We start from the raw sequence: 141037 nt of genomic DNA, 5'->3' as shown, positions 1-141037 counted from the left end.
TTTTTGGGTGGGGATAGTTACTTACTGAAATTATTGTGCTTTGAAGTTTGATCTAATTTGGACACGACTGTGGGAATTGTTTTTTTTTTATAAGGGCGATCATACTGAATATGTTTGGATACTTATTGCGCCATTTTTGACAATGGGTGAAGTATTTTTATTTTGTAAATCACTTTTGTATTTAACTCTTTTGGAACGTAATATTAATTGTAATATTTATAGTATTTAGCTATATGGAACGTATTAGCTCTTCGTACCATGGTGCAAGCATATATCGAAATTTAGCCAACTCGGAATTTGATCACCATTCACATATGTTTCGTTCATTCCTCCTATACGCACACGTGTTTATAGCCAGTTATTTTACAGTATGATATTTTACTGTATTCTGTTCCTACAAGACGATTGATGGCGGTGGAACTTGTGGAAATAGAACAAATTCAACTTTTAGGTAATGTTATTTGACTATTATCATATGAATATGATCATATTTGGTCCTTTTTTTGGTTAATCTACCTGGAAAGATCTTATATTTCTTTTTGGAAAACAACTCAGAATTTGATCACCATTCACATATTTTTCGTTCATTCCTCCTATATGCACACGTGTTCATAGCCAATTATTTTACAGTATAATATTTTACTGTATTCTGATCCTACAAGACGATTGATAGCGGTGGAACTTGTGGAAATAGAACAAATTCAACTTCTAGGTAATGTTATTTGACTATTATCATATGAATATGATCATATTTGGTCCTTTTTTGGTTAATCTACCTGGAAAGATCTTATATTTCTTTTTGGAAAACAATCTTTCCTCTTAATATTACCAGGCAGATGTCAGCAGTTTTTACCCTCTGAGCAGAAGATATTTCAACTTTCCATACAAAAAAGAGCTTGAAAATTTATCTTAAGCCAATTTTTTGAACACGTCAATTCACAACAGTTTCAATTCACAACAATATTCCAAAATTTCATCTGAGAAAAAAGGGGAACAGTATAGAGAATTTTGTAGTTAAAAAAGCAAGACAATAAAAATGACAATAATAAGTTATAAAAACCATCCCACCAAAAAAATAAAAAATCTGTTCACTATCTATAAAAAAAATTATATTTAATATTTTCTACATAATTTTTTGCCTTTGCATTTCTGACCACTGACGAGTGAGTAAAGCTTTTTATTGTCAAAGAAAATGATTTTTTTTTCAATGCCTCGCGCAACGAGCGAGGTATTGACAAGGAGGCGGACCCCCATATATAGGTAATAATTTCTGTTCGTTTTAAGTTTTCATGTTGCTCCTTAATTTCAGTTGAAAAAACTTTTTCTTATTTAATTTCTGATTGTTTTTTTTGTATAATACTGGGACACAGGCGCCCCCTTTATGGAAGATTCTCTTCTCCCAAACATTCCTCCATGTTTAGGTAGATCCTAACCCTCAAATAGGGTTTCATTAGCAACGATATAGTTGTCTAGTCCATTGCTAAGTTGTTAGCTTACTCTTGTAGTAATTTTGTCTATATCCCCCTGTGCCCCCCGGCGTCCCCGTTGTTGTTGTTTCCCTGTGTCCCCGTCGTCATTTGTGTCCCGGTGTCCCAGTCTGTAATTTCTCTTTGAGTGTCGCGGTTGTCATTTATATTCCCTGTGTCCCGGTGTCCCGGTCGTCATTTTTGTCCTGGTCGTCATTTGTGTTCCGGTGTCCCGGTCTGTAATTTCTCTTTGAGTGTCCTGGTCGTCATTTATATTCCCTGTGTCTCGGTCGTCATTTGTGTCCTGGTGCTTTGTTGATGGTGATTGCTAATCGAACATTCCTTGTGTCCTGGTCGCTTTCTCTTTGAGTGTCCCGGTCGTCATTTATATTCCCTATGTCTCAGTGTCCCGGTCGTCATTTGTGTCCCGATGTCCCGGTCTGTAATTTCGTCAGTCGATAAACATGACGTCAGTCGACACACAAACATGACGTCACTCGACACACACAGACAACTTATTTTTATATATATACTAGCTGTAGGGGTGCGCCACCCCAACACCTAGTTGGTGAGGGCGCTTTGCGCCCCCCAAGCCCCCCCCGCGCGCGTAAGTCGTTACGCGCCATTGTAGTTGTGTCCCTATGTCCCACCTTTGAATAGAGATATATATTTATATGTATATATATATATATATATATATATATATATATATATATATATATATATATATATATATATATACATATATATATATATATATATATATATATATATATATATATATATATATATATATATGTTTTTAACCACGTAAAACTTGCGAATATACAACATTCTTTGCCGTCCCATTGTCTGTGCATATAAATAGATTGTCAGGTTTACCGACTCTTGAACATGCAACATATAATGGTCCATGGGAAAACAATCCGTATTCAGATCTATACCTCATGATTCTAATGATTGCCCTTGAGCTTTGTTGATGGTGATTGCTAATCGACGATTCCCTGTGTCGCCGTCGTCCTTTATATATCCCCCTGTGCCCCCCGGCGTCCCCGTTGTAGTTGTGTTCCTGTGTCCTGGTCGTCATTTATATTCCATGTGTCCCGGTCGTCATTTGTGTCCCGGTGTCCCAGTCTGTGATTTATCTTTGAGGGTCCCGGGCGTCATTTATATTCCTTGTGTCCCGGTCGTCATTTGTGTCCCGGTGTCCCGGTCTGTATATACATTCGTTTTTGAATTAGTCTTTTCTTTAGGTTTTAGTTTTTTTACCTTTTTTTTAGTTTTTTTAGTTATACCTCATGATTCTAATGATTGCCCTTGAGCTTTGTTGATGGTGATTGCAATCGAACATTCCCTGTGTCCCCGTCGTCATTTATATATCCCCCTGTGCCCTCGGCGTCCCCGTTGTAGTTGTGTTATTTTTCATTTTTTTCCTTTTTTTCTTTTTTTTTCTTTTTCAATTTTTTTAGTTTTTTAGCTTTTTTAGTTTTTTTATTGGTTTTTAGGTTTTTTTCTTTTTATTTTTTTTTAGTTTTTACCTTTTTTTAGTTTTTTTAGTTTTTTTTACTTATGTCCTGGTCGTCATTTATACTCCCTGTTTCCGGTCGTCATTTGTGTCCCGGTGCTTTGTTGATGGTGATTGCTAATCGAACATTCCTTGTGTCCCGGTCGCTTTCTCTTTGAGTGTCCCGTTCGTCATTTATATTCACTATGTGCCGGTGTCCCGGTCGTCATTTGTGTTCCGATGTCCCGGTCTGTAATTTCGTCAGTCGAAAACATGACGTCAGTCGACACACAAACATGACGTCACCCGACAGACCCACACACACACAGACAACTTATTTTTATATATATAGACTAGCTGTTGGGGTGGGCGCTTCGCGCCACACCAAGACCTAGTTGGTGGAGTGCTTCACCCCCCCCAAGCCCCCCCGCGCGCGTAAGTCGTTAGGTGCCATATTAGTTACGCTTCATTGTAGTTGTATCCCTGTGTCCCACCTGTGAATATATATATATATATATATATATATATATATATATATATATATATATATATATATATATATATATATATATATATATATATATATATATATATATATATATATATATATATATATATATATATATATATATATATATATATGTATATATATATACATATATGTATATATATATATATATATATATATATATATATATATATATATATATATATATATATATATATATATATATATATATATATATATGTATATATATACATATATATATATATATATATATATATATATATATATATATATATATATATATATATATACTAGCTGTTGGGGTGGCGCTTCGCGCCACCCCAACACCTATTTGGTGGAGCGCTTCGCGCCCCCCCAAGCCCCCCCGCGCGCGTAAGTCGTTACGCGCCATATTAGTTACGCGCCATTGTAGTTGTGTCCCTGTGTCCCACCTGTGAATATAGATAGATTTATATATGTGTTATATATATTATGTTATATATCACACATTGTTATATGTGTGATTTATCTATCTATATATATAAAAATAAGTTGTCTGTCTGTCTGTGGATCAGGTGACGTCATGTTTCTGTGTTGACTGACGTCATGAAATTAGTTGTCGTCATTTTTGCTTTGACGGTGACGTCATTCAAGATATTTAAGACATATGTTCACGTAGAAATCTATTAATGTTTAAGTTTACAATGACTGATGAACTTACCATGGCAAAAGCCGATGAAGATGCTCAAAGAGTCTATGCCAAAAAACTTACTGCTGATAGAGAAAGTCAGAAAAGAAAGCGTGCCGAGGAATCAAAAGAACAGCAAGGAAACAGGCTTGAGGCTAAAGAACGCAAAACCGCGCAGTTAGATGAAGATCCACCTGGACAGCGAGAGTCAAAACATATCAAAACTGAAAATGATAGCGATGATGATTGGGTTTGGGATCTTGACTTGGATAAGGTCATCAATGCCTACCAGATTTTAGTTAAAAAAAACAAAGGTTCGGCGATATGTATTTCATAGTGAAGCTGAAAAATAAAGAAGAAAAAGAAAACTGAAAAAAGAAAAATGTAAAAAACTAAAAAATACTAAAAAGAAAAAACACTCAAAGAGAAATTACAGACCGGGACACAAATGACGACCGGGACAGAGGGAATATAAATAACGACCGGGACACTCAAAGAGAAATTACAGACTGGGATACCGGGACACAGGCAATATAAATGACGACCAGGACACAGGTATTTAAGAATATCGTTCAAAGACAAATTTTTAATTGTAAGAAGACCGTTGAAAGAGAAATTTCTAATTGTAAAATGACTGAAGAACCTACAATGGCAACACCCGAGGAAGCTGCTCAAAACGAATGTATTCAAGCCGAAGTAGCTGAGTTGGTAAAGCGTTATGTTTCAGGTTCTAGGTCCGAGAGGCTCCAGGTTTGAACCTTGGCTTTAGCATTAATACAAAAGAAGAAAAAAACTAAAAAAGGTAAAAACTACAAAAAAACCAAAAAGAAAATCTGTATATATATTTATATATATCATCTTTTCCACAAAAATAATAATTTAGTGCTTCTGTTTAAAAACAGCAATCGAATTGATGCCTCCTGATACGCAACTATCAACAAAGTGGCAATCGTTGTGGTCGGTGATCAGTTCTTACCTCGAGATAATGTTCTTTATAGGCGAAACAATCAGTTGACAAGAATTGCATAAACTCATCGATGCTACGATGCCCTACAATATCCTGACGAATATAAATGACGCCCGGGACACTCAAATAGAAATCACAGACTGGGACACCGAGACACAAATGACGACCGGGACACAGGGAATATAAATGACGACCCGGACACAGGGACACAACTACAACGGGGACGCCGGGGGGCACAGGGGGATATATAAATGACGACGGCAACAAAGGAAATGGTCGATTAGCAATCACCATCAACAAAGCTCAAGGGCAATCAAGGGACACAACTACAATGGCGCGTAACTAATATGGCGCGTAACGACTTACGCGCGCGGGGGGGCTTGGGGGGTGTGCGAAGCGCCCCCACCAACTAGGTGTTGGGGTGGCGCGAAGCGCCACCCCAACAGCTAGTATATATATAAAAATAAGCTGTCTGTCTGTGTGTGTGTCGAGTGACGTCATGTTTGTGTGTTGACTGACGTCATGTTTGTCGACTGACGTCGTTATAAGGATTGAGCTGTAGTTTGCCGACTGACGTCATGTTTGTCAACTGATGAAATTACATACCGGGACACAAATGACGACCGGGACACAGGGAGTATAAATGACGACCAGGACATAAGTAAAAAAAAACTAAAAAAACTAAAAAAAGGTAAAAACTACAAAAAAACTAAAAAGAAAAAAACTAAAAACTAATAAAAAAACTATAAAAGCTAAAAAACTAAAAAAAAACTAAAAAATAAAAAAAAAATAAAAAAGGAAAAACATGAAAAATAAACGAGAAAAACAAAACTAAAAAAACGAATGTATATACAGACCGGGACACCGGGATACAAATGACGACCGGGACACAGGGAATATAAATGACGACCGGGGCACAGGGACACAACAACGGGGACGCCGGGGGGCACAGGGGGATATAAATGACGACCGGGACACCGGGACACAAGGAATATAAATGACGCCCGGGACACTCAAAGAGAAATCACAAACTGGGACACCGGGAAACAAATGACGACCGGGACACAGGGAATATAAATAACGACCGGGATATATATATATATATATATATATATATATATATATATATATATATATATATATATATATATATATATATATATATATATATATATATATATATATATATATATATATATATATATATATTGCCCATGTCAAGCGCCTTGTTAAACCTCAACAGTTTTCTCGACTATCATCAAGAAATGTGATGTCTTTAAAAGGAAAATCAGAGGCTTAATGCCGGTCGGGATTTAAGATAAGAGCTCTGAGTCACGAGGTCCTTGTAAATATCTAAATTCATTAAGATCCGATTACCCACTCTTAAATTGAAAATGCCTAAATTTTTCTAATTTTTCCTCTCCCTTCAGCCCCGCAGATGGTCGAAGCGGGGAAAACGACTTTAACAAGTTAATTTGTGCTGCTCCATGACACGTCTACCAATTTTCATCGTCCTAGCACGTCCAGAAGCACCAAACTCGCCAAAAGCACTGAGCCCCACCACCTAGCTCCCCAAAGAGAGCGGATCCAGTCCGGTTACGTCAATCACGTATCTAGGACATTTATAAAAGTTTTCCAAGATTTCCGGTTTCCCCCTCCAACTTCCCCCCAATGTAAACAGATCTGGTCGAGATTCGAAATAAATGCTCCGAGACATGAGTCACTTCTAAATATCAAATTTCATTAAGATCAGGTCACCTGTTCTTAAGTTAAAAATGCCTCAATTTTTCTAATTTTCCAAATTAACAGTCCCCAGCTCCTCCAATGAGAACGGATCCGTACCAATTATGTCAATCCTGTATCTATAACTTGTGCTTATTCTTCCCATCAAGTTTCATCAGTTCAGTGGGGACATAACGTTTTATTTGACAGCGCCATTATTATACAGAATAATTTCTTTTTCAATTTTAAGTTTTAGTTTTGTTCCTTAATTTCAGTATAAAAAAATAATTTTTTATTATATACACATAGCATTTGTTATTGAGCAGTAAACAGACATATTTCGGGGAGGCGATTCTTCTCTGGGGGAATTTTTTAGTGGTAGGATGTGGGGATACCCTTTTAAATACTTCACTTTTTACCCTAAAATATGACTTTGTATCAGTATCCTTTGCAAAAAACAAGTGAAACACAAGATTTGTTGAATTAGCATAAGACGTAACATTGAAGAGCGTGGTATTGTGGAGGGGGTGTCCTCCTCATAAACGCAGTAAGTTCTGTCCGTTTAAGTTTTAATGTTGATCCTTACTTCCTGTTGAAAAAGGATTTTTTTAATCACTCAAAGGCACAAACAATTCTCAGGGGAAAATATTTAAATAGTCATGATTTTGAATAGCAAAAGATAGCCAGTGAAAGTGAAAGCATCTATATATCGTTTAGTCGAATTATCACCCAACGCTTCCAATATAAAGCGAAACATCTGATCATTAAACCTACATAATAACAGACTTGAAGAAAAACAATGGTTCGCTTTTGTTGCGTGAGCTAGTTGCCTCTACATCTATTTTGCTTTAACTTAGCGTTAACCGGCGATACGAGAATAGAATTTGACGTAATGTATCCAAATAACGCACAAAATGTCCCAGAGATTCTGACTATTACTAAATTCACTGTGGATTTCAAATGATAGGCAATTTTCAAAAATTGTTTGATTTTCTTTACCTTCTCTGAGCAGTAGCTTTTGACCACTCAAACGAAATTATTGATATTTTCGGAAGTAACATAATAAAAAGGACAACTTGTCCTTTTAATTATGGCAATGTTAGGAGTAGCAACTTAAACCCCTGGTAGTGATTACCAGTCTCAAGTATAACATAGTTCTTCTGATTATTCAGATACCGATTATAATTATAATGATAGTAAAAACTCCAGTTTAGGAACAATAAAATTTAACGTTGAATTACTTTTCATAAATTTCCCCTATTTGCTCGTATGTACACAAAGCAATTGGACATCAAATGGAAATATTATTCTTTGATATTTTAGTAAGGAGTTTCTTTTAATCTCATGCAAAGATTTTATTTCAATATTTTCGAAGACCACATCACCCTGCTAGGACGTATAAAAAACAGTTCAATAAGGACATATCCTTTTATTTGACAGTGAAACAACAACAAAAATCTCGGGATAAAAGTTTTGAAATTCTGGAACCAAAGATGGATATTGACTAAAGAAAAAAGATAGAGAAACTTTCCATTTCCTTATCTTGCGTCACCCAATCCATCAATTATCTTAAATAATTCATTTGAAATAATCCAAATACCTGCGAAAAAAAAACCCTTAAACAGTAATCAACTTATTGCAAAATATTATTTAGTGACATGTCAGCTTGGCGAAGTGGCGCTGGCTACCGATCTGTATCGTCTCCATAGAGACTGAATCGGAGTAAGGACGGTGTGCGTTGGTAACGGTTCCCAGCAGGTGACAATTTTTTTATTCTATATCTTTATTTTTTCGATTACATTTTGTTGTAAATATGTTTCCTTGTCATCGAAAATGGCTCCTCGTGTTTTGGCCGGGGATATTATCTACCCGTAATTCTTATACTTTGAAGTTTGATCTAATTTCGACACGACTGTGGGAATTGTTTCTTTCCAAGGTCGATCCTATTGAATATGTTTTGATATTTATTAAATCATTCTAAATAATGGGTGAAGTATTTTTATTTTGTAAATCGCTTTTGTATTTAACTTTTTTGGAACATATTTATAAATTTATTAATATTTAGCTAATTGGCTAAATATAGCAATATATACATATTGCCTATATTTAGCTAATATTTATAGTATTTAGCTATTTGAAACATATTAGCTATTCGTATCAAAATGTTATTTTTTTATCATCTTTGTTTTTCCGAATACATTTTTTGTTGTACCGAATACATTTTTGTTGTAGATATGTTTCCTCGTCATCGAAAATGGCCCGTATTTTTTGGGTGGGGATAGTTACTTACTGAAATTATTGTGCTTTGAAGTTTGATCTAATTTGGACACGACTGTGGGAATTGTTTTTTTTTTATAAGGGCGATCATACTGAATATGTTTGGATACTTATTGCGCCATTTTTGACAATGGGTGAAGTATTTTTATTTTGTAAATCACTTTTGTATTTAACTCTTTTGGAACGTAATATTAATTGTAATATTTATAGTATTTAGCTATATGGAACGTATTAGCTCTTCGTACCATGGTGCAAGCATATATCGAAATTTAGCCAACTCGGAATTTGATCACCATTCACATATGTTTCGTTCATTCCTCCTATACGCACACGTGTTTATAGCCAGTTATTTTACAGTATGATATTTTACTGTATTCTGTTCCTACAAGACGATTGATGGCGGTGGAACTTGTGGAAATAGAACAAATTCAACTTTTAGGTAATGTTATTTGACTATTATCATATGAATATGATCATATTTGGTCCTTTTTTTGGTTAATCTACCTGGAAAGATCTTATATTTCTTTTTGGAAAACAACTCAGAATTTGATCACCATTCACATATTTTTCGTTCATTCCTCCTATATGCACACGTGTTCATAGCCAATTATTTTACAGTATAATATTTTACTGTATTCTGATCCTACAAGACGATTGATAGCGGTGGAACTTGTGGAAATAGAACAAATTCAACTTCTAGGTAATGTTATTTGACTATGATCATATGAATATGATCATATTTGGTCCTTTTTTGTTTAGTCTTCCTGGAATGATCTTGTATTCTTTTTGGAAAATTATCTTTCCTCTTAATATTACCAGGCAGATGTCAGCAGTTTTTACCCTCTGAGCAGAAGATATTTCAACTTTCCATACAAAAAAGAGCTTGAAAATTTATCTTAAGCCAATTTTTTGAACACGTCAATTCACAACAGTTTCAATTCACAACAATATTCCAAAATTTCATCTGAGAAAAAAGGGGAACAGTATAGAGAATTTTGTAGTTAAAAAAGCAAGACAATAAAAATGACAATAATAAGTTATAAAAACCATCCCACCAAAAAAATAAAAAATCTGTTCACTATCTATAAAAAAAATTATATTTAATATTTTCTACATAATTTTTTGCCTTTGCATTTCTGACCACTGACGAGTGAGTAAAGCTTTTTATTGTCAAAGAAAATGATTTTTTTTTCAATGCCTCGCGCAACGAGCGAGGTATTGACAAGGAGGCGGACCCCCATATATAGGTAATAATTTCTGTTCGTTTTAAGTTTTCATGTTGCTCCTTACTTTCAGTTGAAAAAACTTTTTCTTATTTAATTTCTGATTGTTTTTTTTGTATAATACTGGGACACAGGCGCCCCCTTTATGGAAGATTCTCTTCTCCCAAACATTCCTCCATGTTTAGGTAGATCCTAACCCTCAAATAGGGTTTCATTAGCAACGATATAGTTGTCTAGTCCATTGCTAAGTTGTTAGCTTACTCTTGTAGTAATTTTGTCTATTACTTTTAATTTTAATTTTCATTTTAATAACGGGGATTCAGTTAGCTAATATTTGGTACTTGTAATTAAACGAAACACACTCATGAATTAGGCTACTTAAGATCTGTTGAAAAACCAGTTTGCCTAATGGTTACAGGTGACAGAATACATTGAACTTATATAATGTAGGCTATATATTTGCACATTAGGCGGGTTGCGGGTAAAGTATTTGGACAGCGTGAAGTTAAAAAACAATTATTACTTCAAAATGTGCAAAAGAATTGTAGCTAACACATTTTATGTCTTTCAATTCAATTTCTTTTAATGCTTCAAGGTTTAATTGACAACGATATAAAGACTATCGTAAAAACCGTTCAGAGGGATTTACTTCTTCCGATACATGAGGATTGTAAGAATGTGATTTTTTCAGTTAACTCGATTTGAATTGAAGCATTCCTTAAAGTCTTTTTTTTCTTAAGTCCGATTCCTTCCGAGCTTCCATGAAACTGTTCTCAAAAAGATTCTCTTTTCTTGGACTAAAACGGATCCATCTCAGTGACTGGTCAATTTGGCCTTAGTAAGTAAATTAATATAAAAAAAATTAATTGAAAGTAAGGAGCAACATTAAAAATTACGACGAGTAGTAATTATTCCATATATGAGGGGGACTCTCCCTCCCTCGCCCCTTACTCTTTACGCTAAAGTCTTAAAACTCTTTAGAATAATTCTCATTCGAATTTAACGGCCTCTTTGTTTCAGGAGTCGTTCTTAAAGAATTGTGACAAAAAGTCAAAATTCAGCGTGAAGAGGCAGGGATGAGGAAGGGGTAGCTCAGCTCATATAGGGAATAATTTCTGCTAATTTTAAGTTTTGATATTGCTCCTTACCTTCAAATGAAAAACTTCTTTCTTTTTACCTAATTTCTGACCGTTTTTCAGGTCATGCTAGGGAATCCCCTTCTGTGTGTAAAATATTCCTGTATAACTCTTCTCAGAAACTTTCCTCTCCACAGAAAATTCTCCCCGATGAAAATCCCCAACCCCCCATAGATAATTTCCTGTAAAAAATTTCCGTTTATTTCCCAATAACAAATACTATAAGTAAGCAATTGGCATATTGCAAAACTTAAAGCCCTTTTCACAGGGGTTGTGGCTGTGTCATGTCATATCCAGAGGCATAGTTGTTGAAACTTTCGAATAATCTGAATCAAATGGGTACCTCCAAATAATGATTGAATGTCTTTGGGAAAAAAAGGGTTGTGGGAAGGAGGCTAGTTGCCATCCAAACCTTCAGGTCACTCAAAAGGGTGCTAGAACTTCAAGTTTCTGTTCAAATGGACCTCCTTCCGACCTTCCAGGACCACTAATTCGATACGATAATCTCTGGGGAAAAACAACAACAAATGAAGACGAAAAAGTGATCTTTCTTCTGGCAAAACAAAATACAGAATTCCACATTTCGGTGCATAGGAACTAGAAACTTGAACAGTAGGGTTCTCTGACACGCTGAATCTGATGGCGTAATTTCCATTAGCATCGCTTGACCTTTTGAGGATATTTCCTCTTTTTTTGGAAAACCAATCAAATGTTGTCAGGCTCGGAGACTTTTGATGGGTAACATTAAATTTAATGAATTCAAAAATGCTTTCTCTCTGATTCACCTAAACATTTTTGAGCTAGAAGCTTCTATAGGAATTCGAATCTATTCACGTCTAAGTAGAACGGTAAATCAAAATATGCTACATGTTACCAGGATATCAAAATACTGTATTTGAAATATTCCAAGAATGGCTTGATCTATTAGGTTAAGTGGAAATTTAAGAATAACTATCTCAGTGACCTGTTTATTTGCCCTTATTAGGTGTTTCAATTAGTGCCCTTAAGGAGTGGATAGTAAAAAAAATGTAAATACAAAATTAAAACTTAAAAAAATCGAAAAAAATGCACCATATTTTCAATCCGAGTTAAGACCTAAGATTCAACCAGTAAATTCGTTCCAAACAACTGGTTCATATTTACATAATGAGGAATAACTGAAAATTTTTAAAAATTTATAAATTTAACACATAATATAGCGACTCTTCAAAGAAATCTTCTAAATATAATGCTGGAGTCTTTAGCTCATCGTCACCATAGGGGGATCGTCATTGAGAGCGAAGATTCATGTCAGCAACTGTAACATTTGTATGATCTAGGGAATCAATTCTATAGCATAAATCTATGACCAGTAGGCTGGTCATTTTCAGACAAATAATTCAGAGGCAATAACCCAACACAAGGGCCCATCAGGAGAATACACTGGCCTATATAAGGTTTCGCCAGTTTAAATTCTCATATATATATATATATATATATATATATATATATATATATATATATATATATATATATATATATATATATATATATATATATATATATTAATATATATATATATATATATCTATATATATAAAAATAAGTTGTCTGTCTCTGGATCAGGTGACGTCATGTTTCTGTGTCGACTGACGTCATGAAGTTAGTTGTCGTCATTTTTGCTATGACGGTGACGTCATTAAAGATATTTAAGACATATATGTTCACGTAGAAATCTATTAATGTTTAAGTTTAAAATGACTGATGAACTTACAATGGCAAAAGCCGATGAAGATGCTCAAAGAGTCTATGCCAAAAAACTTGCTGCTGATAGAGAAAGTCAGAAAAGAAAGCGTGCCGAGGAATCAAAAGAACAGCAAGAAAACAGGCTTGAGGCTAAAGAACGCCAAACCGCGCAGTTAGATGAAGATCCACCTGGACAGCGAGAGTCAAAACATATCAAAACTGAAAATGATAGCGATGATGATTAGGTTTGGGATTTTGACTTGGATAAGGTCATCAATGCCTACCAGATTTTAGTTAAAAAAACAAAGGTTAAGCGATATGTATTTCATAGTGAAGCTGAAAAATAAAGAAGAAAAAGAAAACTGAAAAAAGAAAAAATGTAAAAAACTAAAAAATACTAAAAAGAAAAAACACTCAAAGAGAAATTACAGACCGGGACACAAATGACGACCGGGACAGAGGGAATATAAATAACGACCGGGAAACTCAAAGAGAAATTACAGACTGGGATACCGGGACACAAATGACGACTGGGACACAGAGAATATAAATGACGACCAGGACACAGGTATTTAAGAATATCGTTCAAAGACAAATTTTTAATTGTAAGAAGACCGTTGAAAGAGAAATTTCTAATTGTAAAATGACTGAAGAACCTACAATGGCAACGGTACCACCATCGAAGTAGATAACCAGTGGGTTTACGGCCAACCTACCATCTTCAAAGATACCACGATAGGAAGACTCTACACCGTTCACCCCAATCAACATGAATGCTTCTTTCTACTCCTGCTTTTGGTGAATGTACCCGGTCCGACATCCTTTGAGTATTTGAGAACTGTAAACGGTACTATACATGGCACTTACCGTAGTGCATGCCAAGCTCTGAATTTATTGGAGAATGACCAACACTGGGATAACTGCATCAATGACGCGTGCGAAACGTCAACCCCAAGTCAAATTCGTGCACTTGCTCTCCATCAGCTCCTACAGAGTTATGGGAAAAATATAAGTCAAAAGTGTCCGAAGATATACTCCATCGAAAACAGTTAGATACGTCAGATATTACTTTTGATTTTACATCAGAAATTTATAACTACACTTTAGTTATTATAGAAGATTTGTGCGTATGTATGGCAAACAAACCTCTTCAGGATTTGGGAATGCCTTCACCTAACCGTATCGCTGCTGTTTCGACATGTGTAGAATTGGATCGTGAAAAAAGTTACAGTACGAGTGATCTATTGTCGTATGTACAAAATAACATTTCCAAGTTAACGTCGGAACAAAAAGACATTTATGATACGATAGACTCAATTTCAGGACGTATACAACTACCTGCTGATTTCTGTAATTTAATGACGTCCAAAAATGAATTGATTGAAAAAGTATTTCCGAATATTCTAAAAAATTATAAAAATAATAAATGGCTAAGTGAAAGAGCGATTCTCGCACCCAAAAATATAGACGTCCACGAAATCAACAATATTGTTTTGACCAAGATTCGAGACCAGGCAGTCCTTTGCAAGTCAGTCGACACAGTTTTGGAACCAAATGAAACGGTTAATTATCCACCTGAATTTTCAAATTCCATAGATCTTTTAGGGTTTCCGCCACACGTGCTACAACTAAAAATAGGCGTACCAATAATACTTTTAAGGAATATAAACCCACCAAAGCTTTGCAATGGCACGCGACTTGCCGTAAAAAAAACAATGGAAAACCTAATAGAGGCCACAATCTTGACAGGGCCTTTTGAGGGTGAGGCTGTTCTTATTCCTCGCATTCCCATGATTCCAACGGATCCGCCTTTTCAATTTAAAAGATTGCAATTCCCAATTCGATTAGCATTTGCAATTACCATTAACAAAGCTCAAGGTCAATCATTAGAAAAATGTGGTATAGATCTTAATACTGATTGTTTTTCCCATGGACAATTGTACGTTGCATGTTCGAGGGTCGGTAAACCTGACAATCTATTTATATGCAGCGACAATTGAACAACGAAGAATGTTGTATTTTCGCAAGTTTTACGCAGTTAATCTGTATTGTATCTATCTATCTATCTATCTATATAAAAACGAGTTGTGTGTATGCATGTTTGTTTGTTTGTAAAAAGAGCGTTTGCACATGACGTCATTATTAGTGCATACGGCTTTGTATATGCACAGACAATGGGAAAGCCAAGAATGTTGTATATTCGCTATTTTTACGTAGTTTAACTCCTGCAGACGAAATGAATGCTTGCCTGAAAAATTCTAATTTATGGGCACACGTAAAATTATTAAAATTAACTACAAATATGCGTGTCCGATTGCAAAACGATGACTCTGGTCAAACATTTTCAGATCAATTGCTGGCCATTGGAAACGGAAAGCTCCCAGTAGTGGGAAAGCCAAAAATGTTGTATATTCGCAATTTTTACGTAGTTTGAAACACATATATAAATCTATCTATATTCACAGGTGGGACACAGGGACACAACTACAATGGCGCGTAACTAATATGGGGCGTAACGACTTACGCGCGCGGGGGGGCTTGGGGGGCTGCGAAGTGACCCACCAACTAGGTGTTGGGGTGGCGCGAAGCGCTACCCCAACAGCTAGTATATATATAAAAATAAGTTGTCTGTGGATGTGTCTGAAAGGTGACGTCATGTTTGTGTGTTGACTGACGTCATGAAGTTAGTTGTCGTCATTTTTGTTATGACGGTGACGTCATTAAAGATATTTAAGACATGCGTTCACGTAGAAATCTATCAATGTTTAACTTTAAAATGACTGATGAACTTACAATGGTAACAGCCGATGAATATGCTCAAAGAGTCTATGCCAAAAAAATTGCTGCTGATAGATAAAGTTAGAAAAGAAAGCGTGCCGAGGAATCAAAAGAACAGCAAGGAAACAGGCTTGAGGCTGATAGAGAAAGAAAGAACAGAAAGCGTGCCGAGGAACTACCAGAGCAACGCGAAAGCAGACTTGCTGCTAAAAGAGAAAGTGAAAAAGAAGGCGTGCCGAGGAACTACCAGAGCAACATGAAACCAGACTTGCTGCTAAAAAAGAAAGTGAAAAAGAAGGTGTGCCGAGGAATCACAAGTACAGCAAGAAATCAGGCTTGCTGCTGATAGAGAAAGTAAGAAAAGAAAGCGTGCCGAGGAATCAGAGCAACCTGAAAGTTATCGCCTGGCATTCAGGTACAGCCCAGTCGATGATTATAGCTTGAGTAGATGTGTTCAAATTGGGACTATGTCTAAAATTTGTCCCTATTGCAAGGCCTTGAAATTCAATGGTGAAACAATGGGAATGTGTTGCCCCTCAGGAAAAGTTAAACTTCCTCTATTGGCTGCTCCACCAGAGCCATTCAAGACTTTCCTTACTGGAACTACGTCAGAATCTATGCGTTTTTTGAAACAAATCAGAAAATATAACTCATGTTTCCAAATGACGTCGTTTGGAGCCCAAATCGAAAATCCAGATCAATTTATGTCTACTTTCAAAGTAAAAGGGCAAATTTATCATAGAGCAGGGTCCCTTCTACCATTCTCAGGCGAGAATCATAAATTTTCACAATTGTACTTCATCAGTGATAGAAATTCTGAATTGAATGCACGTTGCGAAATTTCTCCCAACGTTGAAAGGACAATCGTTTCCCAATTGCAACATCTTTTCCACGAAAATAATAATTTAGTGCGTCTGTTCAAAACAGACATCGATTTGATGCCTACTGATACGCATAAAATTGTTATTTCCGCTGACAAAACGCCTCCTGGCCAACATGTGCGTAGATACAATGCTCCAACTATCGACGAAGTGGCAATAGTTATGGTCGGTGATCAGTTTTTACCACGAGATATTATTCTTCATAAGCGAAACGCTCAGTTGTTAAGAATTGCTGAAACTCATCGATGCTACGATGCCCTACAATATCCTATCATTTTTTGGGATGGAGCCGACGGCTATCGCTTTAATATTAAATTGATGAATCCAGCCACTAACAAAGAAATGAATAAGAAATGCAGTGCAATGCATTATTATTCCTATAGACTAATGATTCGGCAGGATGAAGAAAATTATATTTTAAAATGCCGTGAATTGTTTCACCAATTCGTCGTTGATATGTATGCTAAAATTGAATTAGAACGTTTGCTATATATCCGCCTGAATCAGACCAAGATCCGCTCTGAACAATACATTCATTTGCAAGATGCAGTTATAAATGACGGTAATACCACAAACATTGGAAGATTAACAATTTTACCTTCGTCATATGCTGGCAGTCCCCGTTATATGCATGAATAAGAACAAGTTGCTATTGCGTATGTTCGTCTCTATGGTCATCCAGATTTATTTATTACATTTACATGTAATCAATCTTGGGACGAGATACTGCAGCTTTTACTTCAAGGACAATCGGCGGTTCATAGACATGACATTACGGCCCGTGTCTTCCGGCAAAAGTTGAAATCACTAATAAACTACATAGTAAAACTTGAAGTGTTTGGGTCAGTGCGATGCAGGATGTACTCAGCAGAATGGCAAAAACGAGGTTTGCAACTCGCACATACACTAATCCGACTACATAAAAAAATTACTTCGAACGAAATTGATGATGTGATTTCCGCTGAAATACCTGATGAAAATGTCGATAAGGGGTTACATGATATTATTGTAAAAAATATGATACATGGACCTTGCGGTGCACTGAACGAAAATTCACCATGCATGGCCAAAGGAAGGTGCACAAAGCAATATCCTCGACTTTTAGTATCCAACACAATTACTGGCAATGATGGTTACCCACAATATAGAAGAAGATCTACTGAAGATGGCGGTAAAACAGCAATAACAAAGAAGCGTAACGGTACAACCATCGAAGTAGATAACCAGTGGGTTGTTCCACATTCCCCATTATTATCAAAAACATTTAATGCACACATAAAAGTTGAATACTGTAACTCCGTAAAGGCAATCAAATAAATATGTAAATACGTCAACAAAGGCAAGTGACATGGCAGTTTTAGGCTTGCAGCCCGAAATCAAAGATATCGACGAAATCGTACAATATCAGGCTGGAAGATACATAAGCAGTAATGAAGCTGTTTGGCGAATTCTTTCATTTCCGATACATGAACGTAGTCTAGCTGTTGTTCACTTAGCGGTACATTTACAGAATGGTCAACGCATTTATTTCTCGGAAGCCAACGCACAACAAAGAGCCCTGAATCCACCGGATACAAAGTTAACCGCTTTCTTTTCGCTTTGCAAAAATGATTCTTTTGCAAAAAAACTGCTGTATACTGAAGTTCCTTCGTATTACACGTGGAATACTAAAAATAAAGTATTTGAACATCGAAAATAGGGTAAGTCAGTCGACGGCCAACCTACCATCTTCAAAGATACCACGATAGGAAGACTCTACACCGTTCACCCCAATCAACATGAATGCTTCTTTCTACGCCTGCTTTTGATGAATGTACCCGGTCCGACATCCTTTGAGTATTTGAGAACTGTAAACGGTACTATACATGACACTTACCGTAGTGCATGCCAAGCACTGAATTTATTGGAGAACGTCGGAACAAAAAGACATTTATGATACGATAATTCATTGTGTCGATAACAACGTTGGAGAAATTTTCTTTTCGGATGCGCCAGGAGGAACTAGTATAACGTTTGTGATAAAACTGATTCTGGCATCAATTCGATCAAAATATGATATAGCGTTGGCAATTGCGTCGTCCGGAATAGCCGCAACATTGCTGCCGGGTGGAAGAACTGCTCATTCCGCTTTGAAATTGCCTCTGAATTTGCATTCTACAGAAACTCCCACGTGCAATATTTCCAAATCATCTGGAATGGGTAAAGTATTGCAGCAATGCAAACTTATAATTTGGGATGAGTGCACAGTGGCACACAAAAAATCGCTCGAGGTTCTGGATCAATGCTTGTAAGATTTGCGAGGGAAGTCAAAACCCTTTGGCAGCACATTAATATTGCTTGCGGGAGATTTCAGGCAAACATTACCTATAATACCTAGATCAACTCCTGCAGACCAAATGAATGCTTGCCTGAAAAATTCTAATTTATGGGCACACGTAAAAACATTAAAATTAACTACAAATATTCGTGTCCGATTGCAAAACGATGACTCTGGTCAAACATTTTCAGATCAATTGCTGGCAATTGGAAACGGAAAGCTCCCAGTAGACTCAATTTCAGGACGTATACAACTACCTGCTGATTTCTGTAATTTAGTGACGTCCAAATATGAATTGATTGAAAAAATATTTCCGAATATTCTAAAAAATTATAAAAATAATAAATGGCTAAGTGATATAGCGATTCTCGCACCCAAAAATATAGACGTCCACGAAATCAACAATATTGTTTTGACCAAGATTCGAGATCAGGCAGTCCTTTACAAGTCAGTCGACACAGTTTTGGAACCAATTGAAGCGGTTAATTATCCATCTGAATTTTTAAATTCCGCGGATCTTTCAGGGTTTCCACCACACGTGCTACAACTAAAAATAGGCGTACCAATAATACTTTTAAGAAATATCAACCCACCAAAGCTTTGCAATGGCACGCGATCCGCCTGCATCAGACCAAGCTCCGCTCTGAACAACTCTATGGTCGTCAAGATTTATTTATTACATTTACATGTAATCAATCTTGGGACGAGATACAGCAGATTTTACTTCAAGGACAATCGGCGGTTCATAGACATGACATTACGGCCCGTGTCTTCCGGCAAAAGTTGAAATCACTGATAAACTACATAGTAAAACTTGAAGTGTTTGGGTCAGTGTGATGCTGGATGTGCTCAGTGGAATGGCAAAAACGAGGTTTGCCACACACACATCTACTAATCTGGCTACATAAAAAATTACTTCGAACGAAATTGATGATGTGATTTCCGCTGAAATACCTGATGAAAATGTCGATAAGGGGTTACATGATATTATTGTAAAAAATATGATACATGTACCTTGCGGTGCACTGAACAAAATTCACCATACATGGCCAAAGGAAGGTGCACAAAGCAATATCCTCGACTTTTAGTATCCAACACAATTACTGGCAATGATGGTTACCCACAATATAGAAGAAGATCTACTGAAGATGGCGGTAAAACAGCAATAATAAAGAAGCGCAACGGTACCACCATCTATGTAGATAACCAGTGGGTTGTTCCATATTCCCCATTATTATCAAAAACATTTAATGCACACATAAACGTTGAATACTGTAACTCCGTAAAGGCAATCAAATACATATGTAAATACGTCAACAAAGGCAGTGACATGGAAGTTTTTGGCTTGCAGCCCGAAATCAAAGATATCGACGAAATCGTACAATATCAGGCTGGAAGATACATAAGCAGTAATGAAGCTGTTTGGCGAATTCTTTCATTTCCGATACATGAACGTAGTCCAGCTGTTGTTCACTTAGCGGTACATTTATAGAATGGTCAACGTGTTTATTTCTCGGAAACCAACGTAAAACAAAGAGCCCTGAATCCACCGGATACAAAGTTAACCGCTTTCTTTTCGCTTTGCAAAAATGATTCTTTCGCAAAAAAAAACTGCTGTATACTGAAATACCTTCGTATTACACGTGGAATACTAAAAATAAAGTATTTGAACATCGAAATCAGGGTAAGTCAGTCGACGGCCAACCTACCATCTTCAAAGATACCACGATAGGAAGACTCTACACCGTTCACCCCAATCAACATGAATGCTTCTTTCTACGCCTGCTTTTGGTGAATGTACCCGGTCCAACATCCTTTGAGTATTTGTGAACTGTAAACGGTACTATACATGACACTTACCGTAGTGCATGCCAAGCTCTGAATTTATTGGAGAATGACCACCACTGGGATAACTACATCAATGACGCGTGCGAAACGTCAACTCCAAGTCAAATTCGTGCATTGTTTGGCATCATTTTAACAACTTGCTCTCCATCAGCTCCAACAGAGTTATGGGAAAAATATAAGTCAAAAATGTCCGAAGATATACTCCATCGAAAACAGTTAGAGACGTCAGATATGACTTTTGATTTTACATCAGAAATTCATAACTACACTTTAGTTATTATGGAAGATTTGTGCGTACGTATGGCAAACAAACCTCTTCAGGATTTGGGAATGCCTTCACCTAACCGTATCGCTGATGTTTCGACATGTGCAAAATTGGATCGTGAACAAAGTTACAGTAGGAGTGATCTATTGTCGTATGTTCAAAATAACATTTCCAAGTTAACGTCGGAACAAAAAGACATTTATGATACGATAATGCATTGTGTCGATAACAACGTTGGAGAAATTTTCTTTTTGGATGCGCAAGGAGGTACTGGTAAAACGTTTGTGATAAAACTGATTCTGGCATCAATTCGATCAAAAAATGATATAGCGTTGGCAATTGCGTCGTCCGGAATAGCCGCAACATTGCTGCCCGGTGAAAGAACTGCTCATTCCGCTTTGAAATTGCCTCTAAATTTGCATTCTACAGAAACTCCCACTTGCAATATTTCGAAATCATCTGGGATGGGTAAAGTATTGCAGCAATGCAAACTTATTATTTGGGATGAGTGCACAATGGCACACAAAAAATCGCTCGAGGCTCTGGATCAATGCTTGAAAGATTTGCGAGGGAAGTCGAAACCCTTTGGCAGCACATTAATATTGCTTGCGGGAGATTTCAGGCAAACATTACATATAATACCTAGATCAACCCCTCCAGACGAAATGAATGCTTGCCTGAAAAATTCTAATTTATGGGCACACGTAAAAACATTAAAATTAACTACAAATATGCGTGTCCAATTGCAAAACGATGACTCTGGTCAGACATTTTCAGATCAATTGCTGGCAATTTGAAACGGAAAGCTCCCAGTAGACTCAATTTCAGGACGTATACAACTACCTGCTGATTTCTGTAATTAGTGACGTCCAAAAATGAATTGATTGAAAAAGTATTATATATATTATATATATAATACGTCATATGCGGCCAAACACGACGTCACTCGACAGACAGACAGACAGACATAACCCACAAACAACTTATTTTTATATATATTTATTCATATTTTTTTAGTTTTCTTTTTCTCTTTTATTTTTCAGTTTTTTCCTTTTTTTTAGTTTTTTTCTTTTTTAGTTTTTAGTTTTTTTTAGTTTTTTACCTTTTTTTAGTTTTTTTTAGTTTTTTTAGTTTTTTAGCTTTTTTAGTTTTTTTATTAGTTTTTATTTTTTTTGTAGTTTTTGCCTTTTTTTATTTTTTTCAGTTTTTTTTAGTTATTAGATTTTTACCTTTTTTTAGTTTTTTTTTAGTTTTTTAGCTTTTTTAGTTTTTTTTTTCTTTTTAGTTTTTTTTGTAGTTTTTACCTTTTTTAGTTTTTTTCTTCTTTTGTATTAGTGTGAAATAATTCAGACGTCATATGCGAACAAACATGACGTCACCTGATCCACAGACAGACAGACAACTTATTTTATATATATATATATATATATATATATATATATATATATATATATATATATATATATTTTCACAGGTGGGACATAGGGACGCAACTACAATGGCGCGTAACTAATATGGCGCGTAATGACTTACGCGCGCGGGGGGCTTGGGGGGGGCGAAGTGCCCCCTCCAACTAGGTGTTGGGGTGGCGCGAAGCGCCACCCCAATAGCTAGTATATATATAAATAAGTTGTCTGTTATGTCTGCTACGCCAGATTATATCTTCTATATATATAAACGAAAACAAACTAAAATGTAAAAACTGGGAATTGCATAAATATTTCGAAATATTTTAACAATAGATTAAAGTAATTCGGAAACCTTAAAACAGATACTTAAAATTTGAGGTTTATTATAAATTGTTGAGCTTTAGCAAGCTTGGCACGTGAAGAGGAATTTTAGTATAGATCTTAAAATGACAGAAGAAACAGCCGAGGAAGCTGCTCAAATAGTTAATTCAAAGAGAAATTTTAGTATAAATCCTACAATGGCAGAAGAAATAGCCAAATAATCTGCTCAAAGGGTTAATGCCAAAAGGCTTGCGGCTAAAGAACGCAAAATCGCGCAGTTAGATGAAAATCCACCTGGACAGCAAGAGTCAAAACGTATCAAAACTGAAAATGATAGCGATGATGATTGGGTTTGAGATTTTGACTTGGATAAGGTCATCAATGCCTACCAGATTTTAGTAAAAAAACAAAGGTTCGGCGATATGTATTTGCATCTGAAAAATAAAGAATAAAAAGAAAACTGAAAAAAGAAAAATGGTAAAAAACTAAAAAAAACTAAAAAGAAAAAACTAAAAAAAACAACTTAAAAATAAAAAAAAAAACTAAAAAAAAATTAAAAAAAGAAAAAACCTAAAAAGAAAAAACGTAAAAAAAATACAAAAAATAAAAAAGGTAAAAAACTAAAAAGAAAATAAAACTAAAAAAGCTAAAAAACTAAAAAGAAAAAAACTAAAAAAGCTAAAAAACTAAAAAAAAAGAAAAAACTAAAAAAAATTGGGAATTGCACAAATATTTCAATATATTTTGACAATATATTAAAGTAATTCGAAAACCTTAAAACAGATACCCAAAATTTTGAGGTTTATTATAAATTGTTGGAGCTTTATCATGCTTGGCACGTAAAGATTTTTCCAAGTGTCAATGTTAGAACCGGTACACTGGGACACAAATGACGACCGGGACACAGGGAATATAAATGACGACCGGGACACTCAAAGAGAAATTACAGACCGGGACACCGGGACACAAATGACGACCGGGACACTGGGACAGAGGGAATATAAATGACGACCGGGAAACTCAAAGAGAGACTACAGACTGGGATACCGGGACACAAATGACGAACAGGACACTGGGACACAACTACAACGGGGATGCCGGGGGCACAGGGGGATATATAAATGACGACAGGGAATGTTCGATTAGCAATCACCATCAATAAAGCTCAAGGGCAATCGTTAGAAAAATGCGGTATAGATCTGACTACGGGTTGTTTTCCCATGGACAATTATTATGTTGCATGTTCAAGAGTTTGTCTGTGGGTCTGTGTGTCGAGTGACGTCATGTTTGTGTGTCGACTGACGTCATGTTTGTCGACTGACGAAATTACAGACCGGGACATCAGGACACAAATGACGACCGGGACACCGGGACATAGGGAATATAAGTGACGACCGGGACACAAGGAATGTTCGATTAGCAATCACCATCAACAAAGCACCGGGACACAAATGACGACCGGGACACAGGGAATATAAATGGCGACCAGGACACTCAAAGAGAAATTACAGACAGGGACATCGGAACACAAATGACGACCGGGACAAAAATGACGACCGGGACACCGGGACACAGGGAATAAAAATGACGACCACGACACTCAAAGAGAAATTACAGACAGGGACACCGGAACACAAATGACGACCGGGACACAGGGAAACAACTACAACGGGGACGCTGGGGGGCACAGGGGGATATATAAATGACGACGGGGACACAGGGAATGTTCGATTAGCAATCACCATCAACAAAGCTCAAGGGTAATCATTAGAATAATGAGGTATAGATCTGAATACAGATTGTTTTTCCCATGGACAATTATATGTTGCATGTTCAAGAGTCGGTAAACCTGACAATCTATCTATATGCACAGACAACGGAACAGCCAAGAATGCTGTATATTCGCACGTTTTACATAGTTAAAAATATACATATATCTATATATATTCACAGGTGGGACACAGGGACACAACTACAATGGCGCGTAACTAATATGGCGCTTAGCGACTTACGCGCGTGAGGGGGGCTTGGGGGGCGCTTCTTCCCGACCATTCCCCTGACCATTCTTCCCGAAAGAAAATTCGTGGTAGGAAAGAAATATTGATTGAAGGGCTGAGTGATTCCATTTTCGATCTGTATAGTATACGTTATTCAACCGCTACCACTGAGCAGAAGCTCTCAGAGCTCAAAAATTTTAAAATAAAACTTCCTAAATAGTAGCTTAACAAAAATGTGAAGGAATTTGTGTATGCATAAAATATATCCATGAAACAAGTAATCAGGAAAATTCTTAAAATGTATGAAAAAACGTACTTCTATTTTATAAGAAATGCCAAACGATTTCTGGCATTGAAAAGAGTGCAGTGTTGCAAACGCAGCAAAAGACAAAATAAAGATTGGGAAACATTGATCATGATTAGGTCGTATTTTCATGTTTTGTAACTCTAAAAAAGTCATAAGTCTTGTTGTAATGTTGTACAGGTGGTTTGGTTAACCGTAGTCAAAGGATTTTCAGTCAGCCAGGATGTTTAATGGATCCATTTCTTAAGAAATGGATACATACAATCATTCATATATATATATAAAAAAAAAAAAAAAAAAAAAAAAAAAAAAAAAAAAAAAAAAAAAAAAAAAAAAAAACAGGATCAGACTAACCAGACTTGCCAATAGAGATGGAAAGAACATTCATTTTCCAATATTCCAGTTCTGTTTTTATCTTATTTTAAGCAAGGAAAGACTAAATTCATTTTTGATATCTTTTGCCTTCACTTTATAGCCGTTTCTGCAAAATACAAGAAAACAAACATATTTTGCAAATCCTGTGGACCTATAATCACGTTGAGAATAGCTTTTTCTCTCATTTCTTAACATTTCGTTTTTTAGAGAAAAGAAGCTGGTTTTGTCTTAAAAAGGGTTTTTCGAGAAGTCGAAAAAGAACTTGCAAGTTGTATATACAAAAAGTCACAAATTTCAGCTTCATCTGATGTTGACGATAAACAGATCTCGCAGTCACCGATGCAATCGGAAACTTCAAAAGGTTAAGCAGTACATCTAACTTAAAATAGTATGTTTTTTAAGATCTTAAGTTATATTTTCTGCCTTCTGAATCTCGATTGATTATATTTATAGAATGTCGCCAGTTTCAATTCTGATTCCACTGGGTTTTTTTTTAGCCAAAATCCCTCGTATTTAGGATCTTTTTACACTTTCTACAACTTCGTTAGCTGAAGACACTGTACTGAAAAGAGCGGGAAAATGAAATTTTATACCTATGGATATTTTTTGTTTTTATTTACTTGTCCTGCTCAGGTTCGGGGAATGATAGAAGGCCTCTATTGTGGAAAAGAAAGTTGCTATGATGGTAGGTTTAGAGCAGCCTAATTGTGTGCTGCTAAACAAAGTTGTTGCCCTATTCTTCTGCTATGCTGCAAAGAAAATTGTGTGGGTGGTTCAGGATTGCACCCTTCAGGAAGATTCTTACAAATGTTGATGAATTGAAAGTTTGCTTTACTTTTTTCCATTTTTCAAATACCTACTGAGATATCCAACTTGAATGTTCAATTCAAAATTCATTAATAGTCTTCACATAGCAGATCCAACTATGGATGTTGATAAACTTATGGAGAAACACAAACAGAAGATTTCCAGACATACTTGGGGCCAGTTTCTTCAACTATAGTTACCTTGTCATAGTTGTAGCCTATAGCAATATTTTGCTTCTTTCTCTTTGAAGTGCTCTGTAATTTTCCTTTTGTACCAAGATGAGTTTTCAATAAATCAGCCTAATAATAATAAGGCAAATACTTCACATAATGAACAAATTTTTATGCCTGTTTTGCTGTTTTTCAATAAGCTCTGAATCCAATTTTCTTGCTGAATAGGTTACCACACAAATGTTCAGTGTTCTGACTGTAGGTTGCATTATTGTCTTATGCAGTATACTAAAGATTTGCAGGTTAAGCCATCCAAACATTCTTTCAGTACAAAGCAAATTGTAGTTTGCCTTACACAATATGGCTAATGTCTGTTTGACAAACTTCAATTGATTATTGGAAACAATACCAAGGTCCCTAGGCTAATAGAATTAACATAATCACTACATTACCATTGGAATATTGGTATGCTACTGTAGTCACTATGTAATTCAATACATGACATTTTTTCTGATTAATTGATATTAAATTTAATTGGACTGAATTAAATGGTAAAATTCTAGTTGATTGACTTCTTGCTATCTCAGAAAGGGGTAAGGGTAGGAAAAATGAAACTTTCAGAGATACATCTACAGGCTAAAGTACATCCCAGGAAGGTATTTTAAAGTACCCACCTCCACTCCTTCTCCCTTTAGAGGGCCCTGAAATTTGCCTACATGATAGGTCAATAAAACTTTATAAATCCCTTGTCCGTCCCCACCTTGAGTTTGGCTTGACTTTGGCCTTTCCCCAAAATAAAATGGACACAAGAGCCCTTGAAAGTGTCCAAAGGAGAGCAACCAAACTGGTCCGTGGCTTAAATAATGTCCCTTACCAGGATCGCCTAGGATCTCTGAGACTTCCAACCCTCACCTATCGAAGATATAGAGGAGATGTGATCATGGCACGCAAAATTTTCAAATCCGGTCACCTGAACCAGATCTTCACCCCCTCTTTGGCTAACAATTCAAGAGGTCACAGTCTTAAGCTTCACCTGCCTGGATGTCGGAGAAGGGAACGACGTGGTTTCTTTTCCATTCGGGTGGTCCCCCTCTGGAATAGCCTATCCGAGTCTACCATCCAAGCTGAGACACCCCACTCCTTCAAGGCTGGAGTCAACAGGGACTGGGAGAGGGCCGAGTGGAGGCTGGACTGGGAAGCTAAGCCAACATAATTACATCACTCACCACCAGCGAGAACTACAGGAGGATCTACCACCTTATCTCGCTGGCAAATGCGATTTAAGGTAATACCTATTGAAATTTTGACAAAACAACATTTTACCTTAATTTTCAGTTACCAGTTGCTTTTTCTCTGCCTTTGGTTCTGAAAATGGAATTCTTGTTATTTGAGTAGAATTCTGAGCCATATCAATGTTTTTTTTTCAAAATTTAGGAAATATATTTGCATATCCTTAAAACCTTATAAATTGGGATTGAGCAAAGTTGTGAAGCTGAAAACAGTTTTGTTGTACTTCATTCAAGCAGAAGATCTATTTTTCAAGATTTCACTTCTATAACACACATATTTTTAAAGGTCAGGGCCCTCTAGAGGGAGAGTGAATAGAGGTATATACTTCAAAATACCTTCCTGGGACATACTTTAGCCTATAGACCCATCCCTGAAAATTTCATTTTCCTGACCTTACCTCTTTCTGAGATTGCAAGAAGTCAACCAAATAGAATTTTACCAATTAAATTAATAAATTGTATTTAAATTGCACCAATTAACCAAAATATTTAAATCTTCCTATAGAAGAGTCACATCAACTAGGGAAGATATGCTTCTATAAAGCTTTACTATTAACATTTGTTTTTGCTATGTTAGATTATTTGTGGTAAATCATTTATAATTACAAAGAAAACTGGTTCCAAGTAACTACACTTTAGGATTCCACTCAAAACTAAACACTAGTTAGATAAGGCCTCTCCAACCCTAATATTCTCTGACCTATCTGTTAAGAAATCTACTCCAAGCAAGAGTTCTCAATCCAATCCTGTAATTTTGGAATTTTCTCAGCAGTAGAGGTTTGAAACCTTGTCAAATGCCATATACAAATTGACATAAACAAAATTGTATTTTTGAGATAAGTCAGCCATCATTTGAAAATCATTGATTGCTTCAGTTAACTGAGTATTATGAGACCTATTTTTCCTAAGGCCATGCTCTACTATATACCACAGGTTATGGTTGAAAATACTTCATTCATATAAATGTTGAATAGTGTTGGGCCTGAAACCATGCCTTAGGGCATTGTTCTTTCTACATTCATTTTTTTTCTGAGAGGAAAAAATTATATCAGCCATTCATAATTTCATTACAAAGGCATATTGTATAGATTTTAAAATTAGTCTCTTGTGACATACTTTATCAAATGCTTTTGCTAAATCTAAAAATATCATATCAACTAGAGATCCCATATCCATTAGTTTTGTGGCATACATATATGCATCAGTAAGATTTTTATGAACTGATAGACTAGGATGAAAGTCGTGTTGGATAGGCAATAGTAGCTTGATTGTACTTAGGTGCTCTACAATAGTTGAATCTATGATCTCTTCATTCTTCCCCACTCCAAAAGTGACACTAATTTATCAATAATTACTGTCTCTGCTGTTCCCTTTATGGACAGGGTGTTGTTAATCATCCTTCCAATCTTTTACAATATATTTTTTATTGAAATATTAAGGGTGAAAGGATGAGATAGTACTCTATATTTCTCCTTTAAAAGTCAGGGGGCTATTCCATCTGGTGCTTTTGTATATTTTGATTAATTTTCTGCTTACAATATCAAGTAAGAGAAAAAAGGCATCAAGTAGGTTGTTCATTTTGTCTCTATATCAGCTGTGGAATCAAATATATATATGCTGTCCTAAAGTTCATAAAAATTAAGAGAAAAACTAAAACAATGAAGATTTTATTCCATAATATGCAGCATGTTTCCATTAATCATATTATCATGTTTCCTTTTATTGTCATCCAAATTTTGTCATCAGTCCTACACATCATGTAGGACTATATATTGGACCATCACAGAGGGGGGGGGGATTGTCAGGATAATAGCTATTACATTTAAAAGGGGCATAAAATAAGGAATCTAATTGTACCACTTTTATTTTATTAACATGTTTATTTCAATCAAGCCCTAGCTCTGTAATCTTACCATCTTTTGTGCTTATATCCAATCAACTATCAGCTTTAATGCCCAATTTTATTTATAGCCTAGAGCTATAGATGGCCCAATTAGGGAGGCTGAAATGCAATTGTCTGTGTAAGCATATCCTAGCACATATCACATTTCAGAGTCCTGTTGAATAACCTCTGTGGCCCAAAAGTGTACCCTAATTTTAAGTTAGTCTAGGCTTGGAGACAAGGCATATTCCTAGGAAGGAGACTAGAGCCTTCTGCCAAAACCAAAAAGTTACACTACTGCTTGGCATTCATTGTGCTTCCTTATTGATCAAAGTTGGATAAGATACATGAGTGAAAAGTTGACTGCATGGCTGAAATAAGCTGATGGGCCAGTTGGCAGAAACCCATACCAATTAAATTTGTTTTCAACAGCAATTCCTTATCCTCAATTCAATTCATTACCAGACTGGAAAATGCTCTATGTTTACAAAATCTGCAGTGTCCTCAGATTCATAGCAGTGAATGGCCTGGATGATGCAGCCCAATTGGAAATGTCCCTTTTTTAGGCAGTATACCAAAGTCCATTTGGCAAAATGGATGATAGCTATGAAAGCCTTGCTAGACTCAGCAGAGAATTACCGTCCCATAAGCATCACCTCTGCAGTTGTTAAGGTGCTTGAGAGATTTGTTAATAAAGCTCTAATTGAACATCTTGAGGTCAATAATATCCTTTCCACATCACAACATGGTTTCAGATCTGGTAGATCTGTGGACACTAACCTTATCCAAACATATGAATTAGTGACTACACTGCTTGATGAGGGTTTTCCTGTTGACATGATTCTTCTTGATCTGTCCAAAGCATTCGACAAAGTTTGTCATGAATTCCTCATAATCAAATTGAGGGCTGCAGGTGTCAACAAAGGTGTTGTACAGTGGATTATGGGCTTCCTTTCTGAAAGATCACAGAGTGTCAGAGTTTTTGATTTGCAAGGAACTCCTCATTCCTCTTCTCCCACAACTGTATTAAGTGGCGTGGCCCAGGGCACTATTCTTGGACCAACACTTTTCAACTTCTATATTAACGAATTACCCACCCTTCTTTCAAATCTTATTACCCTTTACACTGATGACTCAAAACTAGTTGGAAAAGCAGCAACTCCCTCTGACCAGCAATCAATTCAAACAGATCTTGATAGTCTAGTAAGATGGGCTAACATGTGGCTTCTGACTTTCAATGTTGACAAATGCCATGTAATTCATTTTGGCAAAAATAACAAGCATCATAAGTATTTCATTCAAGACAGCTTCCTTTCTGCTGTTTCTGATGAAAGAGATCTTGGGGTTATTGTAGATCACCAATTAAAGTTTAGCAGCCATGCTAAGTCTGTTTCATCTTCTGCAAATAAAACCCTCAGTATCATAAAAAGAACCATCTCCAGCTGACACCCTAGAGTTCTTATGAAGTTATATAAGGTGCTTGTACGTCCACGCCTGGAGGTTGGAATGTCATTGGCAGCCCCTTTCTTCAAAAAAGATAGGAAGTTGCTTGAGGATGTCCAGCGTCGTGCCACTAAGATGGTTACCAACATGAATAAATTTCCATACAAAGAAAGACTACGTCGTTTCAAGCTGCCAACGCTGACATACCGACGGAAAAGGGGTGACATTATTTTAACCAAAAAAATCCTCTCTAAAAATACCCTTCCCGGTCTCTTTGCACAGCCCTTGCATTCTGGTACTAGAGGACATTCTTTGAAGCTCTCCATGCAGCGTTCCACGAGTAGACATAGAAGCCACTTCTTCAGCCAAAGAATCATCAATATGTGGAACCAGCTCTCTGAAGAAACAGTTTCTGCTACTTCAATTGACATGTTCAAGTCCCACCTTGATAGGGAATGGCTCTGCCAGGAGTTCCTTTACAATTGGGAAGCTGCAGAGTCCTCCACAAGAGTCTAATCTAACAGCCACAATCTACACCAAACGAATTCTTTTTTTTCTCAATGGAGCATCACAAGGATGGATAATCCTTATATTGCTCCAAGCTGCGATTTAAGGTAATTTAAGGTAGAAATACAAACCTGTTTCCTAGGAAACACCTAGATGTTTGAAAACCCATGTCTAATATGAATACTTAAGAATGTTTTCAGCCCAACTGAGGTTAACCATTTGCTAAACAAAGAATAACATAAGCTATAAAAGTTAGGTCTCTCTGGGTAGATTTGCTTCAGTTAATGAAGGTTTTCAATACTATTTTCATATAATTCAATTTATTTCCCTATGATAACATTTTTTATTTATTTCTCTATGATAACAATTTTGTATTAGCACAATTAGTTAAACTCAGTGATTTTCTTTTTTGGCAAAATTCAAAGGTTTACTATCCAATGCTATTCAAACACTGAAAACTGTTGTTAAGAAGCTTGCTATAGCTCATTTTTGAATTCAAAGTTAGACTTTTTTTTTACTGTTATTGTAAAATACAGAAAACTCTACAAGTTCTGCAGCTTGACAAACTGAAAAGCTATTTTATGAAATGGTTTTGGTACTACTATAATGAAGAACTTACTGACAATCTTACCTCAGGGTTCCAAATCATGAAGAAAGGTAGTTCTTATCATGCTTTATATTGTATTGTAAAAAGCCATCCCTTGCACTGCTCTGTATTTTCCCCTTTATTCACCCTTTTTCAATAATTGGCAGCAAATTTGGTATGACAGTATACAAAAGGTAGTTATTGGGGGTGATGTCTTGGTCTCAAGATAGTGGTCATACTTAAATTTTATCAATCTATCATTTTTCAAAAGGGAATAGTTAAAGCACATCAGGAAAAAGGGAAAAGAAGTCTTCTGAGAGGAATAATTTGGTATTTAAAACTTTTAAGCATAAAGAAATGATTTAAAAGATGGATGCTGAAAAGGACTTGAGTGAAGAGAGCTAGAAAACTTGTAAAGTGAAACTCACCACAAGAAAGAGAGTTCTTTCTACGTGCCTAAATGAGAATTATTTTATGAAAAAATTAAAAATAATAATAAAATCAACAGAAAAAATGGTGGATCTTGACAATTCTAACTTAAGTTGGAGACTCAGTAAGACAAAATAAATAACTGGTCAGTTAATGGTGTCTTTTCATTCTTAACTTTCTTATTTTATTATTGAGCAATCCTACGAATTGCACTGTGGAATTTGATTACAGCTTAAATGTGGATTATTTCTTTTTAGAAAAATGGTGTACCTTGAAGATTCCAAGTAAAGAAAGAGACACAATATGAAAAATAATGCAATTAGCCAGCTGATGGTGTTGTTTTGTTCTTGATTTCTTTCTTTTCTCTCTCTTTTATTATCGAGTAATCATACTAATTGCAAAAAATGCTCAATGGGAAAAAAATTGACACTTTCAGACCTTGTGATAGCCTTTTTGAAAAAAAAATTCTCATCAAGTATTATCAAAGATTGTCCCATTTAAACGTGCAGTTTTAACTCCAATCCTTAAACAAGTCAAGATTAATCTTATTTTGTTGGTTTATTCATACAATATAAAGTTCAATGCTTGTCACTACAAATAAAACTACCAAACATAACACTGAAAGGGAGAAGAAAGAACAATCGGTAGTACAAAAGACACATATTTCAATGCTAGAAAATAGTTTAGCATACATAGTAATCAATAAACTATTAAAGTACTAAAAAAATAACTCATCTAAATAGGATTAATTCTCACTAAATAGTGAGCACCCATCAAAGACCTACTCCTTCAACAGCAAAAGAAGTTGAGGTGTTCCACAATTTGAGAGACAATTGAAGAGAAGGAATGAGAAGCCTCACAATTCCCCAAGAGTATAAATGGTCGTTTATGTATGGATTTATCCTTGTAGTCTGTCTCATAACTCTTTAAACATTTTGTTCATCAGCCAAATTGATTTGGAACCAGACTGAGGCATAATATTCCAGAAGAGGAGCAACAGAGCATGTCTAAAGATTCAAAATAAGGTTGTACTTAGCCCTTCATACAATTTTTGGCAGATGTCTATCAATTTTCAGATGTGCATCAAGCAAAAGCTAAGGTTGTGCACCATAGATGCGTCTCACTAGAAATAAAATAGAACTAATCAGGCTTATAGCTTTGACTGCAATGGAAAACAACTCTCTTTTACAAGTTTACTATATTGATAAGGAATTCAGGACAGTGTACTGACATAGGGAATCGAGGTCACTTTACAATCAACATCTATCACTAGCCCTTACATTACATTTTTCACTTTTCCCCTATTATTTTTGATTGTCTCTAAGTTTTCTTTTGAGCGTTTATCTATAGCTCCCTTTGAAATTGTACACTTCTTTAAGACAAACTTCTTGGCTTCACATATTCCTGAAACTTTTATTGTTTATGTTACAGATATTCTTTATTTTTCAATTTAAATGTGAATCAGTTATAATTCTTAAATTTAAATACACATGATTGCCTTTTTCAAGATAGAATGCTCATGAATGGGTAAATAGAATATTCTTTATGTACATTCATTTATATTTGCATATTATCCCAACCAGAACATTTTGTCTTGTCATTTTTCTTTTCGTACTGCTATGTTGGTCTGGCCCTTTCAAGTGGAGGGAGGCTACAAAAATGGGACAGATCGCTTTTTGCTAGCTAGAGATCCAGGAAATTCGCCACTTTGGCCAGACATAAATTAAAAAAGAATAGTCAGACTTGTTGCTATGATTATAGCAAAGGAGAAGCTACTTTTTAAAATTTAGTAATTTGGAAACCAAATCATACTATTGGTATAGGAAGTCAATTTTACTTTACAGGTGATACCTATTACCAGCTTCCCCAATATATTTTCCAATTGTTTTCTATACTTCTCAATGTTGACATTTTAAATTTTATAGTTTATATATTGGTCTCTGGTAGGCCAACCAACCCTACCTCCCCTCTTTTAACCTAACGTCTACTGACCTTTTGAACTCAAATGTTCCATTGAAATTCTTTTGGTTTTATTGTAAATTGCATCAACCTTTTTTTATTAAATTTCCAAAATAATTTACTTCAAGGCTAAAATCAGTTCAAATATCTTGAACAGAACAAGACATGACAACAAATTGTAGCCTAGTTGAATTTGCAAATTCAAGCCTGCTTGAATTTGCAAATATTTTGTGTTTGTAATAGAACTTCATACAAGCATGTGCCATTTCTTTTCATCAAACGTATGTGTTATGCTTTTTTTAAGCAAGCTTATAGACTTGGTTCTTTTGTCAATTTATAATGGTCTTTGAATCTCATAATATCCAACATTATAGAGTCTTGGCAATCAGCTTTTAATAGTATGGTATTGTTTAGAAACATTGTTATATTAATAAAGTTTTATCTATTTTATGAACATTTTATTCGTTTTGTGTGTGACAAAACAAAACTCGTTTAAAACTGAGTGTACATGTTGCCAATGTTTGAGCTGTATAATAGAGATGCCATTTTAATTCTTTTCTTTAGGTTGTGACGAAAAAGCTCTGGGGGCGGGGGAGGGTGGGAGATGCAGGAACACTATTTTCCTCCCATTTTCAGGGTATTAACCGTCAATCTCCCTTATTTAGTGGATGTTTTATAATTTATTTTAAGGTTTTAAAGTTGATTCTGTTCAAAATAAAGGTTATTTTAACCTTTGTATGGCTAAGATATCCTGGCACTCACCCAAATGTTGCCCTTGATGTACAGCTGGAATGATAGATTATTGGCTACTTTTCATTTTATTTTTAAAGTCCTACTAGCATCTTTTTTTTATAGTTCTTGGTGTTTCAAGAGACGCAACAAAATCAGATATTGCAAGAGCATACAGGAAATTAGCTAAACAATACCATCCAGATGTCCATAGGGATCCTCAGGCAAAAAAAGAAGGGGAAGAAAAGTTCAAAGCCATTGCAACTGCGTAAGCATTCCGTTTTTTTTTTTTTTTTTTTTTTATTTATTTATTATTTTATTTTTTAATCTGAATTGCAAAGAAAACAAGAATAGAATCTGCTCTTGTCAACTTACTCTTTTTTTGGGGGGGGACAAGGTGAGTAAAAAAATATACACTATTTATTTATCATAACAAAAATATTAATCCTATTGCTTGTCAGAATAAAATGTAAGTATATACAACCATTGGTCCTAAATAAGAGAGAAAGGGACCTGTTCATGAAGATTAGGCAACATCATACATGCAACAACAACAAATTTGATGAAAAACAGCAGACAACTTGCCTTAATAGAAGACTAGACTTCATAATATATATGCGACTTTTTTTTCTAACTAGTGGTTCAAATAGTCTGTATATATATATATATATATATATATATATATATATATATATATATATATATATATATATATATATATATATATATATATATATATATATATATATATATATATATATATATATATATATATATATATATATATATATATATATATATATATATATATATATATATTAACTATCAATAGATACCCTTTCAGAGCATCTTGATTGCTAAAAATGTTCTGTATCAATACATCATAACACACTCTCTTTTTAAGGAGAGGTGGTCTATATCCACCATTAATAGTTTTAAAGTTGAGTTGAGATGTCAGTATCTAAAAGACATTATTTTGGAAATTTAGCTTAAAAATCATTTTTTTATGGCACTTGGTAAATACCAAGTGGCATATAGCAATTGCAAATTCTATTGGTCAGTCTGTTGGTCCTGGTTTTGTTAGTTTAGACACTTCCAGATAAGCTAGGACGATGAAATTTGGCAGGCATATCAGAGTCCAGACCGAATTAAATTAGAAATAGTTTTTTCTCCGATTCGATTATCCCATCTGGGGTGGGGGGGGGGGGGGGTGGGACAGTTAATTCAGAAAAATTATAAAAAATGAGGCATTTTTAAGATACGAACGGGTTATTGGATCTTAATGAAAATTGATATTTAGAAGGATATCGCGTCTCAGAGCTCTCGTTTTAAATCCCAACTGAATCCGGTGACATTAGGGGGAGTTGGATGGGGAACCTAAAATCTTGGAAAACGCTTAGAGCAGAGGGATCAGGATGAAACTTGGTGGGAAAAGTAATCACAAGTCCTAGATACGTAATCGACATAACCGGAACGGATTCGCTCTCTTTGAAGGAGTTTGGAGGAGGGTTAATTCTGAAAAATTATAAAAAATGATGTATTTTTAACTTATGAAGGAGTCATCGAATCTTAATGAGTTTCATACAGCATTAGTATAGCTGTAACATAAAATAAACAATAGATAGCGTGGGGGATCCACTATCGTCTCTCGACAACCCTGACTGCATGTGCCCACGATAATGGACAGTATCTGATATCCATTTTATCTTCAATGATTCGCCTAATTGTGTTGCGAGAGAGGTTTTTTTTTTTTTTTTGTTCCTAGCACCCCGATTTCAGCTTATTCCTAGAAAGTGGTAAGGGTCTAACCTCTGCGGTTTTTACGGAAAGTGTGGACCTTAGGCCGGATTGATGAATATGACTTTACATTTTGGAAAGCTTCGTAGAACTCTTGCCTGGGGCCAAAAAGGATGGTTTTTGCTTGTCCTTGAGCCAGAGCCTATAGTGTGTGAAGTGAAGAGGAGTTGTATAGCCTATGTCAGAGAGGACTATCTGAAGTTATGCAGCCAAGCTTTCGTTTCATCAAACCATGTTTCTGCTTTCGAGTGGAAAGCTCCGTTCTAGCAGGCAAGCAGGCAGGCACCAGTTTCAAATTGAAGATGGACTAAAATCTATAAGTGTTAAATATATGGGACAGTTACCCTGCCCCACAGCCAATATATCTTCTTTGAGTGATAAATAGAAAAATTTAGAGAAGCAAAAAAGCGGCATTTTCCCACGGGTCCGAAAGTGCTGCCGTGATTTCGGCTGAGTTTATCATTCGGTTTTTCGCACTTGGGATTGCGGTAGAGAAATGGTATCAGATGTGCCTCTTAAACTTTAAAAGTTCTCTCATTGCTAAAGAAATTAGAGTTTATCCTTTGCTCCTTTCTAAGTGATGACGTTAGAAAGTTGGCCTACGGCAAAAAAGTCAACTTTTGATCTAAGATAGATAGATTTTTTTTTTCGACGGCAGTCGATAGCTTTTGATGAGCTGATTAAAGTATATGACATCCATTTTTTTTTGTACAAAAATTCCTTCATGAGATATACCAGTTTGAAAGTTTAAAGGGGTTGACAACTTCAGTAGTAAGGTACACACTGAAACCAAAAATAGGCCGATACCAATTGTGAGACATATAGGGGAGTTGTAAGCAGCAGTCGGCTGTAAGCTCATAATCATCCTCGGCAATGAGGGGTTCGCAACTCTTACTAGTTGGTGTACCTATTTTTTGTTTCCGTTGTATTTGATGGTAAGACCCATTTGGTTCCAGTGGTAAGACATGTAGGGGACTTGTAAGTAATAATCGTCTGTTAGGCTACAATCATCTTTAGCGAAGAGGGGTTTATACCTTTTTCTAGTTGGTGTAGCCTACCCATACTCACTGTAACCTAGAATTAAGTGTTTACGCAACGGCTACAAACGATTACGTAAAACAACGAGGCAGTTTCGTAAACAAAACCAAAGTGTTGCTCTCGCAACACTTTAGCCGGCGAAGCCGGACAAAGGTTGCCGCAACACTTCACGTTGCTCAGGCAACGTAGGTCTAATTGTAGCTTCTTCTTCAGCCTAAACTTGCTCTTTTGTCTTCTTCTGCTTTTTGTTAAACTCTGGCCAAGCTTTGTCCAATTTTGCTTGTTCTAAGACTACTACTATTAACTCTATTCCTACTGCTACTACTATAACTACTGGTGCTACTACTACTGCTAATAAACCAAAGGGTATTAAGGCGAAAAGTATGGGCACTATTGCAACTGTATTGAAATAAATCGAAACACACTATATCCACATAAGTTTTCAAGAAAACATATCAGCATTGCTTCAGGACTGGTTGATGGTATTAAGTTTAGAATTTCATTGCGTGTTGAAGAGTATGTCGAGAAAAAAGTGCTATGTGCATACTGCTACTGAAGCTACTACTGCTGCTAAAACTATTGCTAGTACATAAGCTAAGGGTATTAAGATGAATATTTCAAGGAATATTCAGGCGGATGTTGAAATAAATCAAAACGAACTATGGTCATGTAGATTGTCAAAAGAGTAACAAAGCAATATCACAAAAACGGCTTACATTATTAAGTGAGACCTTTTAGGGTAAGTTATGACGAATTTTGAACTAGCCAGATAACACTGTGCGTATACTTTTAATGCTACTTCTGCGGTTACTGTAACCAATGACAATAAGGCCATTAAGTTGAAAAGTTTAGTGGGACTTTCAATTAAACGAAAAACTGTGCGCATGCAAGTATTAAAAGGGCTTATAAGCAACATAATAGGCAGCGCTGCTCTGTCATAGTTAGTAATATAATTGATATTTTAAAGGAGCTAATTTGATTGGAAATTCAAAGCTCTAGTACCTTTTTTAAGAGTCAAAACTGATTGGAGGACAATCAGCGCTCCTCTTTGGCTCATAACTTTCCAAACACTTTCACTCAAAATTTTAAGATAGCCATTTTGTTCAGCACAGCTGAACGGTCTTGTAACTGTATCTCTTGGTATATTATGTAGGTCAGCCCCCCACAGTTATGCAATTTGTCCATTATGTTCTAAAACTAAATGTTGTGTTGAGATTAATTTAAAACGCACTGTGTGTATCAAGAACAACTGAGGGTATTATGTTCAAACATTCAGGGCTACTTCTGCTCTTAAAACTTAACTAAATCAAAAGAGTGTAAGTGTATTTAAGCTGTCAAGAGCACATATAGAATTTTTTGCGAATGGTATTAAGTTTGATTTTCCCTACTATGTTTTATTTATCCTACTAAATTAACCCTACTATTTGTGTCCAGATTTTGAAAAAGGTGTTTAAAAGTTACAGAAAAAGTTTTTCGAGGATACAACTAGCAGGCCAAACTATAAGTTTTAAAGAAAAACCCAAAAGATTTAAACTATTTTTTTTTTTTCGTAAAAAGACTATGTCAATATAAAACGAACAGAAATTAATTAAAAAACATCTTCTACAAAACAAGTTTTTAAAATAAAAGTAAAAAAACCTCCAAAAACGAGCAAAATAGAATCAAATAATCTACCAAGCGTCAAACTCAAAACGACCAGAAATTAGCATGAGTAGGGCTCAAAACCCCCAATCCTTCCCAAGGCTAGAGCATAATTTGCACTTAACTGAAAAAAAATGTTTTCACTTTTAGAACTTTAAAAAATCAAATATTATTAACATTTTAAGGAATAAATATCTGCAAATGTACATTAAACTGGCAATGCACATTTATTTGTATTTTTTTCTGTAAAGTGCAAATTATGTTCTGGCCTTGGGAAGGCCTAGAGGGTTTTGAGTCCAACTAAAGTTAATTTCTGCTCATTTTGAGTTTAAATCAGTTATTTATGTAATTTTGCTCTTTTTGGATGCCATTTATCGATGTTGATTTGTGATAGATAATTTTACGCTTGGTAGGTTACTTGATTCTATTTTTGCTCATTTTTGTTTCATGGAGTTCTTTACTTTTTGTGAAAAACTTATTTTGTGGAAAAGATTTTTACTCATAAGCTAGCTATTTCTATAAATACATATTTTCTTTTAAGTGTTCCTGGCCATGGGGAAAACGCAAACATTTCAATCTTTTACTAATGGCTGAAAATCACAAACTTATTGTTTACTGAATGTGTTTGGTAAAAAGGCAAAGTATTTTTTCTCTTTTATCTTCGTAAAAGAGCTACGCTTTTTTTTCTTTTTTTTCTCGTTGTCGGACAAGCTCTTTGGCTAGTTTTATAAAAATGACATTAAATTCAGCCAAAAAAGCTTGAGTGTTGGTGATAACATGACACAATTAGGGTTATATTCCTCTCTGTAAAAGATATACATAAGAATTCAACATTAAATACTAGTAAATAATAAATGGGGTTGCGGAATATTAGAACTTAACATTAAAAACACGGATTAATTAAGGTCACTTAAAACTATTGTAGCTTATAAGTATTAACAACTGATAGAATAGCGTTCACATAAAGAATGGCCACTTATTTTGGAAGTTATATTTCCATATAGCTAAATAGAGAAAGTCCTCTTCTTTTTATTTATTTTTTTTTTTTTTCAAATTCACTGAATGTCACCTAACCTCGTAGTAATGTTGGTTCACTTTTGATTACAGCTATGAAGTACTGAAAGACGATGAGGCAAGAGTCGACTATGATTACATGCTTGACAATCCAGATGAGTTTTATTCTCACTACTATCGTTACTACAGACGACGGGCAGCCCCTCAAATAGACATTCGAATTGTTATAGCTGTTCTCATCTCATTAATATCTGGTGTGCAATATTATAGCGCTTGGAGGAACTACGAGATGGCTGTTAAATACCTGACTACTATTCCAAAGTATAGAAACAGAGCTATTGAACAAGCAAAATTGGACAAGGCTTGGCCAGAGTTTAACAAAAAGCAGAAGAAGACAAAAGAGCAAGTTCGGGCTGAAGAAGAAGCTACAATTAGGCGAATAATTGAAGATAAAATGGATATCAGGTAATGTCCATTATCGTGGGTGCATGCAGCCAGGGTTGTCGAGAGACGATACTGTATCCCCCACGCTATCTATTGTTTATTTTATGTTACAGCAGTACTAATGCACATAAATTTAGCAGGCCGTAGTATTTCTGTGCAAGGGAAGCAAGGAACTGCGTCTTCTTGGTCTCCTGCAATTATATTTTTCGGTTGGATGCTATAGCATAATTCTAATGAACGTTTTGACTTCAATCCATTGACGCAAGCAGTCATTTGTTTCTAGCTGCCCCACATCCCGGGGGCTTGTTAACTTTTTGACTACAGTCCAGGCACATAAGCAATAATCGCCATCCAGGGTCCCCATATTTCGAGGGGTGAAATAATTTTGATAAAAACGAATTTTATTAAAGCTTAGCCTAATAAACCCTTTGTATTGCCCATAGATTAGTACCTTAAGGGTAATCTTCTCTTTTACATTGGATCTATATGTGATCAAACTTTTAGAGCAGTTATGACGCTTAGTATGAAAAAAAATGATTTAAATACTTTTAGAAAGTGTAGCTTTCCGCTTTTTTCCTTTGCCTTTGAAGTTTTTTTGTTTTTCTGAAAAATTTCAAAAGAGTCAATATTAACCCCTCTTGAAAAAAATTAAAATGCGTATAACATGTTTAATTTAAAAAATACACTCGTATACAAATAATTGCTTAGTTCTTATAAAAAAATATTATTGACTTTCTATTAGAAAGCAGCTATGCTTTTCGGGTTGCCAAGGTTTGACACAAGTGAAATATTGGGCCAACTAATTTCTTTGGCTATGGTCTAGTTTTTCATTACAATATACGAGTTTGGGGAGTAAAAACTACAATTGACATTTCTTTTTTCACGCACTACAATTGAAATTTCTTTTCATGGTTTCTCTTTATAACTCGCAATTTATATGTCAAAAAGGGTGGTTTTTGCAGTCAGCACGCTGATTAGAAAACAAGCAACTCTGAATTGATTTCTTACAGGTGTTAGGGACTAATAGTTACAGCAAAAGTGTTTAACCGTGAAGAGCTAGAAATCTTCCACAGAAAATCTTATTTAGAAGACATAGTTCATAATTACATTATTTAGGGTTTTCTAAATGTCTGTAATAGTTCGTACAACATCTTGCAGTACAGCAAAAGGCATTATTTAGATTTTTTATTACAGGCTTCACGGCTTCATCACAGATGATGATATGCCTCTAGTCCTGGTAATTACCTCGCTTTTTACTTTTGAGGCATGTATTATACCTTCTTTTGAACGCCTCAAGAGAAGGATTCTCTGGGATTACCTCTGCTGGGAGGCCATTCAATATGGCGATGGATCGTTGGACAAAACTCGTCATCAAGTATTGATGGGGGTTATATCCTGTATAGTGTAGTCATGCCGAACTGTACTTTGGCGAGTTTATCGTAATGGCTTTATACTGTCTGGAATGAGTTTCGATGCCTTCTCAGATGGAGGGCAATGCATGTACAGTCGATTCCCGTAAACTCGAATATTCACGGGACCATGATTTTCTTCGAGTTATGTATAGTTTGACTTGACATTGTTTGATTTTTAGGGGTCATTCTTACTTATAGTTCGACTTATAAATGTGATGAGTTGTAGAGGTAAAAAAAAAAAAAAATGAAAATCCGAGTTACAGATGTAAAAAATATTGCTAAATTTATTCCCTACAGCTACCACTAGGCTATGATTAAGTTTATCACTGTATTAATACAAAAATAAGTTATTTACTGTATTAATAAAAAATAACCATTTATATGTAATGTAGACAAGTATACAAAAGTATGCATAACAAAAAATATGTAAAAACGCACTAAACAGTAAAGTCCATATATTAAACTCACAGTATAAAAATACTTATAAATTTTTTTTCTGCTTAAGGCTATTGACTATACGTGTGTCAATCATATTTTCGATTGAAACAACTGAAGAAAAAACATTGTATGGTGCATTACTTTCTTTTTTTCTTAATAAGTAAAGTTCGAATTGCAGCTTTGGATTCTTTAGATGTAGTATCTGCTGGCTCCGCTTCATCGTCAGAAAAAGCATCCTCGTCGATGGTTAGGGATTCTACAATTTCTTCATCAGTTAATCGTCGTTTACTGCTATCCCCTTGTCGACAAGTACAAATTCTTCAAATGTTGGTATCTTGTTTGACGACAGCTGCATTGTCATCTTATTCTACTCAGCATCGATGTTACTGTTTGGAAGTTCCACTTCAAGTTCTCCTTATAGATGTTCTTCCACTTGTTCCACTTGCGGGTCATTTTCTGTTTCAGCTTGATTTTCTGGTTGTTATAATCCACACGACTTGACGCAGTTGGCTACTGTTTTGCTCGTTATGTTGTTTAGGTTAATCAAATGGCCTCCAGAGGTTGATAGTTCATACCTTTCCATCTTCAATATCAGAAAAATATATTCTGGCCACTTCAGTTTTGTAAGAGTACCTTGAAGTTTATTATTATTCTTTCATCTAGTGACTGTAATTAAGATGTTGCACTGGCCGGCAAAAATTTTACATTAACCGAATTTCGAGGAGGAATGCGTGCACTGTAGTTGTCCAAAAATAACAGTTTTGCGTTTCATTTTGCCCATAGTTTTTTCTAATTCAGTTAACCATGAGGAAAATACCTAATTATTTATCCACTCCTTTTTATTTGATGTGTATTAAAAAAGGCAGAGGCATCACTCTAGTGAAGATTCTAGGATTTTTTGCTTTACCAATGATGAAGGGCTTTAACTTGATTAATCCTGTCATATTAGTTTCTAGTAAAATTGTAACCCTTTCATTGCTGTGTTTGCTACCGTGGCATTTTCCATCTTTAAATTGATAGGTTTTGTCATGGAGGCACTTGAATATAAAGCTGTTTCACCAGCGCTAAAAACATTTTTCGGGTGATAGTCCTTCAAAATATCCTTTAACTAGCCCTTCCACTCATAACGAACATTTCTGTCCACATACGCACTCTCATTACAAACTTTCTTAAACATAATATTGCTCCTCTTTTTAAAATTATTGAGCTAAGTCCTTGCTGGCCTTAAAACTATCAGGTCCAGGAGATTCGGCGGAGTGTTCAGCCTTTGCTCTAATAATTGAGCCCTCAAGAGGGATGTTTTTTTTTTTTTACATTGTTTGAACCATCTAGCCATGCATTTGTCTTCATCAAGAACCTCAGATGATCTCTTGGTCCTACATTTAATGTTAACCATTATTAGATCGTTTTTTTTTATCTCTATCTTTTCTTAAGAATTGTTGAAAGTTTACTGCCTGGGATGTTAGACACCACAGCTCCGTCTTTCCTCTCTTGCTTTCCTTCATGCACCATCTTAATTGTCTCCATCTTTTCACCTACCGCCAATATTTTCACTTGTCTTTTCGCACTATTTTCACTCAATATTGTACATACAATCACCACATTATCAATGTAAACAGCACGCACTACAATAGAATACAATACTTGATACTGTGATAACACTGACAGACGCTTTAGCGGATGTGATTCAACGACTCGTTGTAACCTGCACACCAGGGTTTCGACTCAAAGAGGACCACCGAAAAAAAACTTCAAGACACATAGGTAAACTTTGACTTATGGAAGTAAAGTGAGAATTAAATTTAATGTATCTACTGAATTTTGAGTCAGAGAGGTAATTTTTAGGTCACTTCGACTTACAGAGGAAAATATGTCTGCAAACTATTTCGAGTTAAGCATCATTTTTCTCCAACATCGACAGGTTTTTCCAAGGGGACTGAAAATGTTTTCAGATATCGAGTATCTCAAGTTATCGAGGTTTGAGTTATCGAGAGTCGATTGTATTTGTAGAACACCGTCATTGAAGCCACGTCAAAACGATCGTGGATCGACTGCGGAGGCTTGGCATCAGAGTCCCTAGAAATGCTGCACGAACTCCTGGGTTTTGGACATGTTGAAGAGGAGCGATGTGGTTAATTGATTCACCAGTAAAGAGAGGATGTGCATATCCCATGACTGGTCTGATATATGACGTGAATAGGGTCAAAATGGACTCCTAGCTTCCGGTAGCAGGAGGATCTCACTTTGCTGAGGTGTTCAGCTCACTTGAGATCCAATGAGAAATGAACTCAAAGAAGGCGTAATGTGTCAATTTTTGTTATTGCCTCTTCTTTGAAAATAACCTCAGGATAATCCTTCATCTTCCACGCCTTCGCAATTAAGAGCTCTTTAGTTTGAGGCATTTAACGTTAGGCAATATCCTAGTTTTCAAATTTATATCAAGATTACTTGAAAAAGGCGAAAATTTTGGTGTACTTCTAAGCTGAAAACCTCGAATAGGTTTTATTTTGTTTTTTAGTTTTTAGTGTTTTTATCTCCGTATTATCCAAAATCCCAAAAATAATTTAGGAATACAGGCGAAGTTGTCCGAATGTTGGAAATGGGTAACATATTTTATTATGCAAGTGAACCACCAGTACAGAACCGAGATAATGAGTTTTGGGAAGTATTTTGTTGCCTAATTCCCAGCATCATGATATAGTCGGGATCAAGCACCTCCGTTGAGAACTAAAAAGTAAAGCAAGTCGATTCTAGTTAAAGCTAGAACAAACCGATGTGCTCACTATTTTCTTGGCTTTGTCGAGCTTTATACAAGTTTTGGCGTGTTGCCGGTTTTGTGTTGTTTTTATGTATATAAGAAGGATTTGAGTTTATAAGTTAAGCTTTTTAGTTACATTGTGTGCATCATTTGTGGAAAAAAAACGTAAATCATCGGTGCTGTCACGTTTCTTTCTTTTTTTGTAGGTAAACTTGTCAATCGGTTTGTGTCGTCAATCAAGCAAGGTATCAATACTCCTCCCTCATGACAGCTGCCTTGGGCTGTCCGGACACAATTAGAGCAGTTAAATGTGAAATCAGTAGTTTTATCAGAGATCACTAATGCCGAAATGCTCCTTAAATATTTTATGATTTCAGAGTCATTTCTAACTAAAATTGGTCAAGGCCGCTACCTCAGTGTTTATCACTTGTTTTAGTTATTTGTTTGTCTTTGCGATTTTTTTTTCACTGATGTGGGAATTTTTACATATAAGTTTTGATGCTCATTTTAACTCTTTGTTAATTTCTAGCTTTTGCACGGACTTTCGAGGTTCAAAATTCAAAGAACCTGAATTAGAAGCTGCTACTAGAGGATCCGTTTAAAATTCTTACTAAAAAAAAATTGGAAAAGGTTAAAATTTCTTCCTTTTTTCACATATTATTTTGGGTTTTATTTCAGGGGTGGCTATGCTAAACCAGATTGGCGAGACATCCTTCTATGGCAGCTATTAGTTCTACCCTATACTGTGTACAAATATATAAAATGGTACCTTTCCTGGACTTGGAGATTTACAATCAAAAAGGAAGAATATGGGCGTGATGAAAAACTGTACATAATAAGAAAGAATATGGGACTGAAGGAAAGTCAATTTTATGTAAGTCTTCTGAAATTCATTACTAGCCAAGGAGCCTGTTGGAAGACAGGTGTGAAAAAAAAGAACTTAATCTTTTATGAGGAGCCGAGAAAAAAATACTTTACCCCCTTCTCGTAGACATAAAATTTAATCCCTCCAAAAAAAACACTGTTATTGAAAAGTTTGATTTGATTTCTTAGACGTGACACAAATGTGGATATACATATGAAACAATTTGGAGTAGTTTAAATACCTGATGTATTCCATATCTTGAAGAAATGAATGTACAGAAATGTACAAACTGGGGACTAGCGCTGCACATTCGGCAAGCATAAAAGAACGGAACATATTAAGAACAATCAAGCCTGTGACTTTAGTTTAGCAGTTAAAGATAATGGCTTGAAAAAGTCGCTACAGATTTGGAAGTTGAACTCAAAATTCCGCAATGAGTAGCCAATGCCACCGACAGTGGACCAACGGGGACACTTAGCAATCTCTCCATAGTTTTTTACTGTAGATGTTGCTGGTCCATACAAATTAAATAACTTGGCATAATAGTTAAAAGCAGAACCTGGTTGGTAGCCTCGGCTTGCCAGCGGTGAATCTTGAGCTGAACTCCCGCTCCAACAGTGATTCTTAAGCAATTGTCTTCATTTGTGAAATTTAAGTCACAGGCTTTATCGTACTTAATGTATTTGCTACAAACAATTCTATATATTTACTTCCATACCGCATAAAGCGTATCTTGTTTTTAATGGTTATTCCAAGTTATTTTCTTTTTATGGAACGGTAAAGTCTGCAATAAAAAGCTGTGAAAATATCAGCAAGTATGTCTGTTGGGGCATGGTTGGTGGCTTTGCCTATTCATAGGAGAATCTTGCGTTCAACATGTGCTCCAGAAGTGATTTTTTCAATCAGTTATCATTAATTATGATATTCTTATCAAGTTACATATAATATTCGTCACCTTAAATTAATGAATCCTACTGATTGTTTGCACTGTAACTAGAAACGTTCTCTTGGTGTGAGGGTTAAGAAATTATGTGCTGTTATGGATAATTGAGAACCAACTGACTGATTGTTAAATTACTCCGGTGAAATACAGGCTTCAGGTACCGGCTGTATAACCTCACATGATTGGCTGGGAGATACGGATACCCACCAGTTGCATTATTTCTGCTAGATTTCTAAATCTGGTGCATTATAGGTCTTAATTACTTATTTTCAGGAGAAACCAGACGAAGAACTGTCCTGCCTGGCACCAATGGGCTTTGGAATTACATCCGATGACAACCTTGATCTGTCAGCTGCAGCTTCTCCAGCCATCTTCAGGCAGTCTCTGTTCCATCTCTAACTGTGCCTACGGAAGCCTCCCCATGGCTCAAGATCCTCTTTCGAATATTTGCTAAATATTTTTCATCTGTCCTCCCCAATGTCGTCTCCAAGATGGTACTGGCTCGCAGATAAGGACGTATCGACATATTGCATCTTTCGGTTGGTGAAAGGTGTGGCCGAGAAGGTTAAGATGACGTCTTTTGATGATAGAGGATAGCTTTTCAGCCTGGCCACAGTGGCTTCTTACTTCACTGTTGGAAAATCTAGACCTATTGCTGATTCTGAGTATATAGTGAAGGCAGCGGTCATCGAATGCGTCCAGAGCTCTAGTTTCTACGGCCTTTAGTGGCCATGTCTCACAGGCGTATAGTAGCACAATTCGTACGGATGCTATATTGACTCTGACTTTCGTATTTGTTGAGATCTCGCGTCTGGCCCATAAGGCCTTTTCCCGACTGGTAAAGACTGCCCAAGCCCTTGATATCCGGGCAGAAATGTCTTTACCAGCTCCATTATCCGGTGTTGAAATAGGTACAAGAGACTTTCATTTATCGACGTTTTAAATTGCTTTGTCGTCCAAGATTATTTGATATAAAGCAGAATGGCTATCACTTTGGTCTTGAAACAGTTTTTGGTTAGCCCAATATGCATCGAAGTCTTGGAGACATTGTTTGAAAAATCCAAGTGTGTCGGGGATTGAAGTCAGCAACCCATTTGACCAAAGGCAACTCCCCTGTGGTTTCTTAAACTCTATTCATTTTTCAGTCTACTGTGTAGTTGAATAATTTGGGCGATAGGGGGTATCCCTGCTTGACACCAGACTCGACTGTAAACTTGGGTTTTTACATGATAGTATTGATTGCCGACATGACTGCCTGTCCATTGATTATTCTTTATGGTTGATTGTGTATGGCTATGCTGTTTGACCTATGTGATTGTATAGATGAGTAGGATTAAGGCCTCATTCAAGTGCTGGTCTATATTAATAACTAATTTAGGAAAACAGTGTTCATTTTCTCCTTCTGTCTTTTTTTTTTTTTTTTTTTTTTTTTTTTTTTTTTTTTTTTTTTTTTTTTTTTTTTTTTTAATGTTTTTGTGCTGTTGCATTGGTGATTTCTCTTTTTGTATATATATATATATATATATATATATATATATATATATATATATATATATATATATATATATATATAAAGAGAGAGAGAGAGAGAGGTTTATTTAAACAATAATCATAGCTCAAATGGCTAATTTGACGTTGAAATACAAAACTTGTTATTATGCACTATTATATATTTACGTAAAAAAAAGGACGAAAGAGTTCTGGTACAAGCACAGGCACAAGTTTTAATCGGGATGAAACTTGGTGAGTAGAATAAGCAAATGTCGTAGATACGTGATTGACATAACCGTACTTTACCCGCTCTCCTTGGTGGAGTTAGGGAGTGGGGTTCAGTGCTTTGGCGAGTTTGGTGCTTTTGGACGTGCTAGGACGATGAAAATTGGTAGGCGTGGCAGGGATTTGCACAAATTGACTTGATAAAGTCGTTCGCCCCGATTAGATCATCTGGGGGGCTGAAGGGAGAGGAAAAATTAGAAAAAATGAGGTATTTATAACTTACGAGTGGGTGATCGGATCTTAATGAATTTTGATATTTAGAAGGACCTCGTGACTCAGAGCTCTTATTTTAGATCCTGACGTGCATTAAGCCTCTGATTTTCTTTTTAAATCAATCTATTGATTATTAGAATTTTGCTAGAGCTCATACCATATGAGCTCTTGGCTATTCGCTCGTCCGGCCTCGTTACAAGTGCCTTATGAGCTCTTGTTTTTAAATAATAACTTAATTTTTTTAAATAAAGAAGCTACTGTAGTCTGATTATATCCATTGAGATTCAAAGTCAGGGAACCGACACTTTTAAAATAGACAACTCCAACTCGGATGCCTTAAACTCACAAGTTCAAACGAGTCATCGGTATATAAAATGCCCTCACTAGTGGGGCAACTGCCAGGACAATAAACTATGAATGTATATGCTGAAGCAGAAATCAGTCTGAGCAAGTAAAAATGTGTCAGTCCATGTAAATTATTCCTTTCAGCCCTCATTATACAAATTAGGAATGGTTGCTATAATTTTATGTTTAATCAGCTTCAAAATAAGTTTACTAACGATATTAAAGATAATCAGAAGAAAGCAAACTATCTCTTACCTTAAAGACTAGGCGGTTATACAAGTTTCAAAGAAAATGCTATGCCAAAACGGAGTACAATCCTACTGCTGCGAAGAGTAGGTAGACTTTGTCTAGAATTAGTTCTGTAGTGTATATCTTTTTTTATGTGCTTCGTGAAGCTAGGTATAGGGTGAGTGCTCACTCGGCTACTAATCTTTAACCCAGGTTAAGACTCCAGAATGATATGTACCACCGAGGAATGCTATTTTCATATTCTCTTTCCTTTGAATTGGCCTCGTCAGGCAACAGTGTCAGTTGAGTGCCAAAGTGTTTGTCTAGTCGTCTTGACAAGTTGCAGCACAAGGATTGAAAGCTTCTTAGCAGGAGCTGAATGGCTATAAGCTAGGAGACTGTTACTGTTTCCAGATAAAGCCGTACTTTTAAAAGTACTAATTAGTGTCTGAAGTTGCTTTGGATTCCCCTACTGGTCCTATTCTAGATCCTCCAGAGTGATGTTAAATGAGTTTTGGGAGCCGAGGTTGAAACAGGTAGTCATATTTGACCCAGGTCTCATCCAGGGTTTATGTGGAGTGATGATCGAGCTGGATTGAAGAAGGCTTTTGCGTCGAAGAAAATACTTTTAGCTTGGTAGCGCAGGACGGCAGAAAGATCGGATCTGTCTACTTCAAGGAAGATAAGCAGAAAAAAGAATACCCTAGAGGTAAAGATCATCAACCTCCTTAATGAGCCATACGGCCAAGAGAATTGATATTCAGAGAGACTTAAAGGTTTTTTTGAATTTTTCTCTTCCTAAATATCAAAGAGGGTGTTGAGCACGTTTATGAATGGGAACGGGAAGTAGTGCCCTTTTCAGTATACTGGAATCTATGCATTGAACCAGAGTTATCCCAAAAAATATATTTAAAGCTATATAACTATTTAATGGTATAATTAGTGTTTCTTGAGCTCCTTTCAACATTCCATGGCTGGTCATTTAGACCATGCCCTCCGTGTGGTTTATGGTACATATCGCTCTGCATTAAAGGGAAAATGGGCAAACATAGGAAATTGAGCTATAAGCTTCTATGCCAAGGGACATGCTGAATTGATTAATGCATTCTATTTTATCAGTATTCATTTGCATTTTCCGAATAGGACAAAACTGTTTATTTTAAAGCTTATTCAGTTTAAAAAGAAGTAACACTTGTCTTTGCTTGGTAAAAAAAGAGAGTTTATTTTAATATCTTTCACAACACATCTTTAATTTCATTTTATTTTATTCGCTGTAGAAAGTAAAACCATTAAGGTATTGTACGTCTGGGGATTTGTGACGTCATTCATATGCTAACTATTTTTCCGAAATTATGGCACAAATTGCATTTCCTCAAAGTGGTGTACTATCTAGATTTTTTTTTTTTTTTTTTGCACCAGAAAATGGTAGTATGCCCATTTTCAGGAAATGATAGTGCCGTTTTCGAGGAAATCAGGACAAATTTACAGATAAAGGAATAAATATACATATGTGCAATTATTGTTTTTTTATAAAACAATTTTTTATCTCTTTCGCAAAACAATGTTAATATCATTTTATTCGCTGTAGAAAGTAACACTTTTAAAGTATTGGACGTCTAAATATTAGTCAAGTCATTCATATGAAAAATATTATTCCAGTATTGAGGCCCTAAACGAATTTTTTCCAAGCCGTGACCTACCTAGATCTTTTTTTGGACGGGAAAAGTAGTGTGCCAGTTTTGAAGAAAAAATAATATTGCTGATTTCGAGAAAATTAGAGATAAATAAATAAATATATTGTTTGTTTAATAAGATTAGATAATTATCCACGATTTTCAAACATCCATGATCAGTTTTCCCTTCCAGTTTCTGGTTAATATTTAAGACTAATATTAGCAGGAAACTAAGTTTCTTTTATGTGTTCCTATGTTTTGCATACCAGCTAGTTTTCAAAAAAATAATTTTTTCTTTGTAATAAAACGTTTTGAGATTTTGACATTTACCAGTCTTCTAAAAACTCCGCTCACTTTTCTTCTGTTTCGCTGTAATTCTTACCTTGTGAGAAAGTATAACAATTTTGAGCGCATTACATCAGTAGAAAGAAACAACCATCTATCGTATCTGTAGCCAGTATTTTTTTTTTGGGGGGGGGTACAAAAACTTTAAAAAATGCATCAAAAATTTGCTTCGGACAAAAATTTGCTTTGCAGTCGGACAAAAGTTTTGGGGGGAGTCCCAACCCCTAACCCCCCCCCCCCCTCCCCAAGGGATACTGCCAAATTATCTGTGTACAATGACTGGTTGTTGAAACTAAGCCGTCCCTGGGCTCCAATACTGACCTGATGGTTCTTTTTATTTATCTGTTAATTTTTTCTTTGAAGTGAGGGTTTAATCTTTACTACTATTTTCGTCTTCATTAGTGGCTATTATTGTGAGCTGTGTCCGTTCTTTTTCTGCTATGTTTTTTTTTCCGTTATATGACGAGTTTTCATTAAATAACAAAAATAATATGTTTATATATATTTTGTCAACTGACCACAATATGACAACAAGACAACCTCGATTTCGCCTTTTGTAACTATTACAAGTAACGATCGCAGAAAAAACCTGGTGGTTCTTTTTTTTTTTATCTATTTCTTTTCTTCTTTGAAGTGAGGGTTTAATCTTTACTGCTATCTTCGTCTTCATTAGTTGCTATTGTTGTTAACTGTGTCCGTTCTTTTTCCGCTCTGTTTTCTTTTTCCCTTGTACGACGAGTTTTCAATGAACAACAAAAATAATATATTTACATATATTCTGTCAACTGACCACAATATGATGACAAGACAACCTCGATTTCCCCTTTTGTAACTATTACAAGTAACGGTCGCACTTGTCATGTTTAATCTACTTTCATGTTGAATAATATTAATTGGTATAGTTATCCCACCGTTAAGTAACACTTTTATTATCGGATGCAGCTAATTGAAAAGAAGTGACATTATTTATTGAAACCATACTTTTCTTATGTTCTCGTATGTTCTCCGTAACCAGTCATTATACCAGCCGAAGTTTTCAGCTTGACAAAGATAATAAAAATACATGTTAGGTAAAGAAGAATGGATACGAAAGTGAACAAAAGGAAATCTCTGCATTTCTGCAGTCTTTAACCCATGAAAAAACAGGCCATTATTTGATTTTTCTGGTTTTTACTGCCTTTTAAAACTAGTTTAAACTCTAGTAAGTGTCAGGATTTGACCCTGACAAGAGCTTCAAAAGTAAAATACTGCGGGTTGTATTATTTGGTTTTCAAAGAAGATCATTCGGTTTCAAGTTTCATATCGAGGTTATAAAGTAAAATTTCACCTTATAGTTTAGCAAAGTATTGAAGGTGTCAAACTACTACCATATTTTTATCCATTGAAATACAGTAGTTTCAAGGAAAATTTGCACAGGCCTGTTGTCACGTGGTTTCCTTTTCCGTCATCGTAAAACTGTGTCTTCAGCAACTCGAAACTTTTATAAAAGTAAATATTCTTTCAGTTGCTAAATCTTGACAACGCTCTTTGAGATTCTTTAATTATCGTACAACTTTATCTTTCTGTGTGAGATTGCTTTGATAGATTCTTCAAACCATACTCAACGGCAATTGCTTATTGTTCCAGCCGAAGTATAAATTGAATAACAAAACTTTTTCCGCGACAAGAAAACGTGGAAATAATATTTGGCCAAGAGCCACACCATAGTTTTCTGGGTTAATAAATATCTCTTTCTCAAAATAATAAACAAATAAATGATTCACATCGATCGATGAAATAAGCATGTGTTTTCCTTGCTTTCACAATTGTACTACAAACTACCTTGACTTCACAATTTTAGGCTACTTCAAAAGTTGAAAATTGGAAGTGGAAGAACTTGGTTTTAAAAGCTCATATCAGCACAATTTTGTTTCCGACTATTGCCCACTAAGATTAAGTCTGTCTGTTTTGCTATAGGAAAAATGTTGTTCTAAAGTCCCATCTTTTCTATTTTCAAAAAAAATGTGCCTTAGATCCAAGCTCTGGCTGGTCAATCGCAAATTTTAGGTATGAAAGTTAAACTTCGTTTCACTCGAGAAATTACGAATGGGCTATACAATTGGTAGGCTATTACAGTAGAGTATAATTTAGATTTTATCGGCAAGTGTGACTGTAATGTAGTCCACGCATGAAAATTGCTCGTAAACACTTCATTCAAGTGGCTTAATCACCATAGATCAGCATTAATACTTTCTGCCTTATAATCATCGCGCCAGCTGGGTGCCACAGAGAGTGTTGTTAGCTGACATTACATGATATACAGTGGGAGGCTACAGTGCTTTTACTAATAGGGTGATACAAATCGTTCACAATGTCAGACGACGGACATGGTTACTATGTCACTTGGTTAATAGTCCAGTAACCGAGAGTAAATAGGTAAGTGACTTTATCCCCATAAAACTCAGAGTAAACGAATTAAATTCCTTAACGAATTAGTAGTTTTGAATTAAAAAGTTTGTCCCTCCAGCTCTTCCAGAAGATCATGAAGTTGAGAAGAAGGTCAAGGGACAGAATAAACTGGAGTTCATTCATTTTGGTAAAAAAAGTGTTCTGTTGCTGAAATCCAAGTGGTTTGTTTTTGTATATGCTGGATTAGTGTCTTGATTAACCAGTAAGAATGTGCAAAGTATTTTAGGGTAGGCGAAGTGCCTGCAAATTTAGAACCTTTTTTGCTATTACCAAACAAAAAATTACTGCTCCTCGAATATTAATTTAACCGTTCTAAACGGCTATCGTTGTACAGATGTTCTCTACAGCTGTTACCCATTAGGCAAGTAATCAGTGTGAGACCCTTTGAACCCTCCAAAGTTCGAGATTTTATTGTCCTATACTCTAATATATTTTCTATATTATTTGCCAAATTTTAGTCGTTTTGAACCCCTCCCTATTATCCATGCCCGAAATAGATTCCTGTGCTTGCCTCTCCTGCGTTGTCTTGATCAAAATTGAAGTGTCAGAGTTAAGCCATTGATATAAAGGAGGCTTTTTCTGTTGCCAAAATTAAATATTTGTCATTTGATTGTTTCGTGGCTAGAGCTTTTTATGTCGAGGCAATAGGCCTGTATCCATTGCACTTCGGCATTTAATACTCTCCTTTTCTTTTTTCACTCATTTACTAGCTAAAATTAACACTAAATGTTTTTTTTATTTATTTATCTTTTTTTTTACTTACTTTGTACGTCTTTTAGTCAATGGAAGAACACGATATAGAGGATTTTATGGACTTGGAGCTATGGAAGAAGGAAAACTATAAGGTTAGTTGTTTTATTTCATCCCTTTATATAAGAGTAGTCAACAGCTATCTTTCTAAATATAAAACTGTGCTATCTCTTCATATTTAATTTAAAAGAAAACTTTTGCCAAAAAGAAATTTTTCAGAGACAAATAAAGAGCTACATTAAACCAAAGACAATCAAACATAAACCTAAAATGAGCATAAATAACTATCAATGAATAATCGAGTCAAACCCAAAACAAACAGCAATTACCACAAAGAGAAGTAAGATTAACGCCTCCTAAGCCTTGTGAAGAGTAGAGCGTTATGTACGCTTTAGCTAAAATATATCATTTCGAACAGTGTGGTTTTTACTTGCCAAAGCATCAACAACAGCAACAAAAAGAGAAAGAGAAATACAGTAATAACCAAGATCACGGAAAACGAACTAACGAGAGCAGACTAGTTGTTTAATATTTAATGATATTCATTTCTGGAAGTTTCATCGTTTTGTATTTACTATTATTATAAAAGAAAAAAATGTTTGACATATAATTTTTTAGAGTGCAAATGACTCTCTGCTCTTTACAAGGTTGATTTTATTATTCCGTGTTATTTCTTCTTTTTCTTGGAGGAGGGGGTCTCATTTATTCAGTGGTTGTCACTTATGTTTATTTTAAGTATGGATTATTATTTGACTTTATTTCTGATCGTCTTTGGTTTAATGTAGCTTACTACTTTTCTTTTGAACACTTCTGTTTTGGACAAAGTTTTTTCTTAATTAGTTTTTGTTTCAATGGATATTGGTTAATGAAAGGAATTTTTGTAAAGTTTTGTTGTCTTTTTGTTTAAACATTAAACTTTTGGCTTGCTATTTGCATTTTGAACACAATTCTGCAACAAAGTTTAACATTAATTTAATAATTCTAGGTGATCCCTTGGTCTAATATTCCCTGAAAGTTTCAACTGTGCCCCTTAGGCTGTTAATTTCCACCATTAACCGTTCCTGAGATTTTATAGATGTGCCCAAACAGTGTCTAATGATTTATTTAAATGCCCCTAAAAGCTTCAACTTAATACCGTAAGCTGTTCCTGAGACACGGCAGGTGTGTCACTTTGACAATCTAGATGCACTTAAAGTGTTTTAATTTGTTTTAATGTCTCCCTCAAAATTCTCTGAAAATTTCAACTTAAAACCTCGTTACTAAGATATTGCAGATACACCCGTTTGGCAACCTGGATGTACTTAGTCACTTATGATTTATTTAAACTTTTCTGTCAATATTCCCTTAAAGTTTCAACACGATTCCCTTAGCCTTTCCTAAGATATTGTAGATAAGTCTTTTTGACAACCTGGATGCAAGTAATGTCTTTTGACTTAATTATACATGCTAAAAACGTTTCCACCTAATACCCTTACATCCCCTCAAGATTCTGCAATAGTTTTATCTAATGCCTATACCCGTTCCGGTGATATAGTAGATACGCTCCTTTGATAGCCAGGATGCACACTGTGTCTTCTGGTTTACTTCAACATGCCAAGAGAGTTTCCACTTAATACCCTTAGTCGTTCTTGGAATATTTAAATATTTTTTGGATGCGAGGTTACGACATCATGGACGCACACAGTGTTTTTTTTTATTATTATTATTAATTTTAATATCCCCTCAATGTGTTCTGAAAGTCTCAACCTAATACCTTTGGCCGTGCCTGAGATATTGCAGATACACCTTTTGCCAACCTGAAAGTGTCTTTTTATTCAGTTCAATACCCCCCTCAACGCTCCATAAAAGTTTCAACTTGATGCTCTTAGCCGTTCCTGAGATATCGCAGATGCGCCCTAATACAACCTGGATACACGTAGTGACTTTTAACTAGTTCAACATCGCTGTCAACAATCCCCGAAAGTTTCAAATTTCTACCTATTAGCCATTCCTGGGATATTGCAAATACGCCCTTTTGATAACACAGATGCAACTAGTAACCTTTGATTGAAGTTAACATGTTCTAAAAGTTTCAAGTAATACCCTTAGCTGTTCCTTTGCTATTGAAGATACACCCTTTTGAACACATGAATGTACATTGTGTCTTTTGATTTAGTTCAATATCCCTCTCAACATGCCCTGAAAATTTCAACTTTGTGTGCTTCTTCGTTCCTGAGATATTGTAGATACTCCCTTTTGAGAACCTGTTTGTACGTGACGTCTATTGGTTTAGTTCAGTATGTCCTGACAGTTTCAGCTTAATACCCAAATTAATAGCCTTAGTCGTTCCTGAGATATTGCAAATGCTCCCTTCTGACAGCATGACTATGCATGAGTATATAGGGGGGCCCAGGACCCCCTCAACATTCCCTGAAAATATCAATTTAGTACTCTTAGCCGTTACTGAGAAATTTTAGAATTACCCTATTAGCATCATGAATGTATATAGTAGCCGTTCCCGGAATGTTGCAAATACGCCCTTTTGACAACTTGGGTGCATGTAACATCTATTGATTTTGTATTATATCCCCCACGACATGCCTTGGAAGTTTCCACATAACATCCTTTGCCATTCCTGAGATTTGGCAGATACACTCTTTTGACAACCTGGAAGCACATTTTGTTTTTTATATAGTTTTACATCTCTCTCAACATTTCCTGAAAGTTTCATCTCAATACCTTTAGTGCTTTTTAACACCCATAGATCATGGCATGAAATCCCCATCCAGTTCACCGGAAACCTTCCCCTTGGAAAATTCTACACATAGAATCCCCCCCCCCCGCAGAAAATACTCCCCCAAAAAATCTGTATATTTCCCAATAACAAATACTTATATGTTAACAGTTGTCAAATTGCATAACCTTCAGCCCCCCCCCTTGACATGGCCTGAAAGTTTCAACTTAATATCCTTAGCTGTTCCTGACATATAAAGCATATACCCTTTTGACAACCTGGATGCACTTTGTTTCTTTTGATTTAGTTTGACATCTCTCTCAAGATTTCCTGAATATCTTAATACCCTTAGTGCTTTTTTAACACCCACAAATCATGACAGAATATCCCCTTCCCTCCCACTGGAAACCTTCCTCCTATTAGAAAACTCTAAACGCAGAAAACACCTCAGAGAAAAAAATTCATAATAACAAATACTATATGTTAACAGTTGTCAAATTCCATAACCTTCAGCCAGGGACTACGGAGATCATATCATACCCAAAGGCGTAGCTATTGGACTATTACACTATGCTGAATCAAATGGTTATCAAAAAATCTCATCAGATGTCTTTGGGGAAAAGGGAATGTGGGAGGAGGGGCAAGGGTCTCTCCTATCTTTTTGGTCACTTAGAAAGGACACAGGAACTTCTGATTTCCGAACAAAAGACCCCTCTCCTGTTTTCTAGGATCACTGGTTCAATACGATCATCTCTGGGAAAAAAGAAATAAACACTCATCCGTGATGTTTCTTCTGGCAAAAAATGCAAAATGCCACATTTTTGTGTGTAGGAGCATGAAATCTCTACAGTAGGGTTTTCGGGTATGCTGAATCTTATGATGTTATTTTCATTAAGACCGCTAAAGGAAAAATTTAAAGCAATAATATTACCTCAGTTGGCAGCTCTCTGGAAAAATGTTCTTTTTTGCTTAAGAATTGCTACTACTACTACTAATAATAATTACGGGAGCACCAAGCCGCCTGATGCCAACACGGCTATGCGCGTTCCTCTTCTATCCGAATCTATTCAGAGCCTCCCTTTTTCTCTAAAAGTTCCCATTTCTTTTAACTCTTCCCTTAGAACATCTTCCCATCTCATTCGGGGCGACCTGCTTTTGTTTGACCCTAGAAGGTTGCCCGACATGGACGGTCTTGGGCAATCTATCATCTTTTATCTGCAGAGCATGTCCTAACCATCTTAACCTTTCTCTCATTATAGCCCTTAAAAGTGGAATTGACCCACTTTTTCGTACAGCTTCGTTTGAGACACGGTCAGTCAGTGGGGTACCTAAAACGATCATCGGCAATTTCTCTGAATAACATCTATCATATCCTCCTCCGTTTTTCCGAGCCGAAAGTAAAAGTTCAAAATAGGGATGAAACATTTTAATTGACAGTGAACAGATATTAAATTATTTAACTGGATATTTTGAACATATATACAGTGTTCATCATTTTTCCGAGCGCCCACGCTTCAGAACAATAGGCCACTACAGCTTCCAATATTCTAATCTTGGTGCTTACACTTATCTTTCTATTCTTCAAAAAAAAATCTCAACTGTGAAAAAGCACATTGGCCCTTGGCTATTCTACTTTTGACACCTTCACTGCACCCACCGTCTTTACTGATAATACCTGGGTAAATGAAGCTGTCCACTTGATCGATCTTCTCATTACCCAACACCACCTCTTTACCTTCACTTATTCCTATTCTTAGTGACTTAGTATTCTTAACATTCAATTTCAGCCCTATTCTTTCACCCTGAGCTCGCAAAACCTCTAAAAATTAATTCATTTTGCTAGTATTTTTATTTATGCTTAAATCATCAGCGTAGTTCAAGTCTAGGAGATGTGTCCGTGTTCTCCCATTCCATTTGCCGTGCTCCTTAGGTCAAAGTCCATCAGACTGATCTTTATGAATGTGGGTAGGATACAAATTTACTTAACTCCTGAATTAACATGAAACCAGCTATTAACCTCATTTCCTGCCCTAACCCCAACAATGTTCTCGTACATGACATTGATCACTTAATGTATTAATCAGGTATACCATGCAAGAATAGGACATTCGCTATAGCTCTTCTATCGGCTGAATCAAACGCTAGCTCATAATCTATAAAACTGAGGACTAAAGGCTTTTGATGATCCTGAGACTTCCCAATTATGAATCTAAGAGTAAAAATTTTGTCAACGCATTCCCTCCCCTTCCGAAAACCACATTTTTTTTCAATTGAAACTTTATCTACAACATCTCTAAGTCTATAAAGTATCATCATGCTAAGTAATTTACTTCCTGTATAAACCAAGCTAATTTCTATATAATTACCACACTTATTCTTATCATTTTCTTTATAAAGGGGTTTACTTAGAGTTTCCCTAAAATCGCTAGGTACTTCCTTTTTTTCAAAAACCACAATCATAATCTTCAGTAGCGTATCTCTAACTTCAGAACCGCTACATTTAAAGAACTCATTTACCACACTATTAGCATTGTGCACCTTATTAATTTTCAATCCTTTTAGTAATGGTTCCCTACAAAGCAAATCATTCTTCAAATCCAACGTGTCACAATTTTTTCATTCCTTTCTGTAACTGTGTCACGGTTTAACACACTCTCAAAACGTTTTGCCTATTTCTCTTTAACTCTTCGGTTATTACTAATTGTAGCCCTGTTTCTATCTTTTACGGAGACTAGTCCAGATTGACTATTCCCTCCCAATTTATTATCATGTCAGTACAATATTTTGCTATTATGCCGTCTGGCTGTATCTTTCCAATCTTCATCAGTTTTATCCATGGTACCCTCTTCACACATCCTTAATTCATATTTCAATGTTCTCTCCACTTTCTTTACATTCCTGTTATTTTTATATGATCTATCACTCAAATAATTCTTGTACAAGCCCCTCCCCCACTCTATTAAACAACAGGGACTTCACAAACTATTTCTCTAAAATTATTCCATCGAACTTCTACATTGTCAAATTTTAAACTCTCCAGTTTAGTGTTGAACTGTTCTTGGGCAGTTTCTCTCAGATTCTCATCAACTTCAACTTTTTTTTTTCTTTATTCAACTCAAAAAATACACAAACAATATTATGCCCCAACAGAGGGCAGAGCTCGTAAGGCTGGGACAGTGCAAAAACATAAGAAAAAACATCAACATCTCATCTTAATAATGATTTCAAAATATAATACGGTAGAAGACACATAAAATAGAAAAAAAAACTCATAAAAGATAAGTAAATATATAAATATCAGGCAGGAGGGGCGTGGGAGGCCGTCCCAGACACAGGGACACAAAAGCAAACACACAAATAAGGAGATCACATAATTTAAATTTACATCATCAATGGTGAATAATCAAAATTTTAGCAAACAATCTTTAATATTTGCTTTTTTAAATTTAGCTGAGATTTTTGCTGAGATTTTTTTTGGGATGGATCAAACAGAATTTTATCATTCAGCTTATGATTGTTAGCAATGAAGGGTATTTGGTATCTAATCGAAAACCTTGACCTTTCAGAGCTTACAAAAGGAATTTGATACATCCTAGACCTCCGACAATCCGAACGAGGAAGTAAGATTAACAGAGATTTATCATAGAAATAATTTTTAGAATTTTGGATTTGAAAATGCCATATGGAAGTATTTAATATTTGTATATCATTTACATCCTACAAATTTAAGAAGAGGAATAATGTTTTAGTTTCCGAAACATTTTCAAGTTTTGAAGGTCGATGTAAGAAATTTCCAAGTATTCTTATTGCCCTATTTTGTAGTACCTGTAAGGGATTTATATGCTTCCAAAATGTATTAAGATATACAAGTGAGCAATAATTCAAATAAGAAGTAATTAGAGAGTGGTAAATTATTTTTAAAATGGTAAAAGGAAAAATATTCTTCACACGGTACATCGACCCAATATTTTGCGCAAGTTTTAATCTTAAATACTCAATATGATTATGAAATGACAAAAGGGGATCAAGAAAAACTCCTAAATAACGATATGGTTGGACCCTACAAATTTTTTGATCACCAACCTGTAGCTCCTCATAAGAAATCTCTCGAGTGGAACGTTTTGAACGACCAAAAACCATAAAATTAGTTTTCTTAAAATTCGGTACTAGTTTATTAGAAACAAACCATCGATTAACTGAGGTAACACTTATAGTCAGATCTTCGATCAATGTCAATGAATCCCTAGCTTTAACTGTTATAGCTGTACCATCTGCAAATAGAACTGCATGGCTAATATTCTCATGCAAACCTCGGGGACGATCATTAATATAGATCAAAAACAAAAGTGGACCTAATACTGAGCCTTGGGGGACACCAATATCAATAAGACTTTTTAAATTAGTCATTTTTCCACCGAAATTTACTGTGATTTTGCGTCCGCATAGGTATGATTTAATAATTTGCAATCCTTTCCCTCTTATGCCGGAATTTATCATTTTATCAAGAAGAATTTCATGATTTAAAGTGTCAAATGCTTTTTTTATATCATAGAAAACAGTAGCCACATGGAAATCATCATCTAAACAATCATTTATTTCTAATAAAAGAGCTGCAACTGCTTGTTCTGTCGATCGGTTTGCCCTAAATCCAAGTTGATATTTGGTAAAAAAATTTATTTTATCTAAATAGCTAGAAATCCTTTCTTTTAAAATTTTTTCAAACACTTTAGATAATGGCGATAAAATTGCAATTGGACGATAATTACTTACAACCGATTTATCACCTTGTTTATACAACGGAATTACTCGGGCAATTTTCCATCTACTAGGAAATATACCTGAATTGATACTCAAATTGAAAATGTGGACAAGGGGTTCAAAAATAACTCCGGCAATACTCTTTAACAAATTTGTTGATAATTCATCATGTCCCACTGAATTACCGTTTTTTATATTTTTGATAATCTTACGAAATTCAGCAAAACTAACAGGGACCAGAAATATGCTCGTACATTCATTGGGGGGTAAGTATTCTTTATGCGACCTGTAAGGGGACAAATCTATTCCTGCTGAAACAATCGCTTGACCAACACCAGCAAAATAATCACTAAACATATTAGCAACATCTTGTGGTTCTCTACACCATTTGTATTAATTAATACCTCAGGATATGATAGCTTTTTATTTTTTCCAATTTTCTCCTTAATTAAATTCCAAGTTTTTCGAGGAGAATCAGAATTTTTAAATGAATTTTCATAATACACTCTTTCATTTTCTCTAAGAATCCTTACTAACAGATTCTTATAGTTTTTAAAACGTATTATATTTATTTCAGTGGGATACTTCATTTTAATTTTATATAAGCGATTTTTTTCATTAATAGACCTCAAGAGTGATGCATTTGCCCATGGTTTTCTCGATGTATGCCTCTTTCCTTTCAGATTTCTATACGGGCAAAATTTATCAAGCTTCTCAGTCAATATATTATAAAAGTTATCTAAGGATTGATCCGGATCCATTTCATCAATTACTGAACTCCACCCTACATCACCTAGTGCTTCTTTCAATTTTAACAAATTTCTTTCCCCAAAGTCTCTTCGCTTTGTTGACTTCTTTTCATTATACGGGAAATATCGCAAAAAATCAGCCATAAGTATACAGTGTCAGATGAATCATCAGGAATGACATATGTACTAACAGCACTTTCAGGTGAAAAAATATTATCAATTAGTGAATATGACGTATCAGTTATTCTGGATGGTACAAGACATACAGGATATAATCCATGAGATAGCGGACATTCTAAAAACTTCAAAGTGTTACTATCCAGTCTATTCTGATTAGAAGAAACAAGGTTCATTAAGTCAATATTAAAATCTCCCGTAACTAGATAAGATGTATTAAGACTAGCTAATTTATCCATGAATTTTTCAAAACAATTCCTAAACTCCATCTGACTAGCTGACGGACTACGGTAAGTAACTGCGATTAGAATCTTCTCATTATTTGGAAAAAAAACATTCGACAACACAAGATTCAAATAACATTTCAATATTCATCGGCAAAAATTCTAGTCTTGCACGGGCTGGTATGCAACTTTTAATTAAGACACCAAGACCACCTTTCTTTTGCATACTCCTTCCAACATGAAACAATTGATAACCATCAACATGAATACTTTCAATTGAAAATTCATCTAAAAAAGTTTCGCATAAACCGAATATGTCCGTATCTGATGTCGATAGAAAAGTGTCAATTGTATCCCTTGCAGTCCTCCAGCCCCGGCAATTCCAAAACGATATCCTCCTTGTTCTAGAATTTTTCTTTGCCAATCCATTCAAAAATAAATATTGATTTTTTGGTATATTTAATATGCTGCTATTATCCTCATTATCACTAGCTACAATATTTTGGAAAACTGAATGAAACAAAAGAGAATCTCGCTCAAATTCTTTTAACCTTGATGATGGAATTCCATCACTATCTCTATCCATTATCAAATATTACCACCATGTCAAGAATAACCACACCACGACCCATGCGCCCAACAAACAAAAATAAAAGGTAACTCACACAGAAACAACTAAGAAAAGAAAAGTGTAATGTCTTCATTCTACGACAAATTCTTACAATATTCTACCGCTATTCATAAAGACCCCTGTGTGCTTCAGAAAAGCATTAATATCAGCTTTACCATTCCTTAATATCAGCTTTAGATTAACCTAGACACTGCTGGATGATGATCTTTGCTTTCAACATCAGTAACACCGCTCCAATGTACCTTGTATCTTATCCTACCAGTCTTCGTTTTACAATAACATAATCAACAAGGTAAGCTGTCTAAGCATCACGTGAATACTATGTTATCTTATTGGCTACTTTGTTTCCAAGTATTGTATTGGTTATAACTAGATTGTTATACCTACAAAATTGCTGCAGTCTGTGACCATTACTGTTTTCTTTTTTAACACCAAGTTAATCTTGGCTAGGATAATCAACAATAAGTATAGCCCTCATGAGTATACCCTTTTTCTGCCTGGAACCTTGCCTATTTGTTCCTGTGGCCGTAAATTAAGTCATTACTATCTCCCATCAGTCAGATCTACCGGGCCATATACTACTACGACTGATACCCTGCACTTTTTAGTCATAAAATTAGTGAGTAGCATCCTTTTATTAATACTTTCCCAACCTAAACAAGGCTTAACAGATTCCTTATTCCATAATTTTAAATATGCTTTTAAACGCCAGATTCTGGGTCGATTGATCATATATATATTCTTTCCCATCCTTTGTCTGCCTCTAGAATTTAAAATCTCCTTTCTTGCCCACAAACTATATATATTTATATTTTTCTTACGAGTGTCCAAAATCCTGTTGCAGTGTTTTCAACCCATCTGAGGTTGACTGATTTCTGTCCTCGATGCCACAAGGTTCAGTTGTCGGTCCCTAACAAAAATAATTTAGTGTCTCAAAGAATACGTGGATATTTAGGTGAATCTTCATAAGTCTCAACTAATGGACATTATCATGATTTGTAACACCAACATAGCTATTGGCTTGTATTATTTTAGTTAAACAGACCGAAACTACTATATTTTAATTTATTTTGTAGTTGGCAAATCTGATTTGCAGAGTCAATAAATAAAAAAAATAACGTCACACATTTTTGAATAAATTGCGAATTGTGATGATAACTTTGCAAGATGTTCAGCAAGCATAAAGCTATAAGGAAATTTACATATGCCAGAAAAGCTTAAAGACAGGAAAACCTAAGATTCCATGTAAACAATGTCGGTTACGGACCATAAAATCGGAAGAAAACAAGTGACGGGTAATTCTGACCGGTATTCACGGTTCCTCTTTAGCACGTAACGTAAAACAGCTAGTAGTTGACAAAGACAGGGCAAAACAAAGATCCATAAGTAGACAATGTTAAGTCATACTCAAAATTTTAACCAACTAAAAAGCGAAAACCTAACTGCATTTTTTCAACTCAAATTAAGGAGAATACAATGTTGTGACAGACATTGGACTATGGCACAAACAAAATATTAGAGAAATTGAAATTTCGGGGAACCTTAAGAAACTTTCAGCTCTGCCGGACAAGTGAAATGTTTACGTCTTATCTCCTTTTTTCATATATTTAAGTCTTCTGATAAGATTAAAATATGAGCAGTATCCCGATATGCACTTTAGAATGACCCATAGCCACTAGTCTTTTCTTCCTTTAATGCTTTAAGATGACAAAGAAGTTGAACGGTGATTCCCTCAAAATACAGCTACTATTAATTTTCTTTGAGACGCAGATGCTTTTTACGTAATAGAGAATATATTCTAAGAGGGGCTTGCGCTTGTTACATAATATCCAAGTGCTTGTTACATAATAAGGTTTATTTTTACTATGGATGTTTCGTTTAAAAAGCCGAGGGGGCCAGGAAAAAGTCCTCAGGGTCTCAAGTAAGGACATGGTCCAAATTGATCGTCACCCAATATTTTCTTGCTTCACACACACACATAGCGTTTTGCTGTCTGTAAACAAAGAATTTTCCGCCATTTCTAGGACCAGAACCGCTATATAGTCTAGTAATCTTTCTAGGAACAAAGGTTTGTTATTCTAGTAGCATGGCAAACAAAGGATGTTCCGGTATTTCCCAGGAAACAGAAGTATCGCGTAATCCATCATTAATTTTCTAGGAACAATGGATTCCCATTATTCTTCTAACAGAACCGAGTAATTCTCTATTGTTCCTGGGGGGTTTATTTTTTCACACCAGAAAACGAACAGTAATTACCGAATATAGATCGGTCTCTTGATATACAAATTGTTACTCTTGTTTTTCTGCCACATTGTGTGGAATTTAATGCGAAGCGATTAAGAATCCGAGGCTCACTTCACGTCAAACGGGGATTTCTTTATCTAAAAGCTCGGAATCAATTGATTAGTCGATAAATAAAATGTGTTTTGAAACCCATCCTACTTATACTCAATGCTTTCAACCTTTAAGAGTTTCTTATTTCAGTCATCAGATGATTTATGAAAAATATTAATGAGACTGGGGGAAGCGAATTTTTTTAACTCGTGACCTATCTAGATCATGTTTTTGTACCAGAAAATGGTGATGTGACAGTTTTTAGAAAAAAAAAAACATACTGCCACTTCCGAGAATAAAATTACAGATATATATATATATATATATATATATATATATATATATATATATATATATATATATATATATATATATATATATATATATATATATATATATATATATATATATTGCTCGTGTAATAAGATAGATTTTTGTGATGTACAATTTAGCGCTAACTTTGACAGGCAATCGGACAGATAAGAGGTCCAAATGAACAAAAATACGGAGAGGATAAAAATATTTTATTCACTGTTGAAATTTATAAGGATTTATAAATGTCAGCTTCCTTCCCCATATTTTTTTTTTTTTTTTTTTTTTTTTTTTTTTTGTACTGTCATTAATGTACAGGGCTGATTGAAAAACTGCAGGGCTTCAAAGGATATATGTAGCTTAATGCTTCAGAAATTCATCACATATTTAATTTAGTTGATATTGCTTTAGTTCCTCTATGGTTTGCAGAATCTAAGACCTTAATTATCGAGTATCTCAGTTTTGATGGTAAAATTATTCTTCTTAAATAGACTGAGCAAACATTGATTTTCGTAAAAAGTTTTGTGGCATATTTAATAACCTTGAAACCATAAAGAAACAGGAATACACTGGATAAACTTACGCTATGTCGAATTTGATTGTAGCACCATCAAATTAATCTAATTAGTGATAAAGTGTAAACTTATATTAAAAATTTGGTGTATTTTCTAAAACAAAATATACCTGACTTAAAAAGAAAAGGTGAATTCCCTGAAAAGTGCATGCGTTCAAAAAAAAAGAGTAGACCTTCAATGCTTCATATCTTATTTCCTTTTATTTTTCCCCATTTTTGTCTCCAAATATTTCTACTATGATATTATCATGATTTGTTTTTAAGATAAGTAATAGTAAAAAACATAAAAATTAAATTGCTTTTGTCCAGATGATATTTCACAAAAGAAGCTTTTTGATGGTGTAGGGTTCAAAATTTAGATTTAATATTAAAAATAATATCTTCATCACCCAGGTTACCTCCCCCCGCAAAAAAAAAACAATAAAAAGCTGCATCCAAAATTAAGATTAATAGTGGATTTTTTTAGTGGAATTTGTAATTGCCCTGGTGTATTTTTCCAAGAAAAACTTTTTCTTGTGCGTCGCCAAAATTTAGATTAATCATTAAAGTATGGAAAAGAAACTTTTATTGTCCAGATGACTTCTCCCCCCTTGCATTCGATTAGCATTCTCAAGAAAACAAACTTGTGTAAAGACAAGCTAAGTGCAGTACAAGCTTGGAAAGTGTTAACTATAAAGGGTAGCGGGGTTAATTATGTAAATTAATTATGTCTATCCTCATTCCATCCACCATTACTATTCGATTTTTTAAGCTACTGAAATCCGAGCAATCTGTACTGCCTCACCAGCTATCTCCTGATTGAGGGAGGCTTCTTCCAATTTAACAGACAGTTTAAAGATTCTTTTCTATTAGGGTAAATGTTTTTTTTTATTCAGGCTCTATCCCAGCGAAACCGTGAAGTACAAGGCTACACAATTTCTTTTAGATGTGTTTATTGAATCCAGCATGTTGGTTTTATAATTGAATACATTTTTTGTGGGTGTTTGTGTTTTCTTTAATAGCAAAATTCAAATTTAGCTAGTTCTATTTTTGAATTAATTAATTTTGTCACAAAACTCAAGATTCTCTTTTGGGTGAGCCCTTGCTATAATCTCTGCAAACAATCTCTTTCATACGCTGGCGCGGAAAAAATAATGACAGTCATGATCTGCTCGTTGCATAATACGATTTTCGACGGTTTATCTTTTTGGGATCGTAGAACCAACACCTCAACTTGTATGAATACAGTAATTTTATTCATAAGGCTATTAGTTTGTTGCAACTTCATCAATATAATTTTGGGGCTTTGTCCCACCCCAATTTCAGGTAAACCAATGCTTTTGTTGCATCTTTTGTGTAAAACCTTTCCGTCTGATTTTGCAAGGTCCGTACCCCCAACAGATTTTTTTTTCTGCATCAAGGCCTTCTTGGCTCAGAAATCATTCAAGTTCCAATCCGTTCGGCAATCCTTTAATTTTGAACCTGTTTTGTGCCTTTTTTGTGTAAAATAAATCGGTGGTGAATCAGGTGAGCGAGTGGTCTGTCATTTTCTCCCATTGTCCTTTGTCACCTAGGAGTCCGATGCCTTTTTGTCCTTACTGAAAATTAGGAGAAGAGAATACATATTTGACTTTCAGAATTTGAAAAATTTGGGAAGTTTTCCATGGGTGGGAGGGGATTATCCGGTTAGAATTTTCCACGGGGGAAAACCCGGCCCCCTCTTACAACAACCGTCAAGGGAAGGAAACAAAGCGCCTGATAATAGACGGCTGCAATCCTTTTACCCTCTACCGATTCATCAATCATTAAAAAAAATAAATGTACTCTCTCTCACCATACAATTTTCGCAAAGAAAATGTAAATATTAAACTATATTTCTTCATTTAAATAATCTTTCTTTATACTTTTTTTTCAACTAAACCGATGTGCTCAGCACCCTAATTGCCAGTCCGAATGCTATTCGAAATTTCCAGAGATAAATAACGGATGGTAAAGCCGGCACGTGTGGTGTCTCGATACTCAACTACGAAATCATCAGCATTCCTAATACCATATGAGATAAGGGCACTAGAAGAAACTGGCGGAAGGACATGTTATCTACATTAAAATCTCAGATAATCTGATCTCGAAGCATTGTTATACGAATATTAAGCTTGAATAGAAAAAAATAGAGTTTGAAGAGGGAAGTGATGGCCTCCCTAACATTTAAGCTAGCCGTGGATCAAACAGTTTTTAAGGAATAGCCCTTGTTAATAAAAACGGAAACTCACATTTTAAACACTTCCAGAATTGATTCTTTAGAGATTTTTTATTATTTAAAGATTTGTTGTTATGCTTTGTTTTTCTTTTGTCTTCTTCCACTGCTTTGTTTAAATTAAACCTCATTTTTTCTCACTCAGATTTTGTAAATGGAAGAGCAGTGTAGTCTAAAAGTTATTGTCTGTTTTTCATCTTTTTACCCTTATTTTAGGTATGGAAAGAAGAAAAGGACGAAGAGGCAAGACGAAAGCAGGCGGAGGACCCAAAATACAAAGCTTACAGACGATACATGAGGAAAGGCCCAAGCAGGATGTACTTTGATGATTAACAATACTCAATTTCGACTAGGCTATTAAAATTTAGGACTTTTTTTATTTCTGGTACTTATTTATATGTTACCCTTTAACTGGTGCTAAAGCTCACTCTTGTAGATTAAATTTTGTTTTGTTTGACTAAAATGGGAACTATAACTATTGGAGTTAGATTTGCTGGTTTTCTTTTGGAAAGAGTAACGATATGTTCCTCGATCATGTATCTAAGAAAAGTTAAAGATTTCACGCAAGTTTTCAGGGAGGCAATCGAAGCCTGTCTATCTAAAAGTCACTCTTAACAGAGTTACAGGAGGAACCTATCTCAGCCCCATTTATAATGCTCGTATTAATTCTAATTCTTGTATCGTCTTTCACAAATATTTCGCAGCCGAATAATAATGCCGACACTAACAATCGGGACAAATAAATCAGCTTGCATTCAAAAAAGCCATATACGAAATAAATTCAAAGCTGGAAGTTTGATCTGTCAATCACTTGGGTATTTTATACCGAATTCTGGGTATAAAATACCCAGAATTCTGGGTATAATTTTATACCTGTGAATTCTCCGGGTAGATTTTTTCTCTTTACGCTATAATGCCCTCAAGTAAAAGAGAAGACATGTTACCCACTCAGTATCAGTGTTAAAGGCTTAGTCCAAATGTGTTCCTTCAGGTGAAGCGAAATTACTGGGTAACCCCCTCCCTCTGACCCCGTATCAATCTGAAGAACTTGCTGACAATTGGAGAATTTGGGACTTAATGTGCTTTTTGAGACTTCGGGCATCCCCTTCCACAAAAGGCTTCATAAAACCAGCCCCCCCCCCGCCCCCAACGAAAGGCTCCATCGTCTCCATCCACCCCTAAAAAAACTGATGTGTAACCATGCCATACTGTGATGTTTTTTCTATTTTACTTTTTTAAAGAACTTGAATTGGACGATTTCATCAGTAATCTACTTGATGTCAGAAAACAAGAAGCTACAAGATGTTCAAAATGATAATTTTATTCCATAAAATTAATTTCAATACCAAGACTAAAAACAAAGAAAAAAAAAACACAAATAAATTATCCTAGCTCATAAAAATTTCAACTATGTATACATATAGTAAGTCAGTAATTATTTGTAGCATAATTATAGAATCCCTCACAACCAGAAACAACTCTTATTCCTAATGCTTATACATTTCTATATACATCTGTTTTGCCGACGTCAGATAATTTAAAAATGTTTATAAAATTCAAATTTATTTGCAATTTTTAGACTTGTAGCGGGGAATACGGTGAAACAGCCCTCAATGGAACACCCATAGAACTGCTTCTTTGAGTTTTTAGACTTTCTTTTGTGGCAAAACATTGATCGTAGAAAACAGACTCTTAATTCGAAGCGCAGAAAGAGATGCTAAATTCAGTAATATATGAAGAAATGTTTTTAGGACCGAGTGGGGATTACAAAATTTTCATAAGTTGCCTGTGCTTTTTTCATTCAATGTTTCAAGGTTTTTGTTCGAGTACATTTTAGTTAAGGCAAAGGGTATGTAGGTTGAGTTCCCGCTTCCTTTTTTTTAAACAAGATTGTACCCTTAAAAATCCATAAAAAATCTCCTTCTCTTGGCATTTTTAAAAACTTTTGCCAGCATACTTCCCCCAAAAAGTGTGTATCTACAATTCTGGTCGACTATTATCAAATTTATTAAGAAATTACTGACATCACCGGGAAAAATGTCTCTCGAATCACAAGTAACAATCTGAATTCTCACATTTCCACATGTAATCATATTTCGTCCTAATTTGTATTGTACCAACACCAGTCCCGTTAAACAGAGAATACGCATTGTGTTTTTAATTCAATCTGGAACATCCACTGTATAATTCTGTACAATTTGCTCCTGCTTTGCCCATCAACGCAGCATTCATATAGCCTTGAAAGCCGTACTCGTGACGATTATGTAGCAGATAGCTGAGTGGGACGCTAAAAAATAGAAATATATATTATCTTTAAGCATGCACAAGTCTGACTTTGGGTGTGAAATTATGTTTATTTGAGTTGAAAGCTTGAAACAAAAAAAAATTAACAAAAGTCTGTAATTCTAATAAGAAACTTGTCCATTTAAAGTTGCAATTTGTCTAATTGTCTTACAACTAATAATAGCAATGAATCATGTTAAGCTGGGAAAGTTTCTAATTTTTTAATGAATATACGACGGCTGCTATCTTGCAATATAAGAACAAAAATTGGCAACCAGCTTTTTGAAAATACTTGTTTAGCATTCATATATAAAAACTGAAAAATGAGGGATTCGTTGACATAACCATTGAGCCATGAAAACTGATATAAGGCCAATTGGACATAGTTTTATGTGACTTGTTGTCCTCTTTTCTGACAAGAAAGAAAGTCAATGGTCAATGCTAGTTTATTTTTATAAATGCCATTTTAAGCATTTGCCAAAGTCGCTCGGTGTAAGGAACGACGGAACCAAGTACCAAAGCCCGCTAATGAGAAAAGCGAATATTCACCCTCTATATCCGCTATGTATAACTATGGTTATAACTAGAATTGATCAGTTCAGACCCGATATGTAGATTCATTCCCAATAGTACCCATTCAAGGGCGGTACAGAATTAACATTGAGTTACACCAACGAAACTTGGACTCTCCCATTGGGATTTCTCTCCTCTCCACTCTTTTAATCAGTGCAACTTCTGATGTTCTGGGAAGGGGCGCTTACTCCAAAAGATAAATCTTGGATTATCCGCTGCACCCATTTTCACCATCATCACTGGTCATTTATCTCTCGTTACTTACTCATTTTTCCAGTGAAAAATTCTGTGATGAAACTCAAAACCTGTATTTTTAACGGAAACATTGAACTTTTTCCTTTCATTATTTTCAGCAGGTTGCAACTATTTATTTTCTAAATTCTTCAATTATTGATGATGGTGAGGAACTAGAATTTTTTAACTGGGATTAATGGGTGAGTGAGACGATAACGCCTTTTATCCTTATAAAATATTGTCAAGTTGGTTTTTTTATGATTCCATGAGGTATTACGTTGACTTACGCATCAGTGACTATTTTAAACTTGATACCCAAAAGACAGGGAACCGTACGTTACTGTTAATCATGGAACTTTTCTCACACCTCATTACCTCAAGTCATATGGGCACGTACCCCAAAGCTGTACATAATTGTCCTGGAACAAATGATGACCTTGCGAACAAAAGCTAGAATAAGGTCTAAGCTGGAAAAGTCAACGGACTGCAACTAAACTAGCAAACAAATGAAATCCATTTAATTTAAATGGATTATGGATAATTCATGAATTTTATTATTAACCTGTGAGATATAGTGACCTGTGAGTATCATCTCCTCTGACTTGCACACAGTGTACAAGTACGGACAAACAATTGTTATGAAATTAGCTATTCATCTTACTTGAAATTCCTTATTATTTGTGATTGTCATCGCTGCAATAAAAAATTCCGTGTAAAAAAACTTAATCATAAATAGCGAACTGCCATTTTCGCTTTTGTTTAGTTTTTTTTCTGCAAGTAACAATTTATTATACGAAATGAATTGCAGTTTTGATGAGACAACAACGTAAAGTAATGTTTTTTTTTTTTAATTTCGCTTCAAAAATAAGTGAATATAAACAGGTCACCCGTCCAAACATAAAAATGTCTATATGGCCCATGTGCCGCTTGGGAAACATGTTAAGAACACCGAACTATAAAGAACAAGCAGAATCTGGTGTTTTGCAAAAGGGTCGTTGCCCAGTTATACTGGTATGAAAAAACAAAACAAAATCCCTTCTTTGGATTTCTTAACATTTATTTTGTAAAGAAAGGGTTCTAAAACTAAATTGGAACGTAAGAAAAAATTCCATCACACAAACTTTTCATTTATATATATATATATATATTTATCTAGTTTTTCATGACATTTAGGTGTCTTGGAAATTCAAAAACGGTAATAAAGGAAGATGTCATGTGAAATGTTTTATTCTGACTTCAAAATATAATTATATTTTTTTTTAATATCAACAGCTTTTCCATAGTAATTGTATTCCTTTCTTTTGTTTGGAAGTTTTGAGCGTGATTCAACGCTCAAAACTTCAAATATAATAACCCAAATGCTGCGAACATTAGAAAACTGGATTACAGTCGAATAAGCTTTGAAACTTGTAAATCTGCATTAAATTTTTTTTTAACGAATATACTTTTTATGTTCTAAGTTCAGAACTCTAATTTCGTACGAAAAAAACTTCGGAAATAAGTACTAAAAAACAAGATAGGATAAAATTGTTTTCCTTTTCTGGTTTAGATTCATTACTCTTAAGTGTACACATTATTTGCAAAGGAATTCAAAGGAATATTTTCTCTCTCTCTCTACTAGCTCATATATTGCAGCCCTGAGATATAAGTGGAATTAATATATAATATCTGAAGTGTCTGTGGTTCTCTAAAGAAATAATTCTAAGTTTCTGCTGTAAAAGAGTGATGACACCTCAGTGTGTCGCGCGGATGTTATCTTTCTATTATTTTGAGGGTAGAATTCTTTGATAGCGAAAATATTAGTTGAATGACAAGATAAGTTGAAAGTTAGTCTTTTACTCTAATCCACTAAGTCAAAGAAGCACCAATGAAGGACCCTTGACAACAGCTACATAAGCATCGGTCCACATCGTTAGCTAACTTAGATGAGTGGGTTATCTGGTCTGCTTACTAAGTTTAGAACCAAAAAAGGCACTGATCCAACTATTAACACTGTTGGGAAGTATTTTGAAGCTTAGATAAAAATAAAAAGACAAGAGGCCTCTTTATAGTTCATCGTTCATTCCCTCTTGTAGTTGTTAGATTTTGTCTTTCTTCTTTTGCTTGGTTTGATTAATTCCAGACCTTTTCGTGGGTTGCTGCTACCGAGAGGCAACTCTGGGTCCCACGTTACCAACCAGAGATCAATATCACTGCGGCACTACAAGATTTATGGTTGTAACATTAGTAAATGCGCCTAATTTTATAGGTTTGATTAGATTTACCACTGTCTCGTCCTCTGCTCCCGATGGAGAATCATTGTCTTTTTACCTGAATATAAGGGAAAGATATAAAAGACGATTGCAGCATCTGGTGATTTTTTTCTCTCGTAAGCCAAAACGCGCCATTCTCTCGCCGATCGTGAAGATTTGCTAAATTTCAACCTACCAAATGATTAAATCCAAAACAAAACGAAATCTATCTTACCTTGAAAGATGTGCGGCCCATGTCCCCTGACCTCCACTTTCAGCTGCAATTCTGTTCATTCTGCATAGTGTTTCATAAGCACAGTATGGATTATCTGCCACTGCATCTTGTTGCCACAACTCATGGATCATACTTAACCAGGCTGGTCCGTCCAGTGTTACTAAAATTATTTAGTTGGTTTTTATATAAGACACAGTGAGATAAGCTGAGGAAAAAACTTGTATAATGAGAAATAGTCCCATTATGTCCTTGAAAACAAGAACGGATGATTTGCAAAGAAAAACTGAATAGAATCAACTCTTTCCCCCTGGTAGTAAAGCTTACTGATTTCTGGCACATTTATACTTCTTTTCGTAGCCTTAAGAGGGACAGCAAAGACACCTTGTTCCTTTAACAAAGGTCTTTCCTGGCAAGAGTACACATCAGATGATAATTTTTTATTTATTAAATAGTGGTTTGTTCTTAGCTTAAACCAAATCGCAAAAACGATAATTTTCAAAAATCTTAACCTGGGATAGTCGCTCCTCAAATAGTTCCTTGGTGTACTACTATTATTGTTTGTATAATTAAACTAAAGTTAAAGCTTAATTCTATTGACTCAATTAAATAGTAAGTCTATCGAAATTTCCCCATCAAATTGAAAAAAGGGTTTAGCAAACAAGCACTGGTGCTCGTGAAGGTCTTATGAAGTGTTAAAGCAGTTTGATAAATGCTAATCATGTAGTAGGCCCAACTTCAAACATGGATTGGTGAACAATACACTGAATAAGTAACTCCCAACTTGTAATACTTTGAGTATTTATCCCGGAATGTAATTTCTATGGGAAATCTGTAAGATTAGGAACAAGAAGGGATTGTAAAGGGGCAATCATCCCATCTTGAAGACTGAATTTTCATGCAAGGCCACCAACTTACTACCTAGTGCTACTGCTACTACAAACTTGTTACAGCGTTAAATCGCCAGAGGCCGATATACTGGCAAGTACTTATACTCCATTCCAGTTAATAGGTCATTTTTCATGTCATAATGGATCAGAATTTGGGAAAAGAGCCGGATGAGTCACGTGACATCAAAGGCATATGTTTTGTTGGGGAGTGAAATAGGAGTACCTGCAATGCTGAATGAAAATACATTACTCATTGGGTAGGAACAACTATTCACCCGAAATTTTTACTATTCTCAACCCAATACGAGCAAACGAAGGAAAATCAGGTATATAATTGAACAAGGAAATAGGTCGTATGAAAATAAAGGATGCCATTCCTCAGCTCAGCAGAAACATCTTAAGTAATGTGTGGGGGGGGGGAACTATTGCTATAAGAAATGGGTTTCAGAAGGCATGAATTTTGTCTTCACATACTTTTCTTTAAAATATTAAGAAAACAATCATGGTGTTTGCACTTATTGTGTTTTCTGGTTTTGAGGTTTAACGTATAAACTTACTACAGAACACCCAATTAGTAACTAAGACACCATACAAATTTTATGTTGCGCCAGTTCTTTAATAAGAGTTAGTTTTCTTTCGGTCTTTAAAACTTTTAGAGATTTTGAATCTACCTAAAAAAATTTTTACTCTGACTTATAACAAAAGATGAAAGCTATAGGGAAGACCTGAAAGTAGAGTAGCGAAAGCACGATGTGTTTTTGTTCTCGACGTAATACCTCAAACGAGGTATCCTTTTTCCATTTATCCCCATTTTCCCAAGGACTTGTCCCCATTTGAACGTTGATTTGTTCGTTTTTTTTGTTCTACTTATAGAAACGTATAGAAGAGCGCAAGCATTCGATCAAAGTAAAAATTTGAAGCATCTAAGGCAACAGTAACGAGTGCAGGAAAAAAGGGTGCAGAAGTTAGGATACGAAAAAAGAAAGATATGCCAGACTTCTATAGGAAAAGTATTAGGATAATTTTGGGATCAAAGCTTTAAATGAGGTACCAAAAGCAAGTCCATATGGATGAAGTCGTTCAATTCCGTTTAGTACATGTAACTTAGAAGAGGAGCTGAAGTAGATTTGGTGTTTTACTAGTAAAGCAATTGAATTTTATAGGAAATTTATCTTTTCCAGTCTTTCTTCCGTTCATTTAAATTTTATTGTTTTCTCTTCAATAAAAGAAGCGTCAAAGTTTTTTTTTTCACTATCTTGTGAAATATTGTGTCATAATAGACCATATTAAGCATAAATAAAATGTCAGGATCGTTTTTTTTTTACAAAGGAAGACAATTAACTCCTCTCCTCTACCCCACAAACCAAAATTCCATGGTTATTATATCATTTCTATATTTTTCCAAAATATGTCTTTTGATCAGTCTGTTTTTTTTTTCAGTGTTCAGACAAGTTTGCTCCCCCCCCCCCCTCTACCTTGATGTATAGCCTTTTAGAAATGAATTTCTGAGGCTCACCTGGGGACAAATTTCTGTACTTAAAGTCTATTTGGCTTATTGATGCGAATGTCTTGGACGTAAACGTACCTTAATTATTTCAAACGATGTGTTTATCGCCCAATTTAAGACAGTAAGTAACAAAAGAAAGCTTCGGACTCTGGCGTTAGTCTCTCGCATTTTTATCAAATGCCCGGTTAGCAAGGGCGTATCCAGGATTTTCATTTGGGAGAAGGGGAAAATTGTAAACAGAAAACTGTAGAAAAACTCATCAAGGAGGGGAGGGGTGTGTTCAAATCCGTAAAACTTCCCTCTTCCGTATACGGCCTTGATGAGATATGTTAAGGTAAATAAGCCTTAACATCCAAGAAGCAAATGTTTATTTTTTTTTTATAAATATAAGAGCTCCTACCATCATAGTAATCCATTTCAGATAAATCATTTTCCGCTACACCACTCCTTTTCTTTCTCGCAGCTGCTGCTGTTGTTGTTGTTCTAAGATATAAATAAAAGCCAAGGAGAGCCAGACCACCTAAGACTAACAGTTTAATCAACTTGTCATTTTCACTGCAACAGTCTCCATATCCACCCCCATAGTTGGAGCCATAGCTTGATCCACCACTACTACCATAGCTGGAACCACCGTAAGAGGAGCCACTAGATCCACCGCCGTAACTGGACCCATAGGTATTCGAAGCTCCATAGCTTCCTCCATATTCTTCAGTCCTTTTATTTGAACTAAGACCTAACTTACTGTTTTCGAGGTCATCATACCCAGAGTCATAGGTAGCAGCTGAAAGCTTCTCTTTTTTAAGCTGGTCAACCAGCATCATAAGGTAAGGATCGATTTGTTGCTTATTACCCCCAAAGCCAAAGCCTTTTAACAATGAACCAAGTCCACCCCCTTGCCGCTGTCGGCTTTCTTCGTTATCAGTAGCTTTAAGATCTTCTGCTGTGATACCCCTGTCTTCCTCAATAGCATCAACAGTTGAGTTGTAATCTAGTTCACTTTTGTCCGAACGGCGCATCCTGTTTCTCAAATCATAAGTTCCAAATGTTTGAATTACTCCCAAAAATACGCCCGTTAATACGGTTATTGATAACAGTAGTTTTTTCATTTCACTAATTAGATCTAACTTTATCACCATCAGCAGCAACACTGCAATCATGCATTGATCTACATCCAACACCACCTTGACTCCTCCCTAAATTCGACCAACGGTTTTATCTTAATTTAGTCGTTATAGTGCGAAACAAATGTGATTAAGTTTATAACTGACATATATAGTGGTAAGCCATATGGCATTTAAAATATGATTCACATCACAATTAGGAAAACTATTCAACGTAAACGAATTCCTATTTATTATTTAAGATGATTGAATTTTAATCAAACGATTTATTGTCTGAAAACTGGGACGGTTGAATCTAGGGCAGTATAGCAATGGTTTACTTCTATACTTACATTTGTTTATCGCATTTGACATTTTTTGGGGCAAAAATAATTGTCCCTGTTTTATCTAAAATTATAATTTGAAGCGAAATTTCTTTCTTTTTCGCTTTTCTGATAATAGAAGACGATACATTGTAATCTGCGATAATATAAAAAGAATTGAAGAGAAAATGGAACCATAATATTTTAATAATACATTTAATATTATTAAACAACGACTTTGATATTTATGTGAAAAAATCCTTTCTAATTAGTTAGGAAATTTTGTCATTTGCAAAGAAAGAACATAATACAAAAAAGAAAGAATTTGAACAGAAACGAAACGATAAAGAATTATTCTGAGAAGTAATTGAAGTTAAGTCTTTCTCTTCTGTTCTTTCTTACTGCTCTTTGTCAATGTAACCTTAATAATATTTGTCCGACAAAGGGCAATAAACACAATAAAGTATTTTTTACCACGTTTCCCCACAGTAAAGAAACGAGGGACAGTTCTTTCCTCCTGGAAGATCAAAATATGTGCGAACATGGATTTTGGAATATTCAAAATAATACGAGACTATTCCGACAAAATGAGCTCGCCTTCTGGAAAAAAAAACTGTTTATACGGCTGTGTCTGTTGATCCTACTTCTGACTTCGAAGAACTTCAGGCCAAAGATTCCAAGCCACAAAAAGACAGGAAATCTTTGGGAAAATTCTGCATTAGACATGACGTGTGTGAAGTTTTTCTATGGCCAAATAACTAGATGATAATCTAGTCAATGTATAACAAATTTTGGAATATCTAGAAACAACCAAATTTATTGTTGAGCAATCGATTCTATAGCTTTACTCTCCAGTTGTTTCCCCAAGTTAGTAATGCTAAAACATGGGTCCAAGACAACACCTTACCTATTATTTTAATTTTGAGAATAGACACACATCTTCGGTTAGGTCTTTAGCATATTTGATTGAGCTGTTCAGAGTTAAATATTCATATATAGCACGTCTTTTTCATTCGCACGTTTATTAGCATCAAAAAACTGTAATAAAAAGTAACTCGTGCTAATAGCAACCGAAAGTCTTAATAAATGAATTTTCGATAAGAGTATATACATCAAAAGAATTGGCTTTTTGTTTTGATTCCATATATCTAAAATTCATTAGGTTTAAAAGTATTCATCAAAAGCTAGGAGCCTTAAACATTTTGACGAATTTTGCAAAAACTTTGATCGAATGACGTTGATCTAGTAGTATCGTAAAAACAAACCCAGTAAAAACCGAGTTATTAGTGGAAATAACAAAAGTTTGACGTACACAGCTTAAGAATGTAAAAAGACGTTTAAACGAAAAAAGTAAGCACAATAAAAGAAGTCCAGCTCCTTTTTAAACCGTAATTTTTTTCACATCATTGCAGCAAAGAGCTCGTAAAATAAATAGTGATTGTTTCGCATTTGCTAAAAAATTTACACTTTCGGGTTATCCTGTTCTGACTAGCTAAAGGAGTAAATCTCTCGAAAAATATAGTTAAAAAACAACTTTTTTCGAAGAAAAATAGTTCTCCGTAATTTTATCGACAAGTGCTGTGTTCTTCTAGTCAGTAAAAAAAAAAGTATTCACCTACTAACGGAACAAACTTTTTTAGCGGTTTAGCCTGGGTAATGAGGACAATAACCAAGAAGAACTTAGCATGCTTTTAAAACAAGTCTTTCAGAATGAGGACAAATATTTCAAACCATCTGTCGTGAATACAACACTAGATGACAGGGCATTTTTTCTTCTGAAAGAAGTCGTATTAAATGGATTACGTCTAAAAAATTTCTGAAGGAAAATCCAGACAGGTACGAGACATTAAGACAGGTTTTTTGAGTATGACAAAGTAAATCGCTTATGTCAAGCTTTTCTTATGCCAAATAGATTTGCAGAAGGGTGTTAAAGTTTGTGTGCAAACACTGCTAAATCCCTACCATATCGGAAGTGACAACTAATTTTTTACATTTAGCACACCAGCACGGCCGGATTAAAGTTATGACGCTTTTAGGCCGATGCGTTTTTGCAGCTCGGAAATTCTCCGAAAATCCGAGTATAGTGGAATCAAACTGTAATAAGGAGCGGCCCGGTTCAATAGTAAATTTTGTTAGTAATAGCTACATCAAATGAATCGCATTTTAATGCTGATTTTAAATATATAAGTTTAATCAAGTTTAGTCTTACCCATCATAAGTTTTTTACTGTTTTAAAAAGTAGAGTTGAGAGAAAGTGTTAAACTTTAGCTTAAAGAGCGAGGCGTTGAGGAGGGACCAGCCCCTTTCATATACGAAGTAATTTCTGTTCGTTTTAAGTTTTAATGTCGCTCCTTACTTTCAGTTAAAAAAAACTTGTATTTTTTTATTAAATCACTGAACAGAACGCAACTGATGAGCCAAAAGTAATAGAAAAGAGGTGATACCAAACTCTCAACTGCTGATCTCGGGAGACATCTGACAGTTTATAAGTGGCCACGGAATTCCTGTGTTGTTTTAAATTAACCTTTTTGTGAATAAGCAGCGTGGCGGCGGAGTGCACCTGGTACTTTGACGATAAATCACATCAGTCCAATTTTATTAAGAAAAAAATCTCTCAGTGATAATTAATTGCGTCCCCTGGCATTACTCAGCCCTAGGCCTGGGCCTAGTGGGCTTATTGCTAGATCAGGGCCTGCACACCATTCATTCTGTCATTAGGGGTTAATTCCTACATTTACAATTTCTGTTAATTGTCGCTGCTATTCTTGAGAATCTTTGTGTTTAGCTCATTAAAATAGGTGGATATCGAAAAATAAGGTTAAAATACAAAAGGTATTGAATCTGAGAGACCCCTCCCGTTATGAAGAATCTTCTACCCAGTATATAAAGTCTCTAAGGTTCCATGAACTTCTCAAGAAAACGCTTCTCATCTAGTAGCTAATTTACTGTGCCCTTCTGCTGCTAAAATCATTGCACCTCTTGAACTTGGTGTACATTAGTGTTTTAAGTATTGTAAAATTTAAATACCCTCGTAGACCTTCTGTGACCTCCGCCAAGGTGGAGACGCCTTTGGTCACAAAAGAAGGTCTCCGATGCAATGGAAAATATGTTGTTTTTTTTGTTTTTGTTTTTTTTACCGATGGCATGATCGAAAAGCACATAGATTTGTGTTAATTTTGACACTGTGGGGGTGAGATTCAAAACTTCGTTGCTCCCTGGGAACTTTATTATATTTTACTAATATTTGAAAACCACGGGAATAAACTAAAAAATGACTAGTCAAAAAATTACTAATGAAAATAATCGACCAACCATTATCAATACCATCCACAGTATTATCCATGCTTCTTTTCTTACGTGCCGCCGTACTAGTGTAACCAAATATAGTGATTAAGTAAAGAATAAGCAATCCCAAGGCAAGTACAGAAAGTAATTGTCTGGCCATGCCACTCGGATCGATAGAGTGGATGGCCTCTCTTTGCGAAAATACTAGGTCACTTTCCTCGAGGCAAGCAACCACTTTGAGTGTTGCAATGACGTAGACATAATAAAGAAGCATGATTAACATATGATATTGCTACACTCTCAGAGCACTAACTAAAATGAAAAACCACAAAAGAAATATAAACCGTTATATGAGAAGGTAACGAGAGTCCAATTTGACGTCATCAACGGTATTCTGCTAGGGGCTCTGACAGCCTTTTGAAAGGTTAAGCACCCATTTCAGTAGCATGCACCAGCCTTTGCAACCTATATAAGCCACATATAGCAATATGAAAGCCATAAAAGTTGTCATCAAAAAATTTATGGCCTTTGTAGGATTAAATCTCTCCGACTAGATTTGTTAAAACTTGGCTACAAGGGCGATGGCAAATCTCTTTACCAAAGTGACCACCCCTAGTCCACATCCCTAATACTTCCATCACATTCAAGAAAAAGTTTAAGCAGAATCATGTTGGCATTCCATAACAATGAGAGAAAGGAAACAACTTAGTAGTTAAAACAATAAGCTAGAAAACGCCTCTATCAAATAAACTACATTTAGCGACAACAATCGCTTTTGAACTTTTAAATCCTAGGAAGGTATTAGTGTCGGGAAAAGGGCAGCGCATGGGGACATAACGTTTCAAAATGTCATAACATTTTGTATTTTTTGTTTGACTTCTTAAATTTTTTATAAATTGTTGAAATATCTTTCGATTGACCCTGGTTTCAAATATGTTTGTTTTATTTAGATTTATCATGTCACTTAAAAGAAACTTATGTTACGCAAATTCTTTCTAAATAGTAGTTCCCCAGATCATGAATAATGTATATCCAAAATTTGCAGACAAAATTTAACTTCTTCTGCTAATTAAAAAAAAAAACAAGCAAAAATATAAAAAACACAGAAAAGATTCCTTTTTAATGAAAACTCACAACTTGGAAGTTAATGCAAGAAAAATATGGGCAAAACCCACAGAAATTTTGCAATTTCTTATTTCGAAGCTATCTAAATTTCTTATTTGAAACCGAAAAAAATGAATGAATGTGCTAGCCTTTTATTTTTAAAGAGAAAGAGATATTTTGAAACACAAACTCCATATAAAGCAGATAAAACTCAGCAACATTTTTCAGTTTGGCTTAAATGCCTTTCAATATCGAGAAGTGAAAAGAAGGGCTTTGGTATAAAACGATAAGTTCCATTAATTTTTTTTTTATAATAAAAATTAGATTCACTAAAATCCTGTCTGAACGTCCTACGTTTTTTACAGCTTTTTCTCTTTTGGGCAAGAATTTTGTTTATTAAATAAGAGTTTCCTTAAAGCCAGAGTGTTGAAACCTCCTTTTTTCAGCTTGGGCCACGAAGAATGGAAGAACACCCGGGAAGTATAGTTTAAAAAAAAAAGAGCTTAAATGAAGACACACTGAGACATTCCTAACCAAATCAAAAAATCCAGTTTAATCTAAATAAAATTCTGTAATTTTTTTTTAGAACTTGATACCTTTGATATGGACTCGGTACTTTTTGCAGTTTGTAATGAATTATAACAGCGAGTACAGTAATAATTAAAAATAATTATTAAGATTTGCAAACCAAAATGTAGATAACAAGTAAAGAAAAAAAGTAAAGTATTCTTTTTAATCTCACCTATCAATTTTATATAGTATATCCAAACATTCAGTTACTGCTTATGGACTGGTTAGTTGTAATCGTAAATAAAATTAAAGTCATCTGTCCAAGCGAAATATTCGAAACTACTTTATAATTAGTTTTACCAAAATAAAACTAGAGTTTATGACCATAACTTAGTCCAAGAGAACAACAGCTAATGCAACCAATTACAAAATCAGACAAGTAAGAGCCTGCAAAAAGACTTGACCTTTTTCCAAAGGCACGTGTTCAATTACTGATTTACTTGACATTTCACCAAACTTACCATCGTCACCATCGACAACATTGTCTTTCAAGTTTCTCTTGCGCCTCGGTGCAGCAGTGGTTGTAGTAAATACAGTTATGAGATATAACAAAGCTAATCCTAGGGCTAAAACAGCCAAGACTTGGGTTATATCTGATCCTCCGCAACAACCTCCATAACTTGAAGCCGACGCAATGAGATCGTCATATGTTTTTTTAGTCCCAGCAGAATCTCGATATTTCAATTTACTTGAAGACGCTTCCAACTCATAGTCTGAATCTCTATCGAAATTTCCCAGCTTATTTGTTTTGCTCTTCTCTGCAACACCAGCAATATTACTGCCATCATGAACAATCTCATAAATATCCAAAAGGGCCTTTAGATTATACGGATTGTCATACTCATCGAATATCTTCTTCTGACCTTCACTTAGATGGCTGTACATAGACAACAAGGAGTATATACCCACAAATATTTTTAGTTTCATATTTGCAGGGTGACCACTTATTTCACTAAAAGACTGGTTACTTTTTTGCTAGATGTCACGCTTCACAGAAAAGTAGCAGTCGCTATCATCGTACTTGATCACACATGTTAATAGTAGAGTTTAATCGGACATGATGTGAAAATGGAACAGCCGTTATAGTATATATTTACGGTTGATTAGAGCATATGAAGTTTGACCATCCGTTCAATATCACTCTTGGCCCTAAGGCAGACCGATGTGTGAGATTACAAAAATAGTACGAGAAAATATCCAAATTCATCGTCCCAAAACCAATGTGAATATTATGTTCAATTACGTAAACACAGCCGGTAAATTCACCCATGAAATCGAGGGGAAATAATAAACCTCATTAAGTTCATAATTGTTTTAAATAGAACCTTTTAAAAGTAAGCCAGTCAGGGCAGGAATACCTTCCAGTAGAGCATACTGATGCATGATAGGTTCAGTCGTTAGAAGTTAAAGTATTGTCAGCTACTTCAAGAAATTGTGGCTCATAATTTTATCAAAAAAAATTCAACATTTCAACATTCCGAATAACAAAGCACCTTAATTTTTCGACAGAATCATACCACTCACTGAATGCCACTCCTTTCCCGCCCCTTGTTCTCTCTTCTAATAAGGTCGATCTTGTCTATTTCAATCAATCTATTGATTGACTCCATTGTGTCCATTGTATTTTAGTCCATTTTTTTATTATATTTTCCAGGCACATACCCAAGTGAAAAACATCAAAATATAACTAATATTAGATATTCCTTGCTATGATATTTTAAAGATGGTGAACATTTGAAGTTTCCTTTTTTTTTTTTTTTTTTTTTTTTTTTTTTTTTTTTTTTTTTTTTTTTTGTAGGACTGCTCCATTCAGGACCGTGAGAGATTCCATTACCTCGCTTAATTAAAATAATACTAAAATGTTATGGTGATTCAATAAAGAGAAACATGATGGAACTTTTATTTGGCTAAATTATAATCCATAGTAACAAATTGACAGATAGTGTGCCACATAATAAAAAATAGTAAGACAATTGTAATTTTTTTTTACTTTTTATCAGTTTTGTTAATTATGCGTACCTTTTTCTTTAAAATACTGCGATACCTGTTAAATATAAATTTCATTCATGCAAATAACAAATTCATATATATTTTTTATGTTTCGACGGTTAAGCATCTTTATAGCTACGACAAACATTCTTGTACAACACAAATATATATATGCTGATCTATTAATTGAGGTTATATTTTAGTATAGGAAAACCTTTCTGGTCCAGGCCGTCTAAAATTATGACAGAAATACTTCCCGACCTTAGGGTCACACAGAAACAGAATATTGGTATGTAGTTCTCAAGATGTTCAGTTACGGTTATACATAATCCGCGACTTACGCTACACAGTTTGAGGCTTTTGTTCTAAAATATTTTAAGATGTATTTAAAAAATCAAAGTTCAGAGAGCTGATTTAAACGTTTTAGATTACGCGCAACTTCACTTTCTGAGAACCATATAGTAGCCATGAATAAAGCTATGTAATAAAAGTTCCACTGACCGTGCAGCATCTTAAAAGTGAAGATATAAGTCTAGAATTGGGGCTATTGAGAAGAAAACATGTTAAGAAAACAGTTCTTACTTCGTAATATGCAGAAAAAGTGCTGCTAAAAAAACTGGAAGCAATTCCACTATTTTTACCCCTCCCCCACCATGCGTCACTCTTGTTTCAAACCGTTCACCTGTAAATCGAAAAACGTTGTGGGAAGTATACAATTTGGGCTGCATTTGTACATCATGGGGAGGGGAGGGGTCTAAGGTAGAGTGTAGTGGAAGCGTCTTTAAAATTTTTAACTACAATTATTCAGCATTTTATGAACTAAGGATCGTCTTATTAACATGTTTCCTTTCCAATAGCCCCAATGGCTTATACAAAACTGAATAGTTCAAGCAAAATAGTAATAAGGTTTCTGTCTTTTGTCTCTAAATCTTCAATTTATTAATCTTATTTATAACAATTATGCATAATAATTAATTAAAATCACTCCTACTTGTCTTACCTTCGTCTGGAAATACCCCTTGAGTATCATTATCAGAAACGTCTCTTTTCCTCCTTGCAGCCGCCGTTGTTGTTAGAGCAGCCGTAATAAGATATATTAGTAATAATGACAGGGCTGCCAGGGCAAGGAGAGGGAGCAGATCATTTTTACCCCCACAACATCCTCCTCCTCCTCCTCCATATCCACTTGCACTTGCAGCATTGTCATACATATAACCATATCGACCAATAGCCCTTTCACTTTCTTTGCCTGTCACACCTTCCCCCATAGGGGCACTAGAGCCCAATGTGATGGCACTAATCAGAAAAATATGTCTTAAACGCATTTCAAAGAAACACTAAGTTCAATATAAGTCACAAGGTGGTAGAGGTTTCATAGAAACCTAAACCGTAATGACGGATTTGAATTGTAATTTTATTTTTCGCTTCTGCAGCGATTCGTCAAAAGCGCTCGCTTGAAACTCTACGGGCATATGACATCATCAATACCATCATTGTGGTAAATCATCGCCCATCTAGAAGATCTATCGAAACCATGGCTAATTAGATAGGCTACCGCTTTACGGTATTGGGCAAAAAATTAATTAACAGAATAATCATAAGCAAATCCGTCATTTGTTCATTGGTAAGCACAATTGATATTATATATCTTTTTGTGCAAAGCTTTATGCTGTTCATTTCTTTGATAAATGATAAAAGAAAGAAATTCGATGTGGAAAGTTAAATTTGGGGCGTTGAAATAAAACCCATTTTTTTGGAAAAAGCACCGTACCCCTGACACGTACGCAGGGGGGCCTTCGGGCCTGCCCCCCCCCCGAAATATTGTGAAACGTTTGATTGCCCCATGGTTTCCTAGGATTTCTGGCAAAAGTAGGACATTTATTAAGAATCTAGATACATGTGTGAATCCTTTTTTTGGGATTTTACAGCATGTAATAATCTGGTCAAGTCACTGTCCAATTAAAAACCCATTTTCTGTCTAACTTTTTACCCTCTTTGAACTGATTAGCGACTGTACTGTTATTTTTTTGTAAAAAGAATTTGCTTTCCACAGCAAAATAGAATTATCCTTGATATTATGGCGTTTATCCCCCCTATTCAGGATAAAGTAAAGCTTTTAATAAATCAATTTTAGAAACTATCATTTTTCATTAAAATCGACGTTTTTGCAATAGAAGAACTACCCCCCACAACACCCATATTGCACTATTAACCCTAAAATTTCCCTGTCGGTAGGATATAATAAATTAATCACAGGTTCTAAATCGCTAAGAACATAACCTGAGCCTAAAACGTACTTTTGAGGCCTCAGTGTCCTTCCCTCCATCTGCTAGAATACTACAGATTAAGCTTAATCTGCATTTTCTGATATAAGTGCTTTTTGCATTTATTTAGCTACTAAATAAAAAAGGTTCTACTGTATATCTGCTGTTTCGAAGGTTTGACCCCCCCCCCCGAAAAGAATTCCTGCATACGTGCCTGGTCTACCCTCTAGACAAAACTCATCTTTTTCTTATGCAGAGGCTTCTATTAAATATTTATGGAGATGCCATTCTGTTTGGATCCAACGTAATCAAACAGTTCGTGGTAACGAACTGTAATAAGGAGCGACCCGGCTCAATAGTAACCAAAACTCAAGAAAATTGAATTTTGGTACCAATAGCTACATCAAAAGAATTGCATTTTAATGCTGATTTTAGATATATAAGTTTCATGAAGTTTAGTCTTACCCATCAAAAGGTACGAGCCTGAGAAAATTTGCGTTATTTTAGAAAATAGGGGGAAACACCCCCCTAAAAGTCATCACACCATCAGATTCAGCGAATCAGAGAACCCTACTGTAGAAGTTTCAAGCTCTTATCTACAAAAATTTGGAATTTTATATTTTTTGCCAGAAGGCAGATCACGGAGGCGTGTTTATTTGTTTTTTTTGTTTTTTGTTTTCCCCCAGGGGTGATCGTATCTACCCAGTTGTCCTAGAATGTTGCAAGAGGGCTCATTCTGAAGGAAATGAAAGGTTCTAGTGCCCTTTTAAGAGACCAAAATTGGAGGGCACCTAGGCCCCCTCCCACGCTAATTATTTTCCCAAAGCCAACGGATAAAAATTCTGAGATAGCCATTTTATTCAGCGTAGTCGAAAAATCTTATAACTATGCCTTTGGGGACGACCTATTCCCCCACAGTCCCCGTTGGAGGGGTTACAAGTTCAAAACTTTGACCAGTGCTTACATATAGTAATGGTCATTGGGAAGTGTACAGGCGTTTTCAGGAAGATTTTTTGGTTGGAGGTAGGGGTTGAGAAGAGGGGGATATGTTGGGGTACCTTTCCATCGATGAATTTGTCATGGGGGAATAAAATTTCCATGAAGGGAACGCAGGATATACTAGCATTACTTAAAAAAAAACAATGAAAAATAAATATGAAAAAGTCTTTCTTTTTTCAGCTGGAAGTAAGATGCAGCATTAAAACTTAAAATGAACAGAAATTATTACCCATATGAGGGGCTCATCTCCTCCTAATACCGCACTCTTTACGCTAAAGGATTTTTAGTTGAACTCAACTATTTATTCTGCGGCTTTTGTGAGTCAGGGGTCATTCTTAATGAATTGGGACAAAATTTAAGCTTGAGTTGAAAGAGCAAGGTACTGACGTGGGGGGTGAACCCACTCATATATGTAATAAAAACATGAGAATACAAAAGTTCTTTACGTAAGCTAATTTATAAGTTACGTATATCTTTTACTTATAAAAAGATTCGTAAAAAATTAAAAGTTCTACTTGCCTTTTTAATTAACCGAAAATCGAAGGGCAACTAGGCTTCCTCCCCCGCTTTTTTTTTCAAAATCATTCGATCAAAATTATGAGAAAGCCATTTAGCCAAAAAAAATTAATGTACAAATTTTTTTTAATTATTCCTCTGCGGAGAGCCAAAATCAAAACATGCATTAATTCAAAAACGTTCAGAAATTAAATAAAAAAAGCAAGTTTTTTAAATGAAAGTAAGGAGTGACATTAACACTTAAAACGAACAGAAATTACTCCGTATATGAAAGGGGCTTTTCCTTCAAAACGCCCTGCTCTTTACGCTAAAATTTTTTACTGTTTTAAAATGTAGAGTTAAGAGAAAGAGTCAAACTTTGGCGTGAAGAGCGAGGTGTTGAGAAGGAACAGCCCCTTTCATGTACGGAGTAATTTCTGTTCATTTTAAGTGTTAATGTCGCTCCTTACTTTCATTTAAAAAACTTGTTTTTTTATTTAATTTCTGAATAGTAACTTCTATTCGTTTTAAGTTTTAATGTCTGGTGAGCTAAGAGCTAAGAGCTCATATGGCACTTGTGATCAGGCAAGAAGAGCTAAATCATACGGTATAAGCTCTAACAAAATAATGTGAATCAATAGATTGATTTAAAAAGGAAAATAAGAGGCTTAATACCGGTCAAGATTTTAAATAAGAGCTCTGAGTCACGATGTCCTTCTAAATATCAGAATTCATTAAGATCCGATCACTCCTTCGTAAGTTAAAAATACGTCATTTTTTCGTATTTTTCTGAATAACCCAACCCCCCTCCCAATAAAGCGGATCCATTCCAATTATGTAAATTACGTATCTAAGACTTCTACTTATTTTTCCCACCAAGTGGCATCCCGATCCCTCCAATCTAAGTGTTTTCCATGATTTTAGGCTCCCCACCCCAATATCACCAGATCCAGTCGGCATTTAAAATAAGAGCTTTGAGACACGATATCCTTTCTAAATATCAAATTTCATTGGGATCTGATCACTCGTTCGTAAGTTAAAAATACCTCAGTTTTTTTTAATTTTTCATAATTAACCCCCCCCCCCCTAAATACCCCAAAGAGAGTGGATCCGTTTCGGTTATGTCAATCATGTATCTAGGACTTGTGCTTATTTTTCCCACCAAGCTTCATCCCGATCCCTCCACTCTAAGTGTTTTCCAAGTTTTAGGTTTTTCCTTCTCAAATCCCCCCCAATGTCACCAGATCCGGTTGGGATTTAAAATAAGAGCTCTGAGACACGATATCCTTCTAAATATCTAATTTCACTGAGATCTGATGACCCATTCGTAAGTTAAAAATACCTTATTTTTTCTAATTTTTTAGAATTAATGAAGTTGTTTTGATCAAACAAAAATTAATTGCATAGGGATATTTTCAAGTGTATTTCTGTACCTCTAATACAAGAATATAATCAGACTTAAAGTTCTCATACAATTTAACAATTTGAATAAAACATTACCTTGATCGAACCATTATTAGATATATTTTGTTTTGTTTTTTAAATATCAAAACAGTTTGATGAATATTGAAGCTTCTCAAATCTTTAGATAATATAGTAAGGATGTTTTCGTAATCTTGGCATTCGCAGAACGAAAACTGAAACATTTGGGAAAATTATTTGATGAATTTTTATATTTTATTCATTTAGCCCAAGGCTATTGTTGAGAATTTAAGAATATCCTAAGACTGTCTTGCAAAAGATTTCTGAGGTTTGAAGAAAACAGAAGAATAAAAAATAATGGCACCTATAGCTAACACACCTTTGAGGGTAATATTTAAAGTATATAACTTCTCCAATATCCCATGCTCAGAAATAACACCACAACATTCTAGGAAAATTACCAATAGACTGTAGCCCCGATTCGACCTACTTTGACTAATTTTATCATAAGCAAGTTGTAACGAAAGATTTTCTTATGAAATTAAGGAGTGGTATTAAAACTGAATGGAATTTTAAGTTTTATCCTCTCTACCCCCTATTTTTGGTACCATGATGCCAGCATATAGGCTACGGATGGATCCCTGCTTTCTTAACAAATTAAGGCTCTTTTTTGCTACCAATCACAAAATTTTACCAACAGACTGGCCTTTCTTTCGCTTCTTGCTAAATTTATAATTTTATTTTATTCACTGCAGAATTCTAATGAGTTCAGAATTAACTTTATGGTGATGGTTAATACCCCATCCCCAAAGGAATTCTCTCTGGTGGATAATCCCCAGAAATCTCCCCCCCCCTTGGAAATTAACCCTGGGAAAATTCTCCCATATGTAAAATTCAGCAGCTAAAGGGAAAGTAAGACAAATAAAAAGAATGACGAAAAGAAGTGATTCTAGAATATTATACTTATATTCCGAAGTACGGGTAAATATATTTCGTAGATTATCCTAGAGGATTTATTTTCATATTTCAATTCTGTAATTCATATTCTCGTGATTTGGGGGGCCTGGAGTTGGAATTATCAATTCAGGGTAAGATAAAGGTTTAAGAATATAATCTGCTCGCTTGTTTCAAATAAGGAGTTCGTTTCATCTTAAATGTTCTTTGTTCATACCAGGAATTTGACTCCATGCTATTGAAATTAAATTCAAGAAAAGTAAATAAAAAAGCCACTTAAAAGTACTTCAGAGGAGGAAACCTTCTGATGTACGCCTAGTAAGTGCTGATCACAAGGGGGTGAGCTGATAACACACACCACAAATTTCGGTGCCAGACAGAGTCCACGGGAAGTAATTAATCGCACTTCTTAGTCCCAGTCTATATCTCTGTGCACTTCCATCATGGGACAACCTTCCATAGTTGTCACTAATCTCATATTTTAGTCACCCCCCTCCAAAAAAACGAAATAAATACAATAGGCTATCCGAAACCATATATTCCACCTATTTCGTAAGACAGATAGAATATTCCAAGATCTCTTCTTTTCTCCATTCTTTTTATTTGTTCTACTTTTCCTTTATCTGCTCAATTTTAAACGTGGGCGTAATTTTCCGAGGGGTAATTGTCTGCGGGGAGAGTTTTTTTGGAGGGGGAATAGTCTGTTGAAGGGTGAATTTTCCAAGGGGGAATCTTCATGGGAAAGTCACTATAGAACCGAATTCTGTGATTTTTTTGAACGATGTATTTTAGAACTTCTAGAAGTTCCTGAATTATAAGAAAAGTTCCCATTATAGCTGTAAACGAGGTGTAATGTTTCTTTCTTTGTATGCTAGTTCTTCAGCAAGTTTATCTCATTTCTTTGTATAATCATAAAAAAAGTATGTAGTTAAATAGATAGGTAGCATGTTGCTAGGTATTTCTTAGCAACTTTAATTTATTTAAAAAAAATTTTTTTCGTAAATTACTTATCACTTATATGTGTATATCCGTTCACTGTCAGTAAGAGTTTTATTGCTGATGATGAACACTTATATGTGTTTGAAATATCCAGTTAAATTTTATATGTGTTCACTGTCAATAAAAAGGTTTCATCCCTATTTTGAACTGTTTTACTTTCAACATCGCTTTATTTCACGCAATTCTTCAAGAAAGCACAGTTTGGACATTCTTTTACCCTCCTACCCCCCCCCCCAAAAAAATCAAAGCAACCTTCTGAAAATGTTGTACTTTCTAGTAGAGGTGAATAGATGAAAACGCAGTTTTTTTTACAGTTTCCATTATTACTACCCGTATTGTTGTGACACAATTATTACTACTAGAGAATCACATGCTAAAATCACTTTCAAGATTTCAGTCCCCAGTGCTATCGTGGGGGAAGAGAGCCCTTCCCCCTTCCCCATTTCCAAAACAGCGTTTTTGTAACCAAAGAGTCTCTTTGGATTGCCATAGTATATAAAAAAGGAAATACAATCCATAACATTTACTATTTTATTTTATCGTTTGTTGACATTTAGCTATCAAACTAAATTCAGTCTTTCTTTACCAGATAGGCATAACTGGGATATACATATTAGAAAATCTAGAGCATTTCTTCTTCTATTTTATTCGTTTTCGGAACTTGAGGAATTACTATATTTGAGATTGGCACAAATATGATAAGATGAATTATAAAAATATCATGGAATAGTTTAAGATACCCTCGGTGCTAAATTGGAAGGAGCGAACTTAGTGTGAAATGGCATTTAATTTATTGTTTTCCTTTAAGCATATCTATAATTCTAATCTAATAGTTAGGACTTACCATCAATATTATTTTCTATCCTAAAATATCCTTTATCACTCAATTGCCTTTTCCTAGCTGCAGCGGTTGTAGTGCTAGTAATGATGATTAAATAAAAAGTAAAAAGTGCCAAGCCAATCAGGGCCACTAACGGCAGTATATCATCTACAGTAGTGCAACAGCCGTACGACGACCCATGCGATTCAGAATAGCTTGAACTTTCATAATCTGTCTTCAGGCCAAGCATATCTCTCGCGGAAAAAATCATTGAATTAATATAATTCATTGTCAAGAAAATACTATGGCTGGATGATGTCACTATTCAAGTAAATTCTTGAAACGATATCCTCATATGAAGTCCACCGCAAAAGCAAGCACCATGTTGAGGCGACGAGAAGCTAAACAACTCATGCATCTTATTGGCTGAACTGAATTTTCTGAAGTAGGACAAATCGAGATGTTTCTGACAAGTTGAGTGATTCACTTTCATCTTCTTCAATAGATCAGAACACAGAGCTTTAGTCATCGCGATTCGAATTTTAGAATTCTGTCGATTATGAGGAGTAGCCTACCAGTTCAAGTGGACATATATACTTTTTTACTCCACTGAGATTGCAATTGCGCATAAACTCCCTCTCCAATACAACACATACAAAAAAAGCACAAGCCTGGATAGACTCAGTGGTTATTGCGCTATTAATAAAGGTCAAATTTGAATTAAAATTCTTCACGCATAAATCTTGAGCAATAGAGTTCGTCTTTTTGGGCACTTTTATTGGATAGCATTTTAAAAGATCAAACAAAGATTATTCCACAATCATCTTAATTTATATTAGATTATCCATCAACAATGAGGGGAATAACTTGTTTCCTGCTTATTCAAGGAAAACTATATTATTCTCTACTGCAACTGATTTCCATCTTCTTTGCCTATCAACTTATCCCACTCTCCATGCTCTCTAACGACGGACAAGACGGAAAATACGAAAGTATCATCTTTTTTAAGGAAAATGTCGCATTCTTTCCTAATAAACTACTTTTCCCTATTTGTATATTTTCCAACCTCTAAGCAAGACAAGTATAAGAACTATCCCCATGCACGCACAGGTTTTGCCTAGTTTAATTGCGTTTACAATTTTGAGTAGGGAAATTTGACGGATAGCTTAATTCAGGAAGACAAATTACTTCTTTCTAATTACTTCTCTATAGAATGTGTATCTAAGCCACCTTCTATGTCAGTGTTTAATCTTGAATTTGTGTTTGTAGTTATTTGCAATGAGAACAAGTTGATTAGTCACATACTCAGGAATTTTTGCTGAAGGGGGATGGTTTATTCATCATAACACTAGAAACAGATGATTACTGTGTTCAGAATAATAATAGGGCTATAAAAATATGATATTTAGGGAAGGGACTGGCTTTTACAGCCCATAGCTCCTTTTCTCAATACAATTTGGCCAAAATTATTTTGAATCCTAAAGGCCTGGTGGAACTCTGTGAGCGCTATATCTCACGAATTTGAAATAGACAGTCTAGATTTCAAGTTCTTGATAATTATTCGGTATTCTGTTATGTCATAAACTCCTTAGTTTCATTTATCCTTTATTGGATAAATAAAAAAATGGTAGTGAAAGTAATTGGGCCAAAAACTCAGTTGCCAAATATTTAGCCCCTTACCACTTATTATTTTTTGTGTGTGATTAAGGCTCTTGATAATATACCTGTTCATTAAACTGGGTTCATCCAATTTCTTATGTTTTTAGACATGTCACCCCCAGGACTGGTCCATAGGATCCCATCTTCAAGAGCAGTAACCTAAAATGCAATTTTTTTCTGATTTTCAGGTGATTCCTAGGGAAGGTACTTGGATTCTCCTTTCCCATATAGGTTAAATCTGTTTCCACCATTGCCTTTAGATTCTTTTCAAAGAAAAGTAGTGTTTACCACCCTCCGTTTCTTTGTTTTTCTTTTTATCTCTCTCCCCTTTCTCTCTATCTGTATATCTCTCTTTTTCTCTATTTCTCTCTCTGTCTTGCTCTCTTTCTCTACCTATTCCTTTCGTAAATAACACAGATTAATATCTCATTTTCAAACAGCTCGTGGTAACGAACTGTAGTAAGGAGCGACCCGGCTCAATAGTAACCGAAACTCTAAAAAATTGAATTTTGATTTCAATAGCTACATCAAAAGAATCGCATTTTAATGCTGATTTTAAATATATAAGTTTCATCAAGTTTAATCTTACCCATCAAAAGTTACGAGCCTGAGAAAATTTGCCTTATTTAGGAAAATAGGGGAAAACACCCCCTAAAGTCGTAGGATCTTAACGAAAATGACACCATCATATTCAGCGTATCAGAGAACCCTACTGTCGAAGTTTCAAGCTCCTATCTACAAAAATGTGGAATTTTGTATTTTTTGCCAGAAGACAAATCACGGGTGCGTGTTTATTTGTTTTGTTTTTTTTTTCTTTTTCCCAGGGGCCATCGTATCAATCAAGTGGCCCTAGAATGTCGCAAGAGAGCTCATTCTAACGGAAATGAAAAGTTCTAGTTCCCTTTTTAAGTGACCAAAAAAATTGGAGGCCATCTAGGCCCCGTCCCACGCTCATTTTTTTCCCAAAGTCAACGGATCAAAATTTTGAGATAGCCATTTTGTTCAGCATAGTCGAAAACCATAATAACTATGTCTTTGGGGATGACTTACTCCCCCACAATCCCTGGGGGAGGGGCTGCAAGTTACAAACTTTGACCAGTGTTTACATATAGTAATGGTTATTGGGAAATGTGCAGACGTTTTCAGGGGGATTTTATTTTGTTTGGGGGTGGGGCTGAGGAGAGGGGGATATGTTGGAGGATCTTTACTTGGAGGAATCTGTCATGGGGGAAGAAAAATTCAATGATAAGGGCGCAGGATTCTCTAGCATTACTATAAGAAAACAATGAAAAATAAACATGAAAACGTTTTTTTCAAATGAAAGGAAGAAGTAGCATTGAAACTTAAAACGAACAGAGATTATTACGCATATGAGGGGTTCTAAAAATACTTTAGCATAAAGAGCGAGGTATTTAGGAGGAGATAAATACCTTGCTCTTTATGCTAAAGTATTTTTAGTAATTTCAACTATTTATTCTACGGCATTTCTGGTTCAGGGGTCATTCTTAAAGAATTGGGACAAAACTTAGGATTTAGTGTAAAGAGCGAGGTATTAACGAGGGTACAAACCCCCTCGTATACATAATAAAAATATAAGGTAATGAAAGTTTGTTACGTAAGTTAATTCTTAAGTTATGTATATTTTTTACTAATAAAAACCTTCGTTAAAAATTAAAAGTTCTAGTTACCTTTTTAAGTAACCGAAAAATTGGAGGGCAACTAGGCCTCCTTCTCCACCCCTTATTTCTCAGTATCGTCTGATCAAAACTAAGAGAAAGCCATTTAGCCAAAAAAAGAATTAATATACAAATTTAATTTTAATAATTTATGTGCGGAGAGCCAAAACCAAACATGCATTAATTCAAAAACGTTCAGAAATTAAATAAAAAAAAAACTTTTTTTTAGCTGAAAGTAAGGAGCGACATTAAACCTTAAAACGAACAGAAATTACTCCGTATATGAAATGAGTTGTCCCCTCCGCAATCCCTCGCTCTTTACGCTAAAGTTTGACTCTTTGCCACAATTCTACTTTTTAAAACAATTAAAAGCTTTAGTGGAAAGAGCGAGGGATTGCGGAGGGGACAACTCATTTCATATACGGATTAATTTCTGTTCGTTTTAAGTTTTAATGTCGCTCCTTACTTTCAGCTAAAAAAATTATTTTTTTTTATTTAATCACTGGAAAGAAACTAAGGACTCTTTTGCATAAAGGTGGACAAAGAACATTCCCACTATGTCCATTTTGTATATATTTAGCAAGATTTTTAAAAACTTCTCCACCCCTTATTTCTCAATATCGTCTGATCAAAACTAAGAGAAAGCCATTTAGCCAAAAAAAGAATTAATATACAAATTTAATTTTAATAATTTATGTGCGGAGAGCCAAAACCAAACATGCATTAATTCAAAAACGTTCAGAAATTAAATAAAAAAAAAACTTTTTTTTAGCTGAAAGTAAGGAGCGACATTAAACCTTAAAACGAACAGAAATTACTCCGTATATGAAATGAGTTGTCCCCTCCGCAATCCCTCGCTCTTTACGCTAAAGTTTGACTCTTTGCCACAATTCTACTTTTTAAAACAATTAAAAGCTTTAGTGGAAAGAGCGAGGGATTGCGGAGGGGACAACTCATTTCATATACGGATTAATTTCTGTTCGTTTTAAGTTTTAATGTCGCTCCTTACTTTCAGCTAAAAAAATTATTTTTTTTTATTTAATCACTGGAAAGAAACTAAGGACTCTTTTGCATAAAGGTGGACAAAGAACATTCCCACTATGTCCATTTTGTATATATTTAGCAAGATTTTTAAAAACTCTATGGTTTCTCGTGCCGATGTTTTCTAGATTCTAATTTTTATTTTTATCTAGATCCTAATTTTTATTTTTATCTAGATCCTAATTTTGAATTTTCATAATGTCGAACTGATTCTCTAATGGAGCACTCAACAGAGCATACATCTCTATTTTGTATTAGGTTCTAGGTTAATGCTTGTTGATATATTCCTGAATTTTGTAGGGTATTTGATTCCTTAGCCCATGCAATTCTATCGTTGAAGCTGTCATACTTTAGTACAAGGGAAGTTCATTCCTAGTTTTGAGTCTTATTTGAATGGTAGAATAAGTTCTACCATTCAAAATGTTTCTGTTGATCCACGTTTCTACTCACAATTGGAAATAGAGTACATTGCTTCTAAGGAGTCTGCTCTAGGCAGAACCATACCCAGGATTATCGTTTGCAGATGGAGTATTTCTTGCGGGGTAGGGGATTATATAAAAATTTACAAAAAAAAAGTATCAAAAATGCTTCTTCCTCTTCGTTTAGAGGTCATGGAGCCATAAAGCCTCATCTTGTGTGATCAGAGCAACATTCCTTTTTCAGATTAATGATTAAATCTCATCTTATTTGTACTTGATGGGCTCAACCAGGATAGGCTGTATCATATTTTTTCGTATTTATCATATCGCATTTCATTTTGAATTTATTGCGTTCTAAGCCAAAGAGGAAGCGTTCTAAGCTGTAGGAAAAGGATACTTCAAAACTACAAAAACGGCAGATATTATAAAAATAGTGTATGAATACCCGTAGGAGAACGTAAACAGACATTTTGGCGGTGAAAAGAAAGGCCTCAGTTTGCCCTCCTCCGAACCTCGTGTCTATTTCAATTTGCATAATTTTCTAAAAAGAGGGAAACAAAAGGTCAAAGAATCTTTATGAAATTACACCATCAGATTCAGCGTATCAAACAACTTAATGTAAAGGTTTCAAGTCCCTATCTTCAAAAATGTGGAAATTTGTACTTTTTTCCACAAGAAAAATCGCAGGTGCATTGTCATTTGTTTGCTTTTTTGTTTTGTTTTTTTCCCAGGGGTGATCGTGTTGACCCAGTGGTCATAGAACATCGGGAGAGACCTCATTCGATTATAAATGAAAAGCTCTACTGCCCTTCATAAGTAACTGAAAAATTGGGGAGCCACTGGGTCCCACGCCCCCTTCTCCCCAAAATTGTTCGGTCGAAATTTTGATATAGCCTTTTTGAGAAATTTTCCATGGAGAGGGAGGTTTTTAGGGGCTAAACATTACGAAATTCTGTTTATATGTCTTGCTTTATCTTTGCCGACTATAGTTTTGCGCATGCAGATGTTAAGGGTAAGTACCAAAAGTAAATTTTCACCAGGACTGAATTGTTCAGAGGATATTTCCATAGGGAGGGGGAATATTTTCCAGGGATTTCGGAAGTGAAGCTAGATTTCCTAGTGTTATTTAAAAAAATTAGAAATTAAATTAAAAAAAAAAATTCAACTGCAAGTAAAGAACAACATTAAAACTTAACAAAAAGAAATTATTGCGTATATGAGGAAGTGTGCCCCCTCCCCAACATCTCACTCTTTACTCTAAAGTTTGAATTATTTCCCATTTCTTTAAGAACGAATCCTGATACAAAAGGGCCATTTAGCTTAATTAGAACAGTAAGAAACTTTTTTAAGAGTAATAAAAAACTTTAGCCTGAAGACCGAGCTATTGAGGACGGGGAACCCCCCCCCCCCCTGCTTACATACGTGATAATTTCTCTTCGTTTAAATTTTAATGGTGCCCTTATTTGCAGTTGAAAAAAGTTTTTTTTTGTTTAATTTTCTATTAGGGATTCTGATTGATAGGATTGTTCGTGTGTAAAAATGGAATTCATGAAAATTATTCAGTTTCCTTTGCAAATGTCTGAGATTTGACTTTACAAGATTATCGATAAAAATATTCAAGTTCTGGAAGTCTTTTAACATTAGTTAAGGGGAAGAGGGGAAATAAAAAGTAAATTATCACTGTCTCGAATTCGTTGCACACAACTAGGATTGATTCTTTAATTACTTAAAATGAAAGCAGATTGACCATTGCAGAAATGTGAATTGGAGAATTACTTGAAAAAAGTAACTCACCTTCCCCCTCGTCAAGATTGTTATGTACAATGTTTCTTTTCCTCCTTCCATTTGGGTCTGCGGTAGTTGTAAGAGCTGCCGTAATTAGATAAATTAGTAATAACGAAAGTGCAACCAGGGCAAGCAGAGGAAGCAAATCGTCCTTTCCTCCGCAGCATCCTCCTCCTCCATAAGAACTAGCACTTCCAATGTTATCATAGGAGTAGCTATACCTGTCAATAGCTCTGCTACTTTCACCCTTTACGTCTTCTAGAGCAACAGAAAGCAACACCACGGAACTCAATAGCAACAATATATATTTTGGAGACATTGCAAAAATGCTTTGTCGCATCTACAAGAACTGATATAGTTTATGCTTTCGCACCTTAACACATTATGCAGATGGGCTGGGTTATTTAGTCTATGACGTTTCACAACTGCACAAAAAACATCCTCCGAAACCACGAGAAATAGGTTCTCAGATATAAAGTTGATATCGATTGTAATGCGGCTATTTGCTATACATTGCGGCCATATGTGTCTTCTTTTAGCGTTTTCTTCCCCTTTTTTTCCCTTTTCCACTAGTCTAGTCTACGGGTTAATAACGCTTCTTCAGGAGGTGACGTATGAGAGGAGGGTAGGGTTTCAGCGGAAAATCATCCCCCTTGATTTAAAAAATATTTGTGTTGTACTTTCATCAAAAATTGAAAAAACTTCCCCCTCGCAGATTTCGAAAAATACCTCTTCTGGTATGTTAATAAATATACACATTATATGCATATATATATATATATATATATATATATATATATATATATATATATATATATATATATATATATTGTTTTATTGTGTAGTTGAATATAGTTTTTTATTGTTTTAAAAGTAGAGTTTTGAGAAAGAGTCAAACTTTAGCGTAAAAATTTGAGTGTTGAGGAGGGAACAGCCTCTTTCATATACGGAATAATTTCTGTTCGTTTTAAGTTTCAATGTCGCCTCTCACTTTCAGTTAAAATAAAACGTATTTTTTTATTTAATTTCTGAATGTTTTTGAATTAACGCAGGTTTTGATTTTGGCTCACCGTCCATGAATAATTTAAACACAATTTCGATATTAATTTCACTTTTTTTGGCTATGTGGCTTTCTCAAAATTTTGATTGGACGATTTTAATAGAAAAGGGGTGGAAGATGGGACTAGTTGCTCTCCATTTTTGGTTACTTAAAAAGGTCAATAGAACTTTCAATTTTATTTACAAATGTTTTTATTAGTAACAAATATACGTAACTCACAAATTGACTCACGTTATGAACTTCTATATTCATATATGAGGGATTCACTCCCCCCCCCCGCCGATACCTCGCTCCTTACGCTAAAGTCCGAATTTTGTTCCAATTCCTTAAGAATGACCCCTGAATCACAAAGGCCGTTTAATTAGATTAAAAAACTCTTTTGAAATTACTAAAAAAACTTTAGCGTAAAGAGAGAGGCATTAAGCAGGGGACGAATGTCATTTTCTGTTCTGAAAAAAATAAATAAATAAACGAAAAAAAACAAATAAACACGCATCCATGATCTTTTACCTGGCAAAAAATACAAAATTCCACATTTTTGCAGATATAAGCTAGAAACCTCTGCAGTAGTGTTCTCTGATTCGCTGAATCTGAAGGTGTGATTTTTAACCACTTGTTAAGTTTTTTAACCACAAAAATGAATGGTGATAAAGTTAATTTTTGTTAAAATTCTATGACTTTTAGTGGTGTTTCCTTCTTTTTTCAAGAATAAGGTAAGTTTTTTCAGGGTCGTAAGTTTTAATGGGTAAAACCAAACCTGATGAAACTTGTATATATATATATATATATATATATATATATATATATATATATATATATATATATATATATATATATATATATATATATATATATATATATATATATATATATATATATATCTATATATATAAAAATAAGTTGTCTGTCTGTGGATGGATCAGGTGACGTCACCTGAAAAAACTGGATCAGGTGACGTCAAAACTGAAAAAACTAAAAAAGGCAAAAACTACAAAAAAAACTAAAAACTAATAAAAAAAATAAAAAAGCTAAAAAACTAAAAAAACTAAAAAAAGGCAAAAACTACAAAAAAAACTAAAAACTAATAAAAAAGCTAAAAAACTAAAAAAACTAAAAAAAGGCAAAAACTACAAAAAAAACTAAAAACTAATAAAAAAAATAAAAAAGCTAAAAAACTAAAAAAACTAAAAAAACTAAAAAAAGGTAAAAAACTAAAAAAACTAAAAACTAAAAAAAAAGGAAAAAACTGAAAAATAAGCTAAAATAAAGGTAAAAACTAATAAAAAACTAAAAAAAAAACTGAAAAAACTAAAAAAAGGCAAAAACTACAAAAAAAAAACTAAAAACTAATAAAAAAAGTAAAAAAGCTAAAAAACTAAAAAAACTAAAAAAACTAAAAAAAAGGTAAAAAACTAAAAAAAATAAAAAATAAAAAAAAAACTAAAAAAAAGGAAAAAACTGAAAAATAAGCTAAAATAAAGGTAAAAACCAATAAAAAACTAAAAAGAAAAAAAGGAAAAAACTAAAAAAAATTTTCATCTAAAAAACTAAAAAAAACTAAAAAAGGTAAAAACTAAAAGAACTAAAAAAGAAAAAAATAAATGACAACACTCAAAGAGAAAGTGACCAGGACAAAAGGAATGTTCGATTAGCAATCAACAAAGCACCGGGACACAGGGAGTATAAATGACAACCAGGACATAAGTAAAAAAAAAAAACTATCTATATATATAAAAATAAGTTGTCTGTGGATCTGTGGATCGTGGATCAGGTGACGTCACCTGAAAAAACTGGATCAGGTGACGTCAAAACTGAAAAAACTAAAAAAAGGCAAAAACTACAAAAAAAACTAAAAACTAATAAAAAAAATAAAAAAGCTAAAAAACTAAAAAAACTAAAAAAAGGCAAAAACTACAAAAAAAACTAAAAACTAATAAAAAAGCTAAAAAACTAAAAAAACTAAAAAAAAGGCAAAAACTACAAAAAAAACTAAAAACTAATAAAAAAAATAAAAAAGCTAAAAAACTAAAAAAACTAAAAAAACTAAAAAAAGGTAAAAAACTAAAAAAACTAAAAACTAAAAAAAACTAAAAAAAAGGAAAAAACTGAAAAATAAGCTAAAATAAAGGTAAAAACCAATAAAAAACTAAAAAAAAAACTGAAAAAACTAAAAAAAGGCAAAAACTACAAAAAAACTAAAAACTAATAAAAAAAGTAAAAAAGCTAAAAAACTAAAAAAACTAAAAAAACTAAAAAAACTAAAAAAAGGTAAAAAACTAAAAAAACTAAAAAATAAAAAAAAACTAAAAAAAAAGGAAAAAACTGAAAAATAAGCTAACATAAAGGTAAAAACCAATAAAAAACTAAAAAGAAAAAAAGGAAAAAACTAAAAAAAATTTTCATCTAAAAAACTAAAAAAAACTAAAAGAGGTAAAAACTAAAAGAACTAAAAAAGAAAAAAATAAATGACGACACTCAAAGAGAAAGCGACCAGGACAAAAGGAATGTTCGATTAGCAATCAACAAAGCACCGGGACACAGGGAGTATAAATGACGACCAGGACATAAGTAAAAAAAAAAATTAACAAAACTAAAAAGAAGGTAAAAACTACAAAAAAACTAAAAAGAAAAAAAAACTAAAAACTAATAAAAAAACTAAAAAATCTAAAAATCTAAATAAACTAAAAAAGAAAAAAAAAGGAAAAAAATAAAGGAGAAAAACAAAACTAAAAAACGAATGTATATACAGACCGGGACACCGGGATACAAATGACGACCGGGACACAGGGAATATAAATGACGACCGGGACACAGGGACACAACTACAACGGGGACACCGGGGGAAACAGGGGGATGTAAATGACGACCGGGACACCGGGACAGGGAATGGTCGATTAGCAATCACCATCAACAAAGCTCAAGGGCAATCATTAGAATCATGAGGTATAGATCTGAATACAGATTGTTTTCCCATGGACCATTATATGTTGCATGTTCAAGAGTCGGTAAACCTGACAATTTATTTATATGCAAAGACAATGGGACAGCAAAGAATGTTGTATATTCGCAAGTTTTACGTAGTTAAAACCATATATATATATATATATATATATATATATATATATATATATATATATATATATATATATATATATATATATATATATATATATATATATCTATATTCGCAGGTGGGACATAGGGACACAACTACAATGGCGCGTAACTATTATGGCGCGTAACGACTTACGCGCGCGGGGGGGCTTGGGGGGGGCGCGAAGCGCCCCCACCAACTAGGTGTTGGGGTGGCGCGAAGCGCCACCCCAACAGCTAGTATATATATATATATATATATATATATATATATATATATATATATATATATATATATATATATATATATATATATATATATTATATATCAGTGCTTTACTTGAAGTACTACTTAAGTAAAATTTTCCATTACTTGTACTTTTACTTAAGAAAAAACTCTAGGGTGTACTTATTACTTGATACATAAGTAAGATTACGAAATACTTATTACTCGAGATACTTTTAATGTACTTGTTGTTCAAATACTTTACCTTTGACACAAAAATTTTGTGTGTGTGTGCTTTGGCAATGTGCAAGAGAACATCAACTTTAGATTTAGAGAAAACTCAGATACAGCTTTTGTATGTGTATGCTTCGGCAATGTACAATTTAAAAGTTATATGACAAAGAAAATTGAAATTATATCACAGTTCACTGGTCGACAGTGAGCTAAAATCCCTTGTTTTGTGCTAAATGATGCATACTGTAGTCCATCTGAGCTTATATTTGTGACATTAGTGTTTAAGTTTTGTCATCTCGTGAACTGAACCAGATTTCTACCATTTCATCATCTTCATGACCATATTATTGGTAAAACTACTGAAGCTATGAATTTTTGCCCGTCCAAATGTTGTCTGCAATAAACAAGTCTAAGGAATTCTAGCTGGATCCAATGCAATGGTATTTCGTCAAATTCGTTCAAGCAAATTCCGGTATTCAGACGAATCTGGCTTCAGATTTGTCACTCCATTCATAAATTATAGGCCCTACTAAATTAAAGGAAAAATCAACTTTCGTAAGACTTGACACCCTCTCCCCCCGATACCAGAATTTGATATGAACCCTGATCTTAAGCAATTTTGGTCCAGTTTTCATTCGGATCCGTTATTCCATTTGCAAGTTATACTAAATTAAACCGAAAACTTAAATTTTTCAGGAATTAAAACCCACTACCCCTTGTTAAATTTGAGTTAGGGTCTTTATCTCAAAAATTAATATGTATCATGGTCTTAGGCCTCTTTGGTTCAATTTTCATTCAGATCCATCAATCCAGTCGCAAGTTACTCTGAATTAGACGAAAGCAGGTTTTTTAGCAGGTAAAGCCCTCTCCTCCCTTTTTTATTTTAGCTAGGGTCTTCACCTTTCAACTTGACGTGTCTCATAATCCTTGGCACCAAATCCAGTCATCAGAATTTTCATCCAAATCCAACCAGCAGTTCTCCCCCTATATGTGATTACACAGACGGACGGACAGACAGACGGACGGATTTTGTAACGTCTTAGGTAGCCATGTTGGCTCATTAGATCCAAAAAAAGGAAAACAATAGCATATCATCATCCGGTTATCATCACCTATTTGGATAGTAGAAAATATCCATCAAGATAGGTTTTTGAGATCTGGCTGTCTGTCCGCCCGTCTGTGCAATCGAGTATAGCGGGAGAACCGCCAGTCACATTTGTATTAGAATTGAACTATTTGGATTAAAATTGAGCTTAATTACGGCGATGGGCTTTAAGTGTAAAAAAAAACGAGTTTTTCATTTAATTCACTTTAACTTGTAAATGGAGAGATTAATTTCGATGAAAATTGAATAAAGATGCCTATGAGTGTGATATGCATTGAGTTCTAGGATGGAGACCCAAGCTTAATTAGGGCGAGGGGGAGGGGGCTTTAAGTGCTAAGAAAGTTGAGTGTTTTGTTTGACTCAGTTTAACTTGCGAATGAAGTAATGGATCTCAATGAAATTTAAGCCAAAGATGCCAAAACCATAAGAAACATGATTTTTGGAGATGAAGACCCTAGCTTAATTTGGAGATGGGGCTTCAAGTGCTAAAAAAAGTTGAGTTTTTCATTTAACTCAGTGTAACTTGCGAGAGATTGAGGGATCTTAGTGAAGATTGAACCAAAGGTGCGTAAGACCGTGACAGGCATCAAGTTTTGAGATGAAAACTCTAGCTCAAATAGAACGAGGGCGAGTGGGTTTTAAGTGCTGAAAAAAGTCAAGCTTTTAGTTTAATTTTGGAGCTCTGATATCACAAGCCCTAACTCATTGTAACTTTCGAGAGATTGATGCATCTCAGTGAAGATTGAACTAAGGGTGCCTAAGACCGTGACAGGCATCAAGTTTTGAGATGAAAACCCTAGCTCAAATAGAACAAGGGGGAATGGGTTTTAAGTGCTGAAAAAAGTCAAGCTCTTGGTTTAATTTAGTATAACTTGCGAATGGAGCAACGGATCCAAATGAAAGCTAGACCAAAGATGACTAGGATCAGGGCTCATATCGAGTTCTGATATCACAAGCCCTATCTAGAATAGGGTGAGGGAGAGAAGGTTTCAAGTATTAAGAAAGTCGAGTTTTCTTTCAGTTTAGTAAGGCCTATGACTACTTCCACCCATGGATAGCCCAGAGCCTGGAAATAACCCTTTTCGAAAATAAGTCATACTGAAGCCAACCTTTTACCAAATCTTCCACCCCCAGAGAAAAATTATTTTGTGTGGCACTTGGTATTTATCAAGTGACATACAGTGATCGCAAATTCTGTCGGTCTGTCAGTCCCAGTCTTGCTAGTTTAGGCACTTCCAGATAAGCTAGGACGATGAAATTTGGCAGGCGTATCAGGGAGCAGATCAGATTAAATTTGAAATAGTTGTTTCCCCGATTTGACAATCTGGAAGGGGGAGTAGGAGGATGGTTAATTTGGAAAAATTAGATCGGATCTTAATTAAATTTGATATTTATAAGGATATAATGTCTCAGAGCTCTTATTTTAAATTCCGACCGGATCAGGTGACATTGGAAGGGGAAACCTAAAATCTTGGAAAATGCTTAAAGTGGAGGGATCTGAATGAAACTTAATGGGAAAAATAGGCACAAGTACTAGATAGATGATTGAGATAAACAGAACGAATTCACTCTCCTTTGGGGAGTTGGGGGGAGCGTTAATTCTGAAAAATTAGAAAAAATGAGGTATTTTTAACTTATGAAGGAGTAATCGGATCTTGAATTTCATCAGATAAAAGTTCATATTTAGAAGGACCTCGTAGTTCAGACCTCATGTTTTAAATCCCAACCAGATCCAGTGTCATTGGGGGGATTTGGGGGGGGAGCAGAAATCTTGGAAAACGCTTAGAGTGGAGTGATCAGGATGAAACTTAGTTGGAAGAATAAGCACAAGTCTTAGATACGTGATTAACATAACCGAAATTAAGTCGCTCTTTTTGGGAGAGTTGAAGGGGGTGTTAATTCGGAAAAATTACAAAAATTGAGGTATTCTTAACTTAAAAGCGGGTGACCGTTCGTGAGGTATTTTGAATTTGATATGATAAGATATGATTTGATTTGAATGACATGATTTGATATGATATGATTTGAATTTGATAAGAAGGAACTCATGCCTCAGATCTCTTATTACAAACCCTGACCAGTTCTGGTGACATTGGGGTAGATTTGGAGGGGAAAACCGGAAATCTTCGAAAACACTTGGATTGGAGAGATCGGGATGAAACTTGGTGGGTGGAATAAGCAAATGTCATTGATATGTGATTGATGAAACCGGACTGGATCCACTCTCTTTGGGGTAGTTAGGGAGTTCCAGTGCTTTAGCGAGTTCGGTACTTCTGGACGTGCTAGGACAATAAAAATTGATAGGCGTGTCTGCGAACTGCACAACAAATTGACTTGATAAAGTTGAAATTCCCCGATTCAACCATCTGGAGAGGGTGTTGAGGGGAGAGAAAAAATTTGAAAAAGAGGTATTTTTAACTTGCGACTGGGTGATCGGATCTTAATGAATTTTGATATATAAATGACCTTGTGTCTCAGAGCTCTTATTTTAAATGCCGACCGGCATTAAGCCTTTGATTTTCCTTTTAAATTAATCAATTGATTCTTATAATTTTGCTGGAGCTCATGTCGTATGAGCTCTTGGCTCTTCCGACTTTGTCACAAGTGCCATATGATCTCTTACCTCTTGTTTTATTCCTTTTTTCTCAGAGGATTTTCGACTTAGTCTCATGGTTTTTGCCACTTCATGGTATGACAACCGCTGCTAGAAATAGATAGGTTGCAACTTTTGCCATATTGTCTTCTAGTATATTTAAATGTGTGCTTGCATCGTGCCTGCGTCCTCTTAAAAGTTCTGTTTCTTACGGTAATATTGGTTTGTCTTCTGTTGCATATGCAGACGACGTTCTTTTTGTTGCCCGGACTCGCCGTGGATTGTTTCCCAATTTTACTATATTAACCAGTGAATTTGGTTTATTTATTTTAATAACCCTTATGCGGTCGCTCCATTCGTTGCTGGGACTACAATTCTTCCATGTTCTTCTTTATTTAGTTGGCTTGGTCTGTGTTTCGGTCCAACACTTTCCACTACCTTATCATCCCTAGTGAATCAAGCCGTGAAAAACCTACGTGTCTTTTACAGAAAAATATCCCCAAACAAAAGCCGTTACAACCACAATGATTTGTGCATGATTTATAACGCTTATTGCGCCCCTGTTCTTTTGTTTTTATCAGGCATGGCTCATCTGTTTCGTAAGAAAAATCGCCATACTCTACGTGCGGCTTATTTCAGATATTGCAAATTCCTCCTCCGGCTTCCTAGATGGCACCAAAACAGAAAAATATTTGCTCGATTTTGTTTAATAGATTTATGTAAAAAGACTATTAACTTTATTCACGTTTCTGACCCTCTGCAGCCTTTTTTCCATATTAATACTGGTTAATTAGTCCATGTTGTCTTTTGTTAGTTTGATTTTTTTTTCTTGCTGTTTATCGTTTTTGCCTTCGGATTGTTCTGGGTACCTGGCTGACTGATCGTATTTCAAACAGTAGGTTGTACGAAAAATATGGTTCAACGCAATCTAGGGCTATAATGAAAGAAAGGTTGAGATAGCTAGGCCACGTTCTACGGATGAAGGATGACATATTACCGAAAACTGTCCTTTTTGGACAACCGTCTGGGGCTACACGGAAAGCAGGTCGTCCTTGTCTAGGTTGGGAGGATGTCATAAATAAAGATTTAAAGGAAATGGGAACTTCCTGGGAGGTTGTAAAGAGGGAGGCTTTAAATAGATTAGATTGGAGGAGGAGCGTGCGTAGCTGTGTTGGTCTCAGGTGGCTTTATGCTGTAGTGAGTTATTAGTAGTAGCAGTAGTAGTTGTTTATCGTTTTTCTTTTTGTTTATTTATAATATTCCATACTTTGTGTTTTTTTTATACTTTTAAGGATAATAAAGTTCATTCATTCATTCATTCATTCATTCTGCAGTTTGACCAGCCGTATGGAATGCGTCTTAATCAGCGGGCTTGCTGCAGGCCCGTGATTTTATAATATACGTTTGTAGGGAGTTTTACTGACCATCTGAATTGACTGCACAGCATACAGCTTGCTTGAGTGAAAACCAGCCAAAGAATATAGATGCCATAAATTTTCATAGTGTGTCTGAAATTTAACTTGAAAACTTGAGGCAGTTTCCTTGCAAAGGTGCCGAGGACGAGACATGTCATCAAAGTGTGAATCAAGACTTCATTTTCATACTCTTCTTTTCTTTCAGCACGCTGAGAGCCAGCGACCTTCAGCTAGCTGCCAAAAGTGTGGATTTTTGCTGCTCCTTTTTATTGAGCTTTAATTTCTCTTACTAAAAAAGTCTGCAACTGACTCAGTTGGCTCTTTACTTTTAACTTTAAGTTTTTTGTTGCTAAGGTTTTCTCTTAATGAATCAGAGAATGAACTACTTTATTACTTTTTATCTGTTTTAAAGCCAATCCAAAGTTTATTTTTCTATTTTTAATATTTTTTTACCATTCCGACATGTTTCAGAATAAACGTGTATTTTTTCAACGTGCCAGATTTGACTGAACACTAATCACCACAGGTTCAACTCTATGTGCACTGTATTAATTCTGTCACGTGATCTGTCTGATCGAATCAGAATTTTTTTGACTGCATTTAATTGTTTTGATAGTCTTTTTCTTTCAAGCCGTTGTGTTGAAAATTAGTTGAGATTATTGTTTGAACTTCGTTGGGAGTCAACCAGCCAAACCAGGGAAAACAATATTTTCAATATTTTTTTTTATCATTCCCACATGTTTCAGAATAACCGTGTATTTTTTCAAACGTGTCAAATTTGACTGAACACTAATCACCAGAAGTTCAACTCCATGTGCACTGTGTTAATCCTGTCATGTGATCTGTGTGATCCAATCAGGAGTTTTTTGACTGCACTTTATTGTTTTGAAGTCTTTTGTTTTCAAGCTGTTTTGTTTAAAATTTGTTTAGATTATTTTTTGAACTTCGCTGGGTGTGTACCAGCCAAACAATGGAAAATAATACTTTCAATATTTTTTCCATCATTTCCAAATATTTCAGAGTAACCCTGTATTATTTCAAACGTGCCAGGTTTGATTGAACACTAATTGCCAGAAGTTCAACTCTACGTGCACTGAGTTAATCCTGTCATGTGTTATATATGATCCAATTAAAAGTTTTTTGACTGCACTTAATTGTTTTGATAGTCTTTTCCTTCCAAGCCGTTGTGTTGAAAATTGGTTAAGATTATTTTCTTGGAATTCATTGGTTGTGCACCAGCCGAACAAGGGAAACGGTTGAAAACGATAAAACAGAAATTCTGGTTCTTGGTTAAAATTTCCAAGAGAGGAATGACAGGGGACATTTTACAGGCAAGGGAAGGGGCTAAGAAGCCTTCAAAAATGACTTTAAAAAAAGTTGTATGGGCTCGATATCAGAAATATATATATATATATATATATATATATATATATATATATATATATATATATAAATAAGTTGTCTGTCTGTGGATGTGAATCTGTCAGGTGACGTCATGTTTCTGTGTCGACTGACGTCATGTTTTCGACTGACGAAAGTACAGACCGGGACATCAGGACACAAATGACGACCGGGACACCGGCACATAGGGAATAGATCTGGAGAATTTCCTAAGCAAATTCTTTCTTCTCGCCACGTTCCCGGAATAGAATTACACTAAATTTCCTCCGTTGAATCCTAGTTGAGAGTCAAATTTTTCCCATCAAGATTGGAAGTGTTCTCTCTTTCCCGATTTACGTTACAAAACGCAAGATTTTCTTTTTCTCTTTTTTTTTCTCTCTCTTTCAATCGGGAAAGCGGAAGATTTATGGGACGACCAATTAAGCGTGGGGGTCCTTGGCAATATTTTTAGAATATGTTGTTAAGAGTGAAAACATTATTAATAAAGGGGAAAAGTCCGTTAATCCTTAGTAAGAAGAAAAGTTTATATGATTAACTTATTTTGTCGTTAGATTAGGTATTTTCGCGTTGTATTCTGTTTCTGTGCGTGCTTGTAATTTGTACTGTTGTTTAATTGTCTTGCTTGTTTGTCATTTATTTATATTTTTGTGTGTATATGGCCCTGAGGCTTTTGAAATACACTTATCTATCTATCTTATCTATAAATGACGACCGGGACACAAGGAATGTTCGATTAGCAATCACCATCAACAAAGCACCGGGACACAAATGACGACCGGGACACAGGGAGTATAAATGACGACCAGGACATAAGTAAAAAAAAAATTAAAAACTAAAAAAAAGGTAAAAACTACAAAAAAACTAAAAAGAAAAAAAAACTAAAAACTAATTAAAAACTAAAAAGGCTAAAAAGCTAAAAAAAAAACTAAAAAAGAAAATAAAATGAAAAAGGAAAAAAAATGAAAAATGCAGGAGAAAAACAAAACTAAAAAAAAGAAAAAAAACTAAAAAAAGGTAAAAAACTAAAACCTAAAAAAAGACCAATTCAAAAACGAATGTATATACAGACCGGGACACAAATGACGACCGGGACACCGGGACATGACAACCGGGACACAGGGACACAACTACAACAGGGACGCCGGGGGGCTCAGGGGGATATATAAATGACGATGGCGACACAGGGAATCGTCGATTAGCAATAACCATCAACAAAGCTCAAGGGCAATCATTAGAATCATGAGGTATAGATCTGAATACGGATTGTTTTCCCATGGACCATTATATGTTGCATGTTCAAGAGTCGTTAAACCTGACATTCTATTTATATGCACAGACAATGGGCCAGAAAAGAATGTTGTATATTCGCAAGTTTTACGTAGTTAAAAACATATATATATATATATATATATATATATATATATATATATATATATATATATATATATATATATATATATATATATATATATATATATATATATATATATATTCACAGGTGGGACATAGGGACACAACTACAATGGCACGTAACTAATATGGCGCGTAACGACTTACGCAAGCGGGGGGCTTGGGGGGGCCCCCACCAACAGCTAGTATATATATATATATATATATATATATATATATATATATATATATATATATATATATATATATATATATATATATATATATATATATATATATATATATATATATATATATATATATATATATATATAATAAATACTTGAAGCAGTACTTGAAGTAATACTTAATAAGTTAAAAAAATGAGTACTTAATACTTGATACTTAAGTAAAAATTTGGAGTACTTGTTGCAGCACTGATATATATATATATATATATATATATATATATATATATATATATATATATATATATATATATATATATATATATATATATATATATATATATATATATATATATATATATAATCCAATATATATATATATATATCAATATAATCCAATATATATATAATCCAATATATATATAATCCAATTCTTTTGATGTTTCTATTGATATTAAAATTTTGTTTTTTCGAGTTTGGTTACTATTGAGCCGGGTCGCCCCTTACATACAGTTCGTTACCACAAACTGTTTGATTACCTGTGGCTTATCAAAATCTTCCATCTATTCTAAAACCAGGCACTTTAAAAAACACTCAGAAGATAGTGCCGTGACTGAAAATAAGGAGCGACATTGAAACTTGAAACGATTAGAAGTTATTCTGTATATCAGGGGGGCTGCCGCTTCCTCAACCCTCACTCTTTACACTAAAAGAGAAACTTCTCGTTCAAAGTCAGCAGTCCTTGTGTTTCATTAGTCTTTCCTCAGGGATCAGGACAAGAAATCAAACTTTAGCGTAAAGAACGAGAGTTGAGGAAGGGACAGCCCTCTCATATGCAGAGTAATTTCTTTCTGTTTGAAGTTTTAATGTTGCTCCTTACTTTTAGTCGAAAAAACTCCAGGAAAATTTTCCTAGAAACTTTCATCCCTACGGAAAAATACCCCATCCCTGGAAAAAATTTTACCTAATTTTTTTTTTATATTTCCCCATAACGAATGCTATAAGTCAACAATAAGGGCAAATTGCGTAACATAAAGACTTTTTTCTAGGGACTATGGTGCGTCATGTCATCACAAAAAGCATAGTTATTGGACTTTTCAATTATGCTGGATTAACTGGCTATCTTAACATTTTGATCGGATATCTCTGGGGGGAATGTGCTTGGGGGGATAGGTGCCCTCCAATCTTTTTGTTCACTTACAAACGGAAGTAGAAATTTTGATTTTCGTTCGAACGAGCTATCTCCCGATCTTCTAGGACCATTGGTTCAATAGGATCATACATGACACACACCCATGGTCATTTTTTTTGCAAAAAAAATATAAAAAATACAAATTCCACATTTTGTAGATAGGTGCGATTCTCTGATGTTGTGATTTTCATTAAGGTCACCTGACATTTTGAAGGTGTTTCTTCCTTTTTTGTAAATGAGATAGATTTACTCATGCTTAACGAACTTTGAATACTTGTAATCACTTTAAAAATCCAACTCTTCGATGAATCTATTGTTGTTAAAATTCTGTTTTCTGGAATTTAGGTTACTATTGTGCCTAGTCGCTTCTTACATACAGTTCTTTACCACGAACTGTTTTGAAAATTTAGGAGTAGCCACAAACTGTGGCTGCTGAATTTTGCGAGGTTTATTTTTAATGTTTTTTTTTTATTTAACACGGCTGAGGTGGTAATTATCGCTCAAATACTTGGAATACTCTTCTATCAGGTATCCATTTTTATTTTCCCACTAAGCTACCGCTGGCTTTATCTTAGGGGACTCATACACTAAGCTGTGGTGAGACACAAACGATGCTCTGCTTTGCCATCTCTCATCCAAAGATAACCAAGCAATACCCGGCTTTTGTCAAGACAAAACTAGGTTCACTGGTCTAGTTTTTACCTCCAACATGGGAAATTGTCAGAGTCTAGTTGGGGAGTTTGCCTAGGCCTGGACTTGTTAACCCTCAAATACATTAAGACAGGACGGGCTGTTAAACATTCGGAGTTCACCTGGCGTTCCCGCATTAGTGATTTCGGTGGTTTTTATTTTAACAGAATATTTTGAACTAATCAGATCTTAAAGCCGACAATAATTTCTTTTATAATTCAAAAATAATTGTAAAACCTGTTTCGGGTTTGCGTTCTAGATTACTACACTTGACACTGTTGCTGTGGGATATCAAAAAATAGAGCAAAAAATATTTTTATTCAACAATCAGAAACTTATTCCTATAATATATACTTTCTGGCTGTAGTCCCTTCAAATACCTTACATATTGGTGTTCCGAGGTTAAAAATTCTCCGCAAAAGACTAGATGCAGCTGCAATCGGAGCACGTGACAACGCATAAAATAGACCAAGGGAATAACCACTCGGACTGTTCTTGAGCGATTCAGTGAAGCATTATTTAGTTATAACCGATTTAAACTGAGTCTGGAGAATAAGTGGCGTGCAGACACCAAACTGCCGGTTGACAGATATATTTATATAAATAAAAAATTACATTATATAAATAATTACAAGAAGAATTGCTAAGGATAACCTGCGCCTAATCATGATTTTGAGTGAGAAGCCCCTTAGGTTCAACTTTCTCATATTTATCTACTTGAAGCGACAAAGAAAACCGATAACTTTGTTTTTGACCGAGTTGCCACCCCTGAAAAAGAATTGACTAGGGAGTAAAATACTTGGATTTCCGCTAGGCCTCAACATTTTTGACACCCTTACATCCCCTGTCAGTTTGGCTGATCAGCAGGTTGCCTGCAGTAAAAGTTCCACTATTTTCTGACTTAGAAAAAGTTCCTTAAATCTAATCGTATGATGTTCGAGACATCAGGCTGTATTTTGAGTGGGCTGTACCATCCGAGAATGAAATAAAATACGTGAGCCCTATGTTTGCTTTACTATTCTCAGGCGTTATTAGGGTGTTGCTAGCTCGATTCCCAATTACTTCACAATGGCCCAACAGTCAAAGGCGAGGAAAATATTAAACCAATGGACACTGCTGTTTAGCGGCAAACATTTTCTTCGGATCGATTATACAAACATAGTGCTAAAATAATTTAGCTGACTGTCGTAGATGTTACGAAGCATATTTTTGTCGACTCAAAGTCTTAGAACTTAAGTCTTTTGTACAAAGTCTTTAGAACTTTTAGAATGCGTCAGAGTGAGCCACAGGCCAATCACAGAGTGGCATAGGTCAGGAATTGCCAGTAAATACTACCAACAAAAGAAATCAACAAAATATGCAATTAAGTCGAATATCTCGTTTCCCCTTGAATTTACCTCTAATGAATAACCCCCTCCCAACGGATCTAGACATATCAATCAAAAACTGTGATTTTCATGCACCAATATACATTTGATGTCGTGGGTATACTTACAGCGAATTTCTCAGCATTTATGTAGACAATTTTTGATTTAATGACTTCATACTGAAAAATACCCATTCCTAGCAGTATAATATTGATTTCAGTGCCCTAAGAATAAAGTGTTCTAACAATGCTTAACTTAAAAGTACAATAATAGTCTTTGTCTTTGTTTTTTAGATTTCTTGTTCCACGATGAGTTTTCAATATATTTCACTGTTGCAATGAAGACATCATGCAGCCTATATGCATCTTTAGTCATCAGGCACATCCGTTCAAGATTGCTCTAATTTAACTCTAAAGTTATGTGCAGCGAAGATGAAAAGACAGAATACAGATGGTATAAGAAGTTTTACCACATTCTGAACACAAGGGTACTTTTGTTTTCATTTCACCTCTGCTGGCGCGTTCAATTTCCGATAGAGTAAAAGCATCCATTACTAAAAAATATGCTAAGAACCAGAAACATATCCATAATATTGCCGCTTAGATAATATACCCTGAACTTTTACATAGCAATCACATCTGCGTAATAGATCAATAATCAATAAAGTTGTTGGATACTAGCGAGCGTTTGGGAACAAACCATTGCGTAGAATGGTATTTCCAAGAACATAGTATTAGAAATTATTTGTTGGTTCAGGTGTCTAAGGCACCATTCCGTAGGGGAAACCTCTGGTCTTATGTTCGTTTCCCAGATCGGACAAAAAACTATTGTTGTAATCGGATTATAAGATTTCCTGATGAAAAAATATCTTGAAGAAAAAGAAATCTCGTAAAATATTACACAACACCCACGTTTGCGCAATACGTCACCCGTACTTACATCTGGGGGGTGTTTATTTGATTTGTGGGCCCTGAAGAAACAGCTCTTAAAAAGAAAATTAAGAAAAATGTCTTAAACACCGTCTTGGAAAATGTCTTGAAACGTCTGGAAAAATTTCTTGAAGAATGTCTTGAGGAACGTCCAATACTACAACGTCAGTTACAATCGGGGGCTCTCCACTTGACTGGAGGGCTCTGGGGGTATATTCCCTACACCCTTATACCTTATTATTATATTGAAGAAACTTTGCCAAATAAGTCTAAAAAAAGTGCCGGCACCGAGATTCGAAGTAATAGGGCGTTCATCGGAACTGGAATAATTCACTACTCACTCTTTGGCGAACATAATTCACTTTTTGGCGAACACTATATCGTTCAGAAGCTTCAGAAAACCTAATCGACATCATCTCCGCAGCCCCAGGGGCAACACTTATAAACCATTTTAATTACTCAATATTCACGTATAGGGTTTAGTAGAAAACGCGGCTATGTTTGATCTTGGTTATTCGATCGGCTAGGAAGTCTTAAAGGTCGTTCATTAGGCCAAGATTTCAAGAGATTCTGAAAGGTATACACTGGAAACGTAAGCGTAACGGATGTAATCAATGCGTGTAAGTGAAGAAAAAAATTGTAAGGGCACTAAAGTTTTCAAATTATATGCACCATATCAGGAATAGCCTGGGATCAGTTCAAACTTGTAATGAGTGTTGGGGGATGAGAGGAGATGGACTTAGAGGAGGGGGCAGAGGTAAATTAACAGACTCTTTTTGTATTCAGATCATTGAAATAGCATATCTGCAACTTCTCAGGAACGGCATGATGAAAAATTCAGACAGTACTGGGGAAAGGAATGGGGTATGTTGAGACAAGGAAAAACAAAAATTTTTGTTAATAGGGGGAGGTAGGGGGCTCGAAAATTTTACGTCCTGATGCATCAACGCGTTTTGCACTGTAAAATCCTTTAGTACTACTGGTCTATTCATGGTTAAGTAGCAAGATAAATCAAAAGACATTATGCGCTGCCAGATTAACAAATTTGCAAATACAAACATTGAAACGGGTTGGGTTATCAAGCAGAAAATTTTAAGAAATCTTGAGATGGGTGGGGACCAGCAGACGGTGAGTTAAACTCTAGAGGAGAGGCTAGAGCTGAATAGAAAAGACAGCATTAGCATCCTGGTTATCAAAGTATCACATTTCCAACATTTCGGAAACAGCTAGAGGGATGGAGTTGAAACATTTAGGCAGTGTTGGAGAAAAAAGGAGACGAGCAGAAGGGCATCAAACTTAAAAAAGAACGATCTTTTTTATTTATTTCTTTACTTGTTTTTCTCTTTTTTTTAACGTTAAGCGTCGAATTTACGTCATAAACCAAAAAAAAAATACAAATTGCATACTATAGAAAAGGAATTTTCTGAAATACATATGAAAAGCAAACCGAGTTCAATTGTCTAATGGCAGTTGTAGGTGACACTGATATCGACATCCGTAGATATTAAATAAAGAAAAACAAGTTTTTTCAACTGGAGGTAAGAAGCGGCATTAAAACTTAAAACGAACAGAATATTTCGTACATGAAAGGGGCTGTCCCCTCCTCAACACCTTGCTCTTTCCGCTAAAGTTAGACTCTTTGTCAAAACTCGTATTTTGTAAAGTAGTAAAACTTCGGCGCAAAGAACTTTGCCCAAAGCTCTTTTTTCGAAGACCATTGGCTCGATACGGTCACCCCTGGGGAAAAGAAAGACAAGCAAACAAACAGACACGTATCCGTGATCCACAAAATACAAAATTCTGCATTTTTGTAAATAGGGACTATAAACCACTACAGTAGGGTTCTGTGGTGCGCTAAATCTTATGGTTGGATTTTCATAAGGATTCCTTGACTTTTAGGGAATGTTTTCGTCTTTTTCTAAAATAACGAAAACTTTCTCAGTCTTGCGTCTTTTGATGGCAACATTGGATTAATGAGTCTTATATATTTATAACCAAGCATAATCAGCCGATTCTTTTGATGTATCTATTGATATAAAAATTCCATTTTAGAGACTCGATTACTATTGAGGCGTGTCGCTCCTTATTACAGTTCGTTAACACGAACTGTTTGATCCTCTCAACCAGATGCTTCTTTAATTTGCTTGTAATCTCAAACTTCAGCTATTGTTTGTTTGAGCATAATACTTTTTATTATTATTACGAAAAAGACATAAACTAGGCCAATGAGAATTTTCTTAAAATTTATTATTTAACTCTACTTGCCATATGTTAAAGTCTCAAAGTAGTATTGTTGTGGTATGTTTTTAAATTGTAATTAGGAATTAGCTGACACTACTACCGTATTTATTGCCTTTACTCTAGTCTCAAAAAGTTAAACGGTACTTAGTAAAACTGAAAACCTACAAGCTGAGAAGCGTAGCATATAATTTATTTACTACACCTAAAATAACCTATTAGTATAAAGACTAACCACATGAATTTAATTAATTAGGACACAGCTATGACGTATTTGCCTTCGTATTTCAGTTATTTTTTAATGAAAACCTAGGGGTTAGTTAACTGCAAACCCTAATTATATCTTTTGTTACCAAAAAGGGAAAAAATATCTTAAATAGCCACAGCTGCAGCCTTCTATAGAAAACTCTGACTCTCAGCCCCCACCTCCCTCCAGTGGTAAGGAAAATTATGATTGCGCTCATGGTTGTAGGTATCTTTGTTTTTTTTTTATCAATTGATATTGATCATTTATAAGGTTAATTAAAGAACGTGATGATTTAAAGCAAAATCGTGTCATAAAGCCTAGCATCTCATCATGATTTTGTGAAACTGCAACCTTGATTAAAGGACTTTCTTGTCTTATGTTTGAAATAAGAAATGAAAGAGTTATAATTGCAAGAAGCGAGTTTTAAAACTGGGCCAAATATATGTATGTATTTTGGTAGATAATTAAATAAAATAATAATAATGCGCAACGTGCAACAGTATTGCCCTGAATAGGGATGCTATGGATTTTGTTTCGAGTTCGATATTCAAAATTTTTATAAAGTATGAAGCTGAAACAAAGTGAATTCACAAAGGTTTTTGAAAGAAAAATATTGATTTAATCCTTTTGAAAAGTAATTATTACAAGTAACAAGGGGAAAAACCAGTGGAAAAGAAAAAGGGAAAGCAATTGCCGATAGTGTGAATTTTACTTCAAGTTTACTTCACTCTTTTCCATCATGCAATCGCTGTTTAATTGTAATAGATAAAAAAAGCTTTTTCTACCAGAGAAAACAAACAACGCGTATGCGTCACTAGATAGGGGCTTATGGTTCACATAGGCCTATACATCGAATTTTAGTGCATAATTTTCGCCAAAATCACACCCCTGTTTCTAGAATCATGTAAATTTCGATATATCAATAGCTTTAATTGAACAACTTTAAAATCAATACACTCCATAGATTTAGAATTAGCATAAATAGCAGATTTTTTTAGTGTGATTATCATTCCAGAAAAATGCATCTTTTCAAATATTTCTAAGGAGGGAGGGAAGGGAATCTGAAATATCAAAATGAGTTTAGGAGTCTTCATTTCTGCGGTCTTAAGAAGGGTTCCTTGAACAAACGTATTATTCTCCTCCCCTTTTGAGCAATATTTATGTTGCACTTAAACTAATCTGCAGTATGAGGCAAGCTTTCACCCCGCAGCACCTATATTGCAGGCTTAGTCTAAATATATTCGATATTATAGTTTATTAAACCCACACCCTCCTTCTATATTTATCTGAAGGCTCATTGAAATTGGGAAAATTTCGATTTTGGATGTTAAAATCCATTTTTGAGACTACAGCCCTCTCCTCCCCCCACACACACGCTCATACAGGCTTATGCTCTCGTCTTCCTTTATAATAGAGACATATTCAGTCGAAATTATTGTTTTGCTCTACAAATGGCAGAAAGCCACTTTTCAGATGCACAATTTCTTTTTCTACTTAACAATCGCACCAACATTTTCTATCTCTGTTTAAATGAGGTCTCTCTCGGTATTCTAGGAAAATTGATTTGATTTCTGTCGTCCCTTGTTAAAATTAAATAAAAAAAAACAAGTTTTTTTAAATGAAAGTAAGGAGCGAAATTAAAACTTAAAACGAACAGAAATTACTCCATATATGAAAGGGGTTTTTCCTCCTCGACACCCCGCTCCTTACGCTAAAGTTTTTATTGTTTAAAAAGTAGAGTTGCGCGAAAGAATCAAATTTTAGCGCAAGGAGCGGGGTGTCGAGGAGGAAAAACCCCTTTCATATACTGAGTAATTTCTGTTCGTTTTAAGTTTTAATGTCACTCATTACTTTCATTTCAAAAAACTTCTTTTTTTTATTTAATTTCTGAAAGTTTTTGAATTAATGCATGTCTGATTTTGGCTCTCCGTACATAAATTATTAAAATGAAATTTGTATATTAATTCTTTTTTTGTCTAAATGGCTTTCTCTTAGTTTTGATCAGACGATTTAGAGAAATAAGGGGTGGGGAAGGAGGCCTAGTTGCCCTCCAATTTTTCAATTACTTAAAAAGGCAACTAGATCTTTTAATTTTTACCGAACGTTTTTATTAGTAAAAAAAATACGTAACTTAAGAATTAACTTACGTAGCAAACTTTTATATTCTTATATTTTTGATTATATATATGAGGGGTTGGTCCCCTCGTTAATACCTCGCTCTTCGCACTAAATCTTGTTTTGTCCCAATTGTTTAAGAATGACCCCTGGATCAGAAAGGCCGTAGAATAAATAGTTGAAATTACTTAAAAAAAAAATTTAGCCTAAAGAGCGACGTATTTATCTCCTCCTAAATACGTCGCTCTTTAGGCTAAAGTATTTGTAAAACCCCTCATATGCGTAATAATCTCTGTTCGTTTTAAGTTTTAATGCTTCTCCTTACTTTCAATTGAAAAAACTTTTTCATGTTTATATTTTCATTGTTTTTTTTTAATAGTAATGCTAGAAAGTCCTGCGCCCTTTTCATTGAATTTCTCTTCCCCCATGAAATATTCCTCCAAGGAAAGATCCTCCCATATAGCCCCCTCTCCTGAACCCCACACCCAAACCAAAAAAATCCCCCTGATAACGTCGGTACACTTCCCAGTAACCATTACTGTATGTAAACATCGGTCAAATTTTGTAACTTGCAGCCCCTCCCCCAGGGACTGTGGGGGGTAAGTCGTCCCCAAAGACATAGTTCTTATGGTTTTCGACTATGCGAAACAAAATGGCTATCTCAAAATTTTGATCTGTTGACTTTGGGAAAAATGAGCGTGGGAGGGGGCCTAGGTGCCCTCCAATTTTTTTGGTCAATTAAAAACGGCACTAGAACTTTTCAATTCCGTTAGAATGAGCCCTCTTGCAACACTCTAGGACCACTTGGTCGATACGATGACACCTGGGGAAAAAACAAAACACAAATAAACACGCACCCGTGATTTGTCTTCTGGCAAAAAATACGAAATTCCACATTTTTGTAGATTGGACCTTGAAATTTTTTCTATAGGGTTCTCTGATACGCTGAATGCGACGGTGCGATATTCGTTAAGATCCTATGTCTTTTGAGGGTGTTACTCCCTATTTCCCAAAAAAAGGCAAATTTTCTCAGGCTCGTAACTTTTGATGACAAAGACTAAATTTGATGGAACTTATATATTTAAAACCAGCATAAAAATCCAATTCTTTTGATATATCTCTTAGTATCGAACTTCCGGTTTTTAGAGTTTCGTTTACTATTGAGTCGGGTCGCTCCTTACTACAGTTCGTTACCACGAACTGTTTGAAAAAATACAAAAACAAAAACAAGCAAATAAGCTCAATGAGCATGCATCGGTGAACATACTTCTATAAGGTGATAAAAAATTTCAAATTCTTGTAGATAGGGATTTGAGACGTCAGTATTATAGCTCCCTGATATACTGAATTTGACGGTGTGATCCTCATTAATATAATTCCTTTTTAGGGGATGTTTTCCCATTTTTTGAAAATGGCCAAATTTTCTCAGGCTTGAAGGTTCTATTGGGTAGCTGTCAACTTAAAATATTTAGAATAGTAAATATTTGTTTTGTTGCTCGACATCGTTTTTGCTGATCGTCCTATTTCGAGCTTACAAGAAAAAAGAAGGAACTTAAAAGATAAAAAGAAAAAAATGGTTTATATTTTGTTATTGGTGAAACTGCTTATTTTGCCATGCTACTTACATATTTTTATTTAAACCAATAACCTCAACGAAAACATATTATTTAGGAGTAAAATACATTATATAACCGATTCTAGACTTCAAATAACTTATTAGATATACAAGAGGAATACATAAGCGGAGCGATCAAACCTCCTGTTCAGGGTTTTAGACAATGTATATTAAATCAGTACCCTTTTTATGCTTCCCAGCCCTTTCAATCAAGAAATTGCACCCAAAACTGTCATTTTTGATGCTATAAGCATTTACAAATATCATTATAGAAGCAAATTTATGAAAAAGCATGCTGATGTGATTTATACCTTCTAAATTAGCCATTAAATATATCTCTACGGTGTTGCGGTAGCCTGCTTGCCTTGGTGCAAAAAAAGAAGGTATATCAATGTCACCCATTCAAAAAAAATGATTTTCCTTATTATTTAAGCTGGATCTAACTTTTCTGCACAAAGTCTTCCACCAGAGTGATCCCAATGATGAACTCTCCATTTCGAACCACCGCTGGTTTTGAGCAATTTTCAGCTCTATTTTGAAATTCCCATAATTTGTTTTTAGAAGAAACTATTCAGATTAACCAAAATAGTAGTTACCATTCCTGAATCAGCTTCGAATTACAGATTTACTAGAAACTTTTTTTTACAAAACCCGCTTTCAAACTCTCGGTCATTATTAGCCATGGTTTGCTCTTTGCTAGGTTGAAGCTAGCGCTGCAATCTTGATTCCTTTAATTGCCTATGATTTTCCGAACAATAGACATTGCAGGCTAGTTTATTCGTTCTCACTATGTCAGGATTCATTGAGAACTACCTTTGAAATAGGGCAACGTGTACACTCGTAGAATACTAATATAGTTGCAATATATTAAAATATAGCTGCTTTAAAACTTGCTTTAAACCTCCGCGAAGCGCACACAGGGAGACACGCGTGGACTCTTCTGCCAAAGACTACATTTTACACAATTTGCCTCATTCAAATCATGCTGTGCTATCACTAGAATTTGAAATCATAAGACTTGATTTTAAAAATAGTCGAGAAGGATCGTTGCTATGACTATTTGAACTTTTAAGGAAACTATATAAATTGACTGAAAGGGATAAAAAGACTAGTGTTCTGGATTCAAAAAGGCGTTGTTTAGCCGAAGCTAGGCATAAAACATAGCTGTATTTTTCAGGGTTGCACTTCATCTAGAAGCTCAAGGGTTTCTATTAAGCACCATTATATGTAAGAAATGTTCCATATAAAAAGTATGTGTAGGAAGAATAATTTGGGTTAAACATTGCATGTTATGTGAGCCAAATTTGTGAATCCCATGAGCTCCATCAAGACAAAATTTAATGTATTTTAATTCTCCAATAAAAGGGTTTTACCAAGTAATATCGCACACATGCTCCTCCTATATTTATTTTTAGATACAGTTATTTTCGTTGATCCAAAAATAAGACAAATTTCTCAGTGCATTGACTTTAGTAAGCTAAATATAAACATACAGTGAAAAGATTGGATTGATAACCCACTGTTGAAGCGACAAGCATTGTCTTTTGCACTCTTTATATTAATAATAAAGAAGTTTTTTAATTTTAACGTGATTGATTCTAGAAGTCAGAAACAGACATTCTCTTTGGTGCTGCTGCATATTAAATGTTGTGCATCTAAAGTGCATGACAGCCTTAAGAGTAAGTTTTCTTTTTACTATTTTTCAAGTCAAAATCATTAAATTATGTGCACCAATTCTATGAATCGAAAATCTGAAAAACAATGCAAACCACAGACACACACACATTCATATATATATATATATATATATATATATATATATATATATATATATATATATATATATATATATATATATATATATTAAAAAGTATCTTTTGGGGGATATTTTCATTGAAAATGCCTTTTGTTTAGTATTTTCATTGAAAATCTGGAAAAAATGGCTACTACCCTAGATTTGAAAAAAAAAACCCTCCATACTTCCACATTTCTGTGAATTGTATTCAGCTCGCTGCATCATGAATGTGCTTTGCACTTCTTTGCAGTACTACAATTCGTAAGTAACTCGAGGAACAATCAATCTAAGAATGCCCCTGTATCATAAGGAACCATTGACAGCAAATCATTTAGGGATAGTCAAAGTAGAGATGATCAGGTATCGTTATAGCGAGCCTGCAGAGGTAGATAAATACACAGTAAGGCCACACTATAATGGCAAAAGAATTAGTTCTGTTATATTTTCCATTCAATACTCTTTCCAAACGTAATGGTTGGTATCAAAATAGGCCAGAACATTGTTTGAGCTTTAACTGAAAAGGATTTGCATATCGTGCCCTCAGTTTTTACATGTTGGAACATGAATAGCAACGCAACAAAAAGAACATCAGAAGGTTAACCAAGGTTTATAAATAAGGTTGGTGCTACTTCACCTCCCCCCCTTAAACCCCCTGAAACTGTTTCAGTGAGGTTCACGTTTTGTGGGAATCGATCTGTATCTGCAGCACGATGATGTTCATTCGTCAAAACATCGACGAAACAGAAACTCTCAAAAACAATCAAGATTGCTGGAAAGAGCAAATGAAAGTACTGACTGTTGAATATACAATTATATTTATTCCTGAAAGTGAATGCAATTTTATATTTATCAAAGTTACAATTATAAAAGAGAAATTATAAAAATATACTTGGTTTTCAGTAAGGCGTAAATAACACAGTGGTGTTTTGAAGAATCAAGGGGTGGTTGTCCTAGTCCTGTTTTTGATAATTTCTGTTCTTTGTAATTTGTGTTATGTTTTAAAGTTCATTTATTCACTTACAGCAGGATTTGTCATCTTTCTGTTTTGTGTGACTGTTTATTTTGATTTTTGATCGTTTTGGGTTTATTTTTTCATTGTAAGAAATTTTTGCTCGTTCTAAGTTCGAATAATTATTGCACTTTGATTATGACCGTCTAAAGCCTGAATATGGTTCTTTACTTTTGTTTTTCCAAAATTTATTTTAAAATTATTTTTGTTGATTTTATATTGGCATTGTTTTATTACTGGTTAATATTAAAAATCAACTTTTTTTCAGTTTTTCCTCCTTTCAATCAAAATATTGGCTTATAATTTGAATTTTAGACAAAATATAGTCAAAGTTTTCAAACGGTAATAGTTTTGTGCAATAGATTTTTAATAATAGTGTTACTAATATAAATCTGGGTGGATAGAAGAGGATGTTATTCTTACTACGAATCTCTGTATTATAAACTACTAGCTGTTGGGGTGGCGCTTCGCGCCACCCCAACACCTAGTTAGAGGGGCGCTTCGCGCCCCCCAAGCCCCCCCCGCGCGCGTAAGTCGTTACGCGCCATATTAGTTACGCGCCATTGTAGTTGTGTCCCTGTGTCCCACCTGTGAATAGAGATAGATATAAATATATGTTTTTACCTACGTAAAACATGCGAATATACAACATTCTTCGCTGTCCCATTGTCTGTGCATATAAATAGATTGTCAGGTTTACTGACTCTTGAACATGCAACATATAATTGTCCATGGGAAAAACAATCCGTATTCAGATCTATACCTCACATTATTCTAATGATGTGTCCCTGTGTCCCGGTCGTCATTTATATTCCCTATGTCCCGGTCGTCATTTGTGTCCCGGTGTCCCAGTTTGTAATTTCTCTTTGAGTGTCCCTGTCGTCATTTATATTCCCTGTGTCCCGGTGTCCCGGTCGTCATTTGTGTCCCGGTGTCCCGGTCTGTAATTTCTATTCGTACAATCCCTGTGTCCCGGTCGTCATTTATATATCCCGCCTGTGCTCCCGGCGTCCCCGTTGTAGTTGTGTCCCTGTGTCCCTAAAGGACTGAAACCTTCCTGACCCCTATCCTGTTGACGCTCTTGAATATACACGGGTGTATCCACGACCATTTTATTATTAAATCATATTTTTAATGGTCACTAATTGAACATTTTATCAAAAGAATTTGTTACGTTTTTTCACTTGATTTTCTATTTAAATAAATGCGTATCCCTTATTCATAAAAAAAATAAAAATAGGACGTCACCAATCAATACGACCAGATTTGTTTCTTTATTTTTTTTTATATATATTTTTTTTATCCTAATTGAGGATCCTCTTGGTCCTGAAATTTCAATTGAGTTAGAATTTTCAAGCAGATTAGTAAAAATTTATTTCAATTTTCCGTTGTACGAATCGATACAGCGACACTTTTTTCCAAAATTTGTAGTTCTTGTTAAGGTCCCTTTTGTCTATTCTACTTACCCTGAAATTTCCATGCAGATTAAATCGGAGAAAAACAGCATCTTACCCATTTAGGGTTTCAAGAATCAATAATGCCTGTTTTCGTTTCAAAATATTTTACCATGTTAGGTTCCATTGGACCCAGCATAGATGCCTAGTGTTATTATGTTTTTCGTCTATGGATTCATAAAACAGTTCGTGGTAACGAACTGTAAGTAAGAAGCGACGTGGATCAATAGTAACCGAAATCCTAAGAAACAGAGTATTTATAACAATAGATATATCAAAATAATCAAATTTTAATGCTTATTCAAAATAGGTAAAATTCATCAAATTTAATGGTACCCTTTTATAGCAAGCAAAAATATTGGAGGGCATCTAGCCCCCTCCCACGCTCATTTTTTCACCAAAGTCACTCGATCAAATTTTGAGATTGCCATTTTGTTCAGCATAGTCTATAGATCTAATGACTATGCCTTTAAGGATGAATTAACCCTCCAGAGTACCCGGGGGAGGTTCTCTAAGCTATGAACCTCGCCCATTGTTAGTATTGATTATTGGGAAGTACACAGATGTTTTCAATGGGGAGGTTTCTGGTAGGGGGGGGGTGTCAGGGACGTTACGTGGGAGGATCTTTCCATGGAGTATTTTTCCATGGGGGATGGGGATTTTCCATGGAGGGGGAGCTGGATTTCTCATTATTATCTAAAAAACGGTCACAAATTAAATACGAAACAATTTTTTTTAACCGAAAGTAAGGAACAACACTAAAACTTCAACGAAATAAAATTATTACGCATATGAGGGGGTCACCCCCTTGTCAACACGTCGATCCATACGTTAAAGTTCTTTTTGTACTTTTAAAAGAGCTATTTATTCTAATTAAACGGTCTATGTGATTCAGGAGTCATTCTTAAAGAATTGGGAAAAAATTCAAACTTTAGGGTAGAGAGCGAGGTATTGACGAGAGAGCAACCCCTTCATATACGTAATAATTTCTTTTCGTTACTTTCAGTTAAAAAGAAATTCTTATTTTTTATTTAATTTGAGAAAGAGACTTATGCTTGTCATTTTAAACCTGATTGGAGAGACAAAATATAAGGACCCGTATTGTTCATCCCAAGTCATTTTCCTTTTAGTTTTGGGTGACAAGAAACATGTCAAATAGCTGTTCTGAACAGAAGTCTCATGGGTCGTGAGTGATCGAAAAAAAATTCGATCTCGTTATGGGGTGAAACGTTTTCTTTTCGAATTTGTGTTTTTTGTGCTCATAGAGGGTTCTCTTGACCTAATAGCTTGCGCAAGTATTTCTCAAAATTTCGAGAAAAATTTGTTCTTGTCTATTATATAAAACAGACTCGAGGAGTGAATTTTGGTGACAGTAAGATACGATGAAAACAGAATACTTTATTAGCAAAATTGTGAAGGCCATTGGTAAATTGTTAAATTCCCTTGACCTAATAGCTTGCGCAAGTGTCTTTCAAACTTTCAAGAAAAATTTGTACTTGTCTATTATATAAAACACACTCGAGAAGTGAAGTTTGGTGACAATAAAATACGATGAAAATAGAATACTTTATTAGCAAAATTGTGAAGATCATTTGCCAATTATTAAATTGGGAGCTTTGGCGTCGGCTGACCGTCTCAAAGACAGAGGAAAGTTCATTATTAACGCGATTTTCGACTCAATTTATTTTAGTTCATTATAAACGTGATTCTTGAGGATACCGGTTAGTTCACCTGGACTAGTGGTAGAATATAGTATCTCACCATGGATGTTCAAATTAAGATTTGAGATTTGCCAAGGACCGAAGAACAGGGAATTATATTTATTCAGAATAATGAGTTGTTGCCAAACACTGCGTCAATGGACAAACCATGACTTTTTACTCTTACGAGAAGCAACATTTTTGGAAGTGTAACACTGCGTTCTGGGAACATATTTCCAAGTTGTAGTTTTCACAATTTTGCTAATGAAGTATTCTATTTTCATCATATTTTTTTTTCATCAGCATTAACCAAACTTCACTTCTCGAGTGTGTTTTATATAATAGACAAGTAGCGAAAAATAATCAGTCCTTTTTGAACAAAGTGCCGTAACCTCACATAGCACTCCGGCAGACGGCAGAGAATCAGGAGATCGGTGCCTGCGCTACGCAGACCATCGGCAGCACGGGAAAATGTTTTTTTTTTTTTACAAACTAATAGAAGGCAAATTGTTTTTGTGCCCTTATCTATTCCCCAAGTATAGTATTTTGTGTCCCTTTGTCCCGAAAAATACTCCCTGAAACTTGTAACTTGATCCCCAAGTGTTTCCGAAGATATTAAAGGTATTTTATTTTGATGGCCTAGGGGAATATACTTGGCAAAGATAACCTGGGGGCGTATATCTTTTGATTTAAGTCACTACTTCACCGAGAATAGACTTAAAGTTCCGCTTAGAACAACAGCTCAAAACTTTTAGACGGATCGAGGACAAATATTTCTTTGCCCTCTACATTTTCTAACTGTAAATAAAAACACGAAGGCCACTTCTCTTTTTTCTCCACCCATCATTCCGAGAGTTTCAGCTGTCGTCACAAAGATCTTGCATATAATCTAATTTTGATAACCTAGATATATGGTTTCTTTCAATTTACCTCTGTCTCTTCTCTAAGTCGAAGTTTGCAGTCTAATTTTCTTTCCCCCCCCCCCTTCCCTTCAAAGCACCACCTGAAAATCATACCTCAATTCCCCAAACTCTCCCTGATATAATGGGGCTCATACACTTTTTATTTCAATTTAACATCACATTTAAGGGGTTTTAGGTTCTTGTGAAAATTTCAAAAAGCTGTTTTCATAATTACAAATTATTAATTAATTGAATGAATGAAAGATACTATTTCTTCGTTAGTACAAGTTGGGAAATTTTGTCACTAGACAGTTTCATGAAATCTGTATTTAATTTTTGGTTACTAATCGTTACTATGCACTGCGGCTCCCTCTTCACTATGTTGCAGCTACTGCGGCAACCATGATTAGGGACACATCTGCATCTTCTGAGGGGAAAAATCACTCTTTAAAAGTATTTACTGAGATTAAAATTATTGTAATAGGAAGGAGAACAGGGACAAAATGAAGAAAAAATTTTTTGGTGGCTAAACACTTGCCCTAAAGATTGCAGTTTGACCCTATAACATCAGTATTTTGCAAGGAGTTCTTGTCATAAATACTTATTCCCAGAATTATTCGAAATTTTAATTGATCTGGTCCTCTAGAGAGGGGAAACTGAAAAGCTACTTGGCGAAGCAATTTTTTTGCTTGTACATGGACACAGAAAAAGAAGAAAAGAATATGCAGGACTTCGTTAAAGACTGCAAAATCTGCTTTAGAAGACTAATTTGATTACTTTTTTAAGACTAATATTTTTTTTCAAAGACAAATATTTTGTTTCAAGACTCATTTTGAATATTTAATACTTAGATGTATCATGAGGATGCGCAAAGACCATATTCTGAGGAAGATTTTACTAAAAAGTCCATAAGACGGTAAGAAAAGTACCGGATACTCCGGATTAGGATGGACCTGGAAAAATGTACCCTAGAGTTTAAACTAAAATCAGAGCTGAAGTCCGAAATAAGGTACAATCGAGGAGAATGTTTCAATATCTGGTGGGTCTCTGGTATTTGACACTGCAACCATGGACATCAATGAGGGGACAAGAATAGGCGATGTCCATTTAAGAAATTGATTGCTTTTACAGAAAAATTCTTCAAACCTGTCTAACGCTGAGCTTTAACAGACTAAAGTAACCTATCCATTTCTCTAGCTGACCACCAGCCTCAACTAAGAAAAATCTCTTAGCTTAATCTATGACTGTGAAGAGTCACTAGCAGCAGTAAAATAACTTACCAATTTCAGGATCAAATTTCTTATACTTGAGTTTCCTCATTTTCCTACCAAAGAAAAAGCTTGTGGTCGTAAGAGCAGTTGTAATGAGGTATATTAGTAGCAAAGAAAGTCCCACCAGTGCAAGGAGAGGTAGCAAATCATTTTTTCCTCCACAGCATCCTCCATTGTGTCCACTAGCACTTCCAAAATTATCATAATTATAGCCGTATTTGTCAACTGACCTACTGCTATCAACTTCAAAATCTTCTGAAATAGCAGACAATGGCACTACGGCGGTCATCAGTAAAAATACATATTTAAACGACATTGTAGAAATGTCGTTATGGAAATAGTTTCACTGAACCGATTTAAGCATCCACACCTGAACATGGATTATGCAGATGGCTTGGATTTCTTGAGCTTTTGACTGTTCATCGTCACGAAAAAGATACTCCGGTTACTATAGTATTTTACCTTTTTCTTTCAGACCAATACACAAAAGACAGGCACAAAGAAATCTTCAGTAAAAAAAAATCATATTTAAGAGACATTGCAGAAATATAGTGCTCGAAATAGACGCAGTGAGAAGAGTTATGCATCTGCAACCTCATTCAGATTGTGCAGATGACTTTGATTCCTTGAGTTTTCGACTGTCAGTCGTCACAAAAAAAGATTCTCCAATTAAGTTCCTTATCAACTTTTTCTTTCAGATCCATACACAATTGGACTGGCGCAGCGAAATGAACAGTAAAGAGCCACATTTAAGAGACATGGCAGATTAGACGTGTCGGGACGAGTTATGCATCCACAACTTAATACAAAGTATGAATATGGCTTAGATTCCACTAGCTTATGGCAGTTCATCGTTATGAAAAGAACTATATTTTACGTTGGCTCGTTCTTTCAGATTGATGCAGAAAAATGCTAGCAAAAAGGAGCAGAGTTATTCCCCTCCTTGGTCAATTCCTTGAGACAGTAAGGTTTAAAAACAGTATTTCTAAGTCATTCCTCCTTGGTCAGTCCCTTGAGACAGTAAGGTTTAAATATTATATTTCCGAGTCACTTCATCCGAGTCAAAAAATATATTTCTTAAGTCATTCCTTATATTTCTAGTATATTCCATTTTGATTAGTCCTTTTAGTCAGTAATATATAAAAATTATGTTTTCAAGTCATTCCTTATATTTTTAAGTATATTCGTCCTTAGTCAGTCCCTGAAATCAGTATTTATGTCTAAGAAAATTATTTTTAAGTCAGTGAAGTTACCCTTAAGTGAGTAAGATTAAAAAATGTTATTTCTAAGTATAAACTACCTTATATATCCCACAATTTACATTTATTTTCATTTAAAACGACATTTTAAGCAACAAATGATGTATGTTAGAGTTTAGGGTAGCAATATTCTAGTGCTTTATTGGTTGCATTAAAAACAAGAAAAAAATCTGAACATTTAGTCGTTTTTTTGGTCACTTGTTCTTTCTTAATTGTTTCTCGTGTAAAGCTTATATTTAGCTGAAAAAAAGCTGGGAAAAGAATTTTTCAAAGCATGGTCGAAAAGGTTGTTGATTGTAAAAATCCATAGGGGAATGAGTGGTCAGCTTTTAAGGCTCTATTTTATTAAATCATGTTATGTTTGAAGAGAAACTATTGTTCAAAAAGGATAACGTGAACCAATAAAGCCAGGGAAACATGGACGTGGCAATTTAGTAACAGGCAGATTTGAAAAATATGTTTTCTTAGAAAACTTTTAGAAGTTATTTTTTTGCGCAGAAAATAATTGCAACTGTAAAACCTGCCCATGTAATATAATTCAGAATATGCTAACATAACAGCAATGGTCAAAACATAAAATAATCATAACACAACAGTTCTTGGAATTCATTGTAGTAGATTAATGCTTTCTTGCAAATTGAAAGAGTCTGCTAATTTCCCCCATTAGTTAGCATATCAAGAGTACCGATTATACTCTTAATGATTCATAAATTCAATTATAGCCTAAACAGTGGGGATTTAAAGAGCAGTCTCCTTGATATTTAGTATAATTTATCGTCGTTTCAAGTTTCAGCATCATTCCATACTTTCACCTAATAAAAGCTCGTGTTTTGTTTTATTATTTTGTACCTAATTATATAATATTGTCTAGGGCTATTCTAAATATTTTGGAAGCTACCTTTCGATTTCCTGAACTTCATACTAAGGTATAATTTGGGCATAACAATGCTTCTAAATAAAATAATGCCTGACAAAGGTAGGCCCCTGATATTTCGTTTTGAAGGGGGGAGGAGTCAAGTTGACAGCTTCATTTACCGAGGTAATATAATTAGTAAAGACAACGGATGCAGTGAAGATGATAAAAGTAGAAAAAAAATTAGGGTGTATTTTCACAGTTGAAAAATGTTTTAAAAGTCTGCAGACCAAGATTAGAATATTGGAAGTTATAGTGATGACAGTGGTCAAGTATAGTTCTGAAGCATGTGCACTCTGAAAAACGTAGGAAGATTTGCTATATATTTTCCAGAGAATTCGCCTGCAGATTTTTTTGGGTACCCCACTGATTGGTCGTATTTCAGACCGTAGATGGCTAGGGCATGTTCTGCAGACGAAGGATGACAGATTGCCAAAGATTTTGCTTTATGGCAAACCGTCTAAGGTTAAACAAAAAACAGGCTGTCCTCGATTTGGGCAGTGGCGGTTCTGGTCTCTTCCCTTATTAAAAAGGGAAAATCCATAGGACAAATATTGGTAAAGAAAACTACCCTTTTCCTGCCTTTGTGTAGGAAAACATATGTTGTAGACATGATCTTTATTTCACTCTAGAAGTACTTCTGCAAGCAGAGGGGAGCTAGGTTCCTTTTAGCATCCATACTGCAAATATTGATCAAATGGATGTCTTATGAAACGCTGCAGAATTTGATCCTAAAATCCACCTTCGAAAATTCTGGCAGCTTCTTCCCCCATAAAAATATTCACTTACACCCCATACAGGAATATCCAATCTTTTTATTAATTTCTTTTTAAACAAGTCAATCATTTTGTAAGTCTGCGAGAAGAGTTCACTTCTTCAAAACAGTCAAATCAGTATATCAAAATAGTACATGAGCCGCAAAAAATCATGGAATTTTGAAAAAAAATATTGAAAATCTAAAGAATTCATTGGTAGACTGTATTACATTATTTTGATAGCTTGTGTTTTCGATGTTTGTACATCCTCTCGTGTACATGTGTAGCGTCTTTTATTTTCAGTCTTAACATTGTCGGTGATACTTAAAATTAGAAAATTAAACTATTATTGAGCTTTGTTCAAACAGGAGCGAGTTTGACTTCCCCTGCTGGATTCCACAGCTTTATCAGAAACAAATTACCGGCATTGTGGACAAATATTTGTTTCGTTTCTATTTTCTACTGGATTTGAATTTATTTTTTTTTTTTTTTTTTTTTAATTTGGCATGCCAAAGTGTATTCAGCATAAATAAAAATTCCTTGTTTTTACATAAGCAAAAATGTGATACTGGTATTTTTTGTAGGTTTTTGAAGGAATATATTGGGTAAAACATTGCAGAAAAATTTTAGACTTCATATTAACTTTCTGAAACTTTCAGAGGACTCAGATAATAGCTTTCAATCAGACATAGCACCCGTAATTCACATATTAAGGAAGCGTGGTCATCCCCGCTTGGCAAATTCCACCGTTTTCTGTCAGAGCCTTGCTTGAGTTTTTGATTTTGTCAGCTTGTACATTTATAATTTCAAACAGCTTTTCGTATATTTTTCATGTGTCTGTAAAGCAATTCTCCTAAATTATCACGCAATTCCTGGAATTATGGTTGTGGGTTTCTCTGCGCAAAACGGATGATATGAAGTGTAAACAAAGAATTAAACAATGCTATCCTTTTATAAGCACCAATTCAGACATATAAGAATTTGCTTCTGGAAGAAGCAGCATTTCGAGGGAATGAAGGGCACGGACTAAAAATAAACGCAAATTACACGAAAATATATATGAAATTACAGAAACATTAACAAATAACAATCTTTTAGTAGGGAAGGCGAAAACCCCTAACTCCCCTTCCCCTCTCTTGTTCAAATTTCTTTCACTGTCCCAGAAAATAGTATAATAGTCTTTATTTCAGGGTACTACAATTAGATTTAATAGGTATAAATAAAAATTCCCTTGTGGTTGTGGGTTTGCTGTAAAACAAGCATAAGAATCACTTTCCTACAAGGCAATGACGCCCTGCTTGGGAAAATATGGTCCATATGCAAAAGACTCCCTATGCTGTGATGTTAACAGGTGACTAGAACAGCTAAAATGATTGCTAAATATTGAAAAAGAAGAGATTTTAGTTTTAGTTTGCAACCTCATGCTTAGAAGGTATTTGTCTGCTGAACTAACTTTTGGATATTTCCTTTATTACCATATTTTACAGTCTAGATTCTAGATGGTTCTACCATTCAACTATAAAGGCAATAGAAACGCAATAAGTCTACCCGGCTCTGAAGTTCCTTTTGCCAGCAGCCTTATTTACCTGGGCATGCCTATTGGAGCAAACCTAAAAGAAACTGTAAACCTGGCAATTAAACATTATTCCAACCACTTTCTTTACCAACCATATTCTACAGCCTAGATGCTAGATGGTATTGTTTTTTTTTGTTATTTATTTTAGATAGGATTCAATCAAGTTCTGTTTCTCGTTATTTGTCTATAGTATATTCTTTATCAAAATGAAGTTTCTTGTTTGTCGTGCCATCTTTGAAATATTAAAAACACTTTCTAGATCGCAGTTGCAGTAATAGACGAATTTGTTTATTGTATTTTAGTTCATTGGGATCATCGGCAACTTCTGGCATATTCGTTTTCGTCCTGCACATTCTTCAATTTCTTTTCTTGTACTTTTAAGCCAATAAAATTGCAAAAGATGGCAGGCTAATCAATGAAGTGCCTGGAATTACTCAGAAGAAAACGATTGCATCCAGGAGAAGCGCCTGCGTAAGCGAATTTTCCTTTTGCTATTTTTCAGCAAAGTTTTTAAGCCGCTTTAGAAGAATGGAAAATGCTAAGTAAAGTGTGTCTTCACCGGGTGGCTCAAATTTACCCTATTTATTTGAATAAAAATATACTGTCAGTCCCATTTCCATATCATGCCATAGTATTTGGAGGGGATGTGAAGATTTGGAGGGGAAGTTTTTTGTTAATAATTTACATCAAATAAATTATGTTGAAAATCAAATTAATTTTTGAGTCTCTTGGAAAAATTCCTCAAAAACAGGTAAAGTAAATGTGATTTCAGTCAAGGCACAACTCAAGACACAGCATTGACATGGTTATTTTTTTCAATATTAAATTTTTTATTGGTTGCACTTTCTTAGAATAATATAGCTTGTCCCTTAAAAAGTTCGGTGGGCCTTGATATACAGCCTAGAAACTTAAGCGACCAAAGGCTCATAGACAACTCTAGGGTCTATATTTGTCTTTAAATACGGTAATCTTAACCAAACCAAATCACTAATAAGACAGAAATGGAGGTAGTTAAGGCATGTTACCAAAATGGGGTTGCTAAGCTTGAAGTTTTCTAGTAAAATAATGTTTTTAGGAAAATAACAACGCTAAATATTTTGATCCGCCAAATATTAAGGCTAAAATAAAACTCTTGCTTTAAGTAAAGAAACCAAGTAAAATGAAAATTGTTGTCAACATAAAAGCGTGGACCTGTTAAAGAGTGATGGGTTTCACTTGTTTTTTATTGTTTTTGTTAGTAATCCTTATAAAATATACGGTTGTTAAACGCTGGAAAGGGAATTCAATCGACTTTTCGGATTTCGTACGCACTAACGGTGGTGTAGATTTTATGTCAGAAATCGGTTGTCAAACCATGGCCATATTTGACGTTGGTGAGTTTGCAGCTTCTGCTAGCTAGTACATGTACTATTGGTCTCTGACGTGCATAAATATAAAAAAAGGCATTTTTTTAACAAAAGTTAACAGTGACATTAAGACTCGAAACATAGAAATTATTCTATATATGAGGGAACTCTAGGTAATTTATATAAATGTAAGGTGAAGGACAGCTTTAATCAGTCTAGGATTAATTCTTCTGTGAAAAGCCCAATGTTTAAAACAATCGATGCTCGTGATTGCCGTTTCAATGCATTATCATGTTTTTGATTTATCAGCTTTCGATTCCTTTTTCATTGGCTTTTGTTTTTGAAAATACAATTCCTGTTATTTCAGTAGAATTTTAGTCCACATCATGATTTTTTTTTTTTCCTGATTTTATTAAATAGTCTAGATTTTACCTTTAAAACATTATAAATTGAGATCGAGCAATGGTATGTGTCTGGAAATACTTTTCTTATGCCCCATTTGAGTAGAAGGTCTATTTTCTAGGTTTTTCTTTTATAAAACAAAGATTGTAAAAAGTCATAAAATGTCAGTACTCTTTCGAGGGAGAAGGACTGGAGGTAGATATCTCGTGATATATTCCCGGGATATCAAGGGCTTCGGCAGAAAATTTCCTAGAGGGAGGGGGGCTAAACGCCAAAATATCAGTGGTGGTTGGGTGTCAGAGAATATATTCCATGATTTTTTTTTTTGTAGGAATTAGGTTATTTTACATACATTTAGGAAAAACTCTCAAATAAAAAGAGCAACTAAATTGTGTGCAAAATGAAACAAAATACAGTAAATTTTAAACGACAAGGATTCCTGCTAAAGAGATTGATTTATTTAATCAATAATATATCTAATTGTTATGCCTTGAATTTTAAAAGAAAATCAAATTCAAACCAATGTTACAGAAAGATTTATTGCTTCCGTAGATTATAACATACGTAGACTTGTCTTTATGCAATTTTGTACGCCTTAGAATAGTTTACAGAAGTAGTAGAGATACTCGAAAATCATACCTGCCTGCATAGATACCACGTTTTGATTTTATAGCGGCCATGTAAAATGTACCTCTTTCATAACAGGACAATTCTCCCCCTTGACCTTAAATTCCTTATATATTCAAACATTAAAAAAAGAACAGCGAAATAAAAACAAAATTTAAACTTACTATCAAGTTGTCAAATTAACCCTCTTTTTTATTGCCCTATTCAACTAAATATAATGAACAGGTTCAAGAAAAATTTTGTCATTAGAGAATATTATCAAATAGATAGTGATTAGAAAAGTGGAAGTAAAAAATTGACTTGGACCAATATTCACAAAAGCTAAAAACACAATTCTCATGATAATTTCTATACCGGCAGTACTGACTTTTTATGTTGATTCTAAATATATAAATTGCTTTCAGTTTATTGTTACCCACCCAAAACCAAAAATCTGAGAAAATTTGCCTGATTTTCTAAGAAAAAAGGGGAAACACCCCGAAAAAGCAAGCTATTTTATTGGATATCCCTTTATTAGATTCGCAATGTCAGAGTCCCTACCATAGAGGATTCAAGCTCCAATCTTCAAAATGTTGAAATTCGCTTTTTTTTCAGAAGAAGCATCGTCGATACATGTTATTTGTTTTGTTATTTCCCAGGACGACCGGGACACAGGGAAACAACAACAACGGGGACGCCGAGGGGCACAGGGGGATATACAAATGACAACAGGGGCACAGGGAATATTCGATTAGCAATCACCATCAACAAAGCTCAAGGGCAATCATTAGAATAATGAGGTATAGATCTGAATACAGATTGTTTTTCCCATAGACAATTATATGTTGCATGTTCAAGAGTAGGTAAACCTGAAAATCTATTTATATGCACAGACAATGGGACAGCCCAGAATGTTGTATATTCGCAAGTTTTACGTAGTTAAAAATATATATATATATATATATATATATATATATATATATATATATATATATATATATATATATATATATATATATATATATGTATATTCACAGGTGGGACACAGGGACACAACTACAATGGCGTGTAACAACTTACGCACGCGGGGGGGCTTGGGGGGGGCGAAGCTCCCCCACCAACTAGGTGTTGGTGTGGCGCGAAGCGCCACCCCAACAGCTAGTAATATATATATATATATATATATATATATTTATATATATATAATATATATATATATATATATATATATATATATATATATATATATATATATATATATATATATATATATATATATATATATATAACTTAATGTTTATCAACTGATGAAATTACAGACCCTGACACCGGGACACAAATGACGACTGGGACACCGGGACACAGGGAATATAAATGACGACCGGGACACTCAAAGAGAAATTACAGACTGGGACACCGGGACACAAATCACAACCGGGACACAGGGAATATAAATGACGACCGGGACACAACTACAACGGGGACACCAGAGGGCACAGGGGGGATATAGAAATGACGACCGGGACACCGGGACACAAATGACGACCGTGACACCGGGACACAGGGAATATAAATGACGACCGGGACACTCAAAGAGAAATTACAAACTGGGACACTGGGACAAAATGACGATCAGGATAATGGGAATATAAATGACGACCGGGAAACAGGGACACAACTACAACAGGGACGCCGGGGGCACTGGGGGATATATAAATGACGACGGGGACACAGGGAATGTTTGATTAGCAAT

At 34.9% G+C, this 141037-nt stretch overlaps 2 protein-coding genes across 2 annotated transcripts; one reads left to right on the top strand and one right to left on the bottom strand.

The window, feature by feature from the left end:
- The first annotated feature begins 26268 nt into the window (after positions 1 to 26268).
- LOC136031341 (dnaJ homolog subfamily C member 25 homolog) lies at positions 26269 to 70808 on the top strand. The gene is made up of 6 exons (XM_065710828.1): positions 26269 to 26396; positions 35639 to 35780; positions 41096 to 41467; positions 46733 to 46928; positions 55670 to 55735; positions 70562 to 70808. Exons 1-6 carry the CDS (start codon positions 26291 to 26293, stop codon positions 70676 to 70678), a joined length of 999 nt encoding a protein of 332 aa, XP_065566900.1. The 5' UTR covers positions 26269 to 26290; the 3' UTR covers positions 70679 to 70808.
- An 842-nt stretch (positions 70809 to 71650) lies between these two features.
- Positions 71651 to 79458, bottom strand: LOC136031340 (uncharacterized). Its single transcript, XM_065710826.1, has 3 exons — positions 78696 to 79458; positions 75902 to 76061; positions 71651 to 72632 (listed from the first exon to the last, which is right to left on the bottom strand). Exons 1-3 carry the CDS (start codon positions 79450 to 79452, stop codon positions 72503 to 72505), a joined length of 1047 nt encoding a protein of 348 aa, XP_065566898.1. The 5' UTR covers positions 79453 to 79458; the 3' UTR covers positions 71651 to 72502.
- Between the last annotated feature and the right edge of the window lie 61579 nt (positions 79459 to 141037).

Source organism: Artemia franciscana, chromosome 9 (assembly GCF_032884065.1).
Source record: "Artemia franciscana chromosome 9, ASM3288406v1, whole genome shotgun sequence".
Taxonomy (NCBI): domain Eukaryota; kingdom Metazoa; phylum Arthropoda; class Branchiopoda; order Anostraca; family Artemiidae; genus Artemia; species Artemia franciscana.
The sequence above is the reverse complement of the archived record's forward strand: the minus strand, read 5'-3'. Positions and strand labels throughout refer to the sequence as shown.

What these genes read in the sequence shown, in the direction of transcription:
- LOC136031340 (XM_065710826.1), bottom strand. Translation starts at nt 79,452, where the DNA reads ATGATTGCAGTGTTGCTGCTGATGGTGATAAAGTTAGATCTAATTAGT. An exon ending in TGAAATGGATTACTATGATG is followed by an intron (nt 76,062 to 78,695) that starts GTAGGAGCTCTT and finishes AAATAATTTTAG; the next exon opens with TAACACTGGACGGACCAGCC. An exon ending in TGGGCCGCACATCTTTCAAG is followed by an intron (nt 72,633 to 75,901) that starts GTAAGATAGATT and finishes TCTATTTTTTAG; the next exon opens with CGTCCCACTCAGCTATCTGC.
- LOC136031341 (XM_065710828.1), top strand. Translation starts at nt 26,291, where the DNA reads ATGAAATTTTATACCTATGGATATTTTTTGTTTTTATTTACTTGTCCT. An exon ending in AAAAGAAAGTTGCTATGATG is followed by an intron (nt 26,397 to 35,638) that starts GTAGGTTTAGAG and finishes TTTTTTTTATAG; the next exon opens with TTCTTGGTGTTTCAAGAGAC. An exon ending in TGAAGGAAAGTCAATTTTAT is followed by an intron (nt 46,929 to 55,669) that starts GTAAGTCTTCTG and finishes TACGTCTTTTAG; the next exon opens with TCAATGGAAGAACACGATAT.